Source organism: Amblyomma maculatum, chromosome 3 (assembly GCF_055883805.1).
Source record: "Amblyomma maculatum isolate TAMU_Amacu chromosome 3, ASM5588380v1, whole genome shotgun sequence".
Classification (NCBI taxonomy): domain Eukaryota; kingdom Metazoa; phylum Arthropoda; class Arachnida; order Ixodida; family Ixodidae; genus Amblyomma; species Amblyomma maculatum.
The window spans coordinates 200,709,705-200,851,167 of record NC_139346.1 but is presented as its reverse complement, the minus strand read 5'-3'; the positions used below and the strand labels follow the sequence as shown (position 1 = coordinate 200,851,167).

The window sequence follows — 141,463 nt, the reverse complement described above, 5'->3', positions numbered from 1 at the left end:
TCTTCGGCACGTCCTTGTGGTGAAGGAACACACAGCTCAGCAGAAACACACCGACCATCATAGAGAATGCACTTAGGTAGTATGGGTACGCTGACGGAATGAAGCGCTCGTACTGCGTGTGCTGCAGCGGCCTGACCGAAACCTGCGACAAGAGAGTTACCAGCACTTGCAGCTCATGTGGCGATGCCCGTATTCACAAACTATAAACAATGCGAGAAAAAACTATGACACAGTAAGCGACAGCACACAGGCAAGGCTGGCCAAAACTAGTGTTTCAAGTAACTTCAATTTATAGGATAAAGCATGCCAAATTCTGCACACATCAGTGCAATTACACGTCAGGGCGTGTAACATAAATAACCTATTACACATGCAGGCTAAACAGTTAGAAACCACTTAAATAGATGTTCAAATTCGACTGCTACATTTTAAATCAACTGGAGTGGAAAAGGAGAATGCAGCAAGCTTGACTCTGGTTGAACAAAAAAAGATATTCACGGGAACTCAATGCAATGAATGCAGCAGAGTGTGCGCTAGCATTAGCGTCCCCACCCATTGGATAAAGCAGCTGCTGCCGCTGACATGCTCAGATCATGTGAGCGAGTTCGACAATGGGAGTTTTAATGCTACCGAAATAAAATATTTATGAATATACAAGTAAAGCACGCATTTTTTTCAATGCAAGACATATGAGAAGACAACAAATTAAGGTGCTTCACCTGAGTGGATGTGTACAGATGGGTGTAGCCAATGCGGTTATAGTCCACCTTGAATTGATAGACGCCATACACATCTGGCACCTTGAACTGTGCTTCATACTTCTGACCTGCAAGCAAAAAACAGGCTAAGAGGGAAACCTTAGTGGAGGGCTACAGACTAATTTAGACCATGTGTGGTTCTTTAGCGTCCAACACCAGGCAGCACACATGCACCCTTTTGCGTTTTGCCTCCATCAAAACATAGTTAAATAGAGCAAAAAGAGAAACCATCGCTGATTACAAATTCTAGCAGTCATTAACCAAAGAGCAGTTGATGTGAAAGCCCATTTATGATGGAACATTCTTACATTCTACGTTCTTAATTTTACATCATGCCACAAGGCTCAGACAACTGAAGTGGATACAAAGCATCTAACAGTCTTTGTTTCTTCGCTGATTCTGGTTGATGAGGGAACATTTAAAATGTCCTTTTAATTTTTCTTCACCACGACTGAGCACAACAATGGCAACTGCCACCTGAATATGGCACCATGAATGCTCCAACTTATGTTGATCACGCAATATGCGATTTCATTACCGGAGAGGAAAAAGTGCCAACACTGGCCATTCAAGTAATATGTCTGGTCTGGCAAGGAAAAGAAAACACTTCTTAATTCGAGTTAGTACTTGCCCTTCTTTTGAAGCTTGGTCCGCACAAATGGGTCAATACGAACAAACTCCAGTTGCAGGTCATTGGCCTCGAATGGGACCCACTTGTCGCCCTTCAGGATTTCCACCTCAATGCTGTACACCTGTCAGATAGCAATTTGCATTCGAAATTTCACACAGGCTTCAATGCAGAGGTACAATCATACCAGAATGATATAGAGCGCATTCCTCAAATGAAACTTTTATAATGTGTTGTACGAAAGCAAAAATTTAGATAGGTGCGATATATGTTTCCATTTCTGTTATGTGATCTGAGGGAGGTGTTATAATGCCAAAGCATGTTCTGTATTGTTCGAACTGTCAGTATACTTGTTTACCAGTGCCTCCCCCCAAAAAAGCTCAGGGTAAGTACTCACTGAAATCCAAATAAGGACAGATGGGAACATTTTTTGTGTCTCAACAATGAAATAGTCCCCCTGGTCTCCAAAAATTTGCTAAGCTGCTGAATGCCTAGTTCATGCAATATAAATCATATGTGCGACTGCCACAGCCAGATCGTTTTATTTTTTCTCAACAAAAAAGTACAAGCAAACTAGCCAAATGAAGTATAATAAAAAAAAGAGATGCCATCCACCAAAAGCCAGTAATGCACCAAGTATCGTGCATCAAACTAGCCCGCATTATATCTGGAAGCAACTACACTAGATTCTTGCAATTATTTCTTTTTCAGGAATTTAAAACTGAGTTAACTTTGTTTCTCAAGCAGCAATAAAAGTTAGAAGGTGAAGGTAATTAAAAGTCCACCATAAAGTTGAGAAAGAGAGAGAGAGAAAGAACAAACAGCAGTACAACAACAAGCAAGGACTAGCACAACTCACAACATCGTCCATGACGGTGTAGGCCTCTGGTGCACTCTTCTCTCCCCTCTTGTAGTGCTTGATGTTCTGGGCTCTCAGTACACCCTTCTCCTTGAAGACCCACTGGGATAGGGCGACGGCCAAAGCCTGGTTGCCAGATGTGGCGTGCCTGCAAGTGTCGAGTGCCATGCCCTTAAACACACTGTAGTCATCTCACTCCTACCTGCTATTTCACAAGCTTCTTCGAGCACTTCATGATGTGCTGAGCATCCTTCTGTCTCAGTCTCAAATAAAAGCACATCTTAGCTCTAGATTTCCCTCAAACCTTTCCCTCTTGTCGGCCTAGCTCATAAGCTGGAAGGTGCTACTGGAGTCAAATAAAATGTCTCAGCACAGAGGAAGAAAGGCAGGCGCTGTTCATTGCCATTTACAAGCAGTGGTTACTATGCCTTTCAAGTAAAAGCTAACCCTCATACTATTTCATTACACTGAGCTAAAATCTCAATTTGCACTCTCCATACCAGTTGTCCCATTTGCAATTTATTCAACCCCCAAGGTACAGGGTAAACTCAATAATGTAGCATGCACAATGTTCCTAATGGAAAATGTCCTGGTGAACTTTTTATTCTGTTCTTGCTGACAACATGAACATAAAAATTTGCTCTTTCATAAAAACAACCTCACAAAAATGTGAGATGTGGCTTTCAAAGATGGCGCAAAAGAAACTGCCATTTTGCCACACCAAAGTGCCTAACCCTACAGAGGCAGCATCTATAATTATTTGTGAGAAAATTAATTTTGATTAGAAACTAAATGGAATGATTCCGAATAAGTTTACTGCCAGTGAAAATACTACATGTAACACAAAATCAAATGCAGCATCAGCAGTAAGTACTTTTGCACTGAATAATAGAAATGTAGCCCTTGTACATGACTCCAGAGACCAAATTACATAAACAACTCATAAAACTAGTCACAAGCCAATCTATTAGCCTGACTGCTATTGGTCAGTACGTCTGCCGGTCAGGGCCAGCCAAATGGAAATTGATAGGCTTGAGACTAGTTTTGAGAATTGATTGTTGCATACTCAGTGCCAGGACTTTTGCCACACTTATCAGGCCATGCTGTATTATGAACTTAAAGATGAACCCAGATTCCATGGTAAAAGTTTGCAGAGGCAGAAATCACCAAGTCCAAATTTTCATAATGCCTTAAACACTTTGCACATACTTTTTCGAATTGGAAGTGGCTTTCTGGACAGGGGATCCAAAGTACTTGTCGCTGAAGAACTCCAGGGACCCAGAGAACACTATGCGGGCATTGTTTCTTGCTTGCAGTGCAGATATGAGCAACGTGTTCTTACCAACGGCATGGGGGTACTGCAAAGAAAGGTCTTTGTCAGTGACTGCCATGCAATACAAAACCATTCCAGAGGGATTGGCCGATAATGACTTGTGCACACCTCGGTGATCTTGTTGTCCGGATTACTGCTGTAGGCAGTTGATGATGCAGTCAGCACTTCCAGGACTAGAGGATTTTCCTGATCAGAGATGATGCTGCAAATGTATTGCGCCACGGTACAGTATTCTGAATGCAATGAAAAATGAGCTGGCACTAGATGGAAGTGCTTGTAAGAAGCTTCCCGACGTACCCAACACCTTTGAAGAGGAGAGGCGGTATGTCTTTGCTCCCAATCACTGTGGGAGCATCCAGCAGGTTTTCAGGATCAGCAACAATCGTTGTATGCTGCAACGCACAACAAGGCCAATGATTCTCAAAACGGTAATCAAACTCCAGCAACCAAATTCTCAAGCTGCACAATAAATGTTTTTTCCACGCGACATATTCACCATCAGACTTTTGAGTTCGGGGCAGTATTTCAACAAAAGGCTGTAATTCATGACCAAGCTGCATATCAATAATTCAGACTTAAAGGGGGAAGAAGGAATAAATAACGCAGAGTTCGAATTTACGGGAGCTTATTAACGCATCTGGTTTTTATGGGACGAACATTCTAGTTAAACGCAAGCATGAATTAACGAGAGTTCACGGTAAACATGTCTTATGCTGAAACCTTCCAGTTACAAGACAAAAATAAGGCAAGACAGAAGGCTAGCCTCACGAAACCGGTGAAATATTTAGCAGCGTGCCTACCTTGCCTTCATCTGACACATCGTAGTTGAGGTGGTCAATCACATAACTGCCTTCTTCGTCAATCTCGAAGCCACATTCGTTGGCCAGCTCACGGATAACGTCGCCTTATAGGAATAAACAATACAGTCAGGGAAACAGCCTGAGAGTTACAACCGCGAGCACGGTAGGCAAACCACACGCACCGACATTGGAGCTGGCAGCCGCCAAGATATTGCCTCCATCGTCGACGAACTCGGTGAGAGCTTGGACGTTGATGGTGCCTCCGAATTCTGAACGAAAAACGAAAGACGACAAGAAAATAAGGTAAGCATTGCGTGAATTGTTACCCTGCGAGGGATACCGGCGTTCGCCTACCTTCTACCGAAGGCGAGAACAAGATCAAGTGCTTGTACAGGTATTCTCCATATTTCTTCAGAGACAACGCCGGGTCATCGGCAGACTTGAAAGTAAGCTTAAAACCGCGATCTGAAAGAAGAAGTGAGATTAATTCAGTGGTAAAAAATTGGTTACAGATAGCGCGTGTGTATCGTGGGGGTGCACGTCAACACTTCGGAAGTTGCTCGGTGCTGAACTTACCTTGCAAGGATTTGAAGAATATTGAATGCGTCTCTTTTATAGCTAGATTATCTAACAGTACAAGTGTATCTCCCCCACAAAAAACCTGGGGTAATAACACTGAAAACAGGAACAAATAGGAAACTAAATACACTATCAGAGCCATGTTGTTGATGCCGGCAGTAGCCACGGCAGCACCCGCTTCCACGTGTAAAAGTCCGATGGCGTATTCATCCGCGTAGCAAAAGTCGCAGAGTAATCAAATTTCAAGAATAATTCAACATATACGACGTACGTTTACATGCTTACCCCAAGAAGTTAAAAAATATATACTTATTTTGCTTGAGTCAAGGTATTAAAATATACTGATAGAACTATTTCTTTATCTAGAGTTGCCTTTGCTGCCTTTGCTGCCTTTGCCACTATCTCAACAAGAGCTGAGCCAATCAAAATTGGCCAACGTAAAAGCGAAAACGAACTTGTATGTAGTACAAGGATTAAAGCAGGGGAGGCAATGTTAAATCCTATCAAGTGCGAAAAAAATCTTATCTTGCAGTCAGTAATGCAGCTTGCTATGACATAGTACGTTACAAAATTTTCTTTAAGAAAAAAAAAATTTATCAGAGCGCCTACATTAGTGGCATCGGGATTCGGTGTTGGCAACGTCCTTTCTAGCAAACATGGAAGCTGTCGAAGACGTGCTAAGCGATGCTTTCCCCGATATTGACGAAGATTTATTTGACTACCTCGAAGGTATGTTAACTGCTCTGTTGCAAGAGTGCACCTTGGGTTAGTTACACATTTCATTGCTTGTATGGGCAGAAAGTGTCGATGTATTCGAAACTAACCGGATCTCCAGTCGGCACATCGAAATCTCATTCATATAGCATTTGCAACTTCACACAACGCTTCAGCTTATTTTCTTCCAAAAATAGTCCAAGTTGATCGGGGTTTACGTTGTCGACTTCTTTGGCATTTATGTTGCTCACCAAAATGTGTGATGCTGCGACCATTTACTTTGTAAATTAGTCAGGAGTCCGAGTCCGGAAGTGGTGGGAACTAGTTTCGCCTTCCTAGCTGTCAACACTTATCACTCGTTGGCGGTGCTAAGCAAAGGGCTAAATGAACAGGGGAAAAAAAGAAGAAGAAAAAAAAAAAAAACACGCGAAGGCGCCCGCTTGATTTTGTTCTGCGCGCACAGGCGTGCTGGATGGTGGCAAGGAGGACTTTTCCACTTGCGATGAAGTCTACGATGCTGTCGGCGAGATGCTCCTGGAAATAGCCGGCGACACCAAAGACGAGAATGAAATCAGGGAGATCTGTGCTCGTCTCCTGCACGTCATGAAAGGGTACGACGGCGAATTTGTTTTGTCGCTGAGAGTCTGTGGTAGATTTATTGAATAAGGAGTGGAGCGGAATCATAAAAATCACAGTCAGGGACCTGTAACGTTCCTCGTGCTCCCGAATGAGTGAAAACGATGTTGAAACCGTGCCGCTGTCAAATCGAGTCAAACTGACGATCCGGCCTCCAAGCGGGCGCATTTCTTACCTCTTCTTTTTTAGCAAGGCTGTAATGCGGCTCCTGTAATGGTTACTGGGCTTGTAAACTTGGTGTCCTTTTAACAGGCTCTATTACTTGCCTTATAATCTGCAACATTTCGTAAGCCCATTTTTGCAGTAATCATTATTAGTTGCACGGTTATAGTGGGAGTAATGCTGTCAACACTGAAAACATATGAATCTTCTTTCTATTATTCTGTTGCAAAATATTGAAAACAAGTGAGGTTTAAACCTTCGGTTTATTTGTTGGTTTCCAGCAATCAGCACGCAGCTTTGCATATTTAGCCCTAAAGTTGGTTCATGTTGGTGCACCAATAAAAAAGAGAGCCGCTTTAATCTTCTGTTGCTAGATATTTTAACGGGCCTAACAAATCATTAGCATTTCTTTAGCAGTTATTTGGTTAAATTTAGTATCGATATGCACTGACCTATCTGTGGTTTTGACTGTCTGTGTATGGATTTGTTGCTAAAGCTTCAGGGCAGCTGGTACTGGTGCCGAATTACACTACTGTCACAAAATGATCAGCTAGCCCCGCTCGTATTGGTTGATTCCAAACGGAGGCTGATGTAAAATTTTCACAAACTAGAAAACCGTGACAGTGTTTTTGTTGTGATCATAGCGTAATTCAGCCCCAGATGGCTTGAACAATGTGTACAATGTGCTGAAAAGAGTGAAATAAGTGAACTGCCTCTTAAAAGCAGAAATTTTGGTAGGTAGCAAGGAATGCAGGTTTTGTTTTAGTACATTTATTGTCTGAGTAGTAATAGAGACATTTAAAACGAAATAGCTGGGAAGGCATAAAGTATTGAAACATAATGCCATCATGGTTGTTGTAAGCTTGGAATGTTTCTTTGGAAATTCGCAATTTGCCTAGTATATAGATTGACATACTGTGCCTTGCAGTTAGCTTAGTGAAGCACTACTCACCAGTCAGGAGTGCAGTCAGTTTTACGAGCTGTATGCCCACATGCCTTTCCTGCCAAACTGTCATTAGACATTAAAACTAGTGAGCATGATTAATATGAGAGTAAGATTATTGCATTTGCTTAAACAGGTAGACGATGAAAAATATGGATTTCAAGAGAGGTCATGAATCTGCACTATTCTTCTTGTGCATGGTATGGAATCTATTTCATTGTGGCATATTTGATTTATTAAAAAAAAAAAAAAAAGAAATGTCATAAGCAGTAGAATTCCTGGGTACGTGCTCTGGGTGTGGTTTCCATTCCACTGTATTTAGCCGATGGGGTATAAGGTGTGCATAGAAGCTGTAGCGCCCCATATCACCATGATGTGTCTTTGTGTGATTCTGTTGATTGTGCCTAACAGGGAAACGGATACTCAGAACGGGGGCATGAACAGTGCCCCTGCGAAAGTTCTCAATGCCCCCGTACAATTGAAGGCTCTGGCTGCGGAATTTGAAACCAACACTGATGAAGTTCAAAGCATTTGGATGAAGCAGAGAGACAGCTCATTGGTAAGAAGGCTTGAGTCATGGAAGAATAACATTTCTTGTATGGTTATTTAGCAAGGTATATTGCAGAAAGAATGAGGCGCGTAAGGTTTGATCGCGTGTTCTGTTTGTAACACTTTATCTGATGCAGCCGTACATCATGAACTTCACCACAGAATTTGTTCACAAACAGCAGTTATTTTGGACAGAACCTTTCACAGTGTTTTTTAGATTCCCAAATGCCCCAACACTCTGAAGGCATAAATCGTATCATGCCACAAAGCAAAAGAATAAGAAGTAATATAATGCACTGTAAATCAGTTATGTAAACAAAGGTGGAAGTGCTGTTCTATTTGTTCCATTCTGCTCCAAACAGTTTTATCTCCTCCATCCTGCTCCTAAACTTGAAATTACTCCATAACTGCTCCATCAAATTTTGCAAAACATGGGTTTGCCACACAGTGTGCCATTAATGGTATTGCTTATGAAAGATGCAATTTTACTAATCCACTCTGAGAAATGCTGCAAGTGACGACTTGTTGTGAGCTGCACGTATACATGGTAAATACTGCCTTGGTCAACAAAACGCTGATGGCACAGGTATAATGCATTTTGCAATGGGCCTAATACAATGCTCTGCTACTTTATCAGACACATTTTGAAAAATTCTCCCGCCTCATTCGGAGGCTGATTTGCACTGAAACCACGCAGAAAACTTGCGCTCTGTTGTTGTGTAGTAAATCTTACAGCGGTTCTTGCCTTGTTTGGTCCCACATGATGAGAAACCAGAACCGTCTGTAACGAGACTCAAGGAGCAAAAGAAGCAAACGCCAATTTCCCACCGAAGGGCAGCAGTGGCACCATCTAGCACTACTACAAGAACGTGCCAAGCTTGCTTCGGCGCTTTTGAGCTGTGCGCTTTTCTCCAGCGACGCTAGATGAGTCCATTGCTGCCTTTTGCTGGAGAGTGTGTTAGCGTCTTGCTTCTCAGTCTCGTTGTAGACGGTTCTGGTTTCTCATAATGCTCGGTAAAACCAAGTAAGCACCATGGTCAACCTACCACGTAAAGAAGGGGACAACAACGCGCAAGCTTTCTGCGTGGTTTAGTGCAAATGAGCCTCCGGTTGAGGCAGGAGAATTTTCCAAAAGGCATACGATAAAGTTGCAGAACTGTACATGTAAAATTTTCACAAACTAGAAAACCGTTGAGCACAATAAATATTTGTTTGCAAGTAAATAAATACTTGTTGAAAGGAAATTTAAAACAAGCCACATGTGATTGATGGGCATTGTGAAAAAAATGCTCTGTGCACATGACATGGTACCTTCTCCTGGCCTTTTGAATCATCATTAGTGGGAGAAGCAAGACCATTGAGCGAAGCAGACGCCACCCACTGCCACGAGGTATTAGGAAATTTGTCCACCTGCGAGGAATTGCACAAGTTGTTCTAATGGTTCTGTTTTGAAAACAAGCATTTGTTTTACCATCACGCCTCTGTTAATAACAAACGTGTCTAGCCTATGTCAGACGAAAGCATACTTGAAGCTTTATGGGTGCCACACATGAAGGTATCAATCATGAGAAATGTCTTGTAGAGTGTTAGAAAGCCATAAAGGCTTATCGCCAGTGTGTTGAAATCAAGGCTACCACAGCGTTGCTCAAGTGAAAACATGAGGAGTCATTGGCAGAAGGTTGTGAAGTAAAGAGTCTGGAGGAGGAAAAGGCTGCCCTTCACTGCCATCTAGCATGTCATGTAGTACTCCCAGGGAGAACCCTGAAGGCACTGCTGACCAGTGGCAAGAAATTTATCAACACAGGCATGTAATCAAAAAGGATATGCACAAGATAGAGAGCAGAAATGTGCTGCCCATTGATGTGAACTACAAAAACTGGTGGTGCTTGAGTGCATCAAAGTAGTAGAATCCACAATTGAATCTGTCAAGTCAAAATAGTCGAAAACCTTTAATTAAAACTGATGTTCAGTTATGCAGTGTAGAAGCAAGCATTCTGTTTGCTGCTACTCTGTTCCAAATTGTTGCTCAGGTCAGATGTGTTATTTTAATCATCAGTACACCCCCCAAATGTGTAACCTTCGTTATACAGTGCTTAGTGACTTGCAAGTCGACACTTGCGCGTCCAGGTACAAAAAATATGAGGGCGTACATGTTTTGGCTGTTTGTCTTGTCAGAGTTGTGTGGGTAGCCAGCAAAGCATTGAACATTGAATAAAAAGGAATGAAATTGGGTATTTTTGCTTGTTCAGAATAGAAAATTGCAATTATTGAAAGCCTTTGACCCTAGAAACATGCTCCAAAACACAATTCTAGGCTCCAAAATTTGTTTTATTCCTCCTCCAAAATGTTCGATTCTGCTTCTACTCTTGAATGACAAGCGTGGGACATAAATAGGTACATGTTCATTCGAAAACATACAGCAGAGGCATAGTTACCTATTGTTTAAGTATTCATATTCAGTGTTGGGCATGTTTCTTTGGGTGCTTGTCTTTGAGGAGTTGAAACAACAACCACAGATTTGAAAAAGTGTGGGTAAAATTTATTCACAATGCATTTGGGAGTTTGGCATCATAGTTCATTAGTAGCTATGGCATTTCTGCTTTGCCAAGCGAGAGAAGGAAAGTTGTAATTTGATGTCACAGCCGACACTTCTTATTCAGAGTTCTCTCCTAGTTGCATGTTTACATTTTATACATCCTTCTTTCAATATCTTGATCTTAGGTTGTGTCTAGAGTGGCTTGTATATAAATTTTTCTAGTGTAAGGTGTGCCCCTCGTGCCCATTTTTTTTTAGGGCTCAGCCTGCATCACAATTTTTTTGGGGTAAAAAAAAAACGAATTGGGAGTGGATATCCTACATTTTACAAATGGCTCATCAATTTCTGTCTCTGAAAGCACAAGTGACCAAATTTACTCTGCCCTGAAGGTATAGCATGTTTTTTTTTTTTTGGCAATCCACTTGCATCACCAGTCAAGCCTGCAGCACTTTCTTTCTGACGACTCCATATGCAAATTCATGTCATACCTTTTTTTACATTGTATGCTGTGCTGCAAGTTTTTAGCTGCGGCATTTTTAGGATTGTGGCAATGTAAGCAGTAGCTCATGAGCTGATGTGTTGCTTGTTATATTTCTGCCCATATTTAGCAAGTTGATCAGAAGAAGCTGGAAAAAGCTGAGGCCAGATTGAAACAGAAGCAAGAGAAACGAGAAGTCAGTGGAGACAAAGTGACACCTGTGTAAGTGCAGTCTGTGACTGTAGTTCGCAATTTTATTTTTTTTTTAGTTTAGGATATACGGCACTTTCTTACGATGGCCTTGAAACTGGGCTTATCAACAAATTGACAATTAAAAATGCAGTAAAAAGCAAAAAAAGAAAAAATGTGATGTAAAAGAAAAAAAGACTGCTGTTGAAATACAGCACTACTATTGACACTACAATACAAAATGGGAAAACTATAAAAAAAACATATAAACTATATAAACTGTGAAAAAAAAAGAAGACCTACTCTGACAATACAAGTTGTCAGAATTCAGTTATTTAAAAATTGGTGCTGTTTAGTAGGTTAGGGGGAAATTTGCTACATTCTTGCTCCAGTCTAAACACTTTTGTTATCTATGCGGGAAAGGTATAGGAACCTTCTTATTGCTGAGAAGTGTAGCTATGTTGTCAGTGTTGTTGTGTTGTTATATTGTTATTGTAATATGTTGAACAGTTTTACAACAGATCAGTGTGATTCATAAAGGACAGAATGTCCTATAGTCTCTCCGTCATCGATGGTGTGACATACGGTTGACAGTGACTGACAAATGCCCCCATTATGGTGTTTCATTGGAACTGTGTGGTGTGAAGCACTTGTTGTGGACTTGCCTAGCTTCGGCTTCTGTGAGGCAACACTTCCTAAAAAAAATAGGCCTGCAGTGGAACCTAGAATAGGACTATCGCAAGTGAGCGCTGGATAATCGCTGTATGGGAACGTTTGTGATTTTTTAAGCTAGACCAGTTTACACTTCTCCTTCTAACATTTTCCCATACTCCCCCTCCCTTTCTCACTATGCCCACTGACAAACATCTTGAAGAAATAAAAAGAAAAAGATATTCAACGGCAAGTGAACATGAGCATGTGTGCAGAAAGGTGCCCAGCGAACACAATGCATGAAAAATTGCAAGAAACTGTGAGGTGGCCACAGCACAATGCCACGCAAATATATTTAGTATCCCGTGACCAGTTGCTGTAGTTCTAAGTAGTCAGTAGCACGGAAATAGCACGTGGTTAGGGCTGAAGTGAGATGATGTACTTGTTCGCATGCTGCAGAAATGGCTGTTGAAGAGCTCAGCAGTTTTCTATTTTTTGTGCAATAAGCAGGAAGTTGTCTACTCCATTTTTGTCAAGTTTTCAGAACTTCAAGAAATCTTAGATTAACTTTGTTAGGCTGCAATTTAAGTAATATTGCATAGCATGCTGTACTGAATTTACTTGATGCACAAAATTTCAACAGACACTTCCTTTGCTTTCGTTGATCATTTTTATTTTAAGGTGCAAGATTTCTCATGTGTTCCAAGTAGCTCAGTTGCATGTTTTTTTTTCCCTGCAATACTCTCCCCTATAGCGAATTACTTTAATCTTGCATATTCTTGTTGAACTTTGAACGGTATAGATTATCGATTGTCAGTACATGTTTATATGGCTTAGTGTTTGAGGAATGTGACAAAAAGTTTCATATTTTCCTGGAGAACTATCTTTGAGCAAAAATGCTATGATTCAGGCAATGGTGGAACACTTGTAAGTATTCTTCCACTTGTTTCTTCTGGGCATGGCAAAACGAAAAGAGCAGCCCTTTGGCTGAAAAAACTGGCAGTATGAAATTCTCGATAGCGTGAAGCCTTCAGACATTTTGGCATTACGGAATTGTCTTAGTGACCCAGTGACCTTAGTGACCCAAAAATACATTTTTCACAGAATGGAAATTCAAGGTCACAGTTTTAAGCCACATTGTGATGCCACATGGCCCCTTGATTTGTAATGCTATACTGCAATTTTCATCCAAATAACATGATCTGCACATTGTGCCTTAACTGAGGGTTATTTGGAAATACTTTTTCTGCGCAGTATGCATATGAATGTGGAACCATTTCTTGGCTGGGATCAAATTTGAATCGTCTCTTGGAAATGTTTGTAAATCTTGTATGTGCGGTGGATTTAACTTCCATCATTTTTAAGTGAAAACTGCATTTGCATTTAGCAGCTTGCAGTTGTTTCCTACAAATGTATTTTTACATTTGCAAATATGTACAACTGCCACATGGCACTGTGAGTCTTATTCATTGTGGTTGCATAGATGCACTATGTTCTTTGCAGCTTCAGAACCTGCGATGTGTGTCAGTTTCCTTTTTTGGTTTTTGTCAGCTGTATAGCTTGTCATCAGCATTCTCTGTCTGTTTTATCTTATTTCATCAGTCAGTGAGTCGTTATTGATTATTGGATATATTTTCAATTGGTACTTGCTCATCAAAAGTTAGACACTGAAAATTTTGCAGCATCACTGTCACCTGTGCGATTCCTAAATGTGTGGTGCCTTCTCAATGCAGCCAACCTGTCCTGAAGGCAGCCACGGCGAGTCAAGCAGTGAGTAAGAGGGAGGCCCGCATGGAAAGCAAGGGCAACAACCGTGCAACGGACATTCGCATAGAAAACTTTGACATCGCTTTTGGTGACAAGTAAGTGCGGACATCCGGATGTAGCTTTGGAGGACAGGGTTCAGTAGGGGGAGGGGTTTGTAATTCTCCTCTTTCTCTCTTTTCCAGAACACTCTTGCAAGGAGCCAACCTAACTCTAGCCTGCGGAAGACGATATGGGCTTGTTGGCCGGAACGGCATCGGAAAGACCACCCTTCTACGAATGATCTCCAGGTTGGCAAATTTATTTATTTGAAGAGCTTGCATTGGGAACATGCAGTGTGCCTGTTATGATAGTAACTCCTTTTAATGGACCAGGAAAGGATGGTTTGCTGTTGTGCTTGAGTCTTTTTTTTTCTTGAGCCTGATGTGCATCAAAAATTCTTGGACAAAAATGCTGCCACTTCACTAGGTGTGAAGTCAATGATTATGAAAACATTGTTAGTCACAGATTCCCTGTATTGATAATTACGTGGGGAGTCAAGGAACATGGTGGAGAGTCTGTGCACATTTTCTTTTCCTGTAGTGGCCAGCTGAGGATTCCATCGCACATTTCTGTGCTTCACGTGGAACAAGAAGTGGTTGGCGACGATACCACAGCGCTCGACAGTGTCCTCTCCTGTGATGAAACGAGGCAGCGGTTGCTGAACGAAGAGAAGGAACTCACTGCCAAAGTGTGAGTTTGCTCATACTGTGCATGCGGCCCACATTGGCGCCTGCTTCATGTCAGCCTGAGAAAAGCAGCTCTGTCCTTTAATGACTGCTTTGCCCAATTTGGGTCAGCTTGAGGGCTTTGGGAGGGAAATGATATGTCTGAATTTCTCTGATGGCTTGACGGAACGCAAGAATGTGAGAGGTGTGCACTATGAGCTAGATAATGGATGCTTGGTGAGGTTCTTGGCCCCTTGTGTGGAAACCATAATATTGTTTTTGTTTGCTTGTTCTTGCAGATCTGAAGGAGACGATCCTGCACTAAATGAAAGGCTGTCCAAGGTGTACGCAGAGCTGCAGCACATAGATGCAGACAAGGCACCTGCAAGAGCCTCCGTTATCCTGGCTGGTCTGGGCTTTTCCCCAGCAATGCAGCAAAAAAAGACCAGGTATGCTGCTTGTTCACTTTTGCCGTTATGTTTATGCTAAGTCACCAGTGAATTCATTGCTGTTGGTGACCGCTAGCAGCAGAACACCTTTTGATTCTTGACTACCATAACATTAAATGGTAATGAAAAATGAAAGCTATGCATGCACAACAAGGCTTCTTTGCATGAACCCGGCAGGTGCGAACCAAGCCATTGCCGGGTGAGGTGAGGTTGTTGAGGCTCGACTGCTGCACATTTACACAAACTTTATGTTATTGAGACTGAGTTAAGCAAGTTTTGTGTGTGCTGCTCTGTCTTACTGATAACCCAAAATGCGATTTGCAGCAAGTATCTAGCAAGTCAGCTTAAACATTGCAGGCAAGTTGTTAACCCTGCATTTTCATCCTTTTTGCCTTTTAAGGGAACACACATTTACACGAACTTTACAGCTGTTTTATAACCAATTATTGAGCCCAGCCATGCCATGCCATGCTAAATGCCATGGCAGCAAACAGCTTGTTGTAGGTGGAGTTTATGAGCCAAACACATGGGAAGGATTACCGGGACGCTCATGTGGACTTGCAGCGCAGGTATAGTGATGCCTTACGCAGCAAGGAATTGTCTATGACTAAGGAATTATGAAGGACATTCTCGCTGTTCTTGGAGGGTGGAATAGCAAATAAATTCTAATTGTACTAAGTTATAGGGAGGCTGAGCGCGAGACAGACGAGGACAAGAGAGGCACACAGGACGAGCGCTCGTCCTGTGTGCCTCTCTTGTCCTCGTCTGTCTCGCGCTAAGCCTCCTTGTAAATCATGTCCTACTGTCTGGCCCAGAAAACCACTTTGCTCAAGTAGTGAGTTATGACTGTCATGTAAGATGCTGCCTGTGGCCACTAGTATAAACAAATAGTACACATATAGCACACTGCGTTGGCCCAATAGCATTAATGATGAAACAAATCATGGTTATGTGCAGCATTGGGTACTAGCAAAATGATGTGGGGCATTTCATTTTCCTTGTTTGTGAATTTATACTTTTAAGAGGTGATTTGGCAGGGTTCAGTCGAAAGAAGCCACCTTGGAAGAATTTATTATGTCGCATTCTTAAAGGGACAATGCAGCAATGTTTACTAAGGTAGAAAATATACACAAACAGTTAGTATTTCATAGCTCGTCACTGCACCACAAACAGTCTTTAAGCTAGCTTCACTAACGCCAAAGATATTGGCAATCAAATGTGATGTTCTTCCTACCCCCAAAAAATATAATAGGAAAACGGGTCAGAAGGGCTGCATTGCGCTGCACCCCGACCAACGCAAAGCAAAGGCACAGAGCTTACTCGGCATGTCTTTCTTTTCTTTTTTCTTCTTCTTTTTTGTATCGCAGAGTTGCCTCGTGGCAGCACTCGAAAAAGTCAGCGTCTTTGAGTCTGTCTTTTCAACTAGCATGAAACTCTGAGCGTTCTCGTTTTTTTACACCACCGCGGGGCACTTTGTTTAAAGAGATGCTGGCGCAACTCTACCCAATTATTATCAGTGGAAATGATTCTTTGGTGGATTTTTTGTCGCTTTCTGTCTGTGTTGTGTTCGTTTATTTGCAAAAGACACATCAGCGAAAAAAAAAAAAAAAAGACTTCCTTCCAGCCGTTTTAGTTTGTGACATTCTTACAAAAAAAAGGGATGGGTTGCCATCATTTTGGATTGAAACTGTATAAATAATATGTAGTGTGAGCACTTTTTGTGACCTTCATCCACATCTATGATTACTCATCACCATTCGCTCCACATAAACTTATCTGTGAATCGTCAGCAACATTCGGTGTGATCATTCAACACCATTGTTGGCAGTGCCAAAAAAGCTCACTCGCCCAGCTTACAATGGTGAAGGTGCTGGGTTTATATATATGTATATATATATATATATATATATATATATATATATATATATATATATATATATATATATATATATATATATATATATATATATATATATTTGTGTGTCTGTGATGTCTATCGCCGCCTCAACAAAATTACTCGTCGAAATGTCTACCCCCTCTCACGAATTGAAGATGCCTTTAGACTGCTTGAAAGGCACGGAATTGCTTTCCTCCTTAGATTTGCGCTCTGGGTATTGGCAGGTGTCCATGGCTATGGCTGATCGTACGGTGACTGCCTTTGTTACCCCGCACCCCCACCAAGTGAAGAGAGGATTCATTAACTTGGTCTGATGGCTAATGCTGGTAGTACCTCAGACGCAGCAGTGTAGAACCACCAGCTGTAGGTCACAGCTTTAGGGCAAGAGATGGACGCTGGCGACAAGCAGTGGCGGTAGAGGTGCTGCGGTGCGGAGTGTTCTTTGTCTTCCCTACAATATATACCTTTACATGTCTCCACTCTCGTTGCTTGCAGGGAGTTTTCTGGAGGATGGAGGATGCGGATAGCACTGGCAAGGGCGCTGTTCACCAAGTGAGTGTGGCACCTCCTGTTGTGCACTGTGTATGCTGGAAATTTGAAGGAACATGTTTGCCTAGTTCATAGTTTTCGTCAGCTGTTTGGTGAGGTAGTGCTTCTGTTATAACTGCAAGGGCATAAGTGGTTATGTGGTTCTAGAGGCACCCCTCTGTGAGTGTCAAGGGCCCCCTTTTGCTGCCAACAAAAAATTGCTGCGCATAAATAGGAAATTTCGGTATACAGTGATCCTATCAGTTTGGGCGATAGTGGAAAGCAAGGTGCAAGTGCGCATGCTCAGAACGCTAGCACCCCTCGGGTCCTTAGGTGAGCGGATGATGCTAACCCAAAACTGGTGAAATAGCTTGGCCCTTAAACGCCTATTAAGGCCAGGCTAGATGGGGGCATCCAAGGAAGCCAGGGCTGCTGTTCTCAATTTTAAGATTGCTTCTGGATTTTGATTGGTATTGGATTTAGCAAGTAAATGTTTGGTTGCCATAGAGAAGGACTGTAAGAAAATGCGGGATGTTCAAAATAGCTTTGTGTTCGCAAAATGAGAGATCACTAAGTATTGAATTTTGCATTACAAGTGCTTTTATTATTTATTACAGTTTTTCTCTTATTATGACATAAAATCCAGTGCGAATTAAGTTAAATTTCTTAAATTTACAACCCCGCATTTCACGTTTCAGTTGCAGTGGCACTGTCAACGGCTAACGCCGTCCAGATGCGGTCAGTTCTCTTACTATACCGTTGTTCTAAAGCTCTCATGAACATGCAGCAGGAAGGCATTTTTGCGCCCGACGAATAAGGTTCCCGGGGCTCCTAAGCTCGTTTCTCTTGTTCTAAATCTCTTTAATTTTGTGCATATGCAGTAGAACCCGAATATATCGAACTCGAAGGTGGTCATGAAATAATTTTGGTATAATGATAATTCATTATGCAAGAAAATGGCAATAGATAAACTTGTCTGTCACCTAGAAGTGAGAATACACTGTACTCATGCTTGTGACAGGCTTTTTGTTGCTACGTGCTGCCTGTCGCGCATTACTAAGTTAACTTACTTTGTACGAGGCCGCTTCGGACACTGTTTTGAGACTATTTGTTGCCTATCGTAAGATGCCTTATCTTGTTATTAATATGCTATAAATAGAATTATTGCTTTTCATTAAAACAATACAGTGGGGTGTTCTGCTAGCTTTAATTTAGGTTGGCTTCACCGCATGACAGCAGTGTGGAGTGGAAAATGAGAGCGAGAGACCGAAGGTCAGCCTCAGGTACAGCCTACATGCACCTTGTCACACAGTTTCACGGGGCTAGCACAGCCTACAGTTGCCCAAAGGCTCGCAGCGAACTTGTATTTGCATGCTGAAAGTGCTCGAAGAGTGCTGTTCAGAGAAAGGCCACCTGCAGCGGCGCGAGGTATGTAGTTCTGTATGTCGGAGGGCCGGTGAAATCATGGCAGCGACGGTCCCAGGGTTCTAGGGCAGGGTGGATGGACTTCCTTATACCAAAATGGAAATATAGAAACAGTGATTCTTTTGTTTACATTTTATTTGAGCAGGCATTTTTTTACCTCTTTGTTGTTGAACAATAAACGGCCTGAAATATTCACGGAGGTCTTTGTTAACCTTACTTTGAAAATTGAGTAGTAGGAAATTTTTTTTCTATGTGTTCCATCAAAGCTGGAAAGTGGATGTTCGGGAAAATGTGCAGACTTCTTTGGGAAAGGTCTCCCAAACGTGTATCCCGGTTCGCCATGTGCAAAAGCTCCGTCGAACCAGTTACGCAGTGCATCCATGGCGGCTCGTCTGTTCCTGATTCCCCGGCTCTGGAAAGACAAACACATATATATAACATTGATCGTTGGTTGAAAGCGCAAACACCAAACTTACCACGGCGTAGGCAAATATGTGTTCGTACAATTCGGGGCCGGATCCCTCGATGTTGACGTTGGCACAGGACAGCATGCTGGTGGCAAACACGAGAAGCGCCAGCATGGTGTCGTGAGGCAGCATGGGCACGCTGCGCTGTGTGTCAGGATCCACATATTCGCCTAGGGCACACACTTTGGGTTGCGGCAACATGTCGCGCAGCTCGCCCGTGTACGTGTCGCGCCAGCTGTGACTCATCATTGAGCGCAGAGCTTGCGTCATGGCTTTGTTGGCGTGGGATGTGGAAGCATTGGCGAACCGGACCCGTTGCCTCTGCTGCTCGAGCTTCTTTCGTCGTCTCTGGGAAAGCATTCTAGCTCTGCGTCTCCGTTTCCCCGCGCTGATCCCGGAACCGTCGCTAGCTGCACTGCCGTCGTCGCTCGTGGTTGTAGTAGTGACCGCTTCGTAGTCCTCCTCGTCTTGTGACGACATGGATTCCAATTCGTCAGTGCGAAAATATTCATCTATAGCCTCCGGCGTTCCCACGCCGAGCAACCGTCGTTTACGCGCCGGGCGTTCGGGCCGCCGTGCTTTTGGGGGCGACGGGCAGCTCGTCGCTTGTATTATTGATGGGTGGTGTAGGCAGTATGACTTGACCGCAACAAATTTCATCTTGGGTGAATTGTTCGGGCTCGGGCTGTCGGGGCTGAGGCTGTCGCTGAGATTGTTGTGACTGCTGCTGCTGCTGCTGTCGAGGTTGTTGCTGTCGTGACTGCTGCTGCTGTCACTGAGATAGTTGTTGTTGCTGCGGCTGCTGCTGTCGCTGAGATTGTTGCGGCTGCTGCTGCCGAGGTTGTTGCTGTTGCGGCTGCGGCGGCAACGGCTGAGGTAATTGCTGCTGTTGCTGCTCGGCTTGCTGTTCTTGGGGTTGCTCTTCCAGCGCGGATTCTTTCTCGACCAACTCCTCTGACGGCGGGGACGGCGAAGGCCGCCGCCGAGCTGCCGACATAGGCAATATCTTGTGCATTTGGAAGCGTTGCTGCGGCAGCTGCTTCGAAGGTGACAAGCGTGCCTTGCGCTGTTTCTTGAAAGGCAGAACAACCGGATCGATTATGGCGCTCGCCGTTGCGTCGCCTTTGTGTTGCTGGGCGCCGATCTTGCCTCGCGCTACCGCGTCTATCGTGCTCATTAGGCGAGCCCTTCTCTTTTCAGAGGAAGTAGTTACTAATATTCCTTGTCGTGGCGGCGTCACCAGCGGTGCTCTTTTCATGCTCATGGATGTGCGCTTAAGGCTAGATACGCGACACGACTGCTTGGGGGGAGTCTGTCCAATGTCGTTAATTCGCACGACGAGCTGTTTGCCTTCGGATACCGCGGCGCGTTCAGTAACACTTTCACACGGCTCCTCGTCTAGCGTCATGGCAATGGTAGTAGCGGCACTCGTAGTTTCTTCGCCTAACGATACAACGTCCTCGTCTAAGAGTATTTCTTCGGTGGCGGCGGCGCGCAGTCCTAGCGAGGTTAGAAGCATGCCATCCGCCGCCGCGCCGCTAGCACGCCCTTTCTCGTTTTCTCGTTTCTGCTCGCGCTGCTGCTGCCGTTGCTCGGCCCCGTCACGAGATGGGCTTTAGTCACGAGTACTCGTGGCGGCGGTGGCGGCGCTGTTACCGACAACGCCATTTCTTCCGGGAGCATCGCCCCCGTGTTTACTGTCACGTCCACTTTTCGCGTGCTGTTGTTAACAGTTGCTCACCCACTAGTCGCTCAATTTCCATCCTTTCCATGGCGTAGTTCAGTCAGCCACACACGCACACACACACACACACAAACACCCATCCAAGCTGCGTCGAGCAGCCGATAGAGAAAGAGATTGTGCGCCACCGCTCTCCTCGCTCTCACAATCTTCCCCCTCTCCGAGCAGCCGCTGCGACTGGCCTACACCCTCCTCCCCTTCCACCGAGAGCGCGCAATGGGATTTTCTGGCGGGGATGTTCCCTAGAAAGAGGGTCACTCGCTCGCCGCTTGCCGCTGGTCGGTACCCAACTTTGCGGCAGCAGCTGTAGGGAAGCGAGCAAACAAAATGGAAGACATATTGTTTCAAACATAACTTATACTTTATTATGTACACTGTCGAAGGCCACGTCACGCTCGTGGAGTCGACGATCTCTCCTCCTTCGTCTGTCGGCGCTGCGAAATAATTTTAATTCAGTCCTTACTTTTCTTTCGATTTCTAGCTGAGGCCCGCGTCTCGCCTTCCCTGCTGTATTTTGGCTAGCAACGTCCTTACGAGTGCCTCCATTTGTATGAAGTGTTCGGGAAACACTTGTTTTATGTAAACACGCCTCGCGAAGTGGGCCAGTGCTGCACGTACGCGACACATTTGTCGAGGCGTCAACCCCGGGGTCATGGTTTCTTTGAAGCACTCCGTCAGCTTTTCCGTTATTTGATGAAACAGCTTCAACTTTTCGGGCGGCACATGGATCTCGATGTGGTTTCCCGTCAAGCTGAAAACACGACCGCTGCTCGTTTTCGCCAAACTTGTCGATGTGAGTGCACTCGCGGTCTCCAGAACTACACTGCCTGATGTCTTTTCTGGGGGCTTTTGATCGGAAGAGGATGACGCTGGATGAGTGTGTAGCAACTGAGACGGACATGCGGCTGACGTCGCACAATCTTGCATCTTGGCGATTTCGCTTTCTATTCCTGTTCTTGTGTCTGTCTGATTCGCCGCCGTGCTTGTAATACCCGCTGTGCTTGGAAGACCCGTTGTGCCTGGAAGACCCGGTGTCTTTGGGATGGCCGATGTAGCTGCTGCGCTTGAGATTCTTGCGATGGCCGGGGGAGCCGCCGCGCTTGGGATGGCCGGTGTAGCCGCTGCGCCTGGAAATGTGCTTGAGATGCCCGGGGTGTTTAGAACGGCCGGTAAATGATGCGGTGCCACGAATATTGGGACTGGCACCATTGCCATGACTTGTACTGCTTGGGGGGAGGGGAGGGGGGACATACCGCTGTAGTGTCAGGCGAGGCGGCGCGGGAGCTGCTGTCTTGTGCAGGTGCATTTGGGGTGCTACCACTGCCACTGTCACCGCAGATGCTGTTGGTAGTGTCCGAGGCTGCTGCTGCGACACTGTGGCATTCGACAAAGAGTTCGTCGTCACTGATGTTTCCGTAATCGGAGTTGCACAGGACATCCCTGGCCGCCCTTGCCGATGGGGAACAGATGAAAGAGGCGTTTCTGGGCAAAGCGAAACCCCTGGAATCTCCAAGTCTGGGACGAAAGTCCGCGAGCCCTCCGGTAAATCGGGAACGTTCCTCACTTTCCGTTTCTTTATCGGCAAATGTTGGTCCGCTCGATGGTGGTCCCCCGCCAGGGAAGATTCCTTCAAACGTCGGCGACGCGTTGCCCCCGCCGTGCTGGCAATCGGCACGAAATTCTCCCCAGGCGGCAGGCCCATGATTACCAACGACGACGACTGCAGCGGCTGCCGGCTGTTTAAGAGGAGATGAAACGGGCTTTGCGGCGCTGGAAGCGGCGGCGTCGGCTTGTATGCAGGGAGTGGCGAGGGCCGTTCTTGACGTACCGGAGAGCTCGGAGCATTTAGTGGTCGAGAGTGTGCCCGTCGCCCGTTCATTCGCGGAAAGCGGCGGCGAGGGGGGATGTGGCGAGACTGCTATGGATAACGATCCCCTTAGCGTACCGGATTAATCCGTGTGCCGCCGCGAATTAAGGCCGGCATAATCCGTGTCCGGTATCCCCCCCCCAAGAATAACCCAAAGACCCCCAAGAATAACCCAAAGACCCCAACCAACCAACCAATCCGTCGAGCCGCTAGGGGCATCCATAGCAGGCACCAAGCGCTCCAGTGCGATCAAGTCGGCCTCCCTTCCTGTCGGCGGCGGCGGGGAAGCCGGGCTGCTTAGGCCGCCATTGCTGTCGTCGGGCCGCAGTCCTGGGGCGGCGGCGGCCGTCGGCTCCGAAGTGTTGTTTAGTTGGACCAGTACCGAAGACAGTACAGTTTGGTGTTCTGTCGCCAACACAGAAGACTCTGCCAGTAAATCGCTCCGAGGAGACCGCCCGAAGATGTACTCGACGAAGTCGTGTAATTTGCCGCTCTGCAGACACTGCAAGTAACAATACCAAGTATCAGTGACTATGCTGCAAACACGTCAGGACGCCCATGGATATTACAAGGCAACAATCCTACGTGGCAAGAGCCCGCGTCTATGTCTCCCGCAAGCCATCGTCCATTCCCACAAGGCAACAGCGTCTGTCCAGACTACGGCCAGTGTCTAAGCAATACAAGGCAAGAGCCAGCGTCTATTCCATTCCCACAAGGCAACAGCGTCTGTCCAGACTACGGCCAGTGTCTAAGCAATAAAAGGCAAGAGCCAGCGTCTATTCCATTCCCACAAGTCATGCCTACGTGAATACAAGGCCAAGCGCTCCAGTGCGATCAAGTCGGCCTCTCTTCCTGTCGGCGGCGGCGGGGAAGCCGGGCTGCTTTGGCCGCCATTGCCGTCGTCGGGCCGCAGTCCTGGGGCGGCGGCGGCCGTCGGCTCCGAAGTGTTGTTTAGTTGGACCAGTGGAGCCGCCGCGCTTGGGATGGCCGGTGTAGCCGCTGCGCCTGGAAATGTGCTTGAGATGCCCGGGGTGTTTAGAACGGCCGGTAAATGATGCGGTGCCACGAATATTGGGACTGGCACCATTGCCATGACTTGTACTGCTTGGGGGGGGGGGGGACATACCGCTGTAGTGTCAGGCGAGGCGGCGCGGGAGCTGCTGTCTTGTGCAGGTGCATTTGGGGTGCTACCACTGCCGTCGGCTCCGAAGTGTTGTTTAGTTAGACCTGTACCGAAGACAGTACAGTTTGGTGTTCTGTCGCCAACACAGAGGGCTCTGCCAGTAAATCGCTCCGAGGAGACCGCCCGAAGATGTACTCGACGAAGTCGTGTAATTTGCCGCTCTGCAGACACTGCAAGTAACAATACCAAGTATCAGTGACTATGCTGCAACCACATCAGGACGCCCATGGATATTACAAGGCAACAATCCTACGTGGCAAGAGCCCGCGTCTATGTCTCCCGCAAGCCATCGTCCATTCCCACAAGGCAACAGCGTCTGTCCAAGACTACGGCCAATGTCTAAGCAATACAAGGCAAGAGCCAGCGTCTATTCCATTCCCACAAGGCAACAGCGTCTGTCCAGACTACGGCCAGTGTCTAAGCAATACAAGGCAAGAGCCAGCGTCTATTCCATTCCCACAAGGCAACAGCGTCTGTCCAGACTACGGCCAGTGTCTAAGCAATACAAGGCAAGAGCCAGCGTCTATTCCATTCCCACAAGGCAACAGCGTCTGTCCAGACTACGGCCAGTGTCTAAGCAATACAAGGCAAGAGCCAGCATCTATTCCATTCCCACAAGGCAACAGCGTCTGTCCAGACTACGGCCAGTGTCTAAGCAATACAAGGCAAGAGCCAGCGTCTATTTCATTCCCACAAGTCATGCCTACGTGAATACAAGGCAACAACGGCAACAAATCTGTCCTGCACTTCCATATCTATAAGGAATTGCTATCTCCTACAAGACAACGGTGATACGTGCTACCTACAAGGGTCGCCTGCCGGTGTAGTGGCTCTAGCTGCTGGTGCTGCTGCGGCGGCGAATTCTGGAACTGGTTTGCTGGCGACGCTGGCTGCTCCTCGTGCGGCGGCGGCTGTACAACGATGGGCGGCCTCTCTGGTTCCGTAGCCACAGGCTGCTCCACCAGCGGGTCCGTGGGATGCTCAGCGTACGGCATAGCGATGGGCAGCGGGTCCTGCTCAGCTTGCAGCACCAGCGGGTCTGCGGGCTGCTCAGCGTGCTGCATCAACGGGTCCGTGGGTTGCTCAGTGTACGGCATCAGCGGGTCTGCGGGCTGCTCAGCATGCTGCATAGCGATGGCCAGCGGGTCCATAGGCTGCGTGGACTGCGACAGCGGCTCCTTGGGTGTGGCCGGCTGTGACATCGGCTCACCCAGAGATGCGGGTAGCGCATGCGACGACAGCTCGGGTTGCACGAAATACTGAGGCGGTCGAGCGGCAAAAATTTCGATTTGCCGTCGATACAGCGCCTGCTGCTGCAACAGCAGAGCCTGCATCTCTTTTTGCTGCCGCAACAGACTCTGTATATCGAGCTCGCCTGGCTGCTGCGCCGAAACTTCGGGCGCGGTCGTCGTCTCCGGGGATTGCGATGGTGGTGCCGCTTGCTGCTGCGCCGAAACTTCAGGCGCGGTCGTCTCCGGGGCCTGCGCCGCTTGCTGCTGCGCCGATGTCTCCGGGGCTTGCGATGGTGGTGCCGAAGCCGCTTGCTGCAACTGCTGACCCAGTTGTGGCGTCATTAGAACGCCGTGAACACGCCGCCGCCCGAGTGGTAGACGAAGGTTCCATATTGCGCACCGGGCGCAGAAATTTGGTTGTCGGTCGGGGGGCACTACTATTCAGAAAACATATTATTAAGGGGGGTGGCGGCGGACGGGGGTGCAGGAAACACATTAGGGTGGCTAAATTCTAGTTGGCTGGCTCCAAAGTGTTGTTTAGTTGGACCAGTACCGAAGACAGTAGAGTTTGGTGTTCTGTCGCCAACACAGAGGGCTCTGCCAGTAAATCGCTCCGAGGAGACCGCCCGAAGATGTATTCGACGAAGTCGTGTAATTTGCCGCTCTGCAGACACTGCAAGTAACAATACCAAGTATCAGTGACTATGCTGCAACCACGTCAGGACGCCCATGGATATTATAAGGCAACAATCCTACGTGGCGAGAGCCCGCGTCTATGTCTCCCGCAAGCCATCGTCCATTCTCACAAGGCAACAGCGTCTGTCCGAGACTACGGCCAGTGTCTAAGCAATACAAGGCAAGAGCCAGCGTCTATTCCATTCCCACAAGGCAACAGCGTCTGTCCAGACTACGGCCAGTGTCTAAGCAATAAAAGGCAAGAGCCAGCATCTGTTCCATTCCCACAAGGCAACAGCGTCTGTCCAGACTACGGCCAGTGTCTAAGCAATACAAGGCAAGAGCCAGCTTCTATTCCATTCCCACAAAGCAACAGCGTCTGTCCAGACTACGGCCAGTGTCTAAGCAATAAAAGGCAAGAGCCAGCGTCTATTCCATTCCCACAAGTCATGCCTACGTGAATACAAGGCCAAGCGCTCCAGTGCGATCAAGTCGGCCTCTCTTCCTGTCGGCGGCGGCGGGGAAGCCGGGCTGCTTTGGCCGCCATTGCCGTCGTCGGGCCGCAGTCCTGGGGCGGCGGCGGCCGTCGGCTCCGAAGTGTTGTTTAGTTGGACCAGTGGAGCCGCCGCGCTTGGGATGGCCGGTGTAGCCGCTGCGCCTGGAAATGTGCTTGAGATGCCCGGGGTGTTTAGAACGGCCGGTAAATGATGCGGTGCCACGAATATTGGGACTGGCACCATTGCCATGACTTGTACTGCTTGGGGGGGGGGGGGGGGGGGGGACATACCGCTGTAGTGTCAGGCGAGGCGGCGCGGGAGCTGCTGTCTTGTGCAGGTGCATTTGGGGTGCTACCACTGCCGTCGGCTCGGAAGTGTTGTTTAGTTAGACCAGTACCGAAGACAGTACAGTTTGGTGTTCTGTCGCCAACACAGAGGGCTCTGCCAGTAAATCGCTCCGAGGAGACCGCCCGAAGATGTACTCGACGAAGTCGTGTAATTTGCCGCTCTGCAGACACTGCAAGTAACAATACCAAGTATCAGTGACTATGCTGCAACCACATCAGGACGCCCATGGATATTACAAGGCAACAATCCTACGTGGCAAGAGCCCGCGTCTATGTCTCCCGCAAGCCATCGTCCATTCCCACAAGGCAACAGCGTCTGTCCAAGACTACGGCCAATGTCTAAGCAATACAAGGCAAGAGCCAGCGTCTATTCCATTCCCACAAGGCAACAGCGTCTGTCCAGACTACGGCCAGTGTCTAAGCAATACAAGGCAAGAGCCAGCGTCTATTCCATTCCCACAAGGCAACAGCGTCTGTCCAGACTACGGCCAGTGTCTAAGCAATACAAGGCAAGAGCCAGCGTCTATTCCATTCCCACAAGGCAACAGCGTCTGTCCAGACTACGGCCAATGTCTAAGCAATACAAGGCAAGAGCCAGCATCTATTCCATTCCCACAAGGCAACAGCGTCTGTCCAGACTACGGCCAGTGTCTAAGCAATACAAGGCAAGAGCCAGCGTCTATTTCATTCCCACAAGTCATGCCTACGTGAATACAAGGCAACAACGGCAACAAATCTGTCCTGCACTTCCATATCTATAAGGAATTGCTATCTCCTACAAGACAACGGTGATACGTGCTACCTACAAGGGTCGCCTGCCGGTGTAGTGGCTCTAGCTGCTGGTGCTGCTGCGGCGGCGAATTCTGGAACTGGTTTGCTGGCGACGCTGGCTGCTCCTCGTGCGGCGGCGACTGTACAACGATGGGCGGCCTCTCTGGTTCCGTAGCCACAGGCTGCTCCACCAGCGGGTTCGTGGGATGCTCAGCGTACGGCATAGCGATGGGCAGCGGGTCCTGCTCAGCTTGCAGCACCAGCGGGTCTGCGGGCTGCTCAGCGTGCTGCATCAACGGGTCCGTGGGTTGCTCAGTGTACGGCATCAGCGGGTCTGCGGGCTGCTCAGCATGCTGCATAGCGATGGCCAGCGGGTCCATAGGCTGCGTGGACTGCGACAGCGGCTCCTTGGGTGTGGCCGGCTGTGACATCGGCTCACCCAGAGATGCGGGTAGCGCATGCGACGACAGCTCGGGTTGCACGAAATACTGAGGCGGTCGAGCGGCAAAAATTTCGATTTGCCGTCGATACAGCGCCTGCTGCTGCAACAGCAGAGCCTGCATCTCTTTTTGCTGCCGCAACAGACTCTGTATATCGAGCTCGCCTGGCTGCTGCGCCGAAACTTCGGGCGCGGTCGTCGTCTCCGGGGCTTGCGATGGTGGTGCCGCTTGCTGCTGCGCCGAAACTTCAGGCGCGGTCGTCTCCGGGGCCTGCGCCGCTTGCTGCTGCGCCGATGTCTCCGGGGCTTGCGATGGTGGTGCCGAAGCCGCTTGCTGCAACTGCTGACCCAGTTGTGGCGTCATTAGAACGCCGTGAACGGCCGTGAACACGCCGCCGCCCGAGTGGTAGACGAAGGTTCCATATTGCGCACCGGGCGCAGAAATTTGGTTGTCGGTCGGGGGGCACTACTATTCAGAAAACATATTATTAAGGGCGGTGGCGGCGGTCGGGGGTGCAGGAAACACATTAGGGTGGCTAAATTCTAGTTGGCTGGCTCCAAAGTGTTGTTTAGTTGGACCAGTACCGAAGACAGTACAGTTTGGTGTTCTGTCGCCAACACAGAGGGCTCTGCCAGTAAATCGCTCCGAGGAGACCGCCCGAAGATGTATTCGACGAAGTCGTGTAATTTGCCGCTCTGCAGACACTGCAAGTAACAATACCAAGTATCAGTGACTATGCTGCAACCACGTCAGGACGCCCATGGATATTATAAGGCAACAATCCTACGTGGCGAGAGCCCGCGTCTATGTCTCCCGCAAGCCATCGTCCATTCTCACAAGGCAACAGCGTCTGTCCAAGACTACGGCCAGTGTCTAAGCAATACAAGGCAAGAGCCAGCGTCTATTCCATTCCCACAAGGCAACAGCGTCTGTCCAGACTACGGCCAGTGTCTAAGCAATAAAAGGCAAGAGCCAGCATCTATTCCATTCCCACAAGGCAACAGCGTCTGTCCAGACTACGGCCAGTGTCTAAGCAATACAAGGCAAGAGCCAGCGTCTATTCCATTCCCACAAGGCAACAGCGTCTGTCCAGACTACGGCCAGTGTCTAAGCAATAAAAGGCAAGAGCCAGCGTCTATTCCATTCCCACAAGTCATGCCTACGTGAATACAAGGCCAAGCGCTCCAGTGCGATCAAGTCGGCCTCTCTTCCTGTCGGCGGCGGCGGGGAAGCCGGGCTGCTTTGGCCGCCATTGCCGTCGTCGGGCCGCAGTCCTGGGGCGGCGGCGGCCGTCGGCTCCGAAGTGTTGTTTAGTTGGACCAGTGGAGCCGCCGCGCTTGGGATGGCCGGTGTAGCCGCTGCGCCTGGAAATGTGCTTGAGATGCCCGGGGTGTTTAGAACGGCCGGTAAATGATGCGGTGCCACGAATATTGGGACTGGCACCATTGCCATGACTTTACTGCTTGGGGGGGGAAGGGGGGGGGGGGGGCATACCGCTGTAGTGTCAGGCAAGGTGGCGCGGGAGCTGCTGTCTTGTGCAGGTGCATTTGGGGTGCTACCACTGCCGTCGGCTCCGAAGTGTTGTTTAGTTAGACCAGTACCGAAGACAGTACAGTTTGGTGTTCTGTCGCCAACACAGAGGGCTCTGCCAGTAAATCGCTCCGAGGAGACCGCCCGAAGATGTACTCGACGAAGTCGTGTAATTTGCCGCTCTGCAGACACTGCAAGTAACAATACCAAGTATCAGTGACTATGCTGCAACCACATCAGGACGCCCATGGATATTACAAGGCAACAATCCTACGTGGCAAGAGCCCGCGTCTATGTCTCCCGCAAGCCATCGTCCATTCCCACAAGGCAACAGCGTCTGTCCAAGACTACGGCCAATGTCTAAGCAATACAAGGCAAGAGCCAGCGTCTATTCCATTCCCACAAGGCAACAGCGTCTGTCCAGACTACGGCCAGTGTCTAAGCAATATAAGGCAAGAGCCAGCGTCTATTCCATTCCCACAAGGCAACAGCGTCTGTCCAGACTACGGCCAGTGTCTAAGCAATACAAGGCAAGAGCCAGCGTCTATTCCATTCCCACAAGGCAACAGCGTCTGTCCAGACTACGGCCAGTGTCTAAGCAATACAAGGCAAGAGCCAGCGTCTATTTCATTCCCACAAGTCATGCCTACGTGAATACAAGGCAACAACGGCAACAAATCTGTCCTGCACTTCCATATCTATAAGGAATTGCTATCTCCTACAAGACAACGGTGATACGTGCTACCTACAAGGGTCGCCTGCCGGTGTAGTGGCTCTAGCTGCTGGTGCTGCTGCGGCGACGAATTCTGGAACTGGTTTGCTGGCGACGCTGGCTGCTCCTCGTGCGGCGGCGGCTGTACAACGATGGGCGGCCTCTCTGGTTCTGTAGCCACAGGCTGCTCCACCAGGGGGTCCGTGGGATGCTCAGCGTACGGCATAGCGATGGGCAGCGGGTCCTGCTCAGCTTGCAGCACCAGCGGGTCTGCGGGCTGCTCAGCGTGCTGCATCAACGGGTCCGTGGGTTGCTCAGTGTACGGCATCAGCGGGTCTGCGGGCTGCTCAGCATGCTGCATAGCGATGGCCAGCGGGTCCATAGGCTGCGTGGACTGCGACAGCGGCTCCTCGGGTGTGGCCGGCTGCGACATCGGCTCACCCAGAGATGCGGGTAGCGCATGCGACGACAGCTCGGGTTGCACGAAATACTGAGGCGGTCGAGCGGCAAAAATTTCGATTTGCCGTCGATACAGCGCCTGCTGCTGCAACAGCAGAGCCTGCATCTCTTTTTGCTGCCGCAACAGACTGTATATCGAGCTCGCCTGGCTGCTGCGCCGAAACTTCGGGCGCGGTCGTCGTCTTTGGGGCTTGAGATGGTGGTGCCGCTTGCTGCTGCGCCGAAACTTCAGGCGCGGTCGTCTCCGGGGCCTGCGCCGCTTGCTGCTGCGCCGATGTCTCCGGGGCTTGCGATGGTGGTGCCGAAGCCGCTTGCTGCAACTGCTGACCCAGTTGTGGCGTCATTAGAACGCCGTAAACGGCCGTGAACACGCCGCCGCCCGAGTGGTAGACGAAGGTTCCATATTGCGCATTGGGCGCAGAAATTTGGTTGTCGGTCGGGGGGCACTACTATTCAGAAAACATATTATTAAGGGGGGTGGCGGCGGTCGGGGGTGCAGGAAACACATTAGGGTGGCTAAATTCTAGTTGGCTGGCTCCAAAGTGTTGTTTAGTTGGACCAGTACCGAAGACAGTACAGTTTGGTGTTCTGTCGCCAACACAGAGGGCTCTGCCAGTAAATCGCTCCGAGGAGACCGCCCGAAGATGTATTCGACGAAGTCGTGTAATTTGCCGCTCTGCAGACACTGCAAGTAACAATACCAAGTATCAGTGACTATGCTGCAACCACGTCAGGACGCCCATGGATATTATAAGGCAACAATCCTACGTGGCGAGAGCCCGCGTCTATGTCTCCCGCAAGCCATCGTCCATTCTCACAAGGCAACAGCGTCTGTCCAAGACTACGGCCAGTGTCTAAGCAATACAAGGCAAGAGCCAGCGTCTATTCCATTCCCACAAGGCAACAGCGTCTGTCCAGACTACGGCCAGTGTCTAAGCAATAAAAGGCAAGAGCCAGCATCTATTCCATTCCCACAAGGCAACAGCGTCTGTCCAGACTACGGCCAGTGTCTAAGCAATACAAGGCAAGAGCCAGCGTCTATTCCATTCCCACAAGGCAACAGCGTCTGTCCAGACTACGGCGAGTGTCTAAGCAATAAAAGGCAAGAGCCAGCGTCTATTCCATTCCCACAAGTCATGCCTACGTGAATACAAGGCCAAGCGCTCCAGTGCGATCAAGTCGGCCTCTCTTCCTGTCGGCGGCGGCGGGGAAGCCGGGCTGCTTTGGCCGCCATTGCCGTCGTCGGGCCGCAGTCCTGGGGCGGCGGCGGCCGTCGGCTCCGAAGTGTTGTTTAGTTGGACCAGTGGAGCCGCCGCGCTTGGGATGGCCGGTGTAGCCGCTGCGCCTGGAAATGTGCTTGAGATGCCCGGGGTGTTTAGAACGGCCGGTAAATGATGCGGTGCCACGAATATTGGGACTGGCACCATTGCCATGACTTGTACTGCTTGGGGGGGGCGGGGGGGGGGGGACATACCGCTGTAGTGTCAGGCGAGGTGGCGCGGGAGCTGCTGTCTTGTGCAGGTGCATTTGGGGTGCTACCACTGCCGTCGGCTCCGAAGTGTTGTTTAGTTAGACCAGTACCGAAGACAGTACAGTTTGGTGTTCTGTCGCCAACACAGAGGGCTCTGCCAGTAAATCGCTCCGAGGAGACCGCCCGAAGATGTACTCGACGAAGTCGTGTAATTTGCCGCTCTGCAGACACTGCAAGTAACAATACCAAGTATCAGTGACTATGCTGCAACCACATCAGGACGCCCACGGATATTACAAGGCAACAATCCTACGTGGCAAGAGCCCGCGTCTATGTCTCCCGCAAGCCATCGTCCATTCCCACAAGGCAACAGCGTCTGTCCAAGACTACGGCCAATGTCTAAGCAATACAAGGCAAGAGCCAGCGTCTATTCCATTCCCACAAGGCAACAGCGTCTGTCCAGACTACGGCCAGTGTCTAAGCAATACAAGGCAAGAGCCAGCGTCTATTCCATTCCCACAAGGCAACAGCGTCTGTCCAGACTACGGCCAGTGTCTAAGCAATACAAGGCAAGAGCCAGCGTCTATTCCATTCCCACAAGGCAACAGCGTCTGTCCAGACTACGGCCAGTGTCTAAGCAATACAAGGCAAGAGCCAGCATCTATTCCATTCCCACAAGGCAACAGCGTCTGTCCAGACTACGGCCAGTGTCTAAGCAATACAAGGCAAGAGCCAGCGTCTATTTCATTCCCACAAGTCATGCCTACGTGAATACAAGGCAACAACGGCAACAAATCTGTCCTGCACTTCCATATCTATAAGGAATTGCTATCTCCTACAAGACAACGGTGATACGTGCTACCTACAAGGGTCGCCTGCCGGTGTAGTGGCTCTAGCTGCTGGTGCTGCTGCGGCGACGAATTCTGGAACTGGTTTGCTGGCGACGCTGGCTGCTCCTCGTGCGGCGGCGGCTGTACAACGATGGGCGGCCTCTCTGGTTCCGTAGCCACAGGCTGCTCCACCAGCGGGTCCGTGGGATGCTCAGCGTACGGCATAGCGACGGGCAGCGGGTCCTGCTCAGCTTGCAGCACCAGCGGGTCTGCGGGCTGCTCAGCGTGCTGCATCAACGGGTCCGTGGGTTGCTCAGTGTACGGCATCAGCGGGTCTGCGGGCTGCTCAGCATGCTGCATAGCGATGGCCAGCGGGTCCATAGGCTGCGTGGACTGCGACAGCGGCTCCTCGGGTGTGGCCGGCTGCGACATCGGCTCACCCAGAGATGCGGGTAGCGCATGCGACGACAGCTCGGGTTGCATGAAATACTGAGGCGGTCGAGCGGCAAAAATTTCGATTTGCCGTCGATACAGCGCCTGCTGCTGCAACAGCAGAGCCTGCATCTCTTTTTGCTGCCGCAACAGACTCTGTATATCGAGCTCGCCTGGCTGCTGCGCCGAAACTTCGGGCGCGGTCGTCGTCTCCGGGGCTTGCGATGGTGGTGCCGCTTGCTGCTGCGCCGAAACTTCAGGCGCGGTCGTCTCCGGGGCCTGCGCCGCTTGCTGCTGCGCCGATGTCTCCGGGGCTTGCGATGGTGGTGCCGAAGCCGCTTGCTGCAACTGCTGACCCAGTTGTGGCGTCATTAGAACGCCGTGAACGGCCGTGAACACGCCGCCGCCCTAGTGGTAGACGAAGGTTCCATATTGCGCACCGGGCGCAGAAATTTGGTTGTCGGTCGGGGGGCACTACTATTCAGAAAACATATTATTAAGGGGGGTGGCGGCGGTCGGGGGTGCAGGAAACACATTATGGTGGCTAAATTCTAGTTGGCCGGCTCCAAAGGGTTGTTTAGTTGGACCAGTACCGAAGACAGTACAGTTTGGTGTTCTGTCGCCAACACAGAGGGCTCTGCCAGTAAATCGCTCCGAGGAGACCGCCCGAAGATGTATTCGACGAAGTCGTGTAATTTGCCGCTCTGCAGACACTGCAAGTAACAATACCAAGTATCAGTGACTATGCTGCAACCACGTCAGGACGCCCATGGATATTATAAGGCAACAATCCTACGTGGAGAGAGCCCGCGTCTATGTCTCCCGCAAGCCATCGTCCATTCCCACAAGGCAACAGCGTCTGTCCAAGACTACGGCCAGTGTCTAAGCAATACAAGGCAAGAGCCAGCATCTATTCCATTCCCACAAGGCAACAGCGTCTGTCCAGACTACGGCCAGTGTCTAAGCAATAAAAGGCAAGAGCCAGCATCTATTCCATTCCCACAAGGCAACAGCGTCTGTCCAGACTACGGCCAGTGTCTAAGCAATACAAGGCAAGAGCCAGCGTCTATTCCATTCCCACAAGGCAACAGCGTCTGTCCAGACTACGGCCAGTGTCTAAGCAATAAAAGGCAAGAGCCAGCGTCTATTCCATTCCCACAAGTCATGCCTACGTGAATACAAGGCCAAGCGCTCCAGTGCGATCAAGTCGGCCTCTCTTCGTGTCGGCGGCGGCGGGGAAGCCGGGCTGCTTTGGCCGCCATTGCTGTCGTCGGGCCGCAGTCCTGGGGCGGCGGCGGCCGTCGGCTCCGAAGTGGTGTTTAGTTGGACCAGTACCGAAGACAGTACAGTTTGGTGTTCTGTCGCCAACACAGAGGGCTCTGCCAGTAAATCGCTCCGAGGAGACCGCCCGAAGATGTATTCGACAAAGTCGTGTAATTTGCCGCTCTGCAGACACTGCAAGTAACAATACCAAGTGTCAGTGACTATGCTGCAACCACGTCAGGACGCCCATGGATATTACAAGGCAACAATCCTACGTGGCAAGAGCCCGCATCTATGTCTCCCGCAAGCCATCGTCCATTCCCACAAGGCAACAGCGTCTGTCCAAGACTACGGCCAGTGTCTAAGCAATACAAGGCAAGAGCCAGCGTCTATTCCATTCCCACAAGGTAACAGCGTCTGTCCAGACTACGGCCAGTGTCTAAGCAATACAAGGCAAGAGCCAGCGTCTATTCCATTCCCACAAGGCAACAGCGTCTGTCCAGACTACGGCCAGTGTCTAAGCAATACAAGGCAAGAGCCAGCGTCTATTCCATTCCCACAAGGCAACAGCGTCTGTCCAGACTACGGCCAGTGTCTAAGCAATACAAGGCAAGAGCCAGCGTCTATTCCATTCCCACAAGTCATGCCTACGTGAATACAAGGCCAGCGCTCCAGTGCGATCAAGTCGGCCTCTCTTCGTGTCGGCGGCGGCGGGGAAGCCGGGCTGCTTTGGCCGCCATTGCTGTCGTCGGGTTTCAGTCCTGGGGCGGCGGCGGCCGTCGGCTCCGAAGTGTTGTTTAGTTGGACCAGTACCGAAGACAGTACAGTTTGGTGTTCTGTCGCCAACACAGAGGGCTCTGCCAGTAAATCGCTCCGAGGAGACCGCCCGAAGATGTACTCGACGAAGTGGTGTAATTTGCCGCTCTGCAGACACTGCAAGTAACAATACCAAGTATCAGTGACTATGCTGCAACCACGTCAGGACGCCCATGGATATTACAAGGCAACAATCCTACGTGGCAAGAGCCCGCGTCTATGTCTCCCGCAAGCCATCGTCCATTCCCACAAGGCAACAGCGTCTGTCCAAGACTACGGCCAGTGTCTAAGCAATACAAAGCAAGAGCCAGCATCTATTCCATTCCCACAAGGCAACAGCGTCTGTCCAGACTACGGCCAGTGTCTAAGCAATACAAGGCAAGAGCCAGCGTCTATTCCATTCCCACAAGTCATGCCTACGTGAATACAAGGCAACAGCCAGCGTCTATTCCATTCCCACAAGTCATGCCTACGTGAATACAAGGCAACAACGGCAACAAATTTGTCCTGCACTTCCATATCTATAAGGAATTGCTATCTCCTACAAGACAACGGTGATACGTGCTACCTACAAGGGTCGCCTGCTGGTGTAGTGGCTCTAGCTGCTGGTGCTGCTGCGGTGGCGAATTCTGGAACTGGTTTGCTGGCGACGCTGGCTGCTCCTCGTGCGGCGGCGGCTGTACAACGATGGGCGGCCTCTCTGGTTCCGTAGCCACAGGCTGCTCCACCAGCGGGTCCGTGGGATGCTCAGCGTACGGCATAGCGATGGGCAGCGGGTCCTGCTCAGCTTGCAGCACCAGCGGGTCTGCGGGCTGCTCAGCGTGCTGCATCAACGGGTCCGTGGGTTGCTCAGTGTATGGCATCAGCAGGTCTGCGGGCTGCTCAGCGTGCTGCATAGCGATGGCCAGCGGGTCCATAGGCTGCGTGGACTGCGACAGCGGCTCCTCGGGCGTGGCCGGCTGCGACATCGGCTCCCCCAGAGATGCGGGTAGCGCATGCGACGACAGCTCGGGTTGCACGAAATACTGAGGCTGTTGGGCGGCACAAATTTCGATTTGCCGTCGATACAGCGCCTGCTGCTGCAACAGCAGAGCCTGCATCTCTTTTTGCTGCCGCAACAGACTGTATATCGAGCTCGCCTGGCTGCTGCGCCGAAACTTCGGGCGCGGTCGTCGTCTCCGGGGCTTGCGATGGTGGTGCCGCTTGCTGCTGCGCCGAAACTTCAGGCGCGGTCGTCTCCGGGGCCTGCGCCGCTTGCTGCTGCGCCGATGTCTCCGGGGCTTGCGATGGTGGTGCCGAAGCGTCTTGCTGCAACTGCTGACCCAGTTGTGGCGTCATTAGAACGCCGTGAACACGCCGCCGCCCGAGTGGTAGACGAAGGTTCCATATTGCGCACCGGGCGCAGAAATTTGGTTGTCGGTCGGGGGGCACTACTATTGCAGAAAACATATTATTAAGGGGGGTGTCGGCGGTCGGGGGTGCGGTAAACACATTAGGGTAGCTAAATTCTAGTTGGCTTGCTCCGAAGTGTTGTTTAGTTGGACCAGTACCGAAGACAGTACAGTTTGGTGTTCTGTCGCCAACACAGAGGGCTCTGCCAGTAAATCGCTCCGAGGAGACCGCCCGAAGATGTACTCGACGAAGTCGTGTAATTTGCCGCTCTGCAGACACTGCAAGTAACAATACCAAGTATCAGTGACTATGCTGCAACCACGTCATGACGCCCATGGATATTACAAGGCAACAATCCTACGTGGCAAGAGCCCATGTCTATGTCTCCCGCAAGCCATCGTCCATTCCCACAAGGCAACAGCGTCTGTCCAAGACTACGGCCAGTGTCTAAGCAATACGAGGCAAGAGCCAGCGTCTATTCCATTCCCACAAGGCAACAGCGTCTGTCCAGACTACGGCCAGCGTCTAAGCAATACAAGGCAAGAGCCAGCGTCTATTCCATTTCCACTAGGCAACAGCGTTCTTCCAGACTACGGCTAGTGTCTAAGCAATACAAGGCAAGAGCCAGCGTCTATTCCATTCCCACAAGGCAACAGCGTCTGTCCAGACTACGGCCAGTGTCTAAGCAATACAAGGCAAGAGCCAGCGTCTATTCCATTCCCACAAGTCATGCCTACGTGAATACAAGGCCAAGCGCTCCAGTGCGATCAAGTCAGCCTCTCTTCCTGTCGGCGGCGGCGGGGAAGCCGGGCTGCTTTGGCCGCCATTGCTGTCGTCGGGCGGCAGTCCTGGGGCGGCGGCGGCCGTCGGCTCCGAAGTGTTGTTTAGTTGGACCAGTACCGAAGACAGTACAGTTTGGTGTTCTGTCGCCAACACAGAGGGCTCTGCCAGTAAATCGCTCCGAGGAGACCGCCCGAAGATGTACTCGACGAAGTCGTGTAATTTGCCGCTCTGCAGACACTGCAAGTAACAATACCAAGTATCAGTGACTATGCTGCAACCACGATAGGACGCCCATGGATATTACAAGGCAACAATCCTACGTGGCAAGAGCCCATGTCTATGTCTCCCGCAAGCCATCGTCCATTCCCACAAGGCAACAGCGTCTGTCCAAGACTACGGCCAGTGTCTAAGCAATACAAGGCAAGAGCCAGCGTCTATTCCATTCCCACAAGGCAACAGCGTCTGTCCAGACTACGGCCAGTGTCTAAGCAATACAAGGCAAGAGCCAGCGTCTATTCCATTTCCACAGGGCAACAGCGTCTGTCCAGACTACGGCCAGTGTCTAAGCAATACAAGGCAAGAGCCAGCGTCTATTCCATTCCCACAAGGCAACAGCTTCTGTCCAGACTACGGCCAGTGTCTAAGCAATACAAGGCAAGAGCCAGCGTCTATTCCATTCCCACAAGTCATGACTACGTGAATACAAGGCAACAGCCAGCGTCTATTCCATTCCCACAAGTCATGCCTACGTGAATACAAGGCAACAACGGCAGAAATCTGTCCTGCACTTCCATATCTATAAGGAATTGCTATCTCCTACAAGACAACGGTGATACGTGCTACCTACAAGGGTCGCCTGCCGGTGTAGTGGCTCTAGCTGCTGGTGCTGCTGCGGCGGCGAATTCTGGAACTGGTTTGCTGGCGACGCTGGCTGCTCCTCGTGCGGCGGCGGCTGTACAACGATGGACGGCCTCTCTGGTTCCGTAGCCACTGGCTGCTCCACCAGCGGGTCCGTGGGATGCTCAGCGTACGGCATAGCGATGGGCAGCGGGTCCTGCTCAGCTTGCACCATCAGCGGGTCTGCGGGCTGCTCAGCGTGCGGCACCAGCGGGTCTGCGGGCTGCTCAGCGTGCTGCATCAACAGGTCCGTGGGTTGCTCAGTGTACGGCATCAGCGGGTCTGCGGGCTGCTCAGCGTGCTGCATAGCGATGGCCAGCGGGTCCATAGGCTGCGTGGACTGCGACAGCGACTCCTCTGGCGTGGGCGGCTGCGACATCGGCTCCCCCAGAGATGCGGGTAACGCTTGCGACGACAGCTCGGGTTGCACGAAATACTGAGGCTGTTGGGCGGCAAAAATTTCGATTTGCCGTCGATACAGCGCCTGCTGCTGCAACAGGGCCTCTATCTGGCACTGCTGCTGCAACAGCAGAGCCTGCATCTCTTTTTGCTGCCGCAACAGACTCTGTATATCGAGCTCGCCTGGCTGCTGCGCCGAAACTTCAGGCGCGGTCGTCTCCGGGGCCTGCGCCGCTTGCTGCTGCGCCGATGTCTCCGGGGCTTGCGATGGTGGTGCCGAAGCCGCTTGCTGCAACTGCTGACCCAGTTGTGGCGTCATTAGAACACCGTGAACGGCCGTGAACACGCCGCCGCCCGAGTGGTAGACGAAGGTTCCATATTGCGCACCGGGCGCAGAAATTTGGTTGTCGGTCGGGGGGCACTACTATTGCAGAAAACATATTATTAAGGTGGGTGTCGGCGGTCGGGGGTGCGGGAAACACATTAGGGTGGCTAAATTCTAGTTGGCTGGCGGTCGGGGGCGAATTGCTGACAGCGTAAAACGGCTCCGGCACTTTCAAATTTTCGGGCACAGAGCATGGCAGTGATGAATCGAACATTACCGAATAGTTGCAAACGGGTTGCGAGGCGTCGGCCATGCTCGGGCGACAAGCAGCAATTCCCTACGCGACGTCGAGTCCCTTCTTATATCCCCTCCCCGTACACCACTACGGCAATAAGTCCCTTAGGGGCGCCACTGAATCAAAGTTCGATATGGAACATGACTTCCCTATACTTTCAAACAGCATTTAAAGTGTATAATTTGTGCGTTTGATATACTAAATAATTCAAAAGATTTGGATTAATTATGTACATGTTTGACTGTGTTGCTCTGATAAGAAATGTAATTTAAGAGTTTTTTTGCAAATTTATAGATTTCTAAAAAGTGGACACTGACTAGCAGCACTTGGAACCATTGAGCCTTTTTTCAGTATTTGTGATGTATGTTCTAATTATTCTTGCATGATGTAACGAGATTGTTGTTTGCATAATTCAGTATGTTTCTTTTTTGTATGTGTGTGTGTGGCTAATAAAAATGGTCTAGGCTTTGGTTCCTTTGCGGAGCCATAGATTCAACCAGCTTATTATGTGTGGAATGATGTACTTTTATGTATAACTTACATGTTTTCTTTTTGTTTTTCAGACCAGACTTGTTACTGCTTGACGGTAAGCCAATTTGCACTATATACCTGTTGTTTGTGTTGCTCATTAACACTTTTGTTTGCAATATGGCTTCAGCATCAGAGTGATACTACTAATATAAGCTGTAATACTAATTGATGCTGGTGGTAGTTTGCATCAGCACTTATTCTGATGTCATTCTGTTCTGCAGAACCTACAAACATGTTGGACATGAAAGCAATAATTTGGCTAGAGAACTACCTACAGGCAAGTGTCACTTTGTTCATTTTCGTTTTTGTAGAAGTTGTCTTGATGTGCTCAAATACTCCATGGCTTGTTTTTTTTTTTATATATATGTTTTGTCTTTCGCCTGCAATAGGGAGTATTATTACATTTTTGTCTTTCTATATATATATATCCTACTGCTGTTCTAAAAAAAAAAAAAAAAAAGAAAAGATGTGTGAAGTACTGTTTCTTTAAGGAGCGGGGGAACCTTGTTCAGATTATGGTATCTAGCTTGCCGCTGCTTGCTTGTATTGAGAGTCACACATTTGTGCAAGACTTTGTGTGATGCATAGCTTTGTGCTTTTTTGGGTGGATACATACTGCTCATCATCGGGATTTAGTGTAATTTGGTTAAGTAATGTGTTGATGCCGTTGCAATAGTATTCACAAGCCGGGTTTGACGTCTTGTCATGTATTCCAATTTGCAGCGAGATATATGCTCTGAGCACAAGTATAAAAGTCTGTTAAAAAGTTAGTGGTATTGAAAGGGAGTAACCACACCAGTCATGTTAAAGTTTGGGAGACTCAAGCTATACAAGGGAGACTCAAGGATATGACATGACCGCTGTAATGGTTCCTGTTGCCAGCCTTGTTCATGTACATCCACTTTACTACTCACTCATTGAATTTGTGCCTCTGTTATCTCGCACATACTCACCACCATACAGTCGGCAGCTACCACAATGGATGGAAGACCACCAGACATAAATATATATATATAAAGCCACAATTTAACTAAGCCAGCCGAAACTTGCTAACGTGGCCTAATGGAGGCATGTCTAACTTGGAATCCAAGGTAGTCTGCCAGGCCAGGCCGTGCCAAGCACCCCGATCATGAACACATGCAACTTTTGCGAAAGCACAAATATGGCCGTAGTGTGATAAGCGTCTAGAATGCACTGCATTTTCCCGTGTCCTCCCCATGCGTCCTCCCTATGCCTTTCCTTCCCGCTTCTTTGCCGCGAATGGATCTTTGGTAGCCGTCAGCGACCAAGCAGTTGGCCACTTGTGGACTACTGAGTTTTAAGTTTCGTATCTCCGCTTGGGTAACACCGGCGCCGATTTTTCGGTACCCTATTCAAGAATCGCACTGCGCTGTCGTCTATCAAACGTCTCTGTTGTGGCTTACTCCTGCCTCGGCATGGCCTCGTTTGAAGCGGGTCATATCTCAGAGCATCTGCGGTGCAAGAGTTTCCGTCTCTTGTGGCGAAAAGTTCACGTGAGCCAGGTAATTCAATGTGAAACTTGTTATTTTTGCAATAAGTTAATTCTATGTATGTGCTGTGCCTGCATATATTCAGCAAATTTGTCATTTCAAACATGACAACTCAACATTTCAAGACCTTGAATAAACTTATCATCCTGACATTATTTCCTTCTGTATTATCACTTCAACTGCAATTAGAGCATGACGGGCCGGGCAGGGCCCGGACCTTAATTCTGAGCGCCGGGCTGGCCCAGACTCGGGTCTGTTGCGTCGGGCACAGGCCGGGCCCAGGCTCAAATTTTTGGCCTGTGCACACCTCTACGGATTTTCTTTAGAGCTTAAATGCTATGGTGTTAATGGTCATGTCTTGTGACAGAAATTTGCATTATATATGCCTCATTCAAATCGGCTTGTTCACAACCATGCTGTGCCGGTCATTTTTCTCAGGATTGGCCCACGACACTGCTGGTGGTTTCTCACGACCGTCTGTTCCTGGACACTGTCCCCACTGACATCCTGCACTTCCACTCGCAACAGATTGTGCCCTATAGGGGCAACTATGACAATTTTGTCAAGGTCATGACTGAGCGGGTAAAGAACCAGCAGCGCGAGTATGAGGCTCAGCAACAATACAAGGCACACGTTCAGGTACAAATGGGTTCCACTTGCGCTTCCTTCACAGTTTATCTTTGCATTGCACCATGCTTGGTAGCATTCATTGATTACGAAAAAGCATTTGACTCAGTTGAAACATCGGCGGTGATGCAGGCATTGCGAAATCGGGGGGTAGACGAGCCATACATGAAAGTGCTGGAAGATATATATAGTGGCTGCACAGCAACCATAGTTCTGCATAAAGAAAGTAACAAAATACCCATAAAGAAAGGTGTTAGGCAAGGAGGCACAATCTCCCCAGTACTATTCATAGCTTGCTTAGAGGAGGTATTCAGAGACTTGGAATGGGAGCAGTTAGGGATACGGGTAGATGGAGAATACCTCAGTAATCTGCGATTTGCTGATGACATTGCCTTGCTAAGCAACTCAGGGGATGAACTGCAAATAATTATTGATGACCTAGACAGAAAAAGTAGAAAGGTAGGCTTGAAAATTAATATGCAGAAGACTAAGGTAATGTTCAACAGCCTCGGGAAGGAACAGCAGTTTACATTAGGTAGCGAAGTACTGGAAGTAGTAGGCGATTATGTCTACTTAGGACAGGTAGTAACCGCAGATCCGGACCATGAAAAGGAAATAACAAGAAGAATAAGATTGGGATGGAGCGCATTTGGCAAGCACTCGCAGATTATGACTAGCAGCTTACCGGTATTGCTCAAGAGGAAAGTATACAACAGTTGCATCTTACCTCTACTCACCTATGGGGCTGAAGCGTGGAGGCTAACCAAGAGAGTTCTACCTAAGTTGAGGACAACCCAGAGGGCTATGGAACGAAAAATGGTAGGGGTAATATTAAGAGATAGGAAGCGTGCAGAGTGGGTCAGAGAAATAACTCAAGTTACCGACATTCTAGTGGAAATTAAGAAGAAGAAATGGGCATGGGCAGGACATGTAGTGCGAAGAGAGGATAACCGATGGTCGCTTAGGGTAACAAACTGGATTCCAAGAGAAGGAAAGCGTAGCAGGGGGCGGCAGAAAGTTAGGTGGGTGGATGAGGTTAAGAAGTTCGCGGGGGTCAAGTGGATGCAGCTAGCACAGAACCGGGCTAATTGGAGAAATATGGGAGAGGCCTTCGCCCTGCAGTGGGTATAGTCAGGCTGATGATGATGATGATGATGCTTGGAGAACTATTTCTAGGCCGAAATGCCAGTCCGTGTCATCAGCAGTTGACCATGCCAGTATCGCTTGAAGGGGCTTCTCTAGTTTTTGATCGGGCGTTTTGTAATGTTTAAAAAAAAGGAGGTTAAGGCAATTTCGCCAAAATTGCTTATCAGTAGGGGTCTGCAAATATTAAAATTTTTCTAATACGGACTAAATATGAATATGGGAAAACATTCCTTTGAATATCGAATATCTTATCACAGGAAAAAAGAAAAAAGGGAAAACTAAGAAGAAGCAAACATTGTTCATCTTGTTTATTTCAGAATTCACAAGGTATCTGCAAGGAATTAAACTAGAATTACCTGCATAAAACCTAGTGGAGGTATCATATTCCTGCTGAATGCAGTTAACTCATGTTAAGTTGCCTTTCAAGGATCTGGAAAAAATGCCCGAATTAACTGAAAGCTTGAATTGTCGATGGGCCTGAAGAAACAGCTGAAAACCATTTTCACCACAGTAATTTTACCTGATGAACACCTACACAATGGTTGTGTGCATTTGAGATGAAACTGAAGTGAGAATGGCATTTTTCACCAGTTTAATCAAGTGCTTTGTTTTGCGCGCACTGTTCACATCATGGGCCCTTCTCATTTTGAGGATGCTTCACTGCACAGTTAATGTGCTCAAGCATTGCAGCCAAGCATGCTGTACAGTGAAACTGCAATGATTTTGAAAATTTTGTGTATTCCGTAATTTTGGAATGTTATTCCAAATATTTATTTTTGAATACAATTGAATATATTGTTACATATATGACCTGCGCGTTGCTGGATGTTGAAGAAGAGGACGATTAACAGTAGTGCCGCGAAAGGAAGACGAAGCTGAAGAAACCGTTGAGACTTGCCTTAACACTTGCTCTACTGTGCTGTGGACGCTTGCCCTTCACCTGCTGTGGTTTCTGTGCTAGCCTTCTGCCCCGTATCATCTTGGTGGAGGTGCTGGGAGCGGAGACATGAGTGGTGTAGGAGCTAAGGCCTCGAGTTCTCTCCGGATGATACGAGTCATGTTCGTGGGATGGGAAGGTTGTTGCAAAGGGGCCAGATCATCGCAGGATGATGTAGCTGCGGTGTTTGGAAGGCGCTCAAAGCGATGTACGAGGCGTCGTTGTTTAGCCTGCTCGAATTTTCGACAGACTTGAAGCACTGAGTCGACGGTGGAGCAATTCATGCAGAACAGGATGTTGAACGCATCATCCGCAATGCCCTTGAGGATATGGCCTACCTTGTCATTTTCCGTCATTGAGCAGTTGACCTTGCGACACAACGCAAGCACGTCTTGAATATACGCAAGGTAGGACTCCGTAGAGGATTGGATGCTAGATGAAAGTTCTGTTTTTGCTGCGACAGCTCGACCAATGGGCTTCCCGAACAGGTCCTGAAGCTTTTGCTTACAGATTGCCCACGTCACCAGCTCTTGTTCGTGATTTTGGAACCACGTGCGAGCGGTTCCCGCCAAATAGAAAATGATGCTGGCCAGCATAATGGTCGCGTCCCAGTGGTTGTTCTTGCTGCAACGCTCGTACTCATCCAGCCAATCTTCCACGTCTGTCTTGTCTTCGCCATTAAATATGGGAGGGTGGCGGATTTTTGTGAGCACGACTGGCTGAGCCGAAGTTGCCGCGGTGGTAGGGGCTGCCTCAGATGTCATAGTGGTAGTTGTTGACGTCGTTGAAAGCCCAGGTAGATGACGGCCACTGCGGAAATCCAGGTTTTGGCAGCGCAAGGGGTAATCTGTGCGCACAGGGATCTTTGGTCACCTCCACCAAGATGATACGGGGCAATATATACAAATTGAATAGCAAATATATTCGATTCATATTTGAAGTTTCCAATAACACCCCTATTTATCGGTCCTTATCCACTCAGAATTGTACCTTTTTTTTGTTTGTTTTTGCAGGTCTTCATTGATAGGTTTCGGTTCAATGCCAAACGTGCCTCCCTTGTGCAGAGCAAGCTGAAGATGCTGGAAAAACTGTGAGCTTTAACTGCTGATACTTATTACTGTGTCCCTTCTTGCCTTTTTCTTATAGCATTATACATCCTTTGCTACTTGTTGTGCTTCTCAATTATGTCATCTTTTATGCCTTCTTTTCATTGTTGGTAACACTGGAATTTACTCCTCTGGAGCTCGTTTTGCTGTAAAAACAGTCTATAATTGGGGGAAAACGAAGTGCCCCGAGTTTAAAGTTTGGCATTGTTTTGCGTTGTCTCTTTTCTCCCTCACCACTACTGCTTATAAGGAAAGAGGCTTCCTCGCACCCATATTTTTCAGTCTTTGCTGGTTTTCACTTATTCAGAATATTGGCTGAAAGCACCCTGGCTTTGCCCAAGAGATTCTGCATTTTGTAGAATCTTGGCAGGAGTGCCATAATTTTGGAGCCATTGTTTGCAATGTGGCCATTTCGTCTAAATTAGTAATGTGCTTATTGAACCCATGTAATTTCAGAAAACAGAATTGCGTAGGTGTGTCTTTGCTAGATGTGTGTGAATATTGAAATTGTCAAATACGAATGAAATTCGAATACGAGAAAAAAAATGGCCGATTTCTAATCCAGTATCGATGAATGAAAGAAAAAAAAATTAGAAAAAATAAAAAATGGCAAACATTGTCTTTTCTTTCAGAATTCATATTATATTTGCAAATAAAATCAAACTATAATTGCTCAGACGTGTATGCCCTAGTGAAAAATCCAATATAAATATCATAGGGGATCCTGTTTACCTTTATTTTTTTGTACAGTAAATAGCTGCATGAAACCCAGTGGAGCTGTCATATTCCTGCTGAATGCAGTAAACTCTCATTAATTCGACCTTCAATGAGCCAGAAAAAATGTCCAAGTTAACTGAAAGCTCGCATAATCGAATGGGCTAGAAAAAACTGCCAAAAGTAGTTTGCTTTGCAGTAATTTTATCTGACGAACACGGGCATAATGGTTGTCTGCGTTGAGATGAAACTGAAGTGACAACACCGTTTTTTTCCGGTTTTGTGAAGTGCTTCCTTTCATAGAGACTGTCAGAAAGGCCGCTCTCGCAAAAGGGAAGGTCCCTGCTCACAAAATAACTCTGCCGCGTTTTCAGGATGTATAGCCAACGGTGCCAAGCATTGTGGTGAAGTGCGCAGCATGGTGAAGCTGCGATGAATTAGATAATTTTCGATGTAGAATACCAGAGTAAGACAAGATTAGAGTTCTGGGAACGTGGATCCAATCAAACAGTCATGCGTATCATGCCATCCAATCTAACAGGACTACCATCCAAGCAGTTGCAAGGATGGTAGTCAGGGTAACACGCTGCAAGACTGGCATGAGAGAGGAAGACACTGTTCGCTTAGTGAATCCACTAGTGGTGAGTCGCCTCACCTGCAGTCTACCATACCAACACCTCAAACTTGCGGAGCTCAAGGCAATAGGCACCCTCCTCATGGGGAGCATTTAAAACAGCTCTCGGCATTCCCAAACAGACATCCACAGAGAAAGTCTTGAGTCTAGGAATTCATAATAAATTTGAGGAGCTCTGGAAAACACTATTCACCAGCCAAAAATGCCTCCTTGCGACTACGATGGATAGGACGTTACTCTTCAAGCTTGGCAAGCAGCAAGACCTCCGGGCCATCCAAGGTCAAGCGTGTCTATGACTTTATGTCCGCGACAGCATATCAGTGGCATCACGCCAGACATCGAGGCAGAAGGCAACAGTAAACACTTATTCCACACACTACAGGTCTTCCCCTAGCGTGGCGCTTGCCCCACTCTTCAAATATCCTAGGGGTGTACAGCAAAACCAAAGATTTTGTTTTAGACAGAACATGCATACAAGCAGTGGGAGGCGGTGCTGTCCAGCTAAGGATCGTACACCAGATCTGTTTAGCAGCAAAAGGCAGCGAAGCGCTGGACCTGCTCGTCACTTCTCCATTTCCTATCCCCTTCGTAAAGTTTTACCGCACCTCACCTCAGTAATTTTCGATATTGTGAAAAGTTCAAATATCAGGTTTTCAAATATGAATCAGATAGCAAACATATTCGATTCGTATTCGAAATTTTATTTTTGTGCACACTGTAAAGAAGACAAAGAACAGAAAAACGCTGCGGCATCACCATCACCATCGCTTGTCGCCGGCGCCCATCTCCCTCGCGCTGAAGCTGTGCCCTGCGGCTGGTAATTCGATCCTGCTGTGCCCAAAGTACTGCCAGCGCTAGACGTTCCAACCAACCATTAAATCCACATTTCACTTGGTGGAGGTGCGGGGTTTTTACCTAGTTTTTACCAAAAGCAGTCCTGTCGGACTCTACGGCGGCTTTGCATCGAGTGCTCTCCACCACCAGGACTCTTGAATCATTTATGCCTGTATTTTTCCTTCTTTTTTTTTTCTAGCTCTTTCTCACATATCTCAACTAGTGAAAGAGAAACCTCTCAGTAACCATTGGACATTGGTTGTGATTGAAAATTTCTTCATTTTGCTCATTCCAGGCCAGATTTGAAGCCCGTGGAAAAGGAGGTGGCAGTCACGCTAAGGTTTCCCGACCCTGAGCCCCTGTTCCCACCCATTTTGCAGCTCGATGAGGTGTCCTTTGCTTATAACCCCGGCCAGAATGTACTGGAACTTGTCAATCTCTCGGCCAACATGCAGTCTAGGATCTGCATTGTGAGTCCCTTTTGAAGTCTTTCAGTGAGAAGTGTTAGCAAATTGGTTGATGTTTTCATCAATGAAAGCATGCTGCACTGCAAGTTCTCATCTTAGCTTGAGGATATCTATTGACTGGGAGGGCCTTAGGTGTGCATATTTGCACGAAGGCTTAAATACTAGCTTAAGGTGAAATGGTATTTAAAATTTTTTTGTTTAGTGTTTATCGCATTTTATATCTTGCATGACCTCTTCATCGTTGCAGTAAGTCATTTTATGATGAGAGTTCTGACTAGCGCTCACTGTGCCTGTGAAAAGAGAGTTTCCACAAAAGCAGTTTATGGTGGTGTACGCACCATTTGCTACATAAGCGGCGGTGGCTTAGTCATGCTACAGTCACTGAAAGCTTTTCCGGTGATTCTAATCAAGGCATCCAGCACCACACTAAAGTCACTCAAAAAGCTTGGAAACGACTTCTGGTCATGCCATACCACGTAGTGCTTGTGCCAGCTTTTTTGTGCTTTGATGAACATGGCACCAGCACCAGTTTGCTCTGGTGGGCGTAGAGGACATCACAAGGCAGCGAATGGTGCCACTCCCATTTGCTCCTTGTTTCTCGATGCTACACCAATGCCACCAATGCTGCAGAATTGGGTAACACGCTCTTTAGCAGCTGTTGCTTTCAAACACATTTAAAATGGGAAATAGCCTGGCTGCATAGTTGATGCCCATACTTTGTATGATGCAGAAATCACATCGCGGACATTCTCTGTGTTTTCAACAAATGTGTTGTAAGTTGAATGGTTGAACCAGTCACTGCAAGTCATGATCCTCCTCAAGAAGTGCTTGAAATAACTGAAAATATGTTACATTTTATTTGTTCTGTGATTGTGAAATGAGTACCATCAGTTCTGTAACATTTACAATGTTTTGAATGCTGGATTGTGTGTGGAAATTGGACCTTAATGTCCCCAGAAAGGGGTCACCAAGAAGGGTAAACAACGCCATAACACTGATAGTTATTGAACCACCCATCATTCTCCCGCAAAAATTTTCGATCTAGCTTCTGCAACACCAGAGATATCGGCGATTAAAAATGACCCTTCCAATTTTCCCTCTCAACTCGTACGCCGAAGGGAGCCATAAAAAAACAAAGAATACAAGCAAGTTCAAAGCTCCACCCAGACATACATCACTTCGACGAACTTCCGGTTGCCGCGCGCTCGCTCGCTGGCGTACTCCGCCAACCCGTCCTCGCTTGCACACGCCTGAGGAGTTCGCCAGTTCGCGCAGCGACGGTTAGTGTAACCGCGAACCCGTGGTTATCCTATGTTACACGGCGGACCAAACCATGGTTGCACCACTAACCGCGGTTACCGCAAACCGAGCTTGACGACCTCGGTTTGCGTCGTTAACCCAGGTTATGACGGCGTCTGTTGACGGAAGCTACTCGTCGGCGCCCGAGTGCGCGAAATGTACGAGCGGGTCTGCTTCACAAAGTTATTCATTTGCCCACTGTATCACGTTTAAAGATCGATGTATAGATTATGGTGCCGCCCGACGTCTTCGATTACGGCCGACAGCGCAGCGACTGCGTACTGAAGCCTTGTCGTGCCTACAGTATCGTTTGAACGGCTTGTTGCTGAGCAGAACGCCAAAAAATATGCGGCCTTAGCTATGAAAGTACACGAGTTTGCAACGCTTGCAGCACGGGATGCCGCGAGCAGGCTGAGGTACGTACGTTACACAATTACCGCGGCGGTGGAACGTGCGAGCGCAGCGAACGCCGGCGCCGTGCGTGACCGTCCCTAGTCGTCGCTAGGCCTATTGTTTTGCTTCGAAGCCGCGGCGGTTGACGCTTTGGAATATGATCAACGCTGTCGTAAATCGTCTGCTTATGAAACTGCCTTATAGTGATTCCTATCCTGCCATAGTAAAATAATTATAGGATTAACTCTGCCGACGCATTAATCGCAGAGCTAATACGAGCAGATCTGATCAGCCGAAATGCACCAGCGGCAGCTGGCTTGAGCAGAAACTAGCTTGTATCACGGCTATCGCTCTTACCAGCAATTTGCTGCTGGTTTAGCGGTCCTCACGAGGGCTTCATACTTGATATTCGGCTCAATATTCCAGACGCCAACAAATTTTAGCACGCTTTATTTCGGACATCGGTGCTAACGATCCGCCGTGTGGTTCGCGAACGGTATGCGGGAGGAGGGGCCACTTACGGTGGTCAAGGAGGTGCTGCCATCGTGTGGTGCTTGACCGTGCTGTTGACGCCTCGTCGGACGACACTCCGATACTCCTGAAACCACGTTATATAAATAAGATATTTGTAAATGCAGCTTCGTTCTGCCGATCCCTGCGTCGCTTCGGTTGTTGCACTTAATGGGAAATTGCCACCTAACCGATAAGGGCGGCGAGCTGTAACAGCCCGCACAGAGTTCGAGCAGCGCACGAGCAGACGACTTTTGCAGCTACCGGAAGTGTGTTCGTGACGTCATGGTTGCAGTGACCGCAGCGAATGGCAGCTTCTAGCAAGCCTTGCCAGTCAACCAACCCGTGACGTCACGGGATTAGGAAATAGTTCCATGCGACACCGCCAAGCGACATTCCCTCTGCCCGCGAATTTCAAAAAACGCTGTTTATAAAAATTAATAATAAATCGCTGGCTTTGTTCCAAGGAGTTATACTTTGCGTTAATGCTCAAAAGGATGTGTTCTACACACTGAACACGTTTATCAGTGGTTTCTTGGGGGCCGTTTCTGTGGACCTTTAACACGGAAAGTTGAGCTAGTTGGTACATATATTTAAGGAATAACAGCGCGGAGACGAAGGAGTTGTCTTCTTCCTTGTCCTTCGTCTCCGCGCTGTTATTCCTTAAAAATTGGACCTTATCTCTCTCGGAACTTCAACATTCAAACAAGTCACTGTATGGCCGCAAATTTCAGCGGGAAAAGTCAGGAGGCTGAGGACTGACAGCAAAAAGTTTCTGTAAAAATGTTAACTTAAAAAAACAAAACGAAAACAAGCTGAGACTTTTGTGCATGTCAGTGCTTAACTAAATCTTTCTAAAACTGGTTAAAGTCAAGGGCATGAAACTCTGCAAGCGTCAATAGGTACTAGCTCATTGCCGGGCGTAGTTTTAATTTTAACTGAAGAGGGATTTTGTTGAGACCTACATTCACAAAGAAATTTGGGTTTTCAGTTGCCGATGTTGTGGCTGCATTTGTTGTGATCAGTTTATTGCACCTTTCTGTTTTTCTGTAAACCACTGTCAGTTCAGTAAGGTTCAGCCAAGTCACGGTAAGGTGCAATTGGTTCTGTTTGGGTAGGGAATTTTGGATGAGCATGCATTTTTGTGGTTATGTGTTCTTTTATTAAGCATCAGTGTACCCATGTCTTTATCAGGTTGGTGACAATGGGTCTGGGAAAACGACGCTGCTGAAGATCCTGAATGGAGAGCTAAACCCAACAGCTGGGGTGCGGCATGTTCATCGCAACCTAGTGATTGGCTACTTCACGCAGCACCATGTGGACCAGCTGGAGCTAGGCATCTCTTCACTAGAGTTCATGGCAAAGCAGTTTCCTGGTAAGTGAATGTGGCTTTATCTCGCTGCCCTGACTTGATGTCCTTGAAGCAGCTATTAGTTGGCTTCGTTGGTAGGGTCTAGTGTAATGAGGCATACTGCCAACACCAAGAAGAGACAGGTGCCGGGAGGACGCTGTCTTAGTGGTTGTGGTTCCATCATTCTTCCATCCCCTTCGGTTCCATCATTCTTGTCAGTGCTAATCGCACATATTGTTGTGACCGTGACAGATTTCATTCTCTCACGTTGAGCCATGTCATGGTAAAGAGAAGACTGTCAAGTTAATTCTTGAAAACAGCCCATGGGACATTTGCTTCAACTATATATTCAGATGCTGTCCGTGCTTTTGTTGTGTAAAACTGCAGTCCCTATTTTTTGCAGGCAAACCTTCAGAGTATTACAGGCAGCAATTGGGCTCTTTTGGCGTCACTGGTGACCTAGCCTTGCAGACCATTGGCAGCCTTTCTGGAGGCCAAAAAAGCAGGGTTGCATTTGCTCTCATGTCCATGCTGCGGTAAGTCTACCACCCTCAACACTTGTTTACTCTTAAGTAAAGTTCTGCTTTTACAAAGTCAAACCTTCAGGGCGCAATTAGCTGCGTGCAAAATTACAGGATGGCACAAAAAGTGTCCTTTCCGCCAATCGCTATCACAGCTTTTGGTATTTTAAATTTAGAACAATAAAATAATTCTGCTCATTATAAGATGGTGATGCAGTGGAACCGCTCTGTTAGGTTTTTCACGGGACCATGGAGAAAGTACCAGCCGAGAAACGTAACAAGGACGTAACAAGGAAAAAAAAATACACCATTGCCTGTTGGTCCTTTTTTACATTTGTATTTATTTTTGGGAATAGGGACAGATGCTTCTCTGGAATGTGTAGTGCTTTACGACTCGCGCGATAATTCGCACGTGCTGTCAGACAAAGTCCAAAAAGATCTTAAATGGCTTTTTGTCTGCCTGAGCAGTTGCTAGTGAAAGAAGGCCAGCAATGGAGAGGGGAACGCATGGGGCAGGCAAAGCATCGGGACTCGTGCATGCTTGTGCGCATTTCATGGTGGCCACTTTGACCCTACACAACCCTCATGCAGGGTCATAGGGTGACAACTATGGCTGATGATTTTGTTCTGTGGGCTTTCAATAATGAGCTAATTCTGGTAATTAGAAAATCAATATGCCCTACGATTGGCATCCATACTGTGGCAATGTACTTACCAGTGTTTGCAAATTGCTCTCCTTTTAGGCCACATTTCCTAATCCTGGATGAGCCTACGAACCACTTGGACATAGAAACCATTGAAGCACTCGGGCATGCTCTGAACAGATTCCAGGTATGTAAAGTCAGATTATGGTGCTTTGTTGTTACAACATGCAGATCAGTATTCATGTGTTTATATGTCCTGAAATCTGCATAGTGATGTCAAGACGTTGTAGAGTGCCATTTTCACTCATTTAGTGTAGTAACTTCTGCCCAAAAAACATTTCATGTTTCCTTCTAGTATTGTACTTCAGGGCTGAGGAAAATATTTTTATTGAGAAAGCAATACTACTCGCACTTTCAAGACTTCACGTGACCCGGCCGCAGTTACATTTGACCTATGCGGTGTGACGTCACACCAGCTGCTAGATATGGGGGACCAACTTGCTCCTTCAGATCGCCCAGCCGCAGTTACGGCGCGTGGTTGCTGCGCTGCTCACCTGCGGCGCTACTGTCGCTGTAACGTCACACCAGCTGCTATATATGCTGGCCTTGACTACTCTAGCTGAGATTTTTCACTATGTCGTCGACTAGTAAGGCTAAGGAGAGAGCTGATTGCCAATGTGAAGCCCGGAAGAGACAAAAAGCCACAGAAACCGCCGAAGAAAGGGAAGAACGGCTTTCAAAATGACGGGCACGAGATACAGCTCGAGGAAAGCGTTCTACCTCTACGGAAACGTAGCCAGGCAATTATTGCTTTCGCAATTCTCCAGGCTTAACCAAGTTGAGCCACAGCCATTTTTTTGTGTGGTTGTAAGGGCCTTCAAGGGCCTGCAGCATTCTGTGAATAAATAAAAATATCAGGTACAGGTATTGTGATAACCTTGAAAAATGTGTTTTATATATGAATACAATGTACAGGCACAGAACCTGTGTCCAATAAGCATTGCAGGCACAGCGTAACTAATAGAATGATTCCAAGTCAATTAAAAAAACATGAAGAAAAAAAAAAAGAAAATTCATGCAGTGGGATAAAGTAAATTTACCGCAAATTGCATTCTTGTGCGAGTTAGCATTAGGTACTAGGTGAGTAAATTTGAAATGCAACAAAATTGCATTATGTGTTAGTGACGACCACAAAATCTTTTAAGAAAGTTTTTTGCTTCGAAAGAGGAGTCCGAGTGAAGACCACCAAGTTCTCGTGCAAGCTTTTGAAAGCAATACTGCTCGCAGTTCGAGCCGTCAGCGTGGCCCGGCGGTGACCTTTAGACGACCCCCGTAGACGACGCCAAGCTGGCAGGAGCTGCCAACTTGGGTCTCTCGTTTCACATGGGACGGTTATGTTAGAATCAGCCTGCCAGGACCTTGGCATTTCGTTACCCCTCTAGGCTACTAAGGCACATTCATACGGCTTGGTTAAAGTGGGGCTTTATGTGTGGGCTGGGGAAGAATAAGAAGAATTGGAAGAATGCTCGGTCACCCGCAGCTATTGCTTTCGCTCAATATTCGGTTCAGCAGCGTTGAACTCTTCTAATAAGAAACTGAACATCCCATGAAATGTTTTTGAACAATGCGCTAAAGTACGACTGAGGGCAAAATCTTTATAGCATGCATCTGCTATCTCCCACGTTCAAATTGTCAATGAATGCTAACTCTTATCCCCCCCCCCCCCTCACTCTTCCCATGACCACTCCTTTTCTTTGTTTTCTCTCAACAGGGTGGTGTAGTTTTGGTGTCCCACGATGAGCGGCTCATCCAAATGGTGTGCCAAGAACTGTGGGTCTGTGGCAACCGCACAGTGCGAACCATTGAAGGTGGCTTTGCTCAGTATCGCAAGTTGATAGAAGAGGAGTTGGCAGCACAGGGGCAATGATGTGTGTTGATGGAAAAGGGTGAATAAAGAAAGAAAAAAGCCCAAGGACAGGGGACGGTGCTAAGATGACGTGAGAGGAACAAGCAAGCTCGCCACGGACTGATGTTTAACACTTCCAGGTGCCCTTTTTTTTATTGCCGGTCTTAATAGGCGTCCAGATATTTATCTAACCGCAGAAAAAAATGAAAATCTGCTCGAGTGACCTGTGAAAGAGAAGAAATGATGAAATGATTGTTTGCAAGAGTATATGTGGTACGCTTTTTCTTTTTGTTATTAGTTTCGTTTTTAACGAGTTTTATAGCACAGCTTGGTACCCATGTGAAATGTTTTTGATGCGTTGATGCACGCTAAACTGACAAATTGCCGTCAAGTGATGATGCACTATATGTCAACGGTCCGGTGTCTAGCATGCCTACATGCCTGGTGTACATGGAATTCGTACATCATTGTAGATCAGAAAATGTGCTCCACGTGGGTTGTCCTAAGAGCTGGTCTACTGAGCCTTCCGCAGGCAGTTACGAAATTGTAGTAATGAGTTTCGATTGTGCTCTACGAAGCTTTAGGTAAACAAATTTTGTTGCCAAGTGCTTTAATTGATCACAGTTCTTGTGTTCCTGCATCCTTCCCTTCAGTATTTCTAACGGCATGATCTTTTACAGTGCCTTATTCCTTTTGCGCATACCCGATGAAAACAAAAAAGGAATTCTTGCGTGACAAGATTTCGTAGTCTGCGATTTTTTGTTGTCAGTAGCATCTTCTCCTCAAATAATAAATGTTAAGAGCACATGTTTCGAGCTCAACGGTTTTGCTAGTTTGGGACAAATTTATTTTGAACCGACAGAGTTTTCGACAAGAGTTGCTGTATACCTAGCAAATGAAGTGTTTATCAGACTAGAACAACCATTTTATTGACGAGTTCTGGCTTGCATATGTACATAGCACTGCTTGTCTTGAAAAAAAGGCTGCTTGAAAAACCCGCTTTATGGCACGTGTGCAAGCAAATAATCGTTGCTGAACGCAGTTTGTAATTTCAGCGGAATAAGCAGTTCTGAAATGCATTTGTTTACCTATGGCTGTTTTGCACTGAATGTACTGTGCATCAATTCACTTGAAATTTTGAATTAGTAAACAGGTATTAACCCCTCTTATATCTTGAAATGTCAGTTGTGTCAAGTTTTTCACATCAACTCGAGAAGGTGCCGTACATTTATCCCCGTAACCTCGAAAAGGTTTTCATAATTTGTATATCTCGAAACCTGGCAGGAGGAGGAAAAAAACTTTGAGGCCTTGCTTTAAGAGTGAAATGCCATAGCACTTTTCCTTCTTTTATCGTACACCACTGCTAAACTCAGACACATGCTACTATGTCACACACACTACAACGTATTCTCTAGGCCTTTCTCTTAGACGCTTGAACCAACCAGCATTCATGGCCTATGTGTAGCATGCTCGTTCGGCATGCAGAGGGCTTGGATTCAATCCCCAGCACCAGAAGTTGCTCCACTACTATATTTTATAGAATTTTATATTTTATGAAGTGCCCCTACTACAGGAACAGGCTCACCAAATTTGGCTTCATTCTCAGAATCTCGAATCATTTTTGATGCACGCCGGATACCGCCGAATTTTCAGCAGCACGAGCTTTTTAACACTTATTGTTAAATTTTATTTTTGTCATTTGTTGGGGGACCCTTTTTTTTTTTTTTTCTTTTCCGGATTTCAGCGATTCAATGAAATTTGGCTGGAAAAAGAGAAACGGCCTTAGCAAGTGGTTTGCAAGTCCCTTTTTTACCAGGCAATTAGATGCGTGCGTGTTGCTGCTGCTGTGCACTTCGGGAGATTCCAGTACCAGCCTTGCTTCATGCAAAAAGTGCATTAGCACATTTTTCAGAGCTGTGACACTATGACAAGAAGGCGTGGCATCTCCCAACTTGACTTTGCAATGTATGTCTGCTGCAAAGACCCTGGCAGTAGCTGCTGGTCGTGTGAACACAATCGCGCACTCGTAGCTCTTGCAGTTTGTCCAGAAGGTTCCTAATGACGCTGTGCTCCTACCCGAGGCAGCTACTCATATTTCTTTCAGGCTTGCATTATGTTCTGCTGTCAAGAAAAAAAAGCTAAAATTTTTCTGTGTACATTAGAACCCCCTTTTTTTTTGCGAAACAAGAATGGCTTAACACCTTTAAGAATTGATGGGTTCACATGCTTCCATACTTGCAGAATTGCAGCTTATTCTTCTATAATCCTAATAGAGCACAAAATTATGTGAAGCTTTTTCTGCAGCAGAAACTCTGCTAAAATACTCCACTGTGTGAGGGAAGAAAAGTGAGAGAATTGGACAGCACTTCTAATGATTGCTGTATAACTTCGCTACATTCATCTCTGTCTTGTTTCGAAAACGTGATGCTTTTGCCTGGACACTAGCTTAAATGTATTCAGCACTGCTGATGTGATGAAAAAAAGCTTCAGAATGGTTTACAATTCGGTGCTTTTAGTTTACACAATGCAATTTACTAGAGAAGGCTTAAATTTTTAAAACACACTCAGTCTACTTACAATTTTGGTGCTTCTTACCTGAAAACCATTCGTTTAAATATTTTGTTTTCACGACTAAAGTTAAGGGGTGTTTTCTGTACCTACCGTGGCTCTAGAGTTTATTGCACTTACTGGTGAGCATTACTGCTTCAGTACGTCAGTGCACTTTGGGTGCATTTAAACATCAGTAGTGCAAGCTTCCTGATCAGGTTGCAAGTAAAGATGTTTTTGTAGCCTGTACTGCACTACCTGCAGTTTTAGCGCATATCTTAAGAAACTCAATAGTTTCCTGGTCTCCAGAGTGAATGTATGACAATGACTGCTGCATACTTTGACGCCTGGCATCTGAGTGATTCAACCATGGTTGCTAATTGTCTTCTGGTAATTTACTTTCAAAATATGAGGCTGGAATGGCCAAGGAAAATGTTTTCATTGAGTTTAGATGCAGCATCTGAAGGAAAGTTGGATGACAGCTACGGTTGGAGACTGAAAGCAGTATAGAATGTACAACAAATGCGTTGACAATAACTAAAACCAAGGAAGTAGACTTGAGCAAGATACTGTTTGCAGCAGAAAACTGGCATTAGAGAAAATACACTACAATTTAAGAGTGGCAAATTATTTGTTGGAGAGGCAGTTGGCATGAGGCACAAGTTGAATCAGGGAGGCCTTTCCTTTGCACTGGCTTGGAATGTTCGATAATGACAAAAGAACTACTTGTAAGCCAACATGTACTGAGGTTGGCCCAACTTGACAGACATAGCAACCTTTAAGGAACTTGATAAGTTTTTATTTTCGAAAGCAAATAACAATAAGCCACTCTTGGTCTGGAGAGTAGAGGCCAGCCTGCAGTGTCAAATAAATGCAACTGCGGGATACTTTGTGATGCCCTTGTTGCTGGCACTCTTTGGCGACATGCACGAGGCAAATTCCTGTCGTAGCTCATTCCAGAACCCAGAGAGGTGAGGTAGCTTGGCGTCGCATCTCTTCTCAGCAACTTCTAGTAATGTCTCCAGCAGGAAACTTGCATTCTTTTGGATCAGTGGTACCTGTATTCAAAGTGATACATAGACCATCTTGCAAATGGCCCTTTGTGCACACGGTCCATCAAGATAGTTTTGATACACATGAGTGACAAAAGTTGATGGGCATCAGATTATGTTCACGTCCACCAGTAGGCATACGTATGTTCATCATGCACTTACCTTTTAAGTTCAGCATATCACATGTGCACAAATGCAGTCCACTTTGAAATGTGAAAGACTTGGGAATAACGTTCACAGTTATTGCTTGCTAGGCTGGTATTATAATAGTTTAGGAAAAAATCACTTTTCACATTCTTGGAATCAAGGTTTTCATTAATGATTTGCCAGTAGTGAGGTAAGTGCTAGGCATGAAAAGATAAGCTGTAAAGAAAAATGAAAAGCACACTGCTTTGCTACTGCTGGTTGTAAGAAAGCAAAGATAATCGGTGCAACACCTGGTGCAATTAGGCAGCTCTATGTAGGTGGCACATCAGAACAAGATAGAAGCCAAACACTTTCTTACGTCTGACTTGAAACTCTTGTTAGCGAGGGAGGCATCCACGTGGCGCAAATGTGCACGGAAGGTGGCAGCCAGGGATTCCAGGATGAGAACTCTTGTAACGGGTGTGTGCAGCTTGAGCAGATCGTCTAGGAGATTCAGGAAGGTCTTGCAGAAGGACACAGAGTTGGATGACAGGGACACCCAGCACTCATCTGGAGAGATGGCAAACACTAGAGCTCGCCGTGGCCCACGATATCTAGTACAAAATGGAGATACGATAGCATGCCACTCTGTGCACGGTGTCAAGGTGAAGTATCATCACATGATGCACAGATTGCTTGGTAAACACTTTTGGAGTCGACATTTCACTAGCTGTGGCACCCTCTGATGAGGGGCTGCAGACCGGTCTCCTATGCAGCAAACTGCCTGCGGGCAAAGCAGGTGTAACCTCGTCGGTATGTTTCCGGTTCATATGATTTCCTATTTCATACTCTCAAAATCGCGGGCAGTAAAGAATCTTCCATAGAGTTACATTATTTTTCTCCCGGTTAATATGTTCCCGGATAACACGATGTCCCAGCTACTGCGTTTGAAATTGTGGTCGTATAATATGTTTTGTGACTAACCGGACATGTGCTAACGAGTGCTCACGACATGAAAGACTTATCATCCTCTACAGTTGCTTTCCTGCAGTGCCTAGGTGCAAAGGGGCGAAGCATTAATGAAAGCCAACGAGGCGCCTGTTTTCGCGGAAACATCGCTTCATAAGGAGAGAAACACGGTGTATTTTTTGCGGCACCTCAAGGGCCTAGAAGTGAACCATTTGATAACTACTATTTGCTTGTATACAGCCAGGTATGGGGGACGTAGCACGAGCAAAAACGCAGCGGCTGTAAGCCACTGGACTGAATTCTGCGAGAGCTAAAAAGGAGCTACACTTTTATGCAGTGAAAGTCTCAATTCTAAATGCCTTTGTACCTCAATCAGCAGTTAAAATAAAAAAAATCAGACTATTCGGATCATACGTTTTCCCGTATAATATGTCCCCACTAGCATTTTTTAGAAAACGTTTCAACAAGGCTTTTTTGAGGTATCAACGGCATGACCGGAACAAAGGCATGCATACACAGAGTAGCGGCATGAAAAAGGCAGTTCAATCTAATAACTATAGTCGAACGCAAATTAATAAAAAGGAGACTTTAAACCTTAAAACATCCCACCCCCCCGCACAGCCAATGTCAACCGATTTTCATGTTGTCGTAAATAACCCCGTTAGATCTGGTACTGTGACAATGCAGGGTGTGGCAGATGAAAAGGGGGTTCCCCGTGGCTTAATTGGACTAACCACACAGCATCGTGGAGGGCCTCCTGTGAGGGGCATCTGCTGTATTTTTTTTTTTTTTTTTCTTGAGTTCTGCTTTTTTCAACTACGGAGATCTTCATGTTTGCTAGGAAAAAGTCTTTCTTACTACTTTGGTTTGCCTTTAGTATGACAAATTTAAATCTCTGCTACACTGCATACCTGAATTTCACATTACACTCACTGGGCACCTGCACAGTGTTGAGTATCTAATGACGCTATAAATAATGAATGCATATCCCCACTGGCTCTTCCAGTGAAGCACTTGAACATTTACTGCACGCAGATGACTTGCAGGTGTGCACAGTCTACAAAAGCAAGCACCTTTCTTCAGCATAACTCTCCAAAATAAGTTGTTCCATGCAGCATTTGTTCCAGACATCACGAGACATCAGTTCAATATTTATTGAACTTCTCAAGGCAGTGCACAAAGAAATGTGCAAACAACACGATGAGCTTTTTTTAAAAACTAAATATGCGACTGTTTCATCAGAATACTTCTGAAGCTGAAGGCATCAAATGGCAGTGTTGACTAATAACTAATATTAATTTACAAATGTCAATTACCTTTATAGCAACCTGTAGCTGCACCAAGTTGCACAATAAAGCTAACACTAAGTTAAGGCATTAAGTAAAGATGACATTTGTATTGCTTACAGAGCAAAGTACTAACAGCACTTGCTTGAATTTGGATGCCAATAAAGTTTTCCTACAACGCATCTGTTGCTCATTTCCTGCTCAATGCACAGCCCGCATGGAGTTATTCTGTTTCCCAATCTTCATTTGGAAATATATAAAACGTGAAATTATGTCGAACTAAACATAAACTTTGCAAAGACTAACCCCTGCAAAAACCCAAAAGGAGTACCGCTGAAAGCGAATGCCTACCATAGACGTACGATGAGACATTTGAAATCCCAAGGTTGCTCAAGTCATCAATCAGCTTCTGTAGGCCTGCTCTGCAAAGACATCAAAAAACATCGACATCACCTTCAATATAGCATGACCTACATCTAAACAGCTTCCGACGACACATGCTAGTGTAATGCACTCAGTACCAAAGCAGCACTGTGGCAGAAAAATCTGCTGCAGTGCTTTCAAAATTACACACATGAAAAAGTTTTTTTTCTTTTTTATGCTATTGAAGAAGCTTTCTCGAGAAACTGTCAAGACTAAACAACACTTAATTTGAGCTGCCCAAGAGACGGGTATAAGTGGCCCTCCTGGCTAAGCAACTGATTTGTTTGTTCAGGAATTCCACACGAAGTGGTACATGATAGTTGGTTGCAGGTGTTGCAGGACCCCTTTAATAGCCTGAAATGGGAACAGACTGCGCACATTTGCACTTGCTTTGTACACAACACGCAGCTGCTGCAACCTAATGTGAAATCTAACAAGAAGTGGCAGCACTTTGGCCAGGTAAGAATTCGCAAGCGTGTCCCTGAGAGATGCAACATTTAACACATGGCACCATTAATCCTTGCACATATAACAGTGCTTTACTGACCACATAAGAAGCAAATACGATTTTTCTTGAACCCTGTCCATGCACATGCTCTACTGCTATGACTGTGGCAGCTATCATAGCAGCAAAAGCCCCCCCCCCCCCCCCCCCCCATGTACTGTGTGATGTCAGTGCCCGTTAAAGAACCCCAGGGTGTCTACATTACTCCAGAGCCCTCCACTACAACGTCCCTCATTATGCATGTGCCGCTTTAGGACTTGAAAGCTTGTAACATGCTATTTACAACAGACACACAAAAATAATGCAGCATCTAGAATTATTTTACATTTACACAAGCGTATGAGGCACTTCAGCTTGGATGGAATAGGATGAATACCGAGCATTAATAAATGAAAAATGCATAAGCTCTTGTATTCTGCCACACACTACACACACACACACAAAAAAAAAGAGGTACTAGCTTACTTGTTGTAAAGATTCTGTGGGCGCCAGCGGTCCTCGGCAGCTCTCAGTTTGATAGCCTCCAGCGCCTTGTCTCTAGAATCTGATATGATGCGCTCGACATCGTTCTTGAGGAGCTTCTCCAAAAAAAAGGACAGGTCCAGGCCTATCTCCCACAACTGACCAAAGGACAACACATGAAAACAAATCAGGTTGGTTGATGTCATTTCTGAACTGCAGGCAGGTATAATAAGGCATCCTCAATTCGATTTAATGACGCTGACAGTAATGTAATCTATGCGCTACCTAAAGAGATTGATAGCCCAAAACTTGCACTAAATCAGCCGATATTATGAATTCATTTGACAGCAAATAAATTCTTCAACAACATACATCATTATTTTGAGAATCAGCAGAGCAGTAAGCAATTTACTCTTTTCACCACTTGTGAAAAAAAAAAAGCATACCTGCTGCTTTGACAACACGCAGCTGATAGTGAAAATCTGCTCAGAACAAAGGACAACACCGTGTGCTTAAACAGAGTATCTGATAGCAGCCTCATGCGTTTAAAAATGATGACTGCTGGAATGCAGCTGTCACTCACCCGTTCACAGTGTGTCCGAACAGCCAGGATGCACTCTGTTGCCACCGAGAGAGAAACTTGTGTTGTGAACACATGGTTCGAGAAGAGTTTGACAAAGTTCTGAAGCTGGTCTTTGGCCCATACGACAAAAGCTTCTCGAATAATGAGAAAGAGAGAAAGAAAAAAATTGTGACTGATAAGCAAGCTAGAAAAAAAATGTATTGCAGCACATTTCTTCAAACTACTAATTGCAATAAGCAAGAAAGAACAACCTGATCTTATTTTGCAAGTTCTAGAAACATCAAATTTCCATAAAATTGATGCTCCAAAAATATATCTTAGGAATTTCCTTTGCTTCTACTTTGTGGAAGTAAATAAGATTAATAGTTCTAATATGTTTTATCACATCTAAGCAAGCAACACCTTATGGGCAGGTAGCATTTGTAAGTGTAGAAAGCAAAATACTTCATGTATTCATATACACATCTACCTTCCTTCTGGTTGACTACACAAGCAACTAATAGATGACCAATGAATTTATATATAAGAACATTATTTGCACATGCCTCATTTTATTAAAATTATAACATGTACACAATATCAATGCATTCATTGGCCATTTTTTGCATGAAGAATACACATAAATAGTGCTTTTAAACACATTTGTTCACCTATGTGTAAAGCAAAAGCAAGCACAAAAATCCCTTCAATTAAGTGTTGTCCATTTTGGAGATAATCTGCTTAAACCAAGTGCATACTAAGGAGTTTTTATTAAGGCCAGCTGCTGAGTAGAAACTATCACTAATACTCATCTCTTATCAGTTGTGCCGAGTATGAAACTAACTAGATTAAATTCTTTCGAGGCTAAAGTACACTGAATTACTCACACTATACATCTTTAATAAAGTGCCATAGTTATTCTTGAAAGCTAAATTGCTAAACTGATGCATGGTGTGCATTAGGGACGCTTCAAAAATGTTGCTCATGCATTGTAGTATGTATCCATTGCGGCTGTGCAGTGTTTGTGCTCGTTTGCTATGCATGCTATATCAATCAAAATTCATACTTATTAATGGCATTACTTGTTATATTTATGTACAGTTGTGAAAATCACCATCATCAAGAGCATCATTGGTTCCTTCCAGAGAAAAACTTTTGGTTCCTTTTGAATGCCACCATTGTCAGCAATATTTCCTCCTCAATGATATACTTTTACACTGCAGCACTCCTCTCCATAAGCGTTATAGAAAAGCTCCAAATGCAATCTGTAATGCTCACAAGAGGCACAGCTGTTGTTGCTGCTGAATGCCTGGCTGAACTCGCGGCCTGTCTCGACCATATTGGTGAAGAAGAGTTCACACAGCTTCTTAATGTATGGTGCTGTGGCACCTTCCATCTTCTGCTGACGCATGGAGTACTTCAGGATGGCACTGCGGTGCTTCAGGAACAGATCACAAGCCTTCGAAGAAAACAGCACAAGCGCGTGTGATAAGACCGCAGAGTTGCAACTAAGCTTCGGGAACGAGCAAAACGAAGTTCAGAGCTCATACCACTAGCCAGGCTGCTCGCAAAGACAATGGCAGAGCCTATTGTTTTGCCCCGTTTTGCAGGAATGGAGGTGCTAAGCAGTCATTAAAGGGGATCACATAATTTCAGCTTAGATGTGCCCTTCTTCCAAAACACAACCTGATGCAGCATAAATTTATGAAATAATCTGTTCCTCACCTGAAAGATTAAGGTTAAGAATATGGGCTTGTAATTTATAAACACAAAATGAGATTTCTTTTGTTTTGTTTTGGTCAAATCTCAATTTAACAGGCCTCACACACAGCGTGAATTACCTCAATGAATAAGGAACCATTAAAGTGAGAAAAGATCTGACTGTATGGCTAAATATGAAAAAAATTAAATTTGGTAAGGTGAAAAACATCGTTATTTTATATTAATATGGCAACAATATTGCGCTGCCATTATTTTACTATGTATCAGACACAGGTTGTCATTTACAAGCCTCTGACACATGCTAGAGCTGACTACTTGAGACCAGAGTACACATTATAAAAGATGCCGACCATGTTACTGAGTCTCACCTGTGAAGACTTCCCTAGCTTTATGAGCAGGCTAACAGCACGGCGAGCTGCCCTCGGCCCGCCCTGGAGTGAGCGGCCCGGCGAGACGTGCAGTTCATTGGTCAACACATCAACCAAGTGCTTCACGCGGTAATCGATGCGTGGTCTGTGAAACAAATGGAAAGAATGTTTTCAAAAGATATTATACCAATTCTTCACCTGTCATGTATCATTTAGAAAACCAAATTTAGATCAACAGGAGAATTTGATTGTATGTGTGTTAAACACATCATAAAAAAGGCAAGCAAACTTGAAGTTCACCCGCTTTTCTCCCTTTTCTTTTTTATTACGTAAGCAATACTACACCAGGTTACAGCTCGTCGCATAAACCTGGCCGGTAGCCATGCTACGTCGCAGAAGCAGAAGGAAAAGAAGAAGAATTCTGCTGTTTTATTGCGAAATACGCCAGGTTTCGGCCCGTCGCATAGTCTGTGGCCGCAGTCATGAATGGCCTCGAACAGCCGCAAAGAAGAAGAAAAAGAAATAACAGAAAGTGAAGCTACATCGGCTTTCGCAACCTACCGGGTTTAACTAAAGCTAAACCCCAGCAAATGTTTTGAAGGCACATTACCGGCATCTCATACACATTTCACACTATTTTTCACCTGTAGCTTTAGAATACACAAAAAACATTACGGAGACTGCAGTCCAGTTTGGTATATAGAAGACTTATTCACTAACACACATAATGAACAGCAAACTAGCAGTAAGACAGGGAAAGTTCAGTATTTTGTTCAAACAGCAACAAGAAACATTTCAATGCTCTAGGCAATTGTAGTGTTCCATGGATTAATTTCCTGGCTCTGAAAAACATGGCTTACTAAGCACAGAAAAGACAGTGTCTTGTTAACTTGTTACAGAATATTGCTAGGGGGGGGGGGGGGGGGAGAAGAAACAATACCATCTTTCACCACAGTGTGTTGCTTAGGAAAAAAAAAAGAAAAAAAAAAAGCCAACTTTCATCCTTACTCAAGTATAGACAGGAACCAAAAGTATCCACAAGTTCCAAATGGTATGGCTGCATGCTGTGAAAGATGGTTGTATAAATTAATGGCAAAGTCACTTAGTAAAAGCACAGGGAATCCAACTCGTTCCTTATACAAAGTTAACATTAAAAAAAAAAATAAAAAAAATAAAGAAAACTGCATGCACTGCTGACTCACTTCATCTCCTCCAGTGGCTTTGCATTGGGGTAGAGGGCAAAGTGTTCTTCAGTTTTCAAAACCAGGTTGACGGCTGCTTCAAAGTCTCTCTCTGCCACACACACATCAAGGTCCTCGGGCAGCTCAGAGAGCCATTCAGGAAGCACTGCACCACTCTCACACTCGTACAGGTCCTCAGCCTCTTCCTCATCGAAGGCTGCAAGGGATGCACAAGCTTGGTATGTGGCTGACCAAAACAAACGAACAAACTTGTGCCCAATATGTGGGTACTGAAGTGAAGCAGGTCCTTTTCAGTGGCCTGAACATGGAGTGCAGTGTGCAAGAGTGCGCTGCTGTACACTGCTTAGTTTAGTTTGGCAACAATCAGCGTTACAAATCAAAACCACAGCGAGAGGGTTTCTCACTTCTAGCATGTTTTGCATGTTTGAGACACCTGACTGAAGTCAGGCACCAAAGTGAAGTGTGAAGTGCTTCACTGCTGTTGTCGCAAGCCACACTGGAGGCAAAAGGTGTGCATGGCAGTCACTGCAAGCATGTTCATGCGAGAATAGCAAAACCCTCTCTTCAGGGACAAGGTGTGTAGTTATGATCAGTATAGTCATCCAACTTTGGAGCATGCTCGCACCTGTGCTATCAAACTTTCCCCTTTGTCAGTGATCTGCTAAGAGTAGTGGTCTTTCTGTGTGCCGATATGGTGACTTCCAGGTATACCTAAGGTGTAATGGGCACAGACCTTTCACCACACAACCTTCTGGTGCCCAGGAATGCAAGGCATAAAGGGGGTCCCGTGCCTACAGTGTCCATGCATTCACCCTTATTAGCACCAGTACTACTGAATACTAACATGTTCTGCTGCTTTACCCATGGCATCAAGAATTTTCAACGTTACATAAGCCATTTGCTGCACAGCAAGGAAAGCAATGAAGCCATGTGAAACCTTGCCTGGAGCAGCTTCACGAATGTTGTTCACAGCTAAGCTCACAGCGTACAGCTGTAAATCTCATGCACAAACACACTCACGGTTGTTGTCAAGGCTGAGTAAGCTGCCCTTGGGGTCAAGTAAGGCTGATTCCCTTTTAAGGGTCACGACTGCCATCTTGGCTTGTTTTGTCTGCTCAATTGCTTCCATCCAGAGCCTCTGTAAAATGTTCAAAGCATGCATAAATGATAGTCCTGAGGGCACCACAATTCAGCCACAGAACTGGCTAACATAAACAAGGTGAGCTTCAAGTAGAACTTTACGCTGTGCACTTCATAAAATATGCTGCATGCCTGAAGTGCTCACAGAAACATGATTTAAAAACTATGGTGCTTTTACCTTTTCAGCGGCCGTTTCACACTGGAACTGTCGTGCATGGGGAAATGTCAATATTTTGAAGCAGTTCTTAGATCCTGAAAGTAAACGAGTGCGTAATCACACTTACGAGTCATGCTTATGTTAGGCCAAAGCTGAGATGATGTTTGATTAGGTGCTTGAATAATTGATCTATTTATTTACTGTGCAAAACCACCGCGAGTTTCAATTCACTGTCATACGCACAGGATGTCCCACATAGTACAAGCCAAACGTTACGGAGCTCAGACATGCTACAAGTAAAAAGCTGAAGAAATATTGTTGGTGAATGCCTCAGCCTGAAAGGGATGTTTTTCACTGTGTTTAAATCAAATTTAATCAAGTTTTCAGCTGCTAGACTTTCCTTTGTACTTGGAAGAAAGCTCTGGAAATAAGTAACTTCCATCGCAGGAGTATGTGTTTCGAACATCCCAAACTTTAAAACACATCCTGGCAGCCCACTGACGTGGCATACTCCCAACAGTGACACTGCAGCCTTTATTAATACACGTAAACATGCAGAATGCTCCTGCACTTCTTGTATTTCATGCACATTCTTTGGGACATAAACATCTGGAATAACTCTATACTTGCAGAAAGTGCACCATTTGCAGCATCTTTTGGTGCTCTACGACTTCGTCAGTAGCACTTTTTAAGTACTTTCAACTGCAGTTCAAAGACTTAATAACTGATTCTATCTAGTTCATTGTGACAGTATGGCAACGCAGGACAAATTTCTGCTTGTTTAAAACCTGCTAAAGATAGTGCAGAAGTTCCATTTTAATGTGTGATAGTTTTTGTTGTACCATTGGCTAGCATTACATGGCATTCCCTGCACAAGTAACACAAGTGAAACGCCAAGAGAGATGAATGCAGTAGAAGGTTAGCTTTAACATAGATGTAAAGAAAACATTTTGACATTACAAACTTAATAATCAAGTTTCATAAAAATGCCTTGCTGAATTTTAGCACAGTCACTGCAAAAATGTTTCAACACATTTCAGAAAAATCTAATTCCTACCTTGTAACATTACTGTTCACTTAATTGATTACTGTTCAAGTAACTGAACTTTCAAAAAGATTAAAATGCAACACAGGCCAATATGAAGGCTCTGAGTGCATAGTAGAAATCCACTGCTACAATTAAACTCTATGAACAATGCCATAAACTGCAAGAGATGCAGAAGTAGTCACAAAAGGAGCTTACTTTGGTCCTCCTTCACATTAACTACTGCCAGATTGTCCAACTCGTACAGCATTTGGAAACGATACTGGACAGGACCTCTCCTGAATACAAGGAAGTAGAAAAATTAATTACTACCAACCTTAGTTAATGCATAACATTACCAAAATTTTTAATGTGTTAGCATTAGAGCACCCAGTATTTTAAAAAGTGCACAGTCTGTATGAAGAAACTCTCTTCCCTTTGAGATGAAAGGAAGTGAGTAAGTGGGAGAAGGCAGAGAGAGAGGGCAGGGGGCAACAGGTGGCAAGAGTGAAATCACATACACCAATCAGAGTCGAGCAGAGAAAATAGAGAAGTATGGCATGTCACATGGTGATTGAGGGATTGAATCACACACCACACAGTCTAAACACGGATTCAGACTGTGACTGCTTTATCCGAGGAAGGGGGGGAGGGGACACTACTACTAGTACATACTCTGCTGCATCAACAGCACTGACTGGTGAACTTTTTAAACAATGCTCGCCACCACAAGCATTACGGGAAAAATTTAGTTTACCTGCTGTGGCCCCTTTCTTCCACACTGATAACCGCATGTCGGAGGTAATGTGTTTTAATTATCTGTTCCTTGATTATACACCCAAAACACAGTGAAGCTTACTGTGTAACAAAACAACATCCTCAGGCCAAACTGAGTGCTCAATTTGGCTAGAGAAAACAATGCAAAGTTACACGAACCAAAAGTGACTTGTTGCCAATATGCGGCAAAGTGGTGCCATTAGAGAGTTAATAGAATCTATCTAAAAAGCCCACAGAGTCATGACAGCAATATCACTTCAAAGAAATGCAGGTGAAATTTTTAATATCAATGGGAGAATTATGAATAGATTTTATTGGAAAAAAGGCAGGTTGGCCAAGGAGCATCCCAACTAATGTGATGGACCTACTCACGGTAGTGGTATCAGAAGGCGGCTTAACGAGATATTCTGGTTAGGTCCAATAGAGCAGCTTAATGAGATTCTCTGGTTAGCTCACCAAAAATGTGCAATTGCAGACTGCCGTGTATTTCAGAACTAACAATGGGCACATTCCAAGGGACACAATGCCTGCTCGCGTTACGAAAATGGTCGTAAAGTCCTCATATCCATGCCTCTGCCCCAACAAGCATGCTGATTGCGATGAAGACACAAGATGCTAGTACCAGAGTAGCTAATTCAGTCATTACCTATGAGGCAGCCAATCTGCAAGTAGCAGCCCGTCCGAGAGCAAAACCAGATAGATCTTGCATTCTGTGTTGTCCTCTCTGATTTCTATCATTTCGCCACTGCGGACAATGTGCCTGTCCTTCACATCAAGGAGGCGCTGAGAAGAGAAAAAAGAAGAGAACAAAATTCACAATAGAATTTTTGAACAGGCCAGGACTTCTGACTCCCAAACGTTGCTCCGCAATAAATGCTACGACTTACGGTGCAACCTTCGACTTTTTCCAAAAGTGTTGAAAGGCTCCGTTTCGGGTCCTCCTCTTTCTTCTCAGTGGCAGATACGTTGGTAGTGGACCCTGTAAGCCAACACAATATTAACTGTTAGGTAAAGCAGGTGGAGTGGCTATGAGGCACGCCACAGTGGAAGGCTCCGGTTAATTTCATCCAACTGGTATTGTTTAATGCACACCGAAATCTTGGCACATAAAAAAACTGAACCATTAAAAGCAGCCACCTAACGCCCTATGCCAAATACAGTTCAATCATTTCTTCGTTTGAAGACTCTCAGCAAATTTTTGAATGAATGAAACATACACCAAAGCACTAAGAATAAGCATGAACTACATGCTTTTGATAAAGGCACCACCTTTGCTGTCTGTGATGGAGATTTCTTGTAGCGACTGCATGACGTTCTGTTGCTCTGTAAGCATGTGACTAAGCTGGTACATTTCACTCTCCAGGTCTGGATAACACAAGCGAATTGAGTGGTTAAGGAATATCATATATTGTGCAAAAGCTCAAGAGCGTGATTTAAGACAAAAAATATAACGAGAGCCATGCCCTTAGTAGTCTCACTCTTGGTTGGCACACTTGAGTACAGGTGCAACAGATATTATGCGAGTAAAAATAACACTTTCACTAGCAGGCATTAATAAAAATTAGGCACATCTGAGGCCATTGAAATGTTGCATTATACACCTGTAGCCTACAAGAGCTTTGCCATAAAACCTGCCTGAGAAAAAAAAAAAAAAAAAATGAAAGGATACAGGAGATTTCTTTCGCAGTTTCAATGAACTGCATGTAATTCTTGTAGACATTTTTCTTCAACAAGTTGTTGGTTTCGTCGGCAAGATTGGCAATCTGCTGTCTTTCATTCAGAATGGCGTCAATTCTCACCGAGTTTTCAACCAAATTCTTGACATCTGGAAAGGGCGACATATAAAATAAGGGTACACACCGTAAAACGTAATCGCCACGCACTTTCTTGAACAAGAATGCAAACAGGAAGCCTGCATTAAATGACATTAGGAGTGCTTATGCTATGGTGAGAACACGCGAATACTGATGCACTATCAGAGTGTTTACCGCAGTAAACAAGAACACGCGGAAGTTGATTTTTCAGACTTCGAGCTCCAACAAGCAGAACACGCCCCCCCAAAGTAACTCTCCAACTTTAAAAGGTATACTCCAGACCATGTTGTGTTATTTTGTACAGTAGATGATTTACTGCACAACAACAAATGTAAAGTTGAGTTCCCAACGTCTAACATACAGTTTGTAGGACTGAAACCCGGCGACGTAAACTTGTCACCAACAGCGTTGTAATCCGCCATGATTAAAGTGAAGAATAAGTTCCAGTAGTTTAGTAATTAGATAATTTAGTAATACTGCTATAAATATACAAAAAGTAGAAGCACGTAATGTCAACAATATATTACATTTTTAGTTTTATTAATGTGTACTTTCAAATGAAGGTAATAGCCGAATTCCGACAAGCGAAACGACGGTTCACCTGTTGCAACCTGTTGTCTCTCCGAGCCATTCGTCAGCTGTGTGTGTTGACTGTTGCGGTGCGTCGCGTTGTGTCCGTAGAGGTGATCAAAACATGATCGTAACTGGCGCAATCCTGTATCTATGACACGCTTGGCGGTGTAGGATGGAGGCGTGAACTGGCGTGCGCTCGCAACTGCGCTTAAGCCAAGTGGGCTCGGCCGCGCAACCTCTGTGCGTTCACGTGTGGTACCCATTGCATTTGCCATAGCGTACTGAGCAACCAAACAACACACCTTTAAGTGGCCAATTATTATTTTGCAGCTGCGCGATGGGCAATCAGCTGGCGGGAATCGCCCCGTCGCAGATCTACCCTGTAGAACACTACTTGACAGAGCTACCGGACTTCACATTTGAAAAAAAGTAAGGCCCTAGCCGTGCTCGAGCTGTCATGCTTGTTCGCTGCAGGTGTTTACCCGAGTGCTGAAGAACGCTTTTACGTGTCACGCAGGAGATTGCTCCTTACCTTACCGCTGTTTTTGTACACGTTCTTACGTTTTATAAGCACAAGCTGGAAGGCGCGTTAGGTGCGTTGTCCTCATTCTCTTTGTACTCCTATTTCACAGTTTGGGCAGCACAAGGTTCTTCAAAGTCGCCCGTGTGAAGAATAAGTAAGTGCTGATTGATACGAGCGCATTAGCTGAACATGCAACTTGTCTTCTCAACTATCCATTCCTTTTCTTTTTGCTGCACAGAGAAGGCCTTGCTATTGTAAAGGTCTTCGCAATCCACGATCCTTCTCTTCCACTTGCGCCTCACAAAGAGACACTTGAAAGTGAGTCTGTTTGGCAGTTAAGATCACGACCTACTGTATCTCGTTGTTCGCGCTACGCTTGTGCGCATGCATTGCTGCCTGTGAATAATACCCGTTCCCGCGCTTCTTGCTTTTTTTTTTTTTTTTTTTCTAGGGATCCGTCGAGTTCTGTCGGACGTTCCAAACACACTTCCATTCCAGAAAGTTGTCGTAAGTGTCGCCCTTTTCGTGTAAACAATGGAGTTAAACACCATTATATATAGACAAAAAATAATGGTGTTTATAAACTAGTGCCATTACCCATGCTTGTGCATGTGCTGAAGAAATGAAGTTTACTTCTGCAATCACATCAGTCGTTTAAGAAAACAGTGGCTCGTCACATCAACATTGCCACTCCGCCATTTCTATTTGGTATATGCGCCCGCATTTAGTGTGATGATTGAGAAAATCTTGGCATTGCCATTATGCACTAGAAAGGAAAATGACAAGCTCATCGACTTGAAAGCCTGATTAGAGTTGTATATAACAGGTTACAAGTAATTCATTACTTGTAATCATTTACAGTTTTTTGAAATTTTCTTTTTAATCAATTCCTTTTTCAGATTGTAATGTCCAGGATGATTCGATCACTTTTACTTTAGTCGATTGCTGGTCATCAATTACTTTTCCCCTCCAAACAAGTTTGCCAATGGTACAGCTTTGAGAAGCCCCACTTTGCTCATAAACACTGCTGTAGCAGAACTATTTCCTTCATAACAGGGCAGCAGTGAACTAGTTCCAAGGAAACGTTGCGGGCGATCATGTTTGTGTCATAACCAGGTCACCAGCGCTCTTAGGCCATTTCGACTTCTTAGAAATATTGCGCATCCTGTCCGATAACGCTGCAGCTTGCCTCCCATTGCACACTTGATGTTGCGTATGCAGTATTTTTGCTTGAAGAGTGAAAAAAAAAGAAAATGGTGTTTTTTTTTTCTTTGCACCTATGGCTAAAGATCTGGCGACCTCATCAAGAAATGCGATTTTCTGTTGGCATCTGATGCAGTTGCTCGATTTAAGACTGAGTAGGTGGCTAGTAGAGGGTGAAGTCAGGAATGCCACAAGCTATTGGCCAACGATTTGAACTATCTATGCAACAGTTCCACATCACAGGCTACATCTGATGTTTCGCAGAAGCCACCTACAGGCAGCTTTTTCAGCTATTCCTTGGCCTTATCCACAGCGCCGTCTCGGAGCGCTATCAACGAAGCACGGTGCTTCATATAGGACTTTTGACACTCTAGCATGGAAGCATCTCACACATACGAGCTGGTATTCAATGTGTTCATATGATATTAATGCTGCTCTTCCTTCCAGTGCACATATTGGTGAGTGTCCTGCGTTGCAATTGATGTCTTCAAGAGGAAACGTTAGGAAATTAGCATCGATGATTTCGAAAAACAACTTCTCTTAAAAATTAGCAACATGTAACAAACTATTGAGCAAGCAGCACTGCTTCACCTTAGTCAAAGTGAGTTTGTGTTAATGGCAATAAAAATTTAATAGTAATTGTTCAGTTACTTTTAAAGCGCTGTAGTTTACCAGTCTAGCAGTTACGTTTCAGATGAATTGTAATTGGTCTTCTGTAAAGTGTACAAGGCCGGTTCAGATACAGTTCTTATTGTGGTCTGCTACTTGTTTCCGTCAATGAAGTCTCTTGTTATGCGAGGGTCACGTCCTGAACATTTTTCTATCCAGGAAACAGACAAAGCTGGAATAATAATTCGTCAATTTGTGAAAGACAACTTGTATGATCGCATCAGCACTCGACCATTCCTGAATTCCGTGGAGAAGAGATGGATTGCTTTTCAACTTCTCCATGCCCTGGCCTCTGCCCACAGCCGTGGGGTAAGCATACGGATTTCAGCACACTTCCTTGCTCTGCTTCGCCTTTCTAAAATGTTAAGCAAGGATTGCTGTCTGAAGAATGGGCGCTGTTATTCTTCACGCTCAGGTATGTCATGGTGACATAAAGTTGGAAAATATCATGGTTACCGGTTGGTATTGGATCCTGCTAACTGACTTTGCCAGCTTCAAGCCTACATATTTGCCAGAAGTAAGTGCGTTTTTTTCCCCGCCATTTTTCGAAACATACATTTTGTAACTAAAAGGCAGTTTTCTGTATAAATCTCTCCAGCTTGTGTCAAATAAATTATACTAGTTAGGCTTTTTGTATATTATGCAGGGAAACTTTTAAACAAATACAATTTTACCCTAATGTCCTCTGTAGTGTATAATTGTGCAAAAGTTAAGTTGAATTGTGTAGACTAAGACTTTTCCGTAACTTGCCACTTTGATGTTGGAAAAAAAAAAATTAATTACTGCACTTCAACTCCAACAGGTCACATAGGTAGCTTTCTGTATTGTTATCTAAAAACAGGTTTATTTGTATTTTATTGTATTACAGATAAAAGGATAACTGTCTTAGTAATCAGCCAGGTTGTGTCTTCTGCAGACAAAAGGTCTCTTATAATAGTGAGGGCTAAAACACACATGTTGAGCTTTGAAATGTTAGCCAGTTGCAGGAGCTGTAAAGAAATCGCATTGCCTTGATTTGGTGGTCTACTAATGTACTCTTCGTCACCCAGTATAAACTTGTTTTTCTTCCTCCTCTGTTTTCATCGTCAAACTGTAAAGGTGGGTGGAGGTATCATGTCTAACAATAACAGGTGACTATCATTGATCAGACCATTGAGCAAAAATGATGTAATCACTTGCAGCAAAGCTTACGTCTCTGCATGCAGCATAATAATTACTCACCAAAACATTGTCGCTGAATATGTGTTTGGACTTATGGAGTTACAAAATACATATGTATTCTTGTGTCTGTGTGTGCAGGATAATCCAGCAGATTTCTCATACTTTTTTGACACATCTCGGAGAAGGACATGCAATATTGCACCAGAGCGCTTCGTAAAAACCCTTAACCCTGACTCCAGCCATTATCTACCCGAAGAAGGCATTGGTACTGGGGAACTTACACCAGCCATGGACATCTTCTCGCTTGGGTATGTCCACTTTGAATTCGTTTTGTGGTGCAGTCTATTTAGTGGTTAAAATGCAGTAATGTTGTTAATTCTTCTTAGTTTTTTGAGCATGTGTACGCACAAAGGCATTGTCACAGTAGTGATATTAACACATTATTATTCTATCAAGAGGCCCTACCACTGGCTCACTAGCTAGGGTGCTTGACCAAGGACGGGGATTCAGTTCTAGCCGTGGCAGCTGCTTTTCGATGAAGACGAGGAGCAAAGCACTTGTGTACTGCGCAATGTCATTGCATGTCAAAGAACCCCAGATGGTCGAAATTTCCAGAGTCCTCCACTACGGTGCCTCTCATAGCCTGTGTCACATTGGGAAAACCCTATAAACTAAACCAAACCTGTTCTATCAGGCAATACCTATGTGGTTGGGTGCATAGTTCAGAAGGACTTTTTATGTTAGCATACTCAATATATCTCTATGCCTACTGGTAGGCTCTTTTGTAATGCACCTTAATAGCCTTTGTTTCAAATAAGTAATCCTCCTGTTAAAAAAGTTGAAGGTCGTGGTAGAATGAAACGAGATGAAGGCTTCATGCAGATTATAACTTACGGCTGTGATGTTGATGCATTTTACTTACCAGAGAGTCTGCCTTCTTCAAACTATCTAATCTTTTCTTTGTCTCTTGGCATTTAGATATTAGTCTTCATGACTTCACTTTCCTGTTTTATAATCTGAACTGGAGACATTTATGTGGCTTTTTCTGCATGCAGATACACAGTGTTATCATTTTTATGTTTTTGTCACAAACACCTGTGTTGTGGGGCTCCCATCAGGGCAAATATCACAATCTGAGCTTAAGTGGTTAATATACAAGGTGTATAGGTACGCGCAAGAAATGTTAGCAAACAAAGGATGAGACACATTTTGGCAAAACAGTTAAGCAACCTGAAATGGTGTTTTCAGGAATCCATGCGTTCACTTGCTGGTGCAGGCCATTTTTGTAATAGCTGCTTTTCTGTCACTTAGGAGCTTAAAGGTTAAAAATCCGCTAGGTTTTGTAAAGCTTTTTTTCATAACCAGAATTCAAGGAAACTGATGTACTTAGCAAGTGGATTGAGTGTAGTTTCACGTCATGTGCACGGCCATCCTCAATTTCACCATGTGTATTAAGGACGTCTGCACGTGTAAGCCAGTTCTGTCATGCTTTTGCGATGCTGCAAAAAACTTGTGCTGGCCAACGTTGAATAGGTGCTGTGCTAAACTTTTTTTTTTTGTGCCACAGGTGTGTTCTCACTGAGCTGTTCACTGAGGGACACCCACCATTCTACTTCTCTCAACTGCTTTCCTATCGAAGTGGGGAGTACAGTCCAGCAAAGATACTGGAGAAAATTGAAGATGCTGATCTAAGGGCAAGTCCTCCATTTCAATGCATTAGTAGTGGAAGCCCCATTGGGAGAAAAAGCCGATGTTGGTTTTATGTCATATCACGCTGCGACTCTCACTTTGCCATAATTGGCAGGTGGCGAAAGGGAAAAGGGGAATCTCTCTCTCCACTTGTGAGAGGAAGAGGTTGGCTGGTGGCTGCCACTGTGCCACCCCAGGAATTTACTTTGTAAAGCTGATAATGGCTAATAATGAGCCAAAATGACTTGGCAAAAATGAAAATGACTGAGAATGACTCGGCAGAAAACACAGCAGATGAGTTGAGCAAAGAACCTTTTTAAGGCTCGACCTGCGAACTGAGGCTTCCCCCCTCTACCCTTGTTCAGTGCGCCTTCAAACCGTGTAAGCCATCTTCTTCTCGTTCTACCTGGATCTTTAACATGCAAAGAAATAAATGGCAAAGTATACCATAAAATATTAAGAGGAAATAAGTAAAAGAGGAGAGTAGAAACTAGAAGATCTAATGATAAATTCATTGCCATCTCAAAGTGATAATGTCCTTGTAATTTTCTCTTGTCGGAAAACCTTGTTTTAGTTCATGCTACTATGGTTTGATTGCTTAGTGCACGTATACTGGCTTTTGTTCCAGCTTATTTAACCGAAACAAATGGTAATGTGCAGAGATTTCTAACCATCATAATATTTCACACAAAAAGAAAGTATTCAATATTTCAGGAATCAGTTTTTCCTCTTTCTTTCTTTCTCCTTTTTTTTTTTTTTTTTCAGGTTTCAAGCAATACCTCTCATTCAAATTCATTTTTCTTTTTTTGTTCTGCGAGTTTGTTTTGTCAGCTTTGCTAGTGAGTTTTGTTTGTGCCTAAGGCTACATTATGACGATGCGTGCCTTTGTGCTTAACAGAACATGATCCAGCACATGCTACAGAAAGACCCAAGCCAGCGGCTTTCTGCAGAGCAGTACCTGGAGCAGCAAAGGGACCGAGTATTCCCACAGTATTTTTATACATTCCTCAGAGACTACATCAAGGAGTTTGCCACGCTTACTCTCTCACCAGATGAAAAAGTAGCCAGGTAGGTTGCTGCCGGAAATTCACTTCGCTGTCTCCTTATTTGAAACATAGAAGCGCTATATAAGTAGGAAACTGTTACATAAATATTGCTAGGTGTGCCAAGGAAGGGGTCTCCATGCCATCTTCAATGCAGTGTATAATTAGCATAACGTGGCACAGACTCCAGTGTGTGAGAAGTTGTGCATAACTTCTAAATTACTTGTATTCACTTTGAAACTTTTCTTGCCCACATTCACTGTGCAGGCTTCGACAAGACATCCACGCCATCCTCTACTCATTGGTGCTACCGAAAGGGTCTCAGCATGACGATACCTCAATAGGGTGCAAGGGTGACCACGGTCCATCGGCTACGTCATCGTCAGTGTCTTCAGGGTGTGAGGGTCTCTTCATTGTGGTGGCTGTGCTCACTTCCTGCCTGCGCAGCCTCAAGCACTGCTCGGCCAAACTCCAGGCTCTTGAGCTCATCCGTGAGCTCTGTCCTCGCTTGAGTAGTGACATCATCCTGGACCGGCTCCTTCCGTACATGGTAGGGTGTATGATGCTGTAAGGCAGCTTAGAAACAACGGAATTGTGCCGTCTGTAGTTTGGATATATTCATTTGCCCGTAAAGTGCGATAACCTGTTTGAAAAGAGTTTGTGCCAAGCTGTTCTCTAAATTTATGCTGCCAGACAAGTGTAATTTTGCTTGTCTCAAGCATTAAACTGGCCAAATGTACAGTTACTTCTTTTTTATACTGAAAAAGGATACGAAGGATTGGGTTACATGCAAGTCAGGAATAGTGACTTTTTCCAAGATGAAAAACTTTCAAATGAAACTCGCTGGTCAACTGAATGCTGCCTTTGTCTAAGAAGACCAAGGGATATGGCTACATCGTGAAGAAGCTTAACTGTTCTTAAATTTGATATCAGTTGCTGTGCGATGTTATTGCACGTTAAAGATCCCCAGGTGGTCGAAATTACTCCGGAGACCTCCACTACTGCACCCCCTTCTCCCTTTCCACTTTCACTCCCACCTTCCTCCCTTCCCTTAGGGCGCGGTTCAGGTGCCCACAGAGCAAGTGTGACAGATACTGCGCTTTTTCTTTTCCGTGAACCAATTATTATAATTATTATTATTATTATTATTATTATTATTATTATTATTATTATTATTATTATTATTATTGTTGTTGTTGTTGTTGTTGTTGTCCTTGCAAAACACTCGGATTAAGTGAAGTACCTGTTGTTGTACTAAAAAGTTTGGTACATCCTACATGAGCTTTTCTGCAGAATTTTTCTCCTGTTAGTGACCTGCATGGCGATGTTACCAGCATAGTCCATGACTACTCTAGTATGTAGACAGCAGTGTGTTGTTAGAGCAGAATGAAAGCTTTTTAGAGTAGGCTTATTTGATTGTCGAGTTCCAGACACTTTCTGACAGGTCCTGACAGGTCTTGTCTTCCACACCAACAGGACACATCGCGGTCACATGACCTGATTGCCAAGGGCTGCTGGCATACTTGCCACAGAGCCAGGTGCAGCCAGGCTCCCCCTTTGTTGTTGTACCTCTTTGCCATAGCCTGCCAGCAAGCAATGCAAACCATCAGTCACCACAAGCAGAACCGAGCGCTGTTCTTCTGCAGTGGCACAGCACTGGAGATATGAGATGTAAAACTAGGGATAAGCAATAAAATGTGAATTAATCAGTGCCTTTAGCGAAATGAGCGCGACATGCTGCTTGCGGAGATGTTCGCACAAAGTTCTAATAGCCCAACTCTCAGCGGTAGCAGGCACCGGCCACACAGGCAAGCAGACGAAAGCATTTGGAAAAACATTTACAACAAACATTAGCTGCTCCAACACATGAGCAGTCCGCTTGCGATGATTTCAGGCTTGCACACTGACAACATTGCGAAACAAATGAACAAAAGTTTCTGGAGAGCGCAAGCAAGCAACCTGTGCCCGTGGCTCTGAACGTATCTGTGCGTAGTGAATTTCAACAAAAATTAAGCGAAAATTTAAAAATGAAAATTCTTACGTTTGCTAGTAGGGACCAGGTGCGGAGCACATATCAAGGTTTAATGCACAATATTGTTTTCAGAAATGTGAAAAGCTTTCAGAATGTGTACGGAGTCTAATTATGAACGACCACTAGCGTGGTACTTCGCTTTCTCAGGAGCTGTCCTCTGCTGTATACCGTCTAAAAATTTTCTGCCGGACACAGATAGTCAGCGGGCTGCTAGAAGTGAAAAACTGAACTCCTTGCGGGCACCTTAGTGGCTGCCTGCGAAAAACTGAATGCGGAACTTGAGTCAGCAGATAGCCCGAAACTGAAAATTGAATGTGTCCAGTATTAAGCTTTTGCATTTCATTCAATACTTTCTTGCAACTCTTTCCATATTTCCCAGCTTTACCTCATCAATGACAAATACCCGAGAGTACGCGCTGCAGCCGTGGAGACGCTCACGACATGCCTAACACCAATTGACACTCTGCCAAGGAGGTAGGGTTGTTTAGTTGTCTACAGGCTTGCGAATGCAGTAATGGACGCTTGATTTTTTCTTCCTTTCAGTGATGCAAATGTGTTCCCAGAGTACATCCTGCCCAACCTGGTATGTGTGTTCTTCCCGCACCCTCCTTCCGCCTGTGTGCTCATATCTAATTATCTAATTGCTTGTGGTCTCTCGTTACAGATGCATGTCACAATGGACGGTGCCGTCATTGTGCGGATGGCTCTTGCAGAGAACATTGCACTCTTGGCCGAGACCGCTCTGAGGTTTGTGATCGACAATATGTTCAAGGCAGCTTGACAGATGAAGTCACAATCATGGTTTCAGGAATGGATGCTTTATTGTAATGAGCGAACCATAGCTTGCTGTTTCTTTAAAATTGCGTGCAAAGAAACAAAAAAGAAAAGGCTAGGGAATATGCATAAATTACATTTCAGAACTATCTGGACAAGTGTTTATAATTATAAAATAACAGCAGGCTGTTGGCAGCGCTGGCTGCTTAAATCTTGTTAGGGTATATTACATGAATTTTGCAGTCTTTTGCCTACCGTTCTGTGTATTATGTACTGATATGGAGTTTCTCCTGCCTGTGCATGAAAACATGCAGATTTTTGGACATGAGCACACAGCACGAGGTGACTTCCCCTGATGGCACTAATGTAGAGGTGACTGCACAAGCTCAACATCATCACCAGGTGGGCAGGATCTCATTTTTTTCTGTAGGAGCAAAAAATGATTATGGCAAATCAGTCATAATTTATTTTTGGGATGGCTGTTGGTATAAAAGGTAGCTTTCATCTGATAATGGCATTTCTTTAACATTTCAGGGTTCCTATGATTCCGAGCTTCAAGCTCTCCAGCAAATGGTTCAACAGATGGTGTCGACACTACTGAGTGACTCGAACAACATAGTCAAACAAATGCTGCTGGAAAAGGGGATCACTCGATTGTGCTTATTTTTCGGTCGCCAGAAAGGTGCGTACATATGTATATGTACGCATATGTATATCCTAATTTTGAAAAAAAAAACTTTTTTTTTTTTCGCTTAGATGTTTTATTTTGGTTTCTCTCAAATTGTGTCACTTTAACTGTGAGGCTCAGTGACTGCAAGCATTAAATGCTAAATATTCATGGCGATGAGTTGTGCTCAGTCCTAGCTTAATAGCAAACAGTAAGGTGTTCCTGTTTTCCTCTTGCAGCGAATGATGTCCTGCTGTCGCACATGATCACATTTTTGAATGACAAGGTAAATTTCTTCATGAAAGCATATTTTTTACACAAATTAATATTAATGCGGATATGCATGCTTGAAATGTGCCTGCCTTGCATACTCCTGACGCTGTTTGTTTCCTATTTGCAGGAGGATCGGCATTTGAGGGCTTCATTCTTTGACAGCATTGTTGGCGTTGCTGCCTATGTAGGCTGGCAGTGCTCACCCATCTTGAAGCCCCTATTGCAGCAGGTTTGCTTTTCATTTCTCTTGCAGTGGTATAATGCAGTGTGCATTTGAGCTTTTTGAAGCCACGGTCTGAGTGATGCGACTGAATGGTTTTGGATGACAAACGGTCGGATGTGAAGCTATTGTGTTATGTGCCTGTGAGACGACTTGCTATTGCCATTCTTGAGCTTTAGTGTTACTGAGCTCAAAAAGGATGTGGAAACATTCTTTGGTTGGTTTATTCTCTCCAGGGCCTTGCAGACACTGAAGAGTTTATTATCAGCAAGGCACTGAAGGCCTTAACTGAACTTGTCGAGATGGGACTCTTCAGAAAACAAATGCTTTATGAGCTGACCTCCGAGACCATTCCTCTTCTCTACCATCCGGTAAGCCCTTGGACACAAAAGACACATACCTGGAATGTATCAGCATTAGTAACTATTAGTAATTGTAGTATACTTTAGGAATACTTTTCTCAAAGTTGCCTGATTAACAAGCTTTACTGTGAGCCCCTTAATCTTGGAAAATTAGTTTGTGCTGAGTGATTCATTCCTGTGCTGTCAGCGGTGGCAGTTGGCTACTTAACAATACACACAGCAGTTGCAAATTGTCACCCTGTCTGTGTCGGCAGTTTTCAGTCTTTCTAGCTTCGAGGAAACCTAACAGCTTGCAAAAGGTGCCAAGGACATGCAAGCGATCTGGCTTTTGTCGTTTTTCTGTCTGACACGTGCACATATAGCGACACCCGTGTCTCTTTAAAACGTGCCTAAGTGTGTGCGAATATTCAAAATTATAACTATCATTAGAATATGTTTGCTATTTGATTCATATTGGAAAAATTGATATTTATAATTTTCCAAATAATTTGAAAACTATCGAATACAACGTAAATTGTTGATTTCACCGCAGTGCACGCTTCTCCGCAATGCTTGACTGCATATACGATGCAGTGAAGCCTCCCTAAAACGCAGCAGGGCCGTTTTGTGACTATACTCCCGGACAAGTTATTGTGGCCATGCAGTCAAAGCTACAGATCCAGAATGCATCAGCTCACTGCGCAACAGAATATAGTGCCTTGATAAATTACGCGAATCGTTCTCTGTAATATTATATTATTACAGAAATGCCAATGTTGTTATTACATTAAGATTGTACTACAATACAGACCAGTACAAAAGTTAGTGTAGTGGATTTTAAAATTGGCACACGACACCGTGCAAACGGGATGGCCGCGCCATCTGCCGGGTATCTCTCGAAGCATACGTCTGCTGCTGCTGCTGCTGCTGCTGCTGCTGCTGCTGCGTCTACCCGTCGGTTTCTGTGCACTTGCGTAATGCGCTTTTTCGGCAGCATACTTAGCCCGTGATATTCTTTGACCGCGAATATGTTCGCTTAGACCTGAAGTAGTCGAAAGAAAAACATTTCTGCGTCGTTGGAGGCTCGGAAGCCATTATTTCAAGCGAAGGCTGAACTGAAACCGAAACCGTACCCGAGGCTAGATATGCCAGGACTACATGGTGTAGTAACACCATGACGAAAGCTCCTCCCCTGTAGCCTTGATTCTCTCTCCTGCTTCTTCGTGCTTTCAGAACCTGTGGATCCGGCAGAATACAGTTGGCTTTGTATGTGCTGTCACCAAGACACTGTCACTCGCAGACATCCAGTGCAAACTGAAGCCCATGCTCCAGCCTTACCTGAAACATTCAGTTGTTGAGATGGACAAGGAGGTGAGCATTAGTACAGGCATCGTCCAAACATGCTTTGACCTGTGTCAGGAAACAAACTCGTGTAGGGCTAATCTGGCACTCTGAATTCAATACTGTGATTTGTATGCATAGCTGCGACGTGATAGCTAAAAATGAATGTGCTTGATAGACCTTCAAAGCATGTAAGCAAAATGTTAGTGTTAAATGAAGTTTTTATTAGTTAAGCTGCTAAATATGAATTTAGAACAAAGAAAGAGGCATAGGTAGCTCCCGTCAGCTGTCATTCTTCGGTCTACACCACAGACTGTGAATGTCATTGTTACTTTTCTGTTTTTGTCTTTCACATCCTGGTGTGCTGTTGGTCAAATGCCGAGAGCTTTGCGAATTTTTCTGAAATGGTCATAATAATCACAAAGTGGGGAAGCATGCACCATTATAGGCTGGCTATGAGCGTCAGTGATTCTGCATTCCGCAACGCTATTGTACTTGTCAGCCACGTCATCAGTCATTTTTTTATCGTTTTTTGTCAGTATACAGGGATACTAGCTGATAGTCGGCAGGGCACAGAATTATAGACAGTCTGCCTTACTTATTCACTGTGCTTTTTCTTCGTGTTTACTCTGGTTGGAATATAAATTTAGCATGCATTATTATATCTCTTTATTTGTAAGTCCATTATCAAAGATCTAGCTTGAAACCTGTGCCGTGTTTTTTCCCCTCACAGGTGTATGCTTGCCATTTTGTTCTGTGAGAATTTTTCTCATTCGAAACTGTCGTAGCTGCTCATAAAGTATACTATGACCGGAGCCCAACTCACTGTCAGGTGCCCGTCTTCTTCGCTGCAGGTGGCCATTTTGAATGCACTGCAAGAGCCCCTGCCACGGAGTCTTTATGACTACCTTGTGAAGCTGGAGGCATTGCCCTATCTCTTGGAAAACCTGCGAAACAGGCAGGTTATGAGAACCATAGTTAGGGCGGGACACCAGCCAGCCTACACCGCTGTGGACCATTTGCTGAAGTCGGTGAGGAAGTTCTGCCAGTGCTTCATTGGCAGCCCACAATATGCCACCCATTGTTCTGTTCTTTTGTGGTATACTGCCTTTTTTCCATCCTGTGCATTCTTCTTTGCAAAGGGATACAAAAGTATACAGAGCTATCGCTAGCCCAGTCATGCACAGGCATCTTCTTTCATTGAAGATGCTTTCCTTTCACTTAAAGGCATGAGGCGGTCATTTGGTTTTACGTGCATTTAATATTTATTCCCTGTTTCCTACTGTGTTTTGTATATGAAAGAAATCAACAGTCGGTGAGACTAAGGAAAGTGCAGGGGATTTTTTTCCCCCTATTGAAGTGAATTATCGTACTGTAATAATTTTTTATAGGTGAAATAATTAAATGTAAAGTGGAAGAACAAATCAACCAGCCACTGGTGGCATCTGAATCAATGACCTCTGAATTTCATGCCCATTGCTCCTACCGAGTCACCAGCAGTTATGCAGTTTTCTACATTCTTGAGTATTAATGTTGCTTGTAAACAAACTTTGAGCCACCAACACCGTACTCACCCATAGCGGCGGACATTGCCTGTCCTGTATTAGCACCAGGGCCACGTAAACCATGATTAAACAGGGAGAGCTGCAGCTGTGCCAAAACCCTCTTATACCCCTGTCACACGGTCATTTTCAAAGGCGATTGAGTCGATAGCCTTTGAGTTATGTCACTGCTACACGGCAAAACTCGTAGGCTGTTGAAATAGTTCTGGTGTTTGGTGCCAAACTTTTATGGCGCCACTATTATTGCTTTCGGTTTTGCTAAAAGAACTAAACTCTTTCTATAAATGCAAAATAAAATACAACTGTTACCTTTTTTCTAGTAACTGCAGGTTTTTAGTTCTTATTAAAGGACGCCATATATATATATATATATATATATATATATATATATATATATATATATATATATATATATATATATATATATATAGGCAGATCAGTTAAGGGGAAATGAGGGTACTCGTTATAATACATGAAGGAAAAAAGCCAACAGTCGGCGAGGCCAAGGAAAGCGTTGGGGATGGTACTTTGTCTTTTTTTTTTTAATGTTTACTTGGATAAGCACAGAAATTAGTAATGTAATCTGTTTAGGGGAAAGATAATTAAACACAATGTAGAAGAAAAAACAACATATATATATATATATATATATATATATATATATATATATATATATATATATATATATATATTTTTTAACGTGTTGACGTTCATACGGCTGTGCTTTTCATTGTGTTTACTTTTCTCGGCAGCGCAGGTTACCGTGGTGAAGAGTACAAAAATGATGTATCTTAAAAAAATGATGCTATTTTTCAATTATTACGCACAGTAATATTTTACCGTGCAAATTAAAGATATGAAAAATTAACGCTTGTTCATGTTTTTGTATCGTAAATGCGCTGTGCACAAGAGTACACGTGGCGCTCCTCGGATCATTGCTAGCAACCTTGCGTGACGTTCGAAGGCCTTCGAGATCTTCATAGAGTTCTGAGCGCTTCCGTTGACTCGATAGACTGTCGACTCAATGGCCATTGAAAACGCCCGTATGGCAGCATTTGAAGGCCTTTGAGTCGATAGACAATCGGTTTGAGGGCCTTCAAAATGCTCGTGTGACAGCGATATTATTTACCTATGGCTTCGAGATTGCCAGAATCAAGGCGCTCGTAAGCGATAAATGCAAATAAATGTAGGGAAAGTGAGAGGCTTCTTTGATACACATATGAAATCTTTATGCATTTAATAATCTTTCACTCATTAAGAGCTTATCTAATTCACTTTAATAGCAGAAAAAGAATTCCGTACACTTTCGTTGGCTTCACTGACTCTTGGTTTCTTTTTCAATATTCCGTACATTTGTTGGCTCTACTGTGTTCTAGTGGAGTCCAGTGTAGAGGAATTAATATAGCTAATCATGTTATATGTATTTATTTAATTATATTGATATATAATTAATATATTAATATAGCTTTAATGTTTACAGGTTTATAGGAGGCTTCAATCGGATGGTGTGACAGAAGCCATGGAAGACAAAATTGTGGTATGTCAAATCTTGGACTTTGAAGGTTTGCATTTAAAGGCATCTTTTTGAGAGCTTTGCCAACCTGCTTTTTTCTTTTTGTAGGTTATGAAGGAACACCTGCTGAAGATTAATAAATACAAGCGGAGGTACTACTTACTACCCTCATTATTTATCAGTGTGAGGAGTCACGTCTGTGTGGTGGGACGCTTCGGTCATGTGGTGTCAATCTGTGTGGCTGTAACCATGCAAATGCTGGGTAACTAAAGCGAAAACTGAGAACATGTAATGAGCTTAACTAAATACTAAATGAGAGTAGCTTACATCTTCATTACTTCTTTGATTTCACAAATTGAGCTATCGACTAGTAGGCTACCCTGCATCACTAATTTTAACGCGATAGCTTTAAGGGCCCTGTGTCACAGAAAAGCCGATGACGAAAAGAAATAAAAGCTTTCCGGAAACCCGCAGAGTTGAACACGGTTGCGAGGCAAGCACGCAACCATTCCGCCACAGAACCGCATTGCTTCTTTCCGAATAAAGGTGTGCCTACTGTATGCATTGCCTTGTGACTGTCAGCTAATGTTTAGGTGTATCATTATAAAAACTAATAGTTAAGTGAGCAGCAAAGAACATTACTGCTTTGCTTACCTGCGATGCGGCACTCACTGGAAAATTCCTTCGATCGTTAGGCACTGCCGCAACAGGTGGCGGAAGCCGCCGCCCTATTGTCCGTCGTATGTAAGCAAGCGAAGTAGACGGACGTCCTTGTGGAACATTCTGGAATGTGTGTGCGACGGATTCAGTGCCAGCGGTGCCCTCTGCTAGTGCAGAGCGCTCATATGTGTAGTCTTCTGCGAGTGCCGACAGCGCATAATGTGCTCCTGCTCAACGAAGAGCATGAGAAGGCGATGAAAATAAGCCCGATAATGCTACCGCGTTGAACTCTTAAAGGCAAAGCTTAAGCATCCTCCAATTTTTTTATTTGCTAGCAGAAATTACTGTATTGCTGGTATAGGGAATAAACCTGCATTAGCTGTCAGCAAGTACACTTTTTTTTTTGTATATTTAAGCTCCCATAATAATGCTTCTAACAAATTTTTATGGTTCTAAAATTTAAAAAATTAGTTTATTGTTTGAAGAAATATGATATTTGGCGTGGGACGAGCACATATCAGAGTTTTGCTACAACACATGTATTAGTCTCATTAATTTTACTCCTCAATGTCTCCAGAATTACCTCTCCCGAGTATTTTGGTTACTGATACTCTTTTGGTGTGTCTGTGCAGTATTGATGCGCATAGTTTGAAAATCAGCTATTGGATACTATTGTTTGAAGGTGAAATTACATTGTCAGCATTACAATGGTTAGCGTTACTGCAATAGTTCCGGGGCATAGGATTTTAGGGCGTGCCTAAACTATTCCATAGTCAGTTAAAATTTTCCTAGAGGTATGACTGGTGACGTATGTTAATAGAATTATTGTCACTGCAAAGCGCTGCAGAATCTGAAAGTGTGGATGCCAAGCTACGGGGCGGTGAGATCGACCTGGAGAAGCTGTACATGTCAAACAGGTGCCGGAGCACAGACCTGCTTACACTCAAAATTGGAGATGAATCTTCGCAGGCTTTCATGCAGAGCAGGTAAGAAAAAATTAGGACGATGGCCTATGTTACGTCTGGCACTCTGCGAGAAATGTGAATTGTTGTAATGGCTGTAAAGTGCAGAGCTTGTGACGTGGCAGTGCGGAAAGCTTTGACACTATAACCGAGTAGTTTTTGGACTAGCACAGTCGTCGAATGCGTTCTTATTTTTGAAGTGCCAATAGTGACATTTGTTTAACTTTCCTTTCTTACGTACTTTAGGTCGTACAAAAGGAGAGGACCACCGGCTGAATCCCCTCAAGTGACCATGGCGAGTGATTAGCCTTATATACCCTCACCTATCTATGTAACACGTTTCATTTTGTAGCGTTCTGTTCACAGGTGCGCAGATATACCTTTTATGCGTGCTCTTTTATTTTGTTATGCATGTGATTAGAATTCTCATAATGGGGACCAATATAATGGCTTTTAGGGCCAATCCATTCTTTTTCCTTTGTTTGCATTGGACAGCCCTGTTTCCGACACACGAGCCAGTGGCTGATACTTCTGTACTTCTTAGTCATGATGTGAGAGGTGGCCATTACTAAAAATTAGCTGTGATTTAGATTGTTGGTAAACCTGAAGTTATGCGAAAGCAATCTGCGTGGCTACGCTTATGTTCACCATCAGAGTAAAGACATGGCTTTTGCGCATACTAGTAGTTTACTGTATGGTTACAGTTTTATGTATGCCATAGGGGAATCGCATCACCTATGAGCCCCCTTTTTTTTCTTCTTCTTTTACTTTGTCTTCTTCGTCTTCCACAGTGCCACGGTGCTATACTGATGGCTCGAAAACCTACTGCAGTGTAGCTTTCGCTACAGTAATAGATGGTGAGAAGGTTGAAACGTTGAAAGAATTTTTTGTAACAGCACACCTTATACAGATGATATCATTGCAGGTACTGTAGGGTAGTTTTTCTTTTCAACAAAAGTGCAAGTCCATACACTTGATGTTAAGGTAGCTGCTGTGCTCTCTCATTGTATTGTCCTATTGGAGGCATTGGATAATAGTCCTATCCTTTCATCTGCAAATTTCAGAATGAGGACTGGCAACGAATGTTTGGGAAGATTGAACTCCGAGAGCAGTCCCCGCCAAAGCTGCAGTCGCAGCCACCGCCTCAGCACTCGCCAGCTGGAGATGGAGATCCAAATTCAGAACTGCACGTCTCTGGTGCTGAGTCGGCGGAATCTGCTGCCCCTTCTGCGAACACATCTCCGAAACAGCCGCAGAAGATTTTCACTGGGATAACAATAGATTCAGGTAGGCAGAGCTGGCTATCAAGAGCTTTTGTGCGTCGAATTTGTAATGGACAGTTTGTGAATTTTCATAAGCTTGCTTCTTCTCACATCTCGGTTAGTCTGACCAAGATAGCTGAGTTTGCATTCAGAAAAGTGTGATGGCTAGATGCCATGCACCAATTGATCTCTATGGGGTACATACAATGCAAGGCTGTGCTTACTGTCACTTGAAGCATGAAGTGGCCTCTTAAGACTTTGGATGTCAACCCCCAGCACATTGTTAACGAAGTGTGTGTAGGATTACATTTGTTTAAACTTTTTGCTGAGCCACAGTAAACATAATGGCTCAGAGTTAGTATGCAGCAGAGGAACAGGAAAGGTAACTTTCAAAATGTAAAAGCAAACGCTGCACTGCGTAGTCACTAAGTCTGTTGCAGCTTGAAGTGGTAGTGTTTTCTTTCATGCTTTGTCGAGGCACGTCATCAGTATTGCATAAAAGCGTCCTTCAAACATCTCTTTCAAGCCTGTAAGTCAATGCTAACTTTATTTCCAATTTAGCACTGGGTGAGTCTCTTGAAGCGAACAAGTAAAACTGCACAAAAGATGGGACTGAAGGAACACACAGGCACAAACAAAGGGCAGACTTCCAACTAAATGTATTTACGAAAAAGGTGGCTTATAAAGCCTCTAAACAAAACAAGGAAGACACTATTGCAAAAAACGCTTTGCATAGTGACAACAGCACTTTATAGCAGAATCATAGCAGCTGTGGAACCCGAACATGCCCTTCAAGCTACTCAATCTCCTTCCTCGATAGCGATACTAACGGTGAACTGACGCAGTCGTCACCTCATTTGGCAATCAAGAAGGCTTTGATGGCCTCCCTTTCAGTCTTGTCTCGTGCCTTACCGTGGATAGTGTTTTTTTTCCAGATAAGGGATGCACCGCAGCTTCTGCAGTGCAGTGGTAAATTGTTACCTGTACCGGTGCGCATCGACCTACTGTGTTCAAGGGCCCACTCATTGCAGCATCGGCCAGTTTGGCCAATGTATACCCGACCGCAAGATAGAGGTATCTGACCAGTCCTGTCTTTAGCGCAGTTTTATTCATTCGCTTCAAATGAACCAACTGGCCCATCAGGTCGTCTTACGTGAGAATCTTTTGTACACTGGATCGACAGAAATGACTGATCTGTGAGAGATTTTTCATACTTCGTGGGGACTTTCAGAAATGAATAGAGCAACAGCAGCTTTTTTTTTCATATTCTCTTTACGCTTTTTTTTCTTCGCTCACATAATGCTTGCCGCGCGACTTGGTCTTCAGAGGGCGCTGTGCAGTTTGGGCAACAGTTGTGTTTGCACGCAGCCACGGTGCACTGTCTGTCATGCCACGCGGAGCTGCAGCTTCTGCTGAACAAGAAGCGGAATGAGTTTGCCCGGGAGCAGACTGTGAGGGTGGCCATCGAGGACCCCACACGAGAGGAGCGCCCCCTGCCGCCAAAATGGAGGCCGCGTGGCACACTGGTGGCCCACATGCATGAACACAAGGGGGCTATTCACAGGCAAGTTTTCTCCTTGATTATAGGCTACTCTATCACTCACTTCTAAGTGATGATCACAAAGTCTTTTTCAATCTTGACATCGTGTGTTTGAATTGTGAGGTGGGAAGGAAATGTGTTCTATTCTTTTTGTATGTTTCGTTAAGAAAACATCGTTAAGAAAAAAAAAAAACTGTCAATGCTTCTTAATATGGTCACAATCTATTCCAACACCGTCTGGATATTTTACACGTGTGTGAGGTGTCATATGTTGGTTTGGCACATGAAAAGGCGTGAAATTTGAGTGGGAACGAGCGATTGGTTGGTTTTTCTGACCTAACCTGTCTGAATGTGTGACAGAGTCTTGGTGAATGGATATTCTTGCTTTTGTTTTGCTCATGGCTGCTATAGGTAGAATAGAATTTGTGAGCTTGTGCTCAGCACAGCTGAACACCATAGCCGCAGTGGCATCACTGCATGTGGTAGGCGTCCTAGTATTTGGCACAGATGAGCTTTACTGAGACTAGGCGCAGAGGTGAATCCAGTCGGGCGTGGCATGGCGAAGAGTTTGTTTCCGTGACCTTGTGATGGTGGCCGGGTTGGCTCAGTCGTTGAGACTGCGGCTCCACATGCGTTGCATTGCAGGCTGCAGGTGATTCCTAATACAAGCCTGTTTGCCACATGCTCGGCTGACGGTCTGGTCAAGATCTGGGACTGGGGCCGCATGGAGAAGAAGGCCATTGCCAACCGGTCTCGCCAGACCTACGCCAGGATGGGTGGGTGGCACATCCAGTTGTCTGGAGTCTCTGCACAGGTGGCAAGCGTCTGCGCTGTAGCAAAACTGAGGTTTGGCAAAGCACTGAAGTATGCATGATGTATATGTATAACTACGGTAAGTAGACATAGAATAGCTGCCGCACCAAAAGCACTGTACTGACTATGTTAACGTGCCAAAAAAAAGGGAAGAGAGTTTGTTTCCTGTCTGACGTTCCACAGAAAAGTCTGAAGGAGCAGCCTGATTTCATGGGCATTTAGGATTCTCAGATTCAAACATGATTCTTCTTGGCGTACCGATGCTGTTGTTAGTTTTCAGTACCGGGGTACTTAGTATTGAACTCCGCAGATGCAAAAATTCTTCTGAAGTTCTTAAATTTACATGGTGTTCTTCATGTCATGGTACTGGGAGCAGTTTGTTCACTAAGCATTCTATTGCGCTAAGGAAATTTGGGTTCTTCAAATGTGAACTTTTTTTTTTTTTTTGCATTATGCTTACAGCATGTGGCAAAAAATTGATGTTCAGCTGTCTGATAAACAAATTTTGCGGAACCCTTTGCATATAAACACAATTAGGCTAGATCTTTGTATAATACCGAATGTAGGAAGTTAAATGTTTGAATTGTGTTTGTGTTCTCTTAAGTGGTGCTCATATTTGATTGCGTGCTGATAATACATACCAGAAAGTTTTTATGTACAGTTCAGTTACAGCGCTTGCTTGTGTAGAAAATTAGTCTTTCATCCCACCTGCGGGCGCTGTAAGCAAAATGATTCCGTACTAACTCGCCCAAATTTCCCCTTTACTATCCAGTGAAACCTGCTGAGGACCACGTTGGTCTTGTGGGCTAGTTTGCAAGAGTTTTTAATTCTTTAGAGCTAATTAGTATTGATTAATTGGCCATCTTTTTAATAATTGGCTTCAGGAAAACCCACTCATTGCCGCAGTGTGTTTTATTTCCTTTCAAGATCATAAAGAGGATTCTGACAGACAAGTACTATAGGCGAAATCTGAGATTGGGGATTTTAAATGCTGGCACACTAAAAAGTACTACAGACCAGGCCACGTGACTCTCAGTAGCCCTCATTTTGTTTTACTGGGCTAGGACACACCCTTTAAAATAAACTCTGGAACAGCTAGAAGTTTTTGCATGTGTAATGCACAATATGTATAGTGTATATATTAGTATATGTTTTCAGAAGCGCATGCTGTATAGCCAGCTAATACCAAAGGAGGAGCATACCCTGTGCCAAATGTTGGTGTGCAGTATATCGAGACACCTTATGATGATCTTCGCTTTGCACAGCTTTTGTATGTGCTGTGTTTATTACCTCAGATGGACAGGTCACGTGTATGACAGTGTGCCAGAGCATGCAGTCCTTGGCTGTCGCATCCGATGCGGGCACCATCCAGGTGTTTAGGTAAGTATGATGCAAATACTATCAACACTTGCACTTGCATTCTAGCTTGTCTCTTGGTGCCCATTTTTGCCTAAATCAGGCTATTCAGTGTACCGGTGGTTTGCCGCATCTGGTGTGGGACCTCAAACATGGCAGGCCCATGTTACACGAGCCACAAGGCTAAGTGGGCTGCGTGCACTGCATCTGGTAATTATTTCATAAGGCTTATATTGTCACGGCTTCGGGAATGCTTTGAGGGTACAGGGTCTCGACACCGGTCTCTTGAAATCAGGGCTGACACTTGAAACAAGAGCGGAGCTCTAGCAAGAGCAAGCAACTTCATCATTAGTGCCAGGCTGCTTGCTGGGTTCTAAGGCTTGACACGAGGCAGTATGATCATACTCAAACCACTGCAGTACAATTCTAATGAGTGTTAGACTGTAGTATTACCATTCACAAAAACTCTTTTATGTTGCTTTTTGTTCAGGGTGATGTGGCCACCTGAGCTTGCATTCTAAGTGCTGGCATGCTTTGTATGATTAGGAAATTAAAGCACAATGCAACTGTAGAACTGAGATTAGAGCTGATTTGAAATGCAGCAATGACTTGGCATTGCCTGGTATTGCAGAGTCGAGCTGAACAGCAACAAGACAAGTCCACTCAAGACTCGATCGCTAGACCCACATGAAGATGGGTGTGTTGTGGATCTTCAGCATTTTGACACAGGTTTGTGAGTTTGCACTAACTCAAGGAGCACATTAATCCTGCGCAAATATAAATCCACTAGCTTGATTTTCTCACAGCGTGGAGATGTGTGTCTACAGTTGAGGACTTAATAAGCATTTGTTACAGGTCTGCAGTCCGTACTTGTTTATGCCACCGTTTATGGCTCCATCATCGGCTGGGATCTGCGGTCGCCTAGCACCGCATGGTGTTTCGAGAACAATCCCAGGCATGGTATGTGGTACTGGCTCATTTGCCTCCTTTGTACAAAATCGAGAGACAAAAAAATATTCTGATGAAAACAGTTTGCGCATAGTTTGCGCATGGTACTTTGCAGCACGAGGGACGTAGTGGTTTTTGTACAACTGGAGTTGTGAAACATTGAACTTGAGTAGAATATGCCTCACAGAAGCAGTGCAGATAGGACAACAACTGTACCAATTGTGGGTCAGCAGTTGTTCTGCTTATCCTTTGCTGTCCCGTCTTTTATGCTAGTTGTGTTTTGTCAGTCGAGTAGCCTGCATGTTCGGTTTGAGCATAGTGTCAGTTTGAATTAGAAGTGCAGCTTCTCTGTTTCACTTACAAAGCAGAGTTCATGTCGTAATCTTTATTTTCTCCACAAAAGGTGTGATCACGTCGTTCTGCATCGACCCCCAGCACAACTGGCTGGTGTGTGGCACCTCGGAGGGCAAGCTCATCTGCTGGGACATGCGCTTCCAGCTGCCTAGCACCATTGTCAGCCACCCTGCTGGCAAGTGTCTCTTCCATTCACTGTTCTGGGGCAGTGAATGCTGGTTGTGTTATTCTGTAGCAGTGGCTCATTGTATCATGTTTTCTAGGCAGTCAGTCTCATTGCACTTATAGCGTTTTGTTTTTCATGATCCTTTGTTTCTTAGCAACCTGTTGTGGCTTACGTTGTGCCCCCTAGAAGCGAAATACGGGTGACTCTCTAATCTCTGAACTGCCACTCCCGAGGCATCTCGGAAGACCATGCATGCGCAACTCCTGCCGATCTTGAGCATACTCGTGTTGCCATTATAACTCACTCCCTGCCACTCCTGATACTACTTGTATAACAATAATGATGCAGATTTGTCGTGCCATCTGTGGAGAAGCTACATAAATGCATAAATCTTGCAGGGTAAATTTTAAACGACGTAGGAATCGGATGTTTCTCCACCCTCATCACTTTCTCGTTTTCCGCACTGCATCCATGGTGAGACAGTGTGCCATGTACATCCACGGCTTTATGGGCAAAGAAGAAAGAAAACGACAAACTGCCGATGAATTCTTCCCGATGAATTTTTACTCAAATGAAAATGTCAATGATGTAGCAGCTGAGCTAAAAAGCTTGTCGAACGAAGGCAGTTAAGAAGTGATCTGGCACGCAGAACGTGAAACACCTCAGATAGCAAGATGGAACTAGGAAAGTACAGTATCCTGCCCTTTTCTAGTTTCTCCGTCTTATTGTGCTTATTGTGCGGAGTGTGCGGAGTGTTAAAACAAGGAAAGGGCATAGTGCGCAATATGCAGCCTTCTGAGTGCTCTGAACGCTCTTCTGCGACACTGCGGATGACATCAATATGTGATCTGCAACCACTCTTCGGCACAAACTGCTGCCCGTGCATTGCCAACATGCAATCTCCAGTTGCATGATATGCCTGTGAGTAGTGCATGTTGGCATACAGTCATGAAAAAATTAAATCTGTCGTCAACAGATCTGAGTTAATGCATTCCGTGTTCTTTTCCATTCAAATTTTGTTCATATTGGATGATATGAATATTTTTCTGGACCCCCTGAGACTTGTATCATCAAGATTCTACAGTGCGCCAATCTCGCAAGAGCATGCGTTCATTTATGCTCAGGCTGTCCAAGTGATGCAAAGCTTGGTGAACCATGGGCAAAGAAAAGATACATTAGGATCCTGACGGTTGTGAGCAGCATTCGGTTAATATTAGGCAGATGTTCTTAAATTTGGCATAGAGCAGCCTTGTAAGGGCTTAAATTCAAAACAACTGAATGACTGATAGCACTGTGTTTGGCATCAAAGAAAAAATGTTTTCCGGAGTCCTCAGTAGCTGTCTGCCCATTTACGCATCTCGACACCAGTGGGGGGACATGGCTCTTAAAGCTATTTTTCCTAACATTTCAACAAATTTGACAAAGCCTGGCATTCTGATTCAGTTTCTTGCACTGATTTCAAATATCTGACTGTTTTTCCAATTAGCCAATTAGTTCAAAAGATAAACTAATTGTTCATAATTTGCAGGAACAATGAAAAAATAACTGCACTACAAAAAATTCACATGAACAGTTTGCTAGGTACTAGAAAGCATAACGAATACAATGTTAGGAGCACTTTTTTGATATAAAAAATATTAGCGATGTTATAGCAGTTAAAATTTCACTGTTCCGAGTGTGGGTGCCCTTCTGTCTGATTTAGAGCGAAATTGAAAACTTTGAACTGTTATACATTGCTGATATTTGTTATATCAAAAAAGTGCTCCTAACTTTGTATCCGTTACACTGTCTAATACCCAGCAAAGTGTCCATGCGAATTCTTTGCAGCGCGGTTATTTTTTCATTGTTTCTGCAAATTATGAGCACTTAATTTCATTATCTCTTGAACTAATTGGCCAATTGGAAAAATAGTTACATATTTTGGAATCAGTGCAAGAATCTGAATCAGAATACCAGGTTTTATTAAATTTGGTCAAAAATTGGAAAACTAATTTTAAGAGCCATGGCCTCCCTTAATAATAGTGTCTATGTGCACCTACTCAACCTGACATGTCAGCCATTTTTGGTGACCTGGCTGGGTTCACATATGTTTGCCTTCAAGGGAGTCTGCTGTGCCATCATTATCTGGTTGTCACGTTGAAGAAATAGGGCCAGTGTGTCCATAACTGAACTATTAAAAGAAAGCTGGCAAATAGATGCAGTGTCATATGATTCTCCAAATAGAGTGAATGTTGCACGTGTCAAACCTTGTAGCTTTCAGCCACACTTGACATAGTGTGGCATTTGGGAGGAGATTACATTTCCAGAGACAAAGTGACAGTGTCTTCATGTAAGGGAGTGTTAGGCCCCCTTTAAATGAACTGGCTTGCTTTATCAAGAGAAAAGTGCGTTATTGATGTTGTGTGACTGCTGCTTACTATATTAATAGGAGCTTGTGCATATGAAGGGTTCATTTAACCAGTTAGCTGCCCCGTTGTATTGGCTCAATAGTTATGGTGCTCAACTACTGAGCCCATGGATGCTGGTTCAATCACGGCTGCAGAAGTGGTGTTTTGATGTAGGACAAATGTGAGGCATCCATATATTGTGCAATGTCAGTGGATGTCAAAGAACCCCAGGCGGTCAGAATTACTGGAGCTTTCCAATACAGTGTCCCTCATTACCAACCGGCGTTACCAACCGACAGCCACGTTTTCTGCCAAGTTCACCATTTAGCCATTTAGGCAATTGCTTCGGTGCAAGCTTTTCTGGGCGTGCCTGTGCCATGTTTGCATGCTAATTGTGCATCGGACAATCTACAGCCCACTTTCACTGTACCATGGCATTTGTTTCTCTTGGAACTCATTGCCAGGAGTGGTGCGACAATGCATCCATTTATTGTGGTTTCGTAACGGCCATTGCACAGTCAGGATAAATTTATATACTAGGGTGTCCTTTTTGAAGCATTTTGTAGCCCATAAATTGTAATAGACGTCTGCTGTGTCTGTCATACCATGCCTTTAATAATGTTGCATATCTCATGGTAGTGTTGGGTTTCTGGAAATCACCTAGACAAAGCAGAGACACAGTGGCAGTTCATCCACCATGCGTAGGAGAAGCATTGTTGGCGATGGACACTTTGTATATGGCTGAACTGGTGTTTTGAAAAGCGGGGATCCAGTTGCAGCAGTACAATTTTTTCTTGGGGAACCTTACAGAAGTAAGGTTGAAAGTTGGGCGAGTTGAATCTGGTTCATTTTGAAGGTAGCGCGAAAAACGAGGACCAAGAGTAGAAGGACACAACACGAGCGCTTCGTGTTGTGTCCTTCTACTCTTGGTCCTCGTTTTTCGCGCTACCTTCAAAATGAACCTTACAGAGATAACTCGCATACAAGACCTAATATCTAACGTTAACTTTAGTTAAGTTTATAAAAGCAGTGACAGGTGCATTACTGAAAGAATTTGATTGACCACAGTATGGCACATAGAGCTGTAACAGCACAGCAGAATCCGTATTTTGAGCCAAAGACTAGCCAAGCCAAGCACAAAATGTGCATTTGGTATCGCCAAGGTGGATGAGCTGCTTCTGAAGAAAATTGCTCAGTTTTGGCAATGACTCTTTCCAGTCGGCAATTTTGAGTGTTCTATAGCTCTATGGTACTTTGGCACATTTTTCTTTTAATTTTGTGCCAAAATAGTGTTTAACTGTGTTGTCTAAAAAGGGGTCGTGGAATGTGCGCAGGCGCTCGTGTGCGTCGGGTGAGCATCGACCCACTGCACCAGTCTGGAGTGTGGGCAGCCGTGGAAGGCAACAATGAAGTCTCACTCTGGGATCTGGAGACACAGGCTCGATTGCGAACCCTTTGGGCGAGCACTGCTCCACCCCTCAGTGAAAAACAGGTGCGTTCAAAGAACAAAACAAAAAAAGGAAAGAGAGGTTTAGAGCAATGCTTGGGGAAATGGCTACACATGTGAGCAGCTACGCTGCATTAGCTGCACAGCTTTACATTTTTTCTCAGAAAAGCTGCTGTGTTTGTGTATATTAATGTTGTGCCCTTGTTTCCTCCTTGTCATCTTTTTTCTTTTTACCTCATATACCACTCTTTCTTGTTCGTTTTTTTTGCCTGAAATAGTGCATTCTTTTGTGATGTGAATTAAGAAATCTTTTGTCTTGCCCTATTGCCCAAGCTTATCTGTAAACCTCTTCGGTGATTTACTTTTTGTATAATGCTTTCTTTTTTCAGCAGTCTTGCTTGTTTGAATGAGAACAAGGCTAATAGTATAGTGTGAATAAATAATAAAAAATAAACACACAAATATAGCATTTCCAAGGTGCCGTGTATCTGTCATCTATATCCAGGCACACCCATCGGCACAGGCGCATTCGGTGTACAGCATGTACATCAGTCCCTTGGAGTGCGGACCGTTCATGCTCACAGCTGGCTCCGACATGCGCATTCGCTTGTGGGACATCAACAACCCGCTGGCATCACATGTTGTTGCTGGGTCTGCTACGGACACCCTGACGCCATCCTTCAGCTACAAGTACGTATGGAACTTTGGCACCGGAGAGTGATTTGTGTCTGATGTGGGTCGTCCATCGTATCGGTTGTTTACTGCCGTTTTGTGCTGGGGATGGGTAGCGTCCTTACGTGCGCAGAATCAATTTCCTAGCAGAAAGTCAACTAGTGTAAGCAAGCGACCACTTTTGGCTCGCTGAGTACGATTCTTTAGGTGCTATTCAATGCATATTCTCTCTGTTTTTGTGCGTTTGTTCTCAGTTTGTGAACTTTACTGTGCTCAAAAGCCCTGGTGTTACTAGCAATGCTCAACTAAAAGGGGAAATTGTGTGTCCAAGTTGAGGATGTGTGCTGCGGACATGTTCATTTTGAACTTAGGTATGGAATCTTGCTTTAAGTGCACTGCTACTGGAAGGAAGTACACTTTTTGCGAGCCATAGATACTGTATTCATTTTAAACCAATCGCTCACTGAACATGTAAACTGCTATTTCACCCAAGGAAAGCTGGACATCCCGCCTGTGTGTACGCATCTTGTTGGACGAGGGGTCCCAGAGCCACAACAACTGCAGCCAAAGTGGAAGTTGTACTTTGGCTCTTAGTGCAGTTCTCTGCACACATTAGGCTGTGCAATGCATATCGTAATTGCCATGTTGTACTGCATTATCGGCCTAGGCTGCCATTCGTGGGAATTTCAGCTGATTGTCTGAATTCAGTGAGATTTCAAATGCATCATTTATTGTTCCAAGCCATTGATCTGATTTTTTGTGTTTTGTTAAGCTGAAATAATTGAAATCAACCATCTAGCACAAACAAGGTTGTGCATATTCAGTCATCTATGTAGTCATCCATTCAGTGCATATTCAGGCGTCCAGTTGTTTTGTGCACAGGTCGTTCTTCGATCCACTGATGCAACTTCCTTTTCAGGTCGAGCCTTATAGATGGGACGAAAGTGATTCAAGAAGTGTACAGCAGCCGTCCAAAAAAGGACCAGCCCAACACGGAGCAGCCAAAGCGTCACCCTGAACAACCGCCAACTGGCCACAATGACTGCATCAGTGACATTGGCGTTGTACAGACCACCAGCCAGACATTCATAGTATCTGCATCTAAGAACGGTGTGGTTAAGGTGTGGAAATAATGACTGCAAGGCACAAATAACTGCGCCAGTTATGCAGTTGACTGTGTTGTGCGAATGGTGCAACTAACGTTCGACACGAACCGATTCCATGTGGTAATATAAAGTGGTAAATGTCTGTTTTTATAAGTTATTTGTTTGCGACGAGTGTGTATGTTTCTGAGCTGGACTGCCCATATTAGCAGACTGTAACAAAAGTGCCATCTTTGCTTTTGGATGACAAAGCAAGTTTCCTTCATAGAAATAGGTTTAAAATGCATGTATGCCATTGAACATTGTGTGTATGTGTGCGTGTTTTGTGGCAGATGGTTGTGAGGAATTAATAGCTGCAGTAAGTGTTCCACACCATTGCACCTGCTGGTATGGTAGGGTAAGGTTATTTTGTTCAATTGCCGACCCATTTGTTCATATAAACTTCATTTACAAATGGAGTCGATTGTACATAGCAAAGCTGTTTGATAAAGACCATGTTTATAGTAATTTAATAAACAGTATTATAGCCCAAATCTTGTTTTCCATTTAATTAAAATGTATTAGAATGTTTTCATTCTGCATTCTTAAGGAAAATATGTGGGGGCAAACTCTACAAGCACAGAGAGAGAGAAAGTGCCGTCCTGCACCCTCTATGCTTGTAAAATATATGCCCATATTTTTTTTCGTTAACAGCTTCCAACTGGCTAAGCTTTCTATCTTATAGTTCCTATAGATTTGGCTCTTCCCTTGGTGTATTTCTTTCTATAGCAAAGCTTTAACTGAGCCAAAGCAAGGTCCTTTAAAAGTGGTAAGGGAGCAAAAAATTAAATTCTGATGGCTCACTAAACCCACAAGATAAAGGAAAGGGAACCTGCATTTGTTGTTTAAAATGCTTTTATTGTCTCCCTCCCCAGACACCATCTTTACAACTTTCTTTACACATCATGATAACCCTAATGACATCTTTTGCACATGGTGCTTTCGAGAGTGTTTTTACGTTTGTACCCCTATAAACTTGTGACATTAAAAGAAACATTTGTTCCCATGTTTGAAACATTATCACAGCAATGCCTTTGCCACAAAGGACATCTTTGGCTGTGCTTGGTCACACTGAGCCCTTGAGATCCAAAATCACCTCAGCACAATTCTTTGTCCCTGGCTACTCAAGTGCTTGTCTATGCTTTCGCTTCAAAATGGAACAGAAGCAGTCTGCAAGACACAGTCTGCATTTGCTTCAAATACCCCGCACTCTCAGGTCAGCAGACTGTCGTAGCATGTCTGACACAAATAGCGTCACTTGCAATCTCTGCCAACACCGAGGGAATAAGTCCAGGAATGTGTCCACCGCGCGTGCACAACATTAGCTGCGGACTCAACAGCTGGGCAACAGAAAACAACCGCTTAAAAACCAAGGGAGTGACCAGAGCACATCGTCTATATACTCTTAAGAGAATGTCACTGGGTCAACATGTTTTGCATTATGTTCATGTGCTCCTCGGCACATCGGACACACACCACCATTTAAAAAAAGCAATTTTTGCCATTTAAAAAAATGTACAAAAAACGATTTCATACAGCGTCGCGCTTGCGAAGTACTAACGCCTTCATCAACTAGTTATACAAACTCCTACAGTGCTCTGGCAGCTGTATATAAAGGGACAACTAGAAGAGCATGACTTGATTCCATTACTGCAAATCTTAGTTTTCTACATGAAGAGCTACACGCACAGGCAAGAAACAAACACTAGGTACCTCATACAAGGACAAAGTATGCGGCTAGTTTAGAAAAGCATTAGCAGCGGCAATAGTTTTTAAGCCAGGCATTGAATGCCAGCTGCATTCACATGGACACAACACTTCACTTTCGACAATGTTAAAAGCTTCTAAATCTCAAACATGAGTGATATTTAGTAGGCACAGAAACAAAACCTTTAGTATTAGCTGAGCAATTAATGACTACACTGGTTAAAAACAAAACTGTAAGCACATAAAATAACGGCAAATTAATTTCTTTTTAAAAAGAAACACTTTGAACTGCCCCATAAAAAAAAAAATTACAGTTCTAGTGTGCAATTCAATTGCACACTACAGGAACATGTCTCTGAAAGACTTCAATTTTTAAAACAAAAATGATCTCAACTGATATTTTTAAATACTGCATAGAAGGCTCAAGTAAACTAAAGCCATTCATGTAAAAAAACTTGAATTGGGTCGAGATAAACGGCAGGCAAGGGGACAAAGCAAAAATGGCAAACGTAATCCTAGAAAACCTACACGAGCCCTCGCATGGTATGCACATGTATGCTCAACCAACACGCTTATACTCCAGTAAATACTCTATAAAAAAACTCTTTACAAAAAGCACCAAGAACGAGCGCAAGAAATGTGAATGTCATTGAATACAAGCAAGCTGTCGTGGCAGTATTAATTCTAATCACCATCAAACAAGCAGAACATGTGAGTGAGGGTGCACTATTACACTGTGCAACAATCTGCCACATAACAGTATACATACTCGCTTAAACATTTGAGGAACACCAACTCTCTTGAGTCGACCTTGAGCCATGCATATTCACCAGTAAGATTCTTAGTCACGGATATTATTTGCCAGAATGACTGACTGCCCACACGAGGGTGTCTTTACTATAAAATGGGCCCAAAGGTCATGCCGGGACTTGTAAATCGGGACCCCTGCAACAATCGTCGATTTTGCAACTCTGTTTAAAAAAAACAAACTATATCACCGTAAAAAAAAAGTCACCCACTTGGCTCCTATGCGCAGTCACTTTCTTCAACACTTATGGCTTTTGCCAATAACACTTTTTGACGCTAACAACAAGCAGTACACAGGTGAAGCCATTTCAAAGCAACGCATGCACTAGTGACCACCCGTGCCACTTTGCTTCGCAGGTTTTGAGCAGCTTGGGCAATGCTTGGAACAGCGGCAACAACAGATGATAACATCAGTTTCCACAAATGTAAAAGAAAACCAGTGTCAGATCACATTGGTAACAAGTGCAAAGGAGTCGGATGTGTTTCCTCACTCCGAATGCTTGCTTGGTTGGCGGCGCAGCTTCTCAGGGTTGTTGGAGGCCATATGAGAGAAGTCCCGAACAACATCAATGAAAGTGTCGTCACCTGTAAGAAAGTAATGCCAACAGTTTGGTGTCATACAGGTTCAAAACAGCAGTGTGCACAGCAGGCTGGATATAAGAGAATGCAAAGAACACTCCCGAGTACTTTTTGCTTGAGCCTTTTGTGCTTTTAATGTCGAGATGAAAATTAACCATACTACATTACTGCTCATTATGCTGAAATGATGCCATGAGTGCAGGTAGCAGGTTTTGCAGTAATCCTTGCAACCATTTGGGAATTAAATGTCAAGGTTTCTGCAAAGGAGTGTCAGATACTGGTGATTAAGCCTAAAGCAAATGACTACTAAGTTCTGAAAATAGCTACCAGGAGCTGAAGACACTTTTACACAAAGCCCGCAGAAAAATATTTAAGGTTGTTTGCACCAACTATGAATAATTGTATTGGGTTAATGCTCCGAAATCGTGTTTATCGAAGTGTGTCTGTCGCGTGTTATGTGTTGGATATAATGCACGGTAAGAGCTCACACTGCAATACTAATATGACAATCTTCACACATGCAATTATCAGAGAAATTCATTGCTTGTGCTGCCATCTGCCCATGTGTGTACTTCAGAGCTCTTGCCACTGGTCCTCGGCATGTTTCCACCTAAAACAACTTTCTCTTCCATTAAGCAAATATGCTTCACTAGTGGCAGTCTGTATACTGATTTCGAGATGAGCCGAGTATTTCATTTTATTTGCTATAACACTGATGCACTCGTCTGTGTGTCCTCAAGCATGTCTGGCTGCATGGTAACGAATCCTTCTGTGGCCAGGACTCTAATGTGCCAGGACAAAACATGTAGTCATCACATTATGCTGAATACGCTTGAAAGCAACACACGTGCAAACTGCTATAACCTTCTTTTGATCACGAGTAGTGGATTCACTGGGCATAGGTAGTAGCAACTTCAGCAGTGAAAGTAAACTGAAGATATGCAAGTATATTTAATGCATACAGAGCTTAGCAAAGGTACTCCTCAAGTTTCATATGTGCATTTTGTCACCTGTCAGTGTATTCCATATTCAACATTCAACTACAAAAAAGAAATAGTGTAGTGTTCGTCGCAATGCACTTGCAAGTTCAGCTGTTTGAGAGTTGCAGCACATCCAGGTACCCAGATTTAAAGCATCTTTAAGTTGCCATGTGTACACCAGTGAAACAAGGCCGTAGCTAAATTTGCAGCGAAAGAAAAGAAGCAAAACAGCACAATCTACAACAGCACCCAAAGCTCTGTGTTCACCAGCTGCATGGTTAGTGTGCAACAAATCCCCACAAAGAGACACTGTGAAGGCTGCAAATTTTGGTGCGTGTGCCACATTACTTCAAAGATTGTCCACTCCCGTGGTGTGACTTAAGCCGAGGTCCCATAGCCTTTTCGAGCGACGGGTGCAAGCTAGAGAGGCAAGTGACAAGGCGCTTCCCCTTCCGACTCCTGCCACGTCGACCCGACGAAGTTGGAGGATCGCTGACGGTTGCTGCAACGGAGACGGCAACAATGTACTTCAGGAAAGGGCTCCAAATGGAGACTGCCAAGTTGCCCGGCCTTGATGTTCAAACCGATGAGATGAGAAGGTTAAACATGAAGGGGTTGAATGACGGGAAAGCCAGGTGAGAGGAGGAATGCTTGAGACTAGGAGCCAACCTTTGAGTCAGGCTGCTAAGGAGGAGCTTGGTTACTATTCTCATGAGAACGTGCAGACAGAGAATATAGGAAATACGTGAAACTGAAAGTGTCCGGCCCCACTGCTGTCAATCACGGTGGACACAGAGCCTTGTCTTAAGCCTTTATGCATCGTTGGATTTTAAACTACTGCCAAAAAATGTGCAAATGTTAAATGGCAAACATAGTTGATGCAACGTAAGCTCGCAACAGCTCACTTGAATCCAATTTAATCCCATGGCTGTCCCACTCTATATGATTTTTTTCTAAACAAAATGGAAGAGAAAAAGATGCCAAGAGCCATGAGTGGGTTCAATTGCGTGCAGTCTTCGGTGAGCATACCTAGTTTCAGGCATCGAAGCAGGAAAACCACAATAGAGCCCTCTCTTTCCCAAATACCCTTTGAGAAAGCACTGAAAAAATGCCTTCCATCACCAGCTTTCTCACTGTTAAATGGCAATGTTCTGACAGAATACTTTTTGAATCAATTTAAAGCAATTTACGTGAAATTCAGGGGGCCAAAACCTTGATTTCTGTTAGTGGTAAATAAAAAATCTGGCAAAGCACCGTAATTAATGATTTAGGCACAAGCCATAAAAGCTTCACTGGCTGAAGTATGGGTGAGGTCAGGCACTTGTAAAGCTACATGCAAGCTTAGTTCTCGGCTGGGTTATTTTTACTAAAGAAAAATGCTCATAATTTGCACTAATATGCATCAGAAAAAGCACTTTGCCCAGAGATTTGAATGTATGCATTCGTACGCTATTGGTGTGTGCCGTTTTGTATGCATTTAGTAAACTTTAGTATGCCATTGTGAAGCAATAACATGAAAACAAATTTAGCGCCATTCATTGATGTCTGTGCAATCTTAACCTACAATAAAGGGTTGGAGGAGGAACAGAGGAAAGTAAGCCCAACCATTTTATCAACTGACAACCAGTGAATGAAAAAAACTAATGCAAAAGCTTCATGTGTCTCTTGGATTATCACTAGCTTAAAAGCCTTCTTCCACTTGTCACTTTAAAGGGTTATGAGACCACGACTGAAAATGAGCCAATGACAGAAAGCTGGCATTCGGCAAGCGGTTAGACGAATTAGCTAGAACATGACAGGGATTTGATGAAAATGCGTTCACATACAATATGCTGGTAGTACCAGACGATATACAAGAAATGAGTAGTCAGGCTGGTGAAGACATATGACAAAAATACTATCACACTGCCTATAATTACAGGTTGCTATTCCATGCATATACGGCTTCCAAATTAAGCCATGCCACATACCATATTTTTCGGTGCATAAGATGCAGTCATTTTTATAAAAATTTTGATAGTGCATCCTACACAATGATGCGTCTTACACAATTTTTTTGTTTTGTTTTATGCAACGTTTTTAGGTGAACTTTATCGTGAAATGACTTAAATGATTACCAAACCTTGTGGGGATACACATGACTCCCCGTCCCATTATAATGGCCACGCGTAATTATCACGCGAGTTTACGCGCTCTGTTAGAGAGGATGGTAAGGGGAGGGCACACTGGCCACCCTCTCACTGCTTCCCAGTCCCCTCGCCGCAGCTTCCCTCTTCCAGCGTAATCTAGACACTTTCCCTCCACAGTCAGACACTAGCACGCCTCTCGTGACTCTCTCGGATCTTTCGGCGGGTGATCGCATGCCACCACCTTTATATTGAGGTGTATCTTATACAAGTCTGCATCTTATATACTAACTTTTTCGGTGAAAGCTTCCAAATATGAGGGGTACATCTTATACAAAGGTGCATCCTATACATCGGAAGATATGGTAATAACCCTGATACATCGTTATAATTGCTATGAGCACAGTACACTTGATTCAATACCAGATGACAACCACATTCTCTGACTGTTTAGAAAACCAGTATAAAAGACTTATAAAATTATTTACTTGGTAGACTAAAACTTATATAAATTCGTTCAAACTGAATCAAAATTACATTTTTAAAAGACATGCCAAATTAGGCACAGACAAAATGTGCAATGCCATCTTGAACTATTACCATTTTACTTAGTTACATAGTGTGCTAACCAAACTGTGCACTTTCCTGTTTGCAGCACTGCACAGAACAGCGTGGCTTTTTTTATTAATGCTCCTGTAGACATACTTTAACGAACAACCAGTTCTTCACTACACTATTTGCAGCAGCCTTTGTAAGAAAACAGGTGCGTCCATTCAGACTGGCACAACTACTTTTTGTTCCTCTTCCCCGCATTCCTCACATGACAAGCAAAAATAGAAAAACTGAATGGATTACTGTAAGTACCAAGCACTTTTACTCTATGAAGCAGTGCTAGTGATTAGACGAGCCAGGAGTGTCTAACCACATGAGTAAGTAGTGTAACTTATTTGTGAGAAAGTTTGCAATATCAGTGCTCAATGTCACTAGTGAGCTCCATGACTAGCGCTAATCTACCTCATCTCTGTAAGTAGGGATAGAAACTTTGCAAAACCTCATAGCAGGTGTAGTGAATACCGCTTTATCATGCTGGTGTGCAGAGATCAATGTGCAGCGACATTGCTGTCTAACGCCAGTCAGATACTCTCAGCAAACACACACCTGCTACATGGCAGCTCGTCGGGCAACATTAGAAATCGACACTTGATCGGCAACTCAATGACAGTGGTGAACAACACAGTGTCTTCAAGCCACAGTGTAAGAATATATAAGTGCTGACACTCGCTGACTGCTATGGCGGAGAGAGTGCACAGATAAAATTCGTGCTATAGTACATGCACTAACTGCAGCGGCATGGCTATGGTGCGGTGGTGCTGTGAAATAACGGCCCACTACCACTTCAAGTTGTTGTGGAGCAAAGCTGCAGGCAATGCAAAGCTTCGTGTCTTGTTTTAGGTTGCATTTCAAGCAGAGTTTACCACATATTATGCTGCCGGAGTGCATCTCAAAGCATAAACAATAGGTTCGAGCAGCTCCGTGGCTTTGTGTGCCTGCCACTGTGATCGCCACTCCTCCTACTTTTTTGGAGCACAGAGAACAAATATGCAGAAGGCTTGTACGGCAAACAACATCTGGTTGTGCTACCAGATGGAGTGTCAACCCATGAATAGTTCTTACACTGTGCTTCAAGCATAACACAGGTAGAAACAGATACCGTGTGCACACATGCTTGACAGCAAAAGTCTGCAGCTAAAGTCCTGGCATGTACAGGCTGTGCCATCATGGTCAAGGAATTTCTCTTGCTCAACAAAAGTGACTTTAAAATCTGCGAACGCTATTTACCATATAGCCACAGTAGCCGTGCCTTTTTCTATGTCCAAGTAGGACCACAAACGTCAAGCATGGTGCACAGGTGATCGGAGAAAGCAAAAAAAAAAAAAAAAAAAAAAAAAAAAAAAAAAAAAAAAAAAAAAAAACGGCTTTTTGCTTATCTCCGAGTGCAAAAAGGAGGCCGAAGTAGAACGAGCACGAGTGAATGTGCACGCAGTGGTGAAAAATGTGGGCCCAGTGTGAACGACAAAGCATTTTGTGGCAGGACAGCCAGACCTGGGTTGCCAAACTCATCTCGGCGAATCTCCTCATTGAGCTTGGCGAGCCTGAGCATGGTCACAATGTCTGGGTTGGCATTATCCACAGCTATCTTCAGAGCTGTTGCACCATCCTTGTCCTGGGAATGCTGGTCAGCTCCGTGCTTCAGCAAGAGGCACACCTGCCTACAAGGGGTGACAAAAAGAAAAAGACAGAGGCAAGCACAGCCTCCTTTTTCATGCGTTTAGTTTTCCTTAGTTTGAGTTCAGTCACAATGTGCTCGGCACTTCCACAAAGCGACTAGTGTCATGCATACAATATGGACATTAAGTATCTACTGCCTTCTGTTTTAATGCCATTTGCTCAGTGACATTCTGTTAATGCCACTTGCAGTTTATGAGTCAAGTACCATTATTTCCCCATTAAATGTATACTACTCTTGTTTCTATTGCTTGAGTATAGCAGCACTCTTATTGTGCTTGAAACAATTTCCTACTCTTTAGAACAAAGAACACGTAAAATGGCAGCAGGTAAAATTAATGAACAACATTTCCAATAGAACTTTAATTGAAAAGTTGCCTTGTAAAATCAATAGCATTGACATTTACTGGACAGCACTTGTAAAATAAATTCCAATAGGATTTTAAAAAATGCAGACAGAAGAAAATAAGGTATGCACCTCATATCTAGTAGTGTAATTTTTTCCCCTTAAACATTGTTATCTGGATTGAGCACTTAACAATGAAATTCAACTTTTACGTATTCAAAGTGTACTTCCGAATTCATACTAATCAAATCAATATAAAGCACGTTAAAATATGTAAGGTAAGGGAGAAAACCTAAGTGCTCACTGCTTAAGCATGTTAGCATTCCTTTCTAATTCAGTAACATCAGCACACCGATAGCAAGTGTGTGTGTCAAAAAAAAAAAAAAAAAAAGACCCCCTTTACAACAAGAGCATTAGAGGGCTCCACAGCATGGGATAGACTGAGATAAACAACGTTTTGCCTTGTAATCTGTTAAAAACAGTTTACAATAAAAAAAAAAATAAAGGGAGAGGTGGAGACTGTGGCTGGGTGCATATCCGAGAATGTGACTGAGGATCAAAAGTATGGCACCCTGTGTTCCCCAGCAGGGTCGACACGTGGAGAGACGTGCGTCCATTTTCGTCGGCACTGTTGGATTTGGCACCATTCAGGAGCAGGAATTCACAGGCCATGATGGAGCCCTGCAATGTACCCAAGCATGTACCACGCTTTAAACCTCACTGTGAAAATGGCTGGGACAATTAATCTGACACTGCATAATGTTTCAATTTTACGACACAGCAACCGTACAGTTGTCCATACTAAGGCTCAGTTAAAGCATTTATGATAAGAGAGCTAGCCTGACACTGTCACTGTCCCTTGCTAGTGAAGGCAGCACAGATGCACCAAAAACAGCATACCTTTCTTATGCATCAAAAGGCGGCAAGCACAAAAATACAAAAAAATTTATCTAGCATACTGCTACTCTTTATCTAGCATACTGCTCTCTAAGATTGGCGCCTGTTATTAATGCAGACAATGTCGGCAAATGAAAGTACATAATTGTTGGAAAACCCGCTTACTAGCGTTTGTCATCTGTGTTCCCTGAAATAGTAGAAATTAAAACAAATTTTTCATTCAAATGGTGCCTGTGCATTATTTGATACCTGTGATTCTGTACAGAAATAAAAAGCTATACTTTTACAAATTTGATACCTTGTAATATTTATTGACGCTTTTACAGTGCTCATGCTAAAGGCGCATCTTTTATTTTTGCATCCACAGAACACACTTGTTTCCTTTTTTTTTTTTTTTTTGAGCAAAAGCGCTTCATTAGACATCTTTATGTAAGAGATGCAAATAGCGATTTGGTTCTCCACAAATGATTTCAGCCAGGTAAACGTCTAAGTCTGGAACGAAATGAACTCAGTTTTCATGTGACAGTGAAACAGTGGTCTGAAGGATAATTTTTCATTACATCTGGCAGAAATCTGCAATGTTTGGTTTCCCTATTTTCCGCAGCCATACTATGAATGTCTAAGTTTCTTCTCAGTATTCGGTGCTCTCGATGTACCTTGTTGAGATGTAGCTGGCTTGAAATGTGGGAGCGTCTTATCACAGCTCCTTGCTAGTCATAAAGCACCAAATGCTTGCAATCGCGATACAATAAAAACTGTGTTAGAACCGCCATTGGCCTCAGGAGCTCGCCCTTCAACCTTGCTCTATATTTTTTTTCTTTGAAATGTAAGGCACGCATAACAGTTGTGGAATGCTGCTGCCTTGTCATTGTTTTGCAGTGAAATGCTGCTCATTGTTTTGCAGTGAAATGCTGCGTAGCCACATCTTCCGATTGTTTTTGCTGGACGGCAATTCATGCCAACATAGTATTTAAGTTTTTTTTTTGCAACACAGCAGCAGCCATCTTTTGAACTAGTATTTAAGTTGTTTTTTTGCAACACAGCACGCAGCCGTCTTTCGAACTTCTTAAAAAAAAGCCCATAGAAGATAAAGCAGAAATGCAGCTTATATGACTATGGGGCATGCACATAGTACAGTAAGACATTTCACAAGGGCATTTTTTCGTGTTCTTGAGAAGAGCACACATGCATAAAAGAAATTCACACAAATGAGACACAAACATGTTTCCTCGCCACAACATTTTATCTTCCCTGTCACATTTAAAGGCTATAACTTTTGTTATAGTCTTCTTGAATAAAATTTGCCATTTTTTCTGGAACTTCTCGCTTCACATGGCTCATTAATGGTAGGCAAGCCTTTAAAGGCCTCTCTTCTTCACCTGTGGCCCAAAGTCACGCCCTCTTCTGTTTGTTGTCTGCAGATTGATATTGCACCTTTCTCCTTTACATGAAAATTAATCCTACAACGAGTTCAAAGCCATCTCCGGTTTTTTCAGCTTTTGTGGTACAAAGTTCTGTGATGGCCATTTGAGTGAGAGGAGTTTGACAAGAAAATGCATGTTTAATTCCGGGAGTACTATGGATTGCAAAATAGTACACTTCAAAAGGCATCAGTACATTTTCTTTTTGGCTACTGGTGAATTACTGCTAAGGTGGACACTGCCAAGGCGCGGCACCTCTCATAATGAACCACATACCAGCCTGGCAACACCAGGAAGGTTCCAGACTACCCCACTCTCTTAGCGAAATTTACAGGTTGCAAAGAATTGTTTTCAGTACTTTGAGAGGAAAACATTTTGAACGAACTTGCGTCGACAAATGTGCATGTGCAAAGCAAAATTTCAACCAAAACAACTAAACAGATGGGAAGTGCCAATAGTACTCACACTCTGGATGGCCTGGTGGAGAGGGTATCGACCCTCTTCATCTGGGTTAGACCAGTTGGGGTCAGCCCCATTGGCCAGGGCGAGGCACATCACTGGCAAGTTATGGGCAGCCGCCGCTCTGCAACCACAACAAACACCCTGTTTTCACTCCATACATGCAAGCTCCTTTCCCACATTGCACAAGGAATGGCACTGTATCAAAACGTCATGTGTCCATTTTCTTTGTTTTTTTGAAAATGGGCATGAAAGATAAGTTCATTTAAAAAAAAAAACTCATTTTGCTCCCTTTTCTTATGCATATGTCTATCTTCGTGCAACACTACCAGTAATATATATAGGAGCTCATCCCAACATTGTCTGCCAGTTTAAGGGGTCATCTCCGCAACATTTTTTTGACTAAGTTACTTTCAAAAATTTATAAAATAAAATCAGGCACTTTCCAGCCAGTACCATAAAAACCCGCGTATAATACTAGCTTTTTTTCCTAATTTTATTATGTGAGATTTCCGTCTCGTATTTTATGTGGATCTGAAAAAATTGAAGCCTAAATTTGCAGTTCAGGCCTTGTTAGTGCTATCAGCATCAGGCTTCCAGCAAATGAGGCACTATCTAGTGGTGGTGTCAGCTGCCTATTTCGATGGCTTCTGTTTCACCACACTGATCTCTCGACCCTCGCGACCATGGTGCCTGCGACGCACAGGCGGCTGGAAGCGTGCCGAGCGCAACTCGCACATTCTCTCACACTTTCCATAGGTGTCTCTCAGGCTTCTCCAGCCATGCTGCCAAGTCACGGATGCTCTAACAGTATTCCCAAGGAGGAAATCGGTCACGCTTTCGAGAAATGCGGGATACCGAATGAGTTCAGAGGTACCGAAAAAAATTTTATACAGAAAGCTGTTTCTAGCAAGGGACTCTCAGCAGGTGATACACGTACCGGACGGCGACGATCGAAAACTCAGAATCTGAGAACATTTCCGGGGTGCACACGCCATGCACCTGTGCGCATGTGTGCCTCAGAAGGTTGTGGAACGGCTGCTCGTGCACTGCCATCCCACATCCTTCTGGAAGTGCCGGAGGACCATGTGGATTTTAAGATTGGTGGGGCGAGTGTGAGCTGCTCTTCTTACGGTGCGTGAAATTCTCTGATCAAGTGTGTCGGTATGAGAAGGAGAGCAAAACAGCATCGGCACATGAAGGTTCATGACGCTATTCGACGCCTGGTGGGGAATTGCATTGGACGCGAAAGCGTGGAATGCATATGAGTCATGGGGCAACTGTGAAATGTAGTCCGAATTAATAATTCTGCTGATCTTTCCTCACTCGCAATATACGCGGATGAGAACTTTGCCTTTGCTATTTTGAAATTACACCTTGTAATATATGCGGGTTCATATTATACCCAGGATTTTATGGTAAATGCTTGCACTGTTCTTAGGAAATGTAGAGGCAGAGTTAACCCATGTGACGTGAACAAAAAAGTAAATTAAAATTCAACTGGAAAAAGAAAAAGAATAACAACATTAGGGGCACACTCATGATTTGCCATAACAATAAACGAAACAGTGCTTTTAAAACTGCCCTTTCACTCTGCGAATACTATTATATATTCTTTCTTTAAGTTGGTTTCTGGGGAAAAAGAAGGTGGAGTATCTGTCTTACTTTTGAGTGGACAGCTACACATATCCGAGGTACAGGGTCATCCACTTCTAGCTATAACACGGTCACAACTTTCAAGGCAACATTACATCCAATGCAGGCGCATATCGAAGCAAAGTGACACATGAACGGAGGGGGCCGGAGGTGGTGCTTCGTATGGCATGTTACTTAGCTTCATTTCATAGCCAGGTCAAACGCAATGCTATTATGAAAGCAGCGACAGTGTTATAGCTAGAAGTGGATGACCCTGTACATATGTCATTGATTCGAATCTCTATGGCAAACTAGCCCCAATTTGATTATAGCAGATTGATGCTAAATGGGAAACGAAATGGTATGACGACACATTAACGCTGCATAAAGAATGGTTGCTTCAAAACCTTGATATGAAATCAACATATTTTGTCTGACACCGTTTTCCTCAATTCCGAGTTATGGCGATGGTGATGCTTCTTCAACCGAATGAGCTGTATGCACTTTGTGTATCAAGTGCAGTTCCAATGGCCCATCAGGACGCTTTAATACACAGCTTAATGATGTGAACAAAGAAGAGAGAAGATGCCTGTACCTGTACAAAAGCAAGCTAGGACTCAGGCTAGATATATCTTCTTCCTGAGTGGTGTCTTCTTCATCCTGTGTAGGCGACTCGTCTGCACTGTCCAGCTCCAATTCTGCACATGCCCAAAAGATTGCATACACATGCTGTAATGCACTGCCTTCAAGTGGCTGACACTGGCAGATATTTCTTTTTACAACATGCAGCTTGTGTTGTTGCCTACTGAAAAAGGCACAGCAATAGACAATTAATTTTCACAGCAATACTGCACGACGTTCAACACATCTAACTCCGAGATGATCAGATTACAGTTGAGTGCACATATGTATATCGAACCCAGCTGGGAAAACACAGTGACAGATGATTATGGACATACATAAGATTTATTACAAAAAAAATGAAAAATATTCACCGAAGCTGCAAATATACTGAAACTAAAATAAGGAGGACACTGAGAGCAAGCTTTCCAGATGAACTTTGATAGAGTTTGGCTTTGAGGCATGGCTTAGGCAGCAAAACAATGCAACTAGTCTTCAAAGAATTTCGTCACAGAAAAAGTGACAATGACAATTTGCTTAGGTTAACTGAGTCAACACAGTATTTCAAACACAACTCCAACAAATGCTCTTGCAGCAAATCACAGCACTTTGAATTTAGCAGCCTGTGATCATTGATAGGTGCCCACATTATGCTGAAATGTCTGAAAAGTTCAAATATAACATTATGGAAATTCTCTGAATTGAGAGCCTTCAAGGTGCTGAAATCGAGATATGTTTTTGCCATTTGTACTAGGCTCTTGTTCATCATTTGTGCTCATGTGTGAACAAGATGGCTCCATTAATATGATGTACTCCTTATTTGGCATGAGAAATAGACTTTTGTATAACATGCTTCATTACATTGGTGCATTCATTCTTATTCTCTGAATAGAGCCTATATAGTTTGATTTATTATTATGATTTATGAGAATGATGATATGATCATCCTATATTTGGGAGCAACTATTTTGAAATTTTTGTCAAAGGCAACTTTTCAAGAGCTCAATATGTCATCAATAGATTTAAATGTAATATTAGAGTAATTCTGGGGCAAAACACACAAAATAATGTCTGGCACCTCAAAAGTGCCATAATGATGAAAAGCCTTGTTTGAATGAAGGCTATGGACGTAATGTTTGTTGGTACACAGGTCATTCCTTCAAATAAAATACTAAATGCATTGGTGCACACAAGAAAGAAAAGATGAAAGCATGCATTCATGAATCAGTTGTGGCAAATGCAACAAAAATGTGAACAGTATAAAGCCAACAGTTGATGACTGTAGAAGGTTTGGCCGTAGAGGACCACATAAAAGACATAAGAACTAAAAAAGCATAAGGCATTAAAACATATTTGTATATGTTAAAGCTTTGCTTTATTACAGATCTAATTTAAAAATTACGGTTTTATCTAAAGTGGAGTTTTTACTAATGCGTCTAAGCCACATTACACTAGAAATTTTGCTCAGTCAGACTCGCAGCAGAGAGCTATCAACACCAAGTTAGCATGACAGGCTGCTAATAGGCAGGGAACTATGATTTCTTATGCCAGTGTCCTACAAGCATGAACTGCTAACATGATAAAACTTCCGGAGAAAAAAAATTGCGGTTTGCCTGAAGGTGGTGGCGCGGCCTGAACCAATGACTCCCCAAAAACGAGCACACCGTCCTCGGACGGGTTGGAGGACTCGTTCACTCTGGCCTTTCCTTCGCTGTCTGAAGAAGGCAGAGTGCTGGTTCCTTCTTTCATGACGACTCCGCTTTCCTGGGAGGCCATACTGAAGCGTGTTTCCGAGCCGACCGAGCTCACTGACAAAGTGTCGATGCTGACGGGTGACTTGTCAGCTGGCAGTGTGACGGCACTACTGTGACGACGAGCAGCTTCAAGTGTGGAGTGGCCTGCAAAAGTTGACAAAAAAGAACGCTTCATAAACGATGCTGTATTGCTAACGTCTGTCTAACGACTTCAAAAAAGATAGTACCATCTATGTGTTATCACTAGTAACCAGGAGGTGAATGTTTGCTCCGGCCAACATATGACCAGCCAAAAACGATCAAATATGAAACATTCAATGTGCAAATGCAAAATCATGAAAATTTTGAGGGGGATGACCTTACATATATTGTGGCAAAGCATCTACAACTGTGCACACAAATTTTAGCCCTTTTTTTTTTCATCTAGAGCTGTTTTCATCCAGTCAGTGATGCCAGCTATATTTGAGATCTTTTCTGAACAGAATGGCAGGCCAGTTTTGTGCCTAGAAAACGGGATCACTTTTCAAAACAAAATTAAAGATGGGTGACAAAAAGTATGCCAAGTCCGCGCTGTCATTTTTTTTTTTTTCTGACACAATGGAATATTTTACTAAAGAACACAGTAGCTGAGTTTTTGTTGAACCTGAGCCCTTGAACTTGAACTGCTTAGAACAGTGGTGCCCGCATACTTTGTGGGCGCGACGGTAGGCAAGGCGACGATCCCAAGTTCTCCATTTCCACCAGGCACACGCAGCAATCATTCCCTGCCTTTCAAACATTGCTTGCCGTGTAACTGTTCTTAAATCTGTATTTTGGGATGGTGTCACGCTATTCCAACGCCTACACATATATCCATCATGTGCATGCACATGCTACATCCAGTTTCCCCACACTGCATGTTTTACCATGTGGACTGTGTGATGAAACATCACTAAAATGCGACAGAGCTGTTTTGTGAAGGGGTACCACTTCTATTGTGCTGCACTAAAAGGAGGTTAGCAGAGACCTTTAGAATTTTGGAGCATTTATTCAACATTGCCGACAATATGCAAAAAGCAAACCACTTGACACCGAGAAAAAGCGTCATACTCACTTCAGTTTCATCTCGAATAGAAACAACCATCATACAGGTGTGCGTTAGATAAAATTACTGTGGTGGAAATGGTTTTCGGCAGTCTTTTTAAGCCCATTTAACAATTCACACTTTCGATTAATTCAAAGATTTTTTTCTCGTCCCTTGAAGACTGAATTAACGAGAATTTACTGCGCCACACTCGTTCTCTTCAATCATGCTGTGAGACCAAATGTATGCATGCCATGCTGCATAAAGTCAGCTCACAAATGCTGCTTTAAAACTCTCTCCCTCCTTGCTCTAACAAAGCATTTTCCCAACTGGTTTTCTGACCTAAATTTTTCAACTCCCCAAAACATTTTGGGTGACCGCTCAGACTCACACAGGCTCTGCACCTTGCCATGCAAGAGCAGAAAAATCAGCATAAACTAAAGAAAGAAAACACAATTTTTTACTTATTTCAACTAACTCTCTCATTGAAATGTCCTATCTGCGTGTGCTTGCTTGCCTTGAGCTGGCAATAAGAACTGAGGCATTAAATGCCAGACAAAGGCCTATTTACAGTTTTAAGCTGCCCATGCAGAGCTCTACAATTATAATGTTTAGTTGAGTCATCCCAACATTTAACAACATTCTGCACGTATGAGATAGAGAAAAGCAAATCAAAAAATGATTTTAAAATGAACAAGTGAAGCAAAATGCGATGGCGCTGATAAGCAAGGAAGTACAAACCTCCGTCATGTGCCCTGCGTTCGTCGTGAGCATGCATGGTTCTTCTGCGGCGGTGCATTTTGCGCACACTCCAGCGCTGAGGCATAGTGTTCTTCCGAAGAACTGGTGTAGAAGCCTGTGATGCATCCCGTGATGGGGACAGGCAGGCTAGCGATCCAAGAAGTGGCTTCACAAAGGCCTTCTGCAGGTATTTGGCCTTGATCCATGCCTCACGGACACTCCTGCAAAATGCACGCACAGAGCCTGTAATGGTTATGTGCGCTCTGGAAAAAGAATCGAGCACATTCCCAGGAAACGTGCAATGCACAGCAAACAGACTTGAAAGTGGAGAGTGATCTGCTTATTTTAGGGTGCACATTATTTTTATGACACCAAATGTGTCAGCACAAACTGAAACACGAGCACCGACATTCTAAAGTCGCATGTAGCAAGCATCTGTGTTGCAAGGACACAATGGATGTCCCAAAATAATTGCTATCAGTCAGCCGTATGTTATCACAGCTTGGGGTTGTAGTAATGCTTCTGTCATGACTCATGACTAAAGTGAAAATATTGCAGCACTAAGGTGAATGATACAATCACTGCTGATACATCTTTGGTAATGATATGAATTTGTTAAAATAAATTGCCAGAGTACTATATACTTACATGACAGTAAGCCTACTCCTTTTCAGTTTGAAAATTCGAAGAGAGAGTGTTTGTGTGTGCGGGAGGAGAGGGGGTGTTCACTTAAAACTAAACCAATGCATTGCCAAAGCATACCGAGGACCCTTAAAGTACCTGGTTTAAGGGTTTTTCTGTCCCTTGTAGGCTTGACTCCTGTATATTTTGTTACTCTGCAAAGGCAGTACACACCTGCTACAGTCTGGCGTGGCCCTGACAGCAATGTTTTCATCCACACGGGCTTCGTAGACGCCGTTGATGACAGTGTTGCCCAGCTCTGCCATCACCTTGAGTATTTCTGGCTCCCATGTGTCGAGTGTCAAGGAGCGCACCTTGGAGACATGTACACCCATGCTCCTGAAAAAAAGCAAATGAGCAAAGATCCTTTAAAGGGATGAACTGTATCAGTGTCAGTGAATCAGAAATAGTATGTGTATCATCGGTACCACATGCCATGAAATAAGATTTTATTACACCATGAAAGTAGGGTAGCCACAATACCACTAATTCCTTGCTCCTTTTTACTGCATCATCAGTCGAGATTTTTAGCCATCTATGATAACGGTCAATGACAAGCTTGTCCTCTTTTTTTTACATCACTTTGATGGTCCAAAGGATAGGCTGGTATTTATTTATACTCCAGAGCTCACTTCAGCTTTTGAAATCTACACTTGTGAACTGCCAAACTCTGTCTGTAAAGAATATTGCAATTGAAACCCAACAAAGGAATAACCCTCCAGATCCAGACAAATTCATTCACAAAATGCTTACCAATTCAAGGCCTGCTCAGTAATATCAAATAACCGGCCTAGTCACCAGCACACCAAGTCATGCTTATTTAACAGCAGCATGAAAACACCACCATAAGCATAGGGAGGAATATACCACTGATCTGTCATTTCTTGAGTGTTTGGAACTCTACCCCCAATTCTTAAAGAATGTTAATAGCCGAGAGAAGCAAGGATGATGTCAATAAGCAAGCTGGCTAGTGTGGATGTTTTAGACAAGCATTACATGTTTGAACCGGGAACAACATGACAGTTAGTGCAACAAAGTCTAGGTAACTTTGCCCATAAGGTAACCAGACGAAGCAGCACTTTTCTTTTGAGCAACCTTCTTGTCAGTGCTGACATAGTTTTGCTCTTCGTCACTCAAAACAAAATGTTTTCTTTGTGCTGCAATCACACACTACGAAGTGTGAAGTAAAAGACCAGAAATAATACAGTGCTACTTCAGCAGAGTTGAGGAAACGGCACAACAATTTGAATTTAACCAAGTGGCAACACACCTGTGTATCCCAGAGCATTCAATGCAAAGGGTGACACCAAGATTAATGCTGGCCCAGCACGGGCCTGGGGAACGGCAGTCGCAGCACAGCTCATTTCCCGGGATGCTGGTCAGTTGGCTGCAGTCAAACATGGAACAAACAAGTCTTCGCAGCAATGACACAAGAAAAAGAAAATGTAAGGGGAGAGCAAATGCCCACATATCAAGGCCTGACAGACATTTGTCACTACATCAAGTAGTTTTGCTGACATTTTGAACAGTAGCAGTGCGTGAACATGTATTTTTTTTTAGCAACATCAATAAAGAAAAAAGCTCACAGCCAAAGCACTGCGTGCTGATGATATTCGTGTTGCCTTGATTTTAATTTTTGCTTTACCTTTCAGCAGTGAATATATAAATGTTGCAGCTCCATATTTTTCCAATGAAGCGATCGCCACTTCGGGGACACATTTGCTTCGACAGAATTAGTCTTCTAACACTATTAGACAGCAACTATCACACAAAATTAAATTGAGGGCTAATGCATAAAGTTCCATCACTTCCAAACTGACATGTCAGAAGTCGTGTCTTTCCTGGTGTGAAAATGCTGAAGCCTTGTCTTACTTTAAATCCAAAGAACACAAAAAAGAAGCAAGTTTTCCTTGGCAAAATACTGTACCCTGTCAAGATGCTTAGGGGAGTATTTACCATCAGAAAGCTCCAGTAGTTTTTAGATAGCATCCCGAGAAAGACAGATCTGATGGTATTGGCACTTTTACTGGCAAGTAACTTGATAATGCTTTTGCTAAACAACTTTACGACGAGAAGTACCCTCTCATGACACAACCCATGCACGGATTTCACAAAGAAGCCTGCAGAATTAACTATATTTTGCATCATGGAGATCCCAAACTGGATTTCATGAACTCTAGGGTCTCCTGTAGTGGCTTTTGAGTTACCAGAGTACTTAAATCTATGCACATGCTGTAACCCACATATCCTTTTTTTTTTATACTACATGTTGGAATTAATCGTACTGCAATTGCTTATACCAGGCTATCATTGTTAACTGAATTCGGCCATTTTTCTAAGAGCTGTGCATATCCTTATTGCATGCACGTCACACCAGAACAGACAAATGCTAAGACACGCAGAGTTCTTTGGTCTTTTGGAGGCTGTTGGAGTTCTCAGAGGCTAAAAGATTGAGAGCCCTTTATTTATATTATAATGCACTTGTCTGCAAAGTAATAATTCATGTGCCAAAGATGTAAAAGCAGTTGTGACAATGGTTGTAGTAGAGGGTTTCAGATTAATTTTAGTCAATGCAAGCTCTTAATTGTGCACCAGAATCTCAGCCCATGTACTCTCAGCCTCCATCAAAATGCAGGTGCTATGACCTAAAACTAACCTTATGATCTTTAGCTCAACAGATTACCCAGCCATTCAGGAGAAGTTGTTATTCAATGCCTATGCGTAAACCAATAAAATACCTACATGTGAGCCCTTGGAGGTTTCGGCACTGGGTTCGCACTTTGCCTTGACAATGATGAAAGCGACGAATCTGATGATGCTTTCCAGTCCTGCATTCCAAGCAAAAAAAAAAAAAAAAACCACCACCACTTATAACATCTGTGCTCCATGTTTCAATAAAGTAACTGTCAAGAAAATAGACTTCATGCATGAAAGATAAGACACTATTCTTTTGTGGCATCATTCACCTGAGAGGATATTTGTTGCAATGCATGATGGAGTTGCATTACATGGAGTATACTGGACAAAGAGAAGCATGTAATCCACTCACATCTTTGGAAAGCTTCCTGCCATCTTCATCCTGTGCAGGCTGGTTCAAGGCATGTGAGATTCCTGACTGCAGGGCAGTAATCCAGCAGTCATATGACTCTTGAGAATCTGCCTGAAGCATGTGAGTCCTGCACAAGCAAAGTATTCTTCAAGAGAGTTTCTTAAAGACCAAATTCAGCAGTCATTAAAAAAGAAAGAATAGCTATAAGCCAAAGGAAGGCCAACTGAGCGGTACAGAAACGATGTGAACACACACACACACACACACACACACACACACACACACACACACACACACACACACACACACACACACACACACACACACACACACACACACACACACACACACACACACACACACACACACACACACACACACACACACACACACACACACACACACACACACACACACACACACACACACACACACACACACACACACACACACACACACACACACACACACACACACACACACACACACACACACACACACACACACACACACACACACACACACACACACACACACACACACACACACACACACACACACACACACACACACACACACACACACACACACACACACACACACACACACACACACACACACACACACACACACACACACACACACACACACACACACACACACACACACACACACACACACACACACACACACACACACACACACACACACACACACACACACACACACACACACACACACACACACATGCCACAAATAAAAAAATGCAAGATAAGTGGTCAGCACAGTTGTTAGGGGCACGCTCTACCCATTACATATTTTGTACCGTCAATGTAAACTGCAACTGACCGACAAACTACTCTCCCAGTCCTGCTCAGCTCATGACAGGTTAAGTTGACATTCCCTATTCAGAACTTAAAAGCAAAAGGACTTTGACGCTAAAACTTTACCACTACACAAGGTGAGGTTTCAATGAGACAAAATTTACAGATCGATTTTGTTAAGCAACTCATGAATACCGTAGGAAAATAGAAGGTGATGTCATGCTTAATGCCCACAGATGGGCTCAGTGGAAAAATGAAACACTCTAAAAAACAATGAGAAAAAAAAACACACTTTTCATTGCAGTGCTTCATTTGTCTGTAATGAGACACTGAACCTTCATTTTCATCCTGCCACAAACAAATAAATATTGCAACAGCAATTAAAAAAATGCTAGTGTTAGGTTACTGGCCGCAGAAAATTTTGGACAAACAAAATCTCATAATGGTCCTATCCATTACAAATCCTTGTTGTAAAATAAAACAGACTAGTAAAGAATCACCCAAAAGAGCTGAAGATATTTATTAGCCATCAGAACAACAAGGACTGCATTACCAGTTAGCTCAACACCAGTCAATTACCAATTAAGCCTCAGTGGGGGGAAAAAAAATGACTTGACGATGAGGCAGCGGTTGACTATCAAGCATTAACCGTGGAAACCTACTTTATTTTTTCCCTGTTGAATAAATTGATTTAGCAATACTGTAACCAGCTTTGTTTACATCTGGATCACATGAGGTATATCCACATTTGCTATATCCAGTATAATCCTTCGTTATATCCAAAATCAAAGCCATGAGGCTAATTTAGATAGCAATGTGTACAATGACACATTGAATTGTTTTGTGGTACATTGAATTGACGGTGAATTGTTTGACACCATCTGGAATGCCTTGCGCCAAACGGTTGGGCTGCAGAGGCCATTTCAAGATCCCTAGAGGGCACAGTTTAGGAGAGCAAAGGTTGCCGATGCAAATCTCCCGCGTAGACTAAGCTAGCAACTAGCAACTTTGTGCTCTGTGGTCCGTCGAATCGCATGACACCACCCCAAACCTTCTACACAAAACGGGTGACCAAGATATTTCATTCAAATAGTGGTAATAAGGGGCCCAACCTCGATGCGTGCTAGACTGGCTTATACATTTGTAGTGAAAAGAAAGTATAAATCTGAATTGCGGTGCTCCAGCACTGCCGCTGGGTGTCCGCTGTTGCTATGCAACTGTTGTGTAGTCACATGGTATGGTACCCCCTTGGCAGCACAATATATATACATCGTTGCTATGCGACGGCCACATTGGGTTGCAATTTTAAATCTATGGCTCATGCGACCCTGGATTGCGGAAAACATTACCTTGAGAAACGTAACTATATAGTGAAGCTAGTACTCTAAAAGAAATTAGTTCTGCAATTTCTGCACAGTAAGACTTGGCAAATCTTGAGACTGTACAAACATTGGGAGACCTGTGTGTAACGCCTATAAGATCAACTACCAGCAACCAAGAGATACAGTAAAATCTCAGAGTCGTTAATTCAGAAATTCAGATAATTCGAACTAGAAGCTCAGTCCCGGCCAATGCTCAAGTAAGTCTATGGCAATGAACGCTCATTAATTTGAACATGGGTATGCTCGCGCCGGTTAATTCAGATGAGAGATCACGTCGATGTACAACGCACACAGCTAGTGATCCCCAAAATAGTCTTCCTCAAACCTGAATTGCATGCAGCATTTGTGCCTGCGCACGTAAATGGAAGAATGGAAGTGCCCCTATTCTGAAATAAAGCTCAGTTGCATAGTTTCAATCTCCTTAACTTTGTGCCATACCGCAGCTGCAATCAGGCATACACACCAGCCAGTCACACCACTTCTGATGCTGCTTGATGCATCACTTATTTATTTTCATTCTGAAATGGCATTATGCTGTTCTAACGCCTACACATATATCCCTTGCGTAGGTGCACTCACATGATGCTTCTGGTATGCTGAAACTGCACGCATCATTTCAACGCCTCACCGTGTTCACGGTGCGATGAAGCATCCTCAAAATACAACGGGGTGTTTAATGAAAGGGGACCACTGCTACTGCGTCGCACAGCGAAAAGGGTAGCTGAGGCTTTTACGATTCGGGAGCACTTTTTCAATGTTCCCGACAGTATGCACAAAGTGAAGCACTTTAAATGAAAAAAAAAAAAAAAAGCCATTCTCATTTGGGTTTCGTCTCTATGCAGACAACCATCATAAAAGTGTTCACTAGATAAAATGACTGTGATGCAGATGGTTTTTGGCAGTTTTTTCAGGCCTATTATTACTCAAACTTCTGGTTAACTTGAACATTTCTTGTGGTCCCATGATGGCCAAATTAACGAAAGTTCACTGTAAATTTTTTCCCAAAAATCTGTATTCCCCAAGCATTCGTCCATGATTGCACATCTGCAATTTGCTTCAGAATATCAGCAAGAATGTAGCAAAATGATAGTATGAATTTTGAACAATACTTTGTTGTCCCTCCTTTTATACTTATAAATTTATGTTCGCACTGACCACCACAAGGAACCTGCAATCATCAGTTCAACTCAACCCATTGCAAGTGCTTCTGCCACCATCGATGCAGTGTACCGGACTCACTTGGAAGGTGACAGGACCTCAAAGCAGAACCGTCGCTCAAAATCCAGTGCGGGTTTCACAGTGCAGAGCCGCAAGTCTTCCTCCATGACCGTGCGCTGTTCGTCCTTGGAGCGCTTGCGATACACTAGCTGGCCATGCTGGATGATGAACCACCGCCTGTTCCAGGTCTTGAAGGCATTGGAGGTGCGCTTGAACAGGTACCCTTCCAGGCTGATGCCATTGTTGGCCGAAGGATCCTTATGAACCACAGGTATCACGTCCTGCTGAAGGGGGGAAATGCAACAAGTACTAAATATCAGCACAGTCTCTGTTACTGGACAACTGTTTTTAGAAGCTTCAGTTTGGGAGGTGAGCTTCAAAATATATTACAACCACTGCAGACCAACTAAAGTGTACTAAGGATGCATTCCAATGACTTTTAAGCAGATGAAACAAGAGTTGACAGCAGTCGATTTAATGTGGTTTGTATGTTACGCTAAATGCAATGTACTAGCAAAAAATATTTTTGGAAGGAATGCTAAAGAGTGACTTATGCTTAGTATGGATATGCCTTCAGTGGGTGTCCGGATCGAAATGTGGGACACAAAAGATGGCACCCAAAATCTAGCACAAGCAGTAATTCAATGATGCACCTTAGTGCACTCCCAGAACTCTTATTATGAGTGATGCATAAGTGGGTCATGTGCATTGTATGTGCTTCTCTGGGTGCATGGAGATGAAATTAATGTTACATTAAAAGGACTCCAGTAATAACTTGCCTTTGAGGTTACAAGGCTGTGCCTTGAGTCAAGCTGTTTTGACAGGTCAGCGGACTCTTTGTTAAGCTTCTCAAGCTGAAAAACAAGAAAATGTCAAAGATACCTCAAATCCCAATGGCAGGTAGAAAACATCTTTGTAACAATGCAACCCTATTCATTTCTACCAAAGGCTCGAGAAAACCTGGTAAGCAAATGAAGAAGGCACCCACAGTGGTTCCCAACTGCTTCAAGAATGGTTCAGAGTCTTCAAAGAGATCATGGCCTTGGTGGAAGTAAGTACTGTAGGCACCCGTGAGAGACAAGAGCTATGAGAAACAAAGAAATCAAAGGAGGTAAAAGCAGTTTTAAGGTCACACAGCAGCTACATGCCAGCTATAGGTAGTCACACACTATCACTCACGGTCTGCAGCACCTCATGCCTCTTCTTAGATTGCAAGCAACTGAGCTGGAAAAAAAAAAGTTATTCTGATTGTATTTTTTAGGTGACAGTCAATTCCAATGGTTACTGAACAAAGCAGTCAGTTAAAACCAATATTGTAGAGTTGCTAGAGTAATAAAGACGTTGTGACAGAGAACATAAGACAGCAAAACCAGTTCCAGAGCTAATTTAATAAAACTGCTTTCAAAAACCTTTTAATCCTGGTCACACTACCTATTGAAAAGGTAAAAAATTCCCAATTCTGACTGTTGTATCTTGAAAATGAACTAAACAGGTAAGACTTATTCTTTTTCGACACTCCAAACATTAAAACCCCCTATGACAACTTGTTTCACAAGTGTCGCCTAAGTCAATCTGCGTTGTTCGCTAAGCGTTTGCTCTTTGCACTGTTTACTCCTTTCCTGCATCCTGAGTCGCTTTGGGGCGTTAAACCCCACAAACCAAACCAAACCAAACCTTTCCTGCATGTTTGATTGATGCCCTGGTGTGTGAAATTACAATGACTACAAAGTGGTTTATATGGTCAGAGACAAATTCTGTTCAGTAATACAGACTGGTTGTCACCTGTGAGAGAATCAAGAACATGCACACACCTGGTGAACATAATCAAGTGCCAGGTGCTGGAAGCAGGACCGAGTAGCAATCAAAACGTTGTGGGCATCCTCGCATTCAGAAACCTTGGTACGTTGTACTTGAGAGTTGCGGAACAGTGCATTATCCAGATCATCGCTGATCTTTTCGAAGTGGCGCCTGGTCTCCTTGCTCTGGCGAATGTCACTGAAAGGGATGAAAAAAAAAAAAAGAAAAAAGGGCAATTTTTTTTAGTTCATGCCATGAAATGCCATCCAGTTTTCCCAATATGTGCATTACTTCATGTCGATACACGTTCCACCCAGCCAAATGTTGCTGTTGATGTTCTTAAGAATCCCACCAGTCCTGGAGTGTTCACACTTTTTGTTGAGCACATACTGAATTACTCAAGTTTCAAGTGTAACATCCACCAACTCTTATTAAAAACTAGACTCTAGATTTCAGTCAGCATGACAGAGCTGTTGAGCTGTCTGCACATAAAAAAAAACCTTCAAGCTGAAATTGGCTGCAGTATAAATTATGTCCCCTGTTATAACATTAACGTGTTCCTCTGATAGTAAAAACAAAATCGTGAAGTTCATGGACCTAGCCAAAGTTCATTACACAGGCTGTGTGGTCCAATGAACTTGAGTTGAAAAGAAAAAGATTCCACTTACTTCTTGATGAAATTGCTCAGGTTCTTTACTATGGACTTCTGCGCATGCTCTAGGAGTATCTAAGAGAGAGACCCAACAGGAAATTTGGTAAATAACCTTCTATGATTGTTGCATTATAAGGTGTTAACTGAAAACTCACCGACTGGAACTTCAATACATCTGTGAGAATCTGTATAAACCTATTTAGTGAATTCTGGAAAAAGGAAACAGTGTTAACACATTTCACAGATTTTGCATTTAGATAGCATGTCAAAGGGCAAATGACCTTAAGCATACTAACCACAACAGATGCGTTGTCCTTGAAATATCCAACCAAGTCCCAGATGCCATTGATGAATGCACTATGTTAGAGGCAGAAAAGAGTAACACATGAGCCAAAACCAAGTGTGTCAAGCCAAACGCTGGTGACACACGAACGACACCGTGCAAGCATCAGTCTGCATGCACGCACTGTTATCACTTTCACAATAGTTAGTGACTTATTATGACGGAATAAACATTTTAAGCAGTAGAGAGCTGAGAGAAGTGAGAACTGTCGAGTTTATAACCAGTGCAGAAAGTCAAAGTAGGCGCACATATACGTAGTACTACATACCTTTTTGCTGTGACATGGCTTTTCCCAGTTTCAATCATTACAGTACATAACTTTACCAACTGCAAAACAAGGTTACAACAAACGGTAAAGGAAATCAGTTCAAGAATAGAGTCGCAACAGTAAACTAAATGCAAATCCTTGGACTTACTTTATCAAGTTTAATTTCCAGTTGATCGATGCTTTCTTCATTTTCTTCTAGCGCCTCCCTAGTAAGATAGAGCGTATCTCGAATTAAAAGCAGCTTTCATCGAGCCCACATTTTTCAGTCCTTGCGTTTGTTTTAGAAGATCAGCGCGTAGCCTAACAGGATCTGTCGCCAAACGATCTAACCCGGAGGGAAGTGGTTAATCTGGAGGATATCGCCTCGAAGCATCCTGTCTATCGATGGGCGTGAAACCAGAGTATCGTCAACTCAGCGAAACATGAGACAAGTTCGTAAATCTTTAAGGACTCCTTGAACTCCGAGGACCCGTACCCGTAAGAAGATCGTAAGGTTTCCCCAGATTCTTTCGTTCGAACGATAATGCAACACCCATACTGTCGCAACGCGTGCAGCTTACCGAAATTTCGGAGAGTCCCTGATGCATTCGTCGAGGTCTATGATCGGCCTCATGATGAACCGTTGCTTCTAGATTCGATGCCAGTCCATTTGGTCGATGTTGTTGACGCCGGGAAAGTTTCTGAGATGTCCGAGCACCACCTGAGAGCCGCAGCTCAACACAGCATCGTCTACATGAATCATGCGACTACAGACACCCCCCCTCTTGAACGTGTGCGGCGTAACTCCATTGCGGCGGCGGTGTTCAACCCAGTTTCGCTCGTTCGCGAAGAAAAAACCTCGTACGGAGACGCATTAGAGAATCGTGACACTGTGAGGCCGGGAAAATATATTCTTTTTCTTGAACGCCTGCAATTTAGCATGCAGGAAAAACGCAAAATAGCAAATTAAAAAAAGTAGGCGTCGTTTTCTTCGATGCCCCTAGCGGCAGGTCTTGCTTGGCGGCTTGGTCTGTCGGCTTGGCTGCCCTCGCTTGTCCCTCCCACGTCGCCTCTTCGCTCGCTTGCGGTCGCCTTCTCTCCTGCTCCTGTACTGAGACCGCTGCGGTGTGCGTGAGTAGGGTCAGTTCGACCGGGTTCCACTGTCAGTTGTGTGCTGCCATACAGCCTGCTCTTTCGAAGCCCTTCGATCAGCGCTAAATTGTGAGTGAATTCGTTGGAGTGCCGAACAAGGCTGCGAGCAGTGCTCACACTGGGTGTTGCAGCGAAGCCGGCTTGAATTGCTCTTCCTGTTTTAAGGTGACATTGTTCGACCTTGGGTTCGAAAAGAGATTGCTGCTTCTTAAGGAGGTTACGTAACTGTGGCTAAAGTAGTGAACTGCCCGACCTCGGCACAGTAGCCCTTAACTACGGACCTCGTTTAAATTGGCTGACACTGTAGCCACCTTAAATTGACCACGGAACTCAGTCCACAGTTCGATAATCAATCTTAAACGCTGGACGTAAAAACGTCTAATTCTGCATGAATGGTGTAGTACTTCGCCTTTCTGAGAGTTCGAATGGTATCACCTCTGTGCGCAGATTCGTGTGTCCTGCTTCTTGTGTAGTCCGGTGCAATTGAAGCGGTTTGTTGCACGGCTGTCATTTTGATCACTTCCGTTTTGATCGCCGATTTCTATTTTTACAGTGCCAGTATGCCGATCAAGAGGATATACGCCCGCCAGATCTTCGACAGCAGGGGCAACCCTACTGTGGAGGTCGATCTGCTGACCGAAAAGGGTACGAACAGTTCATAGGTCATAGGTTAGTGCAGTGAGCAAGGTTGCGGCCGGCACTGGAGCGTCCTTTGTTCGGTAAAAGAAATTAGCAATTCGCTGTCTGTGCTTTTGCTGTGCCCCATAAATAACACATTTGTTTACTAAACGCCAAAAGGTATTTCCAACCACTACGTACGTTTGCATCTGGTATTCAGACTATCTTCGGTTTTTATTGCCACAAGAGGTTGGGTACCGGTGCAGGACGCTTAGTCATGGCGTCCAAAATGCTTGTTTGCCAATATATATATATTTTTTGTGTGTGTGTCTGGGATCGGCAGAACGCGTGTGGATACCCGCTTAACGTGTGTTCCAATAGGACGAATTTTATACCTATTACGGTTCTCGGCTAAAACATGACAGCTGTCACAGTAGAGGAGTATTTTGGCTTTCTGTTTTGATGGCATTTTGCCCAACACCAAGAGCTATACAAAGGAAGAAAATAAAGGGCTTGAAGGGAGTGTATTTTGAGCTACTTTCTACCTTGGGGGGTTTTATCCTGAGTGACCTTAGTGCTGGCCAAGTCTTTCTTGGATAAGGCTTCTTGTTTCATGCCCTAGGAAAAGTCATCGAAGGTCACTTATATTCCTTTTGAGTTGTTATATGTCTTAAAACGTTGCTGCTAACAGCTTCACTTTGTACTAAGAAAAAGTATTGATTTTATGGTTCTTGTTGGTTACATTGACATTAGGTAAGAGAAACGGCGGACATAGAAATGGAAAAAATTTTCCATAAATTCATTCAAGCTTGTGATGTCTGATCTGAAAAATACTGTGCGATTGGAGTTTAGTAGGAATGTTGGTGTAGCCTAGCCTTGCAGATCCGTGCACAAAGAACTGTCATGGCACTGTGCAATTGTTTGCGAATAGTGTTGGTGCTAACAGTTACTGTAACTTCATTTTGTTTTTATCTTTTCTAGCTTATAAACAAATTGCTATCAGTGATAACAGCCTTTCTGTTTATAGAATGCAGCGATCAAATGGTGCAGTCCAGGTTCGGTCTGTTCTCAATGTCCTTTTGAAGAGCACTGTTGCTGAACTAAGAACCCCTCGAAACTACTGCTCATGCTAGTGTTTTGTCCATTTTGCTAAGTAGCCCTTGATTTGAAAAGGCTCCCAGATTACTGGCCCTTCATTCAAAGGGTAGTTTTCTCCTACACTACAAATTTCGGCCAAGCTAGAAATGGTTATCAAAGGAAAATATTGTATTTGGAGACAAAAGGATCGAGATCATTCTTGTCTTGTTGCACAAGTGAAAGGGATTGAGAGTACAAGTGTGAAGTGCTCTTGCTGCAACATTCTTACTGCTTCAAAAAGGAATTTTTTGGGTGCTGTGAAGCTGAATATATGAAAGAGGGTTTCAAGTTTAGTTTTTTGTATGCATGTGTACGCATTTCCTGTGCTGCTGTTGACCAATTTGGCACTTTCGACATATTACTCTCACAGTGCTGCTTTTTCAGACTTGAAGTTTGTCTCTATTTTCACTGTAGCTGTCTTTTCAGTTTTGGTTTGCTACAAAACAGTGGAATAGCTTTTTAGTTAGGCATACCTAGACATTGGAGTTTCTGGTTCCAATTGAGAAATTATTATTTTTTTTTAAATCGGTTTTAAAAGGTCAGTATCCTCCAGGTATACAGCTCAGATTATTGTGTGTGGAGTACAAGTTGCAGTTGATCAAAATGGGAAACTAATGATCATCACAAGGAGCACATATGTGCAATAAGATCATTAAATTGTGCAGTGAAATTGTACGTTTTCATGAATTCCTCCACTACATTAGATATTAAAAGACCTCATGCCTCACATGCAATCGTTAACTGTCATTATCTTATTATGGCTGTTACCTATGCAAGACATTTTATCATGACATATAAGGAGGGGGGTGGGCACTGACAACATTTTTACTGTGACAAGCTGCCTCAGTTGAAAGCCGTTCACCAATGTCTCTAAAAAGTGGCTTCCGCAGTGGTTCAACAGCAGTGCTGTCATTGTGTGGAATAGATCATCGGGCCCTGTCTAGCTCCTTCTGCATTCCTTCTGTGGCCACTTTTTTCTCAATTCCAAAGTGAAACTGTCTCTTTAAAGCATTTGCTGCTTTCTCACTTCCTTGAGTAAAGGAGTCAGCACTGTTTCAAGCAACAAATGCACTTGCATTTGTCACTAACAGGTAGCATTCTTATAGAAGGCAACTAGACAAAGAAAAAGTCTGGTTTCACTTGCATAAGCCAGGCAAGTATATATGTGCTGCTTTCACTTCTCTCTTTCTTCTTTGATTTTCGGAGCAACTGATTTTTCAAGTTACATTTTTGTCTATGGCCTGATTGCTTAACTTCCATACTTTTACTACTTAATTTATGGAGACCGTTTTACATATTTCAGCCACTTTTCTAGACATGCCTATTTTTGCTAACCACTGGCATAAAGTTATTCTCGCCACGAAAAGAAATATTACACGGCTTTTCAGTGCATACTGTTAACAGGTTTACTACTGGAAGAAACTTACTTCCTCTCCGGGAAATGTTTTCCGATAACTAAATAACCATCCTTTTTGAAAGAAACATTAAAAAGTATTTTGAATATCTTCAAAACTAGATAGAATATAAAATAAATTGACTCTAAGCCCCAGTTATGCCTGTGTGTCGATGGCTCTTGCAAAGGGCTTGTCCTGCCAAACCTTGCAGCATTTAGTGATCTCTTTGTTATTATTTTTTTTTTTACTCTCTGCAGGCTTGTTCCGTGCTGCTGTGCCATCGGGAGCATCGACTGGCATCCATGAGGCCCTGGAGCTGCGTGATGGTGACAAGTCCAAGTACATGGGGAAGGGTGTCTCCAAGGCTGTGAACAATGTGAACCAAGTGATCGGGCCACAGCTCATTGGCAAAGGGTTCGACGTCACTGACCAGACCAAGATTGATGAGTTCATGCTGGAGTTGGATGGCACAGAGAACAAAGGTGTGTCTGTCTTAGCCTGTAAAATAAGATACTAGTGCTATGCTTGTGCACATTTCTGCCGTAGAAACAGTGTATGTAAAAGAGCCATATTGATATCCTTGTGGTGTTATTGAATTGCTGTGTGTCACAGCTTTCATGCAAGCTGCAAGAAAAAATTGTCATTTGACGGCTTTTGAATGACCTGGTGATAAAGGAAATAGTTTGACAAAGGATGGCCTATCATCTGTTACTTATTCTCTGTCTAGACATCAATTTATTTATATTATTTTTTGTAAGCTGCTGAATTTGTCAAGGGCAAGAAGTTTGTGCCTTTTGTATCACAGCTTTGCTTCATTTCTTATTGCTACAGGAGCACACTTGGTTTCTTTTTCTCATCTTCAGCGGTGTGACCAGCCATATTCGGAATGTTCTTTGTGTTTGTAGCACTGGTGACATGCAAAGAAACAAGGATGCACTAGCTATCACGTGCACTTATGTGCGAGTGCAAACCATAAGTTATTGTTTTTGTGTTTGTGAGTGTTTTCTTTGTGACATAACTTGGCCACTCCACGTAGCACTGTTACACATTGTGGAGAAGAGGCATGTGCTTATGCCCGCTCTTACTGTGTTTTGCAGGCAACCTGGGTGCGAACGCCATCCTCGGAGTGTCGCTTGCAGTTTGCAAGGCGGGCGCTGCCCAGAAGGGAGTGCCGCTGTACCGCCACATTGCTGACCTGGCAGGCAACTCGAAGGTGGTCATGCCCGTGCCGGCCTTCAATGTCATCAACGGTGGCAGCCATGCTGGCAACAAGCTGGCCATGCAGGAGTTCATGATCCTGCCCACAGGTGCCAGCTCCTTCACGGAGGCCATGCGCATAGGCTCCGAGGTCTACCACAACCTCAAGAGTGTCATCAAGCAGAAGTAAGCACTGCCAAGTGCAGCCATCCTTTCCTATATTTATTTAATTACAAACTGGTATATTCCTAGATATTGATCCATGTCAAAATGGTAGATACACAGTACACATAACAAACCGACTGGTTACCTGGTTTTAGCTGTCTACGTCTGCGATTTCTGTAGCGAAATTAGGAATCCAATATGAAACAGCCCAACTAAAATATCCCAGAGCCGCATTCATGCTTCCTCAATAACGAGGCCAATAATTTCTTTCTTATTGTCGCCTTCTGGGCTCGGATCGTGACCTGTCCATGTCCTATGCCAGGGATCTCGACATGTGGCCCGCAGGCCGCATGCTGTGTGATGAGGCTTACCGGCTCCGAGAATTCCAGGTTTCGTTCCTAAACTGTGTACCTGCTTTATGGCTCAGCTATACCACCAGACCTTGTTTCCCAACTAAAATCAACTAAAGTTCCTCGTCTCGAAATGGTAGGCATTCTTTGTGAAAACAAAATGGGTGTTGATCCCTATCTGCATGAACTTGGGACAGACGAAGTGCTGGACAACCCAACCTTTCTTTTATTTCCAAGTCCTCATTTCTTTCTTGTAAGGGTAAATGATTGAGTTATTAACCGTTGTACCCTTGCAATAGCCATCTTGATGTGGCGACCGTCTGGTGTTTGAGTAGAAGGGAGTACGCGCTGCTTTTCTTTTCCGCGAAGAAAGGAAAAAAGAATGTGCTCTGAGAACAAGACGTTTTGGTTGTTTTTATTTATGGTATCATTTATTAACTTTATAATTTTATTTCGACTAGTATTTCTTTTTTATTTACCACATCCTCGTAAGCAAGGGATGAAATCGTCTCTAATGTGGCCCGCTATTCAATTGCGATACCCCCACTGCTTACTGTCGGAGGTTGTGGATAACATTCCATCCATTTACATTCCATCCAGTTAAATTTCTCATATTAGCTGTGTGATAAAGAATTCCCTTTGTGCTTTGTCTGCATTTATTAACTCTTCAGCCAAAATTGGCATTTTTTGTGCTTTCAAGGTTCGGCTTGGATGCCACTGCCGTTGGTGATGAGGGTGGCTTTGCCCCTAACATCTTGGACAACAAGGAGGCCCTGGAGTTGATCAAAGAGGCCATCAGCAAGGCTGGATATGAAGGGAAGGTTGAAATTGGAATGGATGTTGCCGCTTCAGAGTTCTACAAGGACGGTGAGCAATGATCTTGCATCATCCACTTCTCTCTTTTTGTTGCATGCAGCTACAATGTTCGTCTGCCCCTGCTCTAATATCTAAGAGTGCAGCATCTTTCAAGGGCTACTCTGGGGGTTTCATCATCATTTTGAGCTAATGATAGCATTACATTCCTTGGAGTCCCCTTATCTCTGACAAAAAACGCTTTCTGGAAATGCAAGTAGAACTATACTTGGAAACCAAGAAGAGCAGATCGAGAAGACACTTTATGACTAGAGATGGGTCCAGTTGACAAATTGATGACATCACACATATCATTAGGGAGACACCTGCATACGTGGTGAATGGCTGAAATAGTGACTGAAAATGACAACTCACCTCATGAAACAGCTTTGACTGCCCTAAATTGAAATAGAAGCCCTAAATTGTGTTGTTTGCGTGGAGTGTGTGTAGTGACATAGGAGTAATGCTTGTGATTTTGCGAACAGTTGCCCACAGAAATTACAGAAAAGAATTGCCGCACAGCTCGAATGAATCAGAACAGAGAAAAACATACAGTAAAATTTTCATTAGAATTCATGAATGTTGAAAAAAACTCCGTAGTTGCCCTTTAATGTGGGTCCTGCATTAGTTTAGATGGATAATGGACTAGGTAACAAGTCTGCATCTGTTTTGCTGTTTTGCAGGCAAATACGATCTTGACTTCAAGAACCCGAACTCTGACCCTAACTCCTACCTTAGCAGGGAACAGCTGAAGGAAGTCTACGAGGACTACATCCGGTCTTACCCCATCGTTTCCATTGAGGATCCCTTTGAGCAGGATGACTGGGATGCCTGGACTGCGTTGAACACAGCAACCCAAATTCAGATTGTTGGGTAATGTTTACCACTAGAATGCTGTCAGAAAGATGGTATTTTTCGTTTGCCTACCTTTCAGCTAATTAAATGGTACTATGTAATAATGGTGAAATTTCTCATTAGCATTTATCCAAGCGCATGCGTATGGCTGCAGAGGAAAGCTGTACAGCATTCTGATTCATAGTGGGTTTCCTAATGAGAAAAATTTGTCCTGTTGATGGTTTTAAACTAGTTACAGCTGCCTGTCTGGGGCAGTCTCTCTACTAGTTGAGCTAACCAGAACGGCTAACAGAGCAATTGTAGAGCGATCGTGAATTGATGATGCTTGTTTCCTGATACTGTTTAGTTTATATTGTGCTTCATTTATTGTCTCTACAATGTTGCACATATTTGCAGCTGACATCAGTGAGATTATTTAGGGCGTTTCGGCAAGTGAGACAGTTATCGTTGTGTAGTAGGAAAGATTTTGGTGGTGAATTACCTTCTGTTGATAAGCTTAATTCGTGATGGCGTGTATGTGGTTGGCTAGTGGCAGCAGCAGCTGACTGTTCGTTCAATATGTTGATGCAGGGATGATCTTACTGTCACTAACCCCAAGCGGATTCAGACGGCCGTGGACAAGAATGCCTGCAACTGCCTGCTCCTGAAGGTCAACCAGATTGGTAGTGTCACTGAATCGATCAGGGCGTAAGTTTGGTTGTATCCTCCCATCTTCTTTTTCACTCCATAGTTGTATAATTATGTGCATTAGAAGTGACCATGCTGCACACGTCATTTTTTGTGCGAAAGCACCAGTCCCAAGGTTACTACCCTGAGAAAAATCTTGTCTTGCTTGTGGGGCCATGCCCATGCTAGAGACATAGCTATGCGCAATAACGCTATAACAGTCAGCCAAGCATGGTTATGGCACTGTGCCTGCACATGAAAGCCATGAGCAAGGTCAGGCATGACTTGACCTGGACCACGTCGTTTGACCTTGACCTTTGTCCTAGGCAGTTAAGCGAAACTGCCTCCCCAGTTTGTGTAGAGTTTTTGATTTTGATCTCCCTTCCCTCGGAGTGTTTCGAAGGCGGCTGTCTGCATAGCAATGCATCTTTTTAACTTGCTGCTTCTGCAGTGTAGATGTTACTGACTCTGCAGACAGCGGCACCACACACTTTTACATTTGCTACAGGCAGTGTAGATGCTGCACCAATATATATGTTCATGTCTGCACTGCGATATACGAGACAGTGTGTCTTAAAGTGCTCTTTCTCTTCTTTTTTTTTTTTTTCATATTTAATCCTTATGGGGAGCCAGCCAAATGTCTCATGTTCATCTGATTTGAGAATTTGTCTTGACAGGAGTTTACTGTATGCACAATACACAGGCTGCAGTCATAGAACAGTAGGAACTGAGCACTTGTCACTCTTGTTTAACAGATTATTGTGCTTACATTCTGTCTTATCTTTTCTAAGCTTATTGGACTTCTCTGTTGTTTACTCATGCAGGCATCAGCTGGCCAAGAAGAATGGCTGGGGAACCATGGTGTCCCACCGCAGTGGTGAGACTGAGGACTCCACAATTGCTGACATTGTGGTTGGCCTGAGCACGGGGCAGATCAAGACTGGTGCTCCGTGCCGCTCCGAGCGCCTCTGCAAATATAACCAGCTGCTGCGCATTGAGGAGCAGCTTGGAGGCAATGCTGTCTACGCCGGCAAGAACTTCCGCCAGCCCCTGTAGACGATGCTCTCGTGGAACACTGCCAACCACCTCTCCTCCTAGACTTTTGGATCTTAGAGGTTACCGTTGGCTCCCCTATCAGCCTTTTTCTTTACTCCTCGGTGTGAGTTTTTTCAAGACTTCTGCTAGTCAGTAGAATAAAATTGCAGCTGTGTTGATCTTCTGTGGTCACCTTAAGAAAGTTGTGTGTGAACAGTTCAAGCTGTTTCATTTTCGGTCAGATACAATCTGCCTGTTGCTTCGATTTTATTGGTATTGCATTAGCATAAGCCTTTCACAGGTTGAGATGTCGCAGGACATCGAAAGCAGTGCTACTCTCATTGCATGTGATGGCTTAGCTAACACTGCAAAGTCCCTGTGTGGTGTGAAGACTGGAAGCCTGTTTTTCTTGCTATCTATGTATGTGTGTGTGTGTGTATTACACAGCCATTCTCATGTTCTTGTAGTGCTGAAACCAAACTTACTGGGGCATTGCAGCAATTTGTGCAAGTTGCGTGAATAAAAGTGGTCAACAGAGGTCTCCTTTTTGTTGTCTATGCTCTTTCGCAGTTTATTAGCCGCGTATGTTGAAAGTATTTCAAACTAGAAAGTTCAGAAGTTTGTTGATAAATATTAACTAATAATCATTGCAAATAATGCTGTTTAAGTTCTAACTTCTCAACTGTTCTGTGCTTACACTAGTAGGGCTCCCTAGATAAACAAGCCTCTACAGATTTCAAGCATCTCTCTTGGGATACCCAACTGTGGAGAGCCCTGCGGCAGCTCCCTGGTTTCAATGTGTGAAATTCGGCAGTATTACAGAAATCAAAGGATGCAAGAACAAAGACCATTAAGCAGCAAAGCCCTCTCTGGAGTAGTTCAATAAAGGTACATCATGATGGATGCAAATTCAAAGTATGCTGACTTGTCCAGGGAGCTGTTAGCGGTCATAATAGGTACAATGAGGACATGCTTCTTCCTGCCCGAGAATTCAATACTACTACTGGGACGGGTTGCAGTCATTTTAAGTCAATTGCTGTGTCTCTGTGCAGCATAGAGCTTGGCCTGTGTGATCCTAACAAAAATTGGTGTTCAAGTGAGAATTAATGGGACGCTGAAGCTTTGTTAAAGGGCCATGAAAAGCTATAATGTGCATGACCAATTGGTATTCTATAAGTCCTTTCCGCAACACATTTTTTAGCTAGTTTCATTTGCTTCGAACATAGCGTTATAAAATGATGCTCTTCCTCAACTCCCTCAACTTTGCGCATGCTGAGTCACAGCAGCACCCCACCACAGCAAGCGCCGATGACATCATTAGGAAAAATAGCGCACAGGGAAATGTCGCCCTAATTGGTTGCGAGTGGTTGCTAGGAGCACTTTTTAAAAATTATTTGTAACTTATAGGCTCCCCCACAAAGCTTTCAATTTTTACTGGAATGCTTGCAATGACCACCTGTAATAGAGTTCTTGCATTAGAATATTATCACAAGTAGACACAATAGCACCTTTTTTAGCACTGCCTTTTCATTCTATTATATGTGTATGTATATATATTCGTTGAAGTTGGTGTTTTGGGGGAAAGAAGGAGCAGCATTGGCCTCGCTGTGGCTAAGGAAGGCGCTGGCTGGATCCGTATGATGGATATATATCATTGCTCATTATAACGGATATATCATTTGCTGCCTCGTGCCACATGCGCACGTAAGAGATGCATGTGTCATGTCTGTGTGTTGAAAAATAAACCAAAAACAAAGCGAAGAAAGCCATGCCGTTTGGTAGAAGGCCGCCGGCGCTTTGGGCGCAGCGCATCGTCGGCGCGCGAGCGCTTCTGCTGACGGCTCTTCGGTTTTTTTTTTGTTTTTTTTTTTTTAAGTAGGAATTTAGAACCCGGGCAGTATGGCACTTTGAAAGTAAGGAGATATATAAAACAAAAATTAAGCCAGTATGCAATGCGCAGCACGCTTGCCCCCTCGGTAGCAGTGCATGTGTAGACAGCATACTAGACCCGAGCGAGCCTACAGCTAGGCACTCGGTCAATGGAAAGGCTTCAAAAAAAAAAAAAAAAAAATTCCCGACGATTACGTTACTTTCTAATGCGAAATTTGAGCGCAGCTCATCAGCTGTTTCACCTTTTCGATAGATTAAGGCAAAACAACTTTTTTTTTTTAATTTTTCACACGTATTCTTTCAAGAAACACTCCACTAACAGTTCTTGGCTGTCACGAAAGAGGCTTTGTGGTCGGAAAAATGAAGAGAGCAATTAAGTTATCGGGCAGTGCGTAGGCCCATATGAACGTTGCGCGACGAGCAGATAGCAGCGACTGACATGCCGCTGACGCCGCTAGTGAGTGAAGAGAACGTGACTCTGCGTTTCGGCTTGGGATGCACGCACCATGATCAGCTGATAGCGAGCCGGCGTTTCGGCAACCGGAGAGCACCCTCGCCCTATCAGTGTAAGGTGCTACATTACTGGGGACACTTCCTTTAAGAGTATGGCGCGAGAGCGTAAGCTACCATCCCACATATAAATGAGAAAGGTTCAATGCTGCTGAACCGAATGTGGAGCGAAAGCATTAGATACCGGTGACCGAGCGTTCTTGTTCTTGCTACGCGACGGCTTGAAACCTGGCGCAGTATTGCTATCGCAATAAACGTAACTTGTGGTTCTTGACGAATTTTTGGGGAAAGAAAGGCGCAGTATACTTCGGGTGGACACCACGGAATCGCGGACACCCACACTTTTTTGTCAAGGTCACTTGAAGGTCAACCGTGGCGACCGGCTGTGAGCTACGCGACGGCTCGAAACCTGGCGCAGTAGCGTTTATTGAAACCTTGTTTTAGTAATAGTTAAGTTCACGTTCTACTTTTTAAAGTAAACTGTATAAGTGACTATATATGTTTAAAACGCCAATTCGCGTGTTTTGTTTTGGTTGTGTTTTCATTCGGTTTTGGGCGGTTTACAGTTCGGAAATAAGCGGCGCAGTATTGCTATCGCAATAATAAAAAATTAGCTGGGGCTTAGCTTTAGTTAAGCCTGGAAATTGCAAAAGCAATGTCCGCTTGGCTACGCAAAGTGTTTCGCTTGTGGTGGTGCACATTGCTAATCTCCTGTGCACCCACGAAATGAAAGGCATATATTTTAGACGCCTCCAACCTTTGTTATTCATTCACAGATTCTTCTTGTACCCCAATGAACCGCAGCAAGGCCTGCAAGCTCTTGCAACTTGTATGACGTCAATCGCTTGCCGCCGTTCGCAAGTGGTCGACGGGCCGTGGAGCGTAGCTGCGGCGCGCTGAAGAGAAGAGCCGACTTGGTACCCCGTCTCTCGCTCTGGTATGACGTCGGTAGTCACGTGACCGACCACCGCCGCCGCTCGACCGTGGAGCATATGATACGGCGCGCCGAAGAGCTACCCTCTCTCTTGCTCTGGTATGACGTCAGTTGTCACATGACAGACCCTGCTGCGAAGCGAGGACCCCGCTCAGCAGCAGCAAGCCATCCGCCTGGCGACTGAGGCCGTGAAGCAACAATGCATATTCACCAGACCTTAGTTCGCGAGGCTCCTGAGTAAAGGGTGGTTCACATGCAAGCGATTGAGCGAACTGAGCGGCGAGCGGCTGCGACAAGAGCGAAAAATTTCCAACGAGTTTGAACTACGTCGCTCTCGCCGCTCAAGCCGCCGCGACAGCTCAGAACAGGTTTGTGCGTCGCCGTGGCAGAAATCGCTAGCGTTTTCGCTTGCATGTGAACCAGGCTTAAAGCTCCATCAGGCCTGCGTGCCGGGGAGTCCGAAACGGAGCTTCTTCTCGGTGGAAATAAAGGTTTTCAACAACAACAACGACCACCGACCGTGAAGGGTACGTTCCGGTACGGCGAAAAGGCGAAACCTGGCGTAGTATTGCTTTCGCAATAAAATTACGAGGGACTTTAGTGACTAAAGCAGTGAAAGGCGAAAGCCTAGTGCCGCATTCAGCTACGCAACTGACACCAATCAGTAATTAGTTAATTAATGAATTACTTATTAGCCATTCATTTGTAATTTGTCATTGATTGCCATATGGCCGCATTCGCGCATACTGTGGTGGTGCTCTGTGATTGGTCAATATCTCTATGACGTCATCCCACCTCGCCCAGTCAGAGCCACCGCAAAAGCGGGACACATTTTGTCCACGACAGCATGAGCCATAAAAGGCTTTCGCGATGGTGGTGAAGGGTGGCTGTTCCTGGCCCTACGGGGCTGGGACTGGTAGGTCAACGCCGCTTGCTGCGGGGGCTAGCCTGCCACCGAATTTTTATCTGTTGTAGACCGTCATTGCACCCGCCACCGCTTAGGTGGTGGGCGAGGGCTGTTGCGGCGCGCGTCTTTCTCGCCCTCTTATTTTTCTTTCTTCTCTACTTTCTCACTTCTGTCCGCACGAGGCAACAGAGGTGGCTCAGAGCCAGTAGCAGGCCCA

General features: G+C 44.6%; 7 protein-coding genes across 12 annotated transcripts in view; 3 read left to right on the top strand and 4 right to left on the bottom strand.

Annotated features, from left to right (window-relative positions):
* The window catches only part of Ost48 (dolichyl-diphosphooligosaccharide--protein glycosyltransferase non-catalytic subunit Ost48), a 5,571-nt gene extending 354 nt beyond the window's left edge, over nt 1-5,217 (bottom strand). The window contains exons 1-11 of the mRNA XM_084599244.1: nt 4,955-5,217; nt 4,733-4,843; nt 4,561-4,647; nt 4,379-4,482; nt 3,876-3,970; nt 3,687-3,780; nt 3,455-3,603; nt 2,246-2,393; nt 1,390-1,510; nt 720-826; nt 1-142 (exon numbers count right to left, since the gene is read on the bottom strand). The exon at nt 1-142 is cut by the window's left edge and continues 354 nt beyond it. Of these exons, the coding sequence (XP_084455370.1) occupies nt 1-142; nt 720-826; nt 1,390-1,510; nt 2,246-2,393; nt 3,455-3,603; nt 3,687-3,780; nt 3,876-3,970; nt 4,379-4,482; nt 4,561-4,647; nt 4,733-4,843; nt 4,955-5,099 (1,303 nt within the window). The 5' untranslated portion in view covers nt 5,100-5,217. The remainder of the gene's footprint in view (nt 143-719; nt 827-1,389; nt 1,511-2,245; nt 2,394-3,454; nt 3,604-3,686; nt 3,781-3,875; nt 3,971-4,378; nt 4,483-4,560; nt 4,648-4,732; nt 4,844-4,954) is intronic.
* A 192-nt stretch (nt 5,218-5,409) lies between these two features.
* LOC146197427 (ATP-binding cassette sub-family F member 3) lies at nt 5,410-55,709 on the top strand. Of its 2 annotated transcripts, XM_084599241.1 has the most exons (18): nt 5,410-5,686; nt 6,135-6,282; nt 7,824-7,971; nt 11,106-11,197; nt 13,549-13,677; nt 13,765-13,869; nt 14,162-14,311; nt 14,586-14,735; nt 17,128-17,184; nt 39,973-39,995; nt 40,162-40,217; nt 41,890-42,090; nt 45,175-45,251; nt 47,745-47,919; nt 51,313-51,493; nt 51,873-52,005; nt 52,734-52,821; nt 54,406-55,709. In XM_084599241.1, exons 1-18 carry the CDS (start codon nt 5,614-5,616, stop codon nt 54,559-54,561), a joined length of 2,142 nt encoding a protein of 713 aa, XP_084455367.1. In that variant the 5' UTR covers nt 5,410-5,613; the 3' UTR covers nt 54,562-55,709. The 2 variants fall into 2 exon arrangements, with proteins under 2 accessions (XP_084455367.1, XP_084455368.1); XM_084599242.1 differs by lacking the exon at nt 6,135-6,282 and having other exon boundaries at nt 5,411-5,686.
* On the bottom strand, nt 18,703-20,935 carry LOC146197428 (uncharacterized). Its single transcript, XM_084599245.1, has 2 exons — nt 19,062-20,935; nt 18,703-18,997 (listed from the first exon to the last, which is right to left on the bottom strand). Exons 1-2 carry the CDS (start codon nt 19,710-19,712, stop codon nt 18,719-18,721), a joined length of 930 nt encoding a protein of 309 aa, XP_084455371.1. The 5' UTR covers nt 19,713-20,935; the 3' UTR covers nt 18,703-18,718.
* A 2,155-nt stretch (nt 55,710-57,864) lies between the features above and the next one.
* Exo84 (exocyst complex component Exo84) lies at nt 57,865-71,110 on the bottom strand. Its single transcript, XM_084599243.1, has 16 exons — nt 71,038-71,110; nt 70,532-70,687; nt 70,132-70,227; nt 69,750-69,841; nt 69,509-69,645; nt 68,305-68,384; nt 67,083-67,156; nt 66,785-66,902; nt 65,765-65,960; nt 64,563-64,707; nt 63,751-63,931; nt 62,494-62,624; nt 61,914-62,068; nt 60,872-60,942; nt 58,645-58,835; nt 57,865-58,145 (listed from the first exon to the last, which is right to left on the bottom strand). The coding sequence occupies exons 1-16, from the start codon at nt 71,096-71,098 to the stop codon at nt 57,951-57,953; spliced, it is 2,079 nt and encodes a 692-aa protein (XP_084455369.1). The 5' UTR covers nt 71,099-71,110; the 3' UTR covers nt 57,865-57,950.
* A 191-nt stretch (nt 71,111-71,301) lies between these two features.
* Vps15 (vacuolar protein sorting 15) lies at nt 71,302-100,781 on the top strand. The gene is made up of 35 exons (XM_084599233.1): nt 71,302-71,489; nt 71,580-71,678; nt 71,882-71,926; nt 72,011-72,090; nt 72,224-72,279; nt 73,804-73,953; nt 74,060-74,161; nt 74,944-75,113; nt 76,373-76,499; nt 77,393-77,562; nt 77,805-78,087; nt 79,949-80,043; nt 80,113-80,152; nt 80,234-80,316; nt 80,658-80,745; nt 80,878-81,025; nt 81,250-81,296; nt 81,411-81,512; nt 81,740-81,874; nt 83,078-83,215; nt 84,040-84,216; nt 86,228-86,284; nt 86,369-86,412; nt 87,760-87,906; nt 88,129-88,177; nt 88,947-89,169; nt 90,513-90,708; nt 91,330-91,460; nt 92,793-92,877; nt 93,485-93,582; nt 93,709-93,813; nt 94,205-94,330; nt 98,043-98,200; nt 98,661-98,845; nt 99,747-100,781. Exons 2-35 carry the CDS (start codon nt 71,587-71,589, stop codon nt 99,958-99,960), a joined length of 4,146 nt encoding a protein of 1,381 aa, XP_084455359.1. The 5' UTR covers nt 71,302-71,489; nt 71,580-71,586; the 3' UTR covers nt 99,961-100,781.
* A 25-nt stretch (nt 100,782-100,806) lies between these two features.
* On the bottom strand, nt 100,807-128,592 carry CenB1A (Centaurin beta 1A). Of its 2 annotated transcripts, none has more exons than XM_084599234.1 (23): nt 128,166-128,592; nt 127,754-127,811; nt 127,606-127,664; nt 127,291-127,351; nt 127,150-127,203; nt 127,011-127,069; nt 126,357-126,540; nt 125,725-125,769; nt 125,534-125,629; nt 125,325-125,399; nt 124,567-124,829; nt 121,122-121,248; nt 120,815-120,900; nt 119,343-119,459; nt 118,247-118,411; nt 117,392-117,612; nt 115,447-115,731; nt 113,808-113,910; nt 111,584-111,701; nt 109,372-109,481; nt 108,272-108,438; nt 104,391-104,544; nt 100,807-103,068 (listed from the first exon to the last, which is right to left on the bottom strand). In XM_084599234.1, exons 1-23 carry the CDS (start codon nt 128,216-128,218, stop codon nt 103,065-103,067), a joined length of 2,664 nt encoding a protein of 887 aa, XP_084455360.1. In that variant the 5' UTR covers nt 128,219-128,592; the 3' UTR covers nt 100,807-103,064. The 2 variants fall into 2 exon arrangements, with proteins under 2 accessions (XP_084455360.1, XP_084455362.1); XM_084599236.1 differs by having other exon boundaries at nt 124,567-124,826.
* Nucleotides 128,592-137,548, top strand: Eno (alpha-enolase). 4 transcript variants are annotated; one of them, XM_084599237.1, is made up of 8 exons: nt 128,592-128,715; nt 129,290-129,381; nt 132,143-132,367; nt 132,983-133,268; nt 134,298-134,464; nt 135,133-135,322; nt 135,875-135,991; nt 136,795-137,548. In XM_084599237.1, exons 2-8 carry the CDS (start codon nt 129,297-129,299, stop codon nt 137,024-137,026), a joined length of 1,302 nt encoding a protein of 433 aa, XP_084455363.1. In that variant the 5' UTR covers nt 128,592-128,715; nt 129,290-129,296; the 3' UTR covers nt 137,027-137,548. The 4 variants fall into 4 exon arrangements, with proteins under 4 accessions (XP_084455363.1, XP_084455364.1, XP_084455366.1 ...); XM_084599238.1 differs by having other exon boundaries at nt 128,658-128,805; XM_084599240.1 differs by having other exon boundaries at nt 128,659-128,724.
* The last annotated feature ends 3,915 nt before the right edge of the window (nt 137,549-141,463 follow it).

Excerpts from the sequence above, each read along its gene's own strand:
- LOC146197427 (XM_084599241.1), top strand. The coding sequence starts at position 5,614 with ATGGAAGCTGTCGAAGACGTGCTAAGCGATGCTTTCCCCGATATTGAC. Across the intron at positions 5,687-6,134 it reads TTTATTTGACTACCTCGAAG|GCGTGCTGGATGGTGGCAAG; the intron begins GTATGTTAACTG and ends CTGCGCGCACAG. Across the intron at positions 52,006-52,733 it reads GCTCTCATGTCCATGCTGCG|GCCACATTTCCTAATCCTGG; the intron begins GTAAGTCTACCA and ends CTCTCCTTTTAG.
- LOC146197428 (XM_084599245.1), bottom strand. The coding sequence starts at position 19,712 with ATGAAATTTGTTGCGGTCAAGTCATACTGCCTACACCACCCATCAATA. Across the intron at positions 18,998-19,061 it reads ACATATTTGCCTACGCCGTG|AGCCGGGGAATCAGGAACAG; the intron begins GTAAGTTTGGTG and ends TTGTCTTTCCAG.
- Exo84 (XM_084599243.1), bottom strand. The coding sequence starts at position 71,098 with ATGGCGGATTACAACGCTGTTGGTGACAAGTTTACGTCGCCGGGTTTC. Across the intron at positions 69,646-69,749 it reads AAAAAGTCGAAGGTTGCACC|CGCCTCCTTGATGTGAAGGA; the intron begins GTAAGTCGTAGC and ends TTCTCTTCTCAG. Across the intron at positions 64,708-65,764 it reads AAGCCACTGGAGGAGATGAA|ACCACGCATCGATTACCGCG; the intron begins GTGAGTCAGCAG and ends TTTGTTTCACAG.
- Vps15 (XM_084599233.1), top strand. The coding sequence starts at position 71,587 with ATGGGCAATCAGCTGGCGGGAATCGCCCCGTCGCAGATCTACCCTGTA. Across the intron at positions 81,513-81,739 it reads TGAAGCCCCTATTGCAGCAG|GGCCTTGCAGACACTGAAGA; the intron begins GTTTGCTTTTCA and ends TATTCTCTCCAG. Across the intron at positions 94,331-98,042 it reads CATTGTCAGCCACCCTGCTG|GCGCTCGTGTGCGTCGGGTG; the intron begins GCAAGTGTCTCT and ends GAATGTGCGCAG.
- CenB1A (XM_084599234.1), bottom strand. The coding sequence starts at position 128,218 with ATGAGGCCGATCATAGACCTCGACGAATGCATCAGGGACTCTCCGAAA. Across the intron at positions 127,352-127,605 it reads AGCCATGTCACAGCAAAAAG|TGCATTCATCAATGGCATCT; the intron begins GTATGTAGTACT and ends CCTCTAACATAG. Across the intron at positions 115,732-117,391 it reads ACGCAGGGCACATGACGGAG|GCCACTCCACACTTGAAGCT; the intron begins GTTTGTACTTCC and ends CAACTTTTGCAG.
- Eno (XM_084599237.1), top strand. The coding sequence starts at position 129,297 with ATGCCGATCAAGAGGATATACGCCCGCCAGATCTTCGACAGCAGGGGC. Across the intron at positions 129,382-132,142 it reads CGATCTGCTGACCGAAAAGG|GCTTGTTCCGTGCTGCTGTG; the intron begins GTACGAACAGTT and ends TACTCTCTGCAG. Across the intron at positions 135,992-136,794 it reads GTCACTGAATCGATCAGGGC|GCATCAGCTGGCCAAGAAGA; the intron begins GTAAGTTTGGTT and ends TTACTCATGCAG.